Below are 144,179 nucleotides of genomic sequence, written 5' to 3' on the forward strand. Positions count from 1 at the left end.
CATTAACTAAATAGCAAGGGTGAATAAAGTACATCTAAATCTTTCAAACTCATACAAAATGAATAATAAGAGTGCTCATATATGTATTTGATTGGTGATGTCAAAAGTATACGCATCGAAAATAAAAAAGATCTATATTTAATCAAAGGACGTACTTAAAGTTCTAAAATTTCTAAAGGATATATCATACTTTTATTTTTATTTTTCCAAAGAATGCACTTAATTCTAAAAATACCCTTTCCAAAGAGTTTATCAAGATGATTAAAAAGTATCACTACCTTGATACTATTTTGGTCAAAACATCATCAACTTTTAGAATTAATTAGTCTCACCATCTCTATTGGGTCTAGATATAATCTATTATGTTAGGTTGAGATGGGCCGCTAGATTAAAGAAAGATCTAGGATAGTTGAATGATCTTAGATGGTCATGCTATTGCTATTTATCTAAGTTATGAGATTTGGAAGCACAAAATATCAACGTGAAACAATCAATTAGTGTTTTACTTATTAAATTGGATGAAAGAAAATAAAAAATTTATATAAGTAGTCATTATCCGATTAAGGGAACAAAACAAGTAAAAAAATTTACATGGAGCCTTAAGTTGGGGACATACATAAAACAAATTATTATACTTGACTTGGTACCTGTGAATTGGTAAATGGCGGATGATCAGTTATGCCTAATAATTTCACGTAACAAAAACTTGAGCAGAATTTCATCTAGAGCAAGAGATATTCAAGTAATGTTTTATATGTATAAATTTAAATGATACATAAAAGTGCAACGACAAATAGGTCCAAGATCAAAGAGGTCGATAGTTGTCTCTAGGTAAGATTAAGGAGGATCACGCCTACCTCAAAGCGGCTGATACCTTGGATGACCTCCACTTTGAGGTTGAACTTTTGCTTGATGAAGGCATGTTATTCCACTTTGGCTTGAGCCAAGTTGAGATGAAATTCAACCTACTCTTGTGTAAGAGAAAAACTACGCTGACTTCTTTTGGAATCTCTAATGCTTGCTTGTCTTCCTTGAAGCTGATGTAATAATAAGGGTCTCACTGAACAAGTAGCTGATGAAGAGGTCGCATGAAGAGTTGAATGCTCTTAGATGGTCATGCTATTGCTATTTATCTAAGTTATGAGACTTAGAAGCACAAAATATCAACGTGAAACAATCAACTAGTGTTTTACTTATTAAATTGGATGAAAGGAAATAAAAAATTTATATAAGTAGTCATTATCCGATTAAGGGAACAAAACAAGTAAAAAATTTACATGGAGCCTTAAGTTAGGGACATACATAAAACAAATTATTATACTTGACTTGGTACATGTGAATTGGTAAATGGTGGATGATCAATTATGCCTAATAATTTCACGGAACAAAAACCTGAGCAGACTTTTATCTAGAGCAAGAGATATTCAAGTAATATTTTGTATGTACAAATTTAAATGATACATAAAAGTGCTACCACAAATATGTCCAAGATCAAAGAGGTTGATAGTTGTCTCTAAGTAAGTTTAAGGAGGATCCCGCCTACCTCAAAGCAGCTGATACCTTGGATGACCTCCACTTTGAGGTCAAACTTTTGCTTGATGAAGGTATGCTATTCCACTTTGGCTTGAGCCAAGTTGAAATGAAATTCAACTTACTCTTGTGTAAGAAAAAACTACGCTGACTTCTTTTGAAATCTCTAATGCTTGCTTGTCTTCCTCGAAGCTGATGTAATAATAAGGGTCTCACTGAACAAGTAGCTGATGAAGAGAGGTCGCATGAAGAGTTGAATGCTCTTAGATGGTAATGCTATTGCTATTTATCTAAGTTATGAGACTTGGAAGCACAAAATATCAATGTGAAACAATCAACTAGTGTTTTACTTATTAAATTGGATGAAAGGAAATAAAAAATTTATATAAGCAGTTATTATCTGATTAAGGGAACAAAACAAGTAAAAAATTTACATGGAGCCTTAAGTTGGGGACATACATAAAACAAATTATTTTACTTGACTTGGTACCTGTGAATTGGTAAATGGCGGATGATCAGTTATGCCTAATAATTTCATGTAACAAAAACCTGAGCAGACTTTCATCTAGAGCAAGAGATATTCAAGTAATATTTTGTATGTACAAATTTAAATGATACATAAAAGTGCAACCACAAATAGGTCCAAGATCAAAGAGGCCGATAGTTGTCTCTATGTAAGTTTAAGGAGGATCTCGCCTACCTCAAAGCTGCTGATACCTTGGATGACCTCCACTTTGAGGTCGAACTTTTGCTTGATGAAGGTATGCTATTCCACTTTGGCTAGAGCCAAGTTGAGATGAAATTCAACCTACTCTTGTGTAAAAAAAACTACGTTGACTTCTTTTGGAATCTCTAATGCTTGCTTGTCTTCCTTGAAGCTGATGTAATAATAAGGGTCTCACTGAACAAGTAGCCGATGAAGAGGTCGCATGAAGAGGTCGCTAACTCACCTAACTCTGCCTTTGGGAGTCGCTAAGGGATTAGGCATCGCTGACCCGACGACCTTAGAGCAAACAACTCTAGTTGACTAACTTCTCATCTTTGTCACTAAGCTCGGGATGCTCTCCTCGGTGAGTCAGAAGAACAACTTCGATCTCACAAGAAAGGTTGAAAATACAAGCAACAGATATCGCCAAGTGAACCCGAAGAGTTATCACATTCGAGCATGAGTGGAGGTGCTTCGTCCCTGAGTCAACACATTGGATCCCATTGGAGCGTTGATGACTTCTCCTCGTGTAGATAGTTTGAGCTTATCTATCCTTGCCTACAATACGGGGAGGATATTCCTCGGCCATAGAGGTTGTTCCTTGCAGTGTCCGATAATAGCCTCACCCAAATCCTGGCCACCGAGGAGGAGGCCTCCCGGAGAAAGTCACTAGCGGGTATGTGCTACTTCATGAATCTGAATATGATGAAGGTAGATTTGGAGTATATGCTTTCCTTTTACCCTTCTTCTGACTAACGATTTGTCATGTGTTGTAGCTGTGGTTCGACCAATGGGACCTCGCTATCTGACTGTCGAATCTTTCTCCTAGGTACAATGAGATGCAGTGCAGAGCGAACGAGTGTGAGGTCGCTGTCGCAGCCAAAGTTAAGGAGTTGGACCAAGCGAGGGCCAAGTTGGCCCTTCGCGAGGCTATGGTTGTGTCTGTCGAAGTTCAACCGGTAGAGATCCAAGCCAGACTGGAGGACTCGGAGGGGGTGAGGGTTGAGGTTGAAAAGAAAAGGACTGAGGAAGTGGCTAGACAGGAGCACTTGGCAGCGATGTTGGAGGCTTCTAAAGTCGAGTTGGTCAACTACAAGGATGGCGAAGAGGGGCATTGGGCCAACCAGAAGAAGGTTTTTCTGAAGTCGGAGGAATTTCATGACATATTGGTGTTAGCAGTAATCCTAGAGCTAATTATGTGATGATTGACTAAGGACTTTTGTATGATATTCTATTATTAATAAAGACAAATTTTTTTTGTTATTATACTTATTTTATGTTTGTGTCAAATAACTACGTATAATAATGTCCTTCGGTAGCTAGTTCTAATCTACATCATATCAATTATTTGAGTCAATAGTGAGATGATGTAGTGAACACTATTCCTATTCATTCCTAGTCAAGCATTAATATTCAGAGATGATATAATGCGTTGAGACTAGCATGTAGGTACTACTCTTAATCATTTCTAGTCAAATATTAATATTCAGGGATGATATTAATGCGTTGAGACTAGCATGTAGGTCAACTAGATGACTTGATCTCACAAGTCATGGATATGAGATATCGAGTTGACACATGAGTATACATTAGAGAATATATACTTAATTGACCCATCATGAGAAAGTTTCATGGATCATTATATGAGTGTCATAAACTTTCTTATGTGACTATTGGTATGAATAGTCATTAGACCTGAAGTTACTACGACCCAAAAAAAAAAAACCAAACCCCCCAAAGTTAGGTTCCATCCTCAAATTTCGTAGATAATCTTAAGAGTATGATATTTATTGATTTAAATGCATCAAGGGCCTAAAGTTTGGTGGGAACTTGTAAACTTCCATTTGGTAGTAAGAAAAATGATTGTGCAATGAGACTTAATAGCTTTCATTGTCTTAGTTAAGTATGGAATTAAAAGTCAACTTAGATTATAATTTAAATTGGAAACATCCATGTGGGTATTTTATTGAGTTGTTTAGGTTTTAGAAATGCATTTCATTTGTATGATCAAATGGAACTAGCGTAATTCTCTGCACTAGAATACATTGAATAATTGACTTCTTATCTTGATCAAGCTAGTTTTGCTGGGCTGAACCCTCTAGAATTTGTTTTGTTTACTATTTAATGATCTGTATTATCAAAGACTGTTGTATCTAAATAATATACCATCAATGAATTTCTTGTAAAAATCATAATTATGAATCTAGATTATATTGCTCCATATTTTTGTTTCTGAATTTGATCATTTAGTGGCTTACTGTTGTTCCGTTGACACCTTTTTTTTTCTGAACATTGAATTGCAGAGATTTTCTCTGAACAAACCTTATTATGTTCCTCTAGGGTGGAGAAAAGTTGGGTTATGAGACAGAGGCCTTTGCAATTTATGATGTCATGAGGTTTATTCCTTTGCCCATTCTTTTTAAACTATGATAGTTTTTCTATTTATTTTGTTTCTAATCTGCTGGCCACTTGCCAAAAATGCTGGGAGGTGCCACTGTCCTATGTTGATCTAACTAGAGTGTTTATATTTGGCGAAGTATAAAACCCATTGTTAGTTTTTTAAGAAATAATGTTTCTAGAATCAATAATGTTGAGAATATAAATTCAAGAGCTAGTTGACTATTTAAGTATCTATAACTCTTTGACTACATATTTATTAGTGAATAAAATAGATAAAGATCACATTAATATATTAAACCATTACTTGGCATGAAAAAAATCTAGGAGTTGGTTTAGTAATGTATCCTTTAAGGAACCAAAGAACTATCTAAACTTTAAAGTGCTAGGAAGTTTGATCCTTAGGTTCTTATTTTTGTCATGCTCATTTGATGGATGTTTTTATTCATGTTTTATCAATTTTTACCATGGAAAGTTATGATGTCTAGTAGAGGAATTGAAAGAGAAAAAAAAAGTGCAAAAGAAAAAAAATGACAAGTTTCACGTGAAATTAGAAAGAAGAGTGAAATTAATCGAAGAAAAAGTTATAGTATAGGAGGAAGATTATGAGACGTGAAGATGAAAAAGAAAAAGTCTTCAAAGAAAAATTAGAGATAAAAATAATAGTATCACCAAGGAGGCAGAAAATGAAGTGAATAGGCTGAGTAGGAAATGGAGAAAAATAATGAAGAACTGGAAGTGATTGATGGAGGAGAAAAAACATAAGAAAAATAGAGGAGAGCCAAATAAGAAAAAAGAGACATAGGGTGTACCAAAAAAGACCGAACAAGGGAGAGAAAGAGTAGATGAGAAAAATAAAGAAGGGAGATTAAGAAAAAGTAACAACAAAGAAGGGAGATTAAAAGATCAGATGCAAGAATTTTTCTACGAAGAAGAAATTAAAGCTAGAAAATTTGAGAGACAAGTTGGACTACTGCAAGACATGCTGATCATGATCTGTTGATATCTAGTTAGACTAGTGTGTGTTGTTTTCTAGGATATCAGAATCTAGAGATTTTTGTTTGCTACACTTTGCAGCTATGTTTCATAATCTTTCAAAACTCAGATTCTCTTGGAAATGATATCTCAGTTTTTCTCCCAAAAAAACCCTTGAAAATGGAAACAAACAACAGAGGAACATGATTTACCACGGATAAGAGAGAACTATAATTCATACTAAAAAAAGAAGTAAAATACAACTGGCATTGTTGTACTTATGCTACAATTTCAATATGATAGATAACAGTAATTGTCACCATTAGAGTACCTGTATTTGCAATCAGAGGTAATCTAGATTAAGAAGATGAAGTCTAAACAAGTAAAACATCTTGCTTTGGTCATTTATCAAAATTTAAAAATTCGAACCTATACTGAATCTTCAAGCTATATTTTGAAGATTTATTATAAGTTCATATGACTAGACTTCAAACGGTGACAATTCTTATTACACAGGTGATTTTAATGATATTGGTTTTCTCATGGTTAATTTGAAGGATTTAAATTTCAATATCAAGTCAATTTTGAACTGCATTTTAGTTAATCGTTCTCTTGTATTTCATGACTGAAACCTTTTTTCTTATGACAGTTATTTTAGTGTTGTGTTTACAATGTAAAATGTGTCTTTCTATGGGATTGATTGCCTTCTTTTCTTTCATGCTTATGGACCACTTCACCTAGATTGTGAATCTTTGAAATGGCTGTTATTTAATATTTTTTCTCATTTCTTATTGAGAACAGAATGTATCACTTGTGATGTACCAGATGAACATAAACGTATGTGCAAATGCACTTCTTACTTTCAAAATACAGGTATATTAAAACTCCAATATTCACACTGTGCGTTGGCAATGCTTGGGGAGAAGCTGCACTACTCTTGGCTGCTGGTGCTAAAGGAAACCGTACTGCTTTACCATCATCAACAATAATGATAAGGCAGGTAGGGTCAGCAATCTCCACCTATCTCATGATAATTATAAGTTGAATTGTCAAATGCATTTCTCCTTATTCTGCCTGTGATTCACTGAAGCCAATAGCATATCTTCATTTCTAGTTTGTTGAGTGTGTATTCAGATGACTGAAACTGTGCTCATATCTACAGCCAATTGCGAGATTTCAAGGTCAAGCATCAGATGTTGACATTGCAAGAAAAGAAATAAGCAATGTGAAGGCTGAATTGGTAAATCATTATTTTCTAAACTGTTCAAACATTATCTATTTTTGAGTTCAGCTAAGATCATTTATATGCTGAGCACAAGCATGATTTGTAAAAATTATTATTTCTCATTGTAAATATTAATTCATTTAAGATCAGTCAAATCTATATTGTCTCTCTATGTTCCACATCTTGGATCTTATTGAGCTGGTAAGTGGCAAACTTCTATGTGTGGTGGCTCTCCCTGTACATGATACATTGAACATTTTTGAAAATTACAGTGGAAAAGATTATCAATGATAGGAAAAGTAGCTGTTTGCAGAAAAGATTATCATAGGTTTCCACTGTAATATTTCCATCAAGCCGAGTGTGTGATCTGCTTGAATCTTGCCGCCCTGAGAGATAACAATGAGAATGGATGACCAGACATTGGTGGGAGCACTTGTACTCTACTTTTTTCCTTATTCTCCTCTTAGTAGATATGCCTGCATCCTTTTTTATGTCCTCCAACTTAATTCTCTTCAAGATCACATGATTAGTTCTCTTAGCTTCTGTTGTATGCATGCATGATGATTAACATTCGAAATGCTGAAGATTGCTACCACAAAAAAAACTGATATCATTCAACAGTTTTCTACATTGTTTTTTTACTAGGTCTATGTCTAGCCACTCATTTGATCTTTGATTTCTTTTTCCTTGTTCTTTTGTCTGTGTTAGTCACAAAAGCATCATACTGCATGTATATCTAGTTTGTTTTCATATTCTGTCATTTGAATGTGGATTAGATGAGAAATAAGTAAGAACGTTATTATACTAAACCACCCATTTCACATATTATAGACTTCAAAACTGACCTTGGACTTGTTCAGGTTGCTCTATACTCAAGACATATTGGAAAATCCCGGGAGCAGATCGAGGAAGATATCAGACGTCCTAAATATTTCAGTCCTAGTGAAGCAGTCGAATATGGGATCATTGATAAGGTGAATATTTTGCAAAAGTTGTGTTTCTTTCTGTCTTTTTTAATTTTTGAGACTCAATGCAGAAACTATCTAAACTTTTGTTTATCATCAGGTATTGTACAACGAAAAAGGTCAGGAAGATCGTAGTGTTGTCTCTGATCTTAAAAGAGGACAACTCGCGGAGACTGCTTAATAATGCTAATGGCTTATGACAAAAATGTTAGATTACATTTTGTGATTATAGTAGAAATGCAAGCTGCATCCTTGTTAATTTATTTCTTTATTTATTTCAGAAAGAAAGTACTTTATGCATGGCTTGCTGTAACTTAAATTAAGCAAAGTTTATTATCATTACTATTGTGAAAATGGCAATGAGAAATGTCATGCTGCAAGAGTAATCGTTTGTTATTGTTGTTATAGCTGTCAATTTGGATTAGGTTTGTCGGGTTGGTCGGTCCTGTCAAGTAATTTAGGCGGATTGGATTGAAATTTTATCAACCTATTTTAAGATGAATTTAGATGAGTTGGCCCGTTTAAGCCCGCGATCTGCGTGGATTGATCCGCGACAGACTTAGGTTGGTCCGCGGTTGAAAAAGTTTATTTATTTATTTTAAATTTTAAAATTAAAATAGAAAATTCAATGAATTAATGGATTTGATCTATTTAAATTACAATTGAAACTTAAAAATTATAATTTAAATTTAAAAATTTTAATTTAATCAATTTAAATTATAATTTAAATTTTTAAATTTTTTATTTTTTAATAGGTCCGTAAGTTGATCGGCCTAACCTATGGCCCATTTTGAATTAGATTGGGTTGAAGATTTTCTATCCTGTTAAGTTGGTGGGTTGACCTTCTCTATTCTATCATATGATGGGTCTGTCATGGATTGATCTGCTTCGTCATAAATTGATCCGTTTGACAATTCTAATTATTATTTACCATTAACGTTGTCCCAAGTTAGATGCCTCAGCGGATTTTAGATTTTTTTTTTCTTTATTTAAAGTTGAAATGCTTAGAATTTTATTTTATTTGTTTCAATTGATTAACGACCAGTTCACTAAAGTGAGAACTGCTCACTTCAAAAAACTAACTTTTGAATGAGTATAAATTATATTTAAAATTTAGTCGATGGTTGCAGCTTCGACTCATGTTATAAAGCAGCAAGATCTAGTTAATGTTGTGCGCCTTGTGAAGTCAACTAGGCAAAGACTTCAGAGAATGAGAGATGAAGGATGGGATAAATTTTTTAATGAAGTGATAACATTTTGTGGCAATCATGGTGTCGATGTTCCAAATATGAATGATATTCATATTTTGCGTGGAGGGCGTCAACGTCATCAGGCTGATCAGTTTACTAATGAGCATTTTTATCGAGTTGAGATCTTTTTAGTTACTATTGATACACAAGTGCAGGAAATAGATCTCAAGTTCAATGATAAGGTGATGGATTTGTTAACATTGATGCTCATGCTTCTACCTACATGTGAGTCCTATCCTGTTGACATTTCCAAGGTATGTCAATGTGTTCAGAAGTATTATCCAGACGATTTCACTGCTCTAGAGATAGCGGCATTAGAGAATCAGTTGGAGCATTTTCTTATTGATATTTCAGATGATGATCATTTGAGGCAAGTGGAGACAATAACTGAATTGTCGCCACTGCACAGGAGGTGGTTGTGGAGGTGTCTCTATAGCTCGTTATAATTACAAATCACCTAGAATTTTCTTTCATCTTTGGAATGCTCTTAAGCTCCATTTTGGATCATCAATACAACATTTGTGCAGCGTTAGTTTAAGTATTTTAGGATTCATTTGTTTCATGATGTTCCTTTTTTTAAAAATTTACCTATATCTTCCTCATGGTTTTGGACCTCTCCATTTTTATTCTTTATAAAATAATGAATAATAAATTCTTTATAACATTTTATCCATGTACCACCAAATAATGAAAAATAAATTTATTATAAAAATAAATTCTATAATATTTTCTCTAGAAAATATTTCATCAAATTTATTTTCCTCCTACATTCTACAAACTTGAGATGGACCAACATTTTATTATCTATATATACTCTAAAAAATCATTCACCCATCTAAATGGCAAATGATATTTTTAACCAATAAATAAATAGATAATTATAAAAAAATCACTTAATTGTCGTATGATCTAAAAGTCATGGATTCAAATCTCGCAAATGATCTTTTACAAAGCAAGATAAGACTATGTTAATGGAAGTTTCATGCACTGAATTGTTCTTTTTTTAGATTTTAATATACACCTCACATGAGAAGTTGAAACAAATGTCAATATGTTTATCCAAATGATTAAGGCTGAGTATTCGGTTAAATTGAACTGAATTAAACCGAATTAATCAAAATCAAATTGAACTGAATTTTTTTGAACTAACCGAACTGATCTATTTTTTAAATAAAAATCAAACAAACTGAACCGATAAAATATCGATTAATTCGGTTTTCGATCGAATTAACCAAAATAATCAAAATTTTTAAATATTATGAAAAATTTATAAATTAGTTAGAGATTTATAAGTTTACTTAAGAATTTATAAATTATTTTTTTATTTTGATTAATTCAGTTTATTCAGTTTAACCGAATAAAAAATTTTAAAACTGAAATCAAACTGAATTAATCGAATTAATCAATTTTTTTTATAAAAAAATAATTAAAATTCTGAAATAACCGAACTAAATTTTTAAGTTCGGTCGGTTCAATCGGTTTGATCAAATTTTTTCTCATCCGTACAAATGATTATGATGGTAGGAGCCACACAGTAATAACTATCTTCATTAAATTCACTATGACGATCCATATCATACCACAAAAAAAACAGAGCATGCTTAACCATTCGACAAAAATGAACCATAAGGCTCAAGATATTTCAATGAATTGAATTAATCAAAATTTTGTAGAAGTGTATGAACAAAATCAGTGAATGGAAGTATACAATTTCAAAAGTGTCATCCTACAAGATATGAGAAGTAACATATATGAAGTAAGTAACATAAATGTTATTCCTCTCAATATCAAATATTTTAGAAAAGGAAAAGAAAATCCATTGGATGGCTGTAGCGAAAGAGACATTCATTTGGTAAGGGTTTGAAGTCTGATATGGTCTTCATGTGAAAAGAGCAAAATCTGTACTGAGATACAGAAAGACACTTGTTCACAAGCTTAATTTGAAGCTTCTCCATTTATGGAAGATCCAGTCCTTTAAGCGTCTTGAGTTTCTGCATTTGATATCAGATAAGAAATATATATCGCAACTCAATTGTAGATAAATGACAACATTGTAATCTCTATTTTTGTAAATTTACAGTGCTTCAATGCAATTGTGCCAATTCAATTAGTTTGAGCATATAACAAGTAACACAGTTGAAGATTTGGTTAAAGCAATGATGAGTATGAGTATGAAAATTTGTGTAAGAGAATATATTTAAAATGCTAGACATCCAATACTACATAAGTACCTTGAGCTCTTATTGCTTAAACACGAAATATATAAGCATTGAAATCTTACTGTGATGAACATAGGAGGATCATCAAGACTAGTACATCCAAGAATGACTTCTCTTCTCAACTTCGCTGTAAGTTTGTGAACCGCACGTAACTGATCATGGGAGAGAAAAGAAAAAAAAGGTTAAGGTGATTACAAATAGAACAAGAGTTCAATAGATAGCCATGAATTACCTCAGATCGAGTTGCTCCACCAATCATGAATATAAAGATACGTTGGCCCATGTTCTTGAAATCAACAGATACATTCCGAAGTACAGAATCACTACAAATTACAAAAGTATTATGAAAAGAAACTAAAAGAAGAAATCTTGACTATCACTTGTGAACATAGATACATACAACTATGCTAAGGAAATAACAAGAATTAAGTCACATACCTTGAATAGCCATCATCAGAGCACCGACCTTTTGCCCATGTGGCAGTCCTTCTGGATCTTCTAGGTTGGACAGGTTGTGTACTATTTGATGCTGTGGCTTGAGTAGCAGCAACTGGTTCATTTATATATGGATACTCATCCTTGGGTAGCTCACCTTTGTTTAGTTTCTCAATTAGCTCCTAAAAGAAAGAAAGAAAAGAAGCTAAGGAACTAATGAAGTTATTCTTATATATGTTCATACATAAACTTCATTTCAATTTCTTAGTACAATAACAAAAACTTTATCATCTTATTAATCTGAATGCATTGCATATCTTATGAGAAAGTTGCACAAACAAGATATCAAGATAAGATAAAAATATATGGGTCTATATGGGAATTCTATGAATACCTCCACCACTGGATAAAAACGTGATAATGCCCAGGTTTCCTCTTCACCACTCTTTTCCTGTCTTGCAGCTTGTTTCTTCTGCATAAAAAAAGCAGCAATTTAACATCAGCTACAAGAGCAAAAAACATCTCATATTTTTAATTCATAAGAACGGTTAACTTTTATTTAATTTTTTGGGAAGAAATTTCGTAGAAGATAAAATTGCAGGATATATTTTTATCTCCAAGAAATGTAATTACCTTCTGAACATCAAATTTAAGAGAAAAGTTTTCTCCAGATTTCTTTTGAGAATCTATTTTTCCCAAGCACATCAAGTTATTTACAGCTTTCATATCCTCTGGTGATAATTTGGCCAGCTGAAAAATGGTAAGGCAAATAACAAAAGAATTTCAAATTCAAAGCACCATAGCATTACAAGGATTAGAGATAAAGGCGGATGAGGTTGCATTAACATATTTTCTCCAATACATATTATTCCAGTAAATCTGGATGGAAGAAAGATTCAGAACAGTTGAATGTCATTAGACGGTCATGCTATGTTGTTTATCAAATTTATGAGACTTAGAGCACAAAAATATCAAAGTGAAATAATCAACTAGTGTTTTACTAATTAAGTTGGATGAGAGGAAATCAAGAAGGCATATAAGTAGTCATTCTGAGGTTAAGAAAAAAAACAAGTAAAAAATTCACATGGAGCCTTGAGTTAGGGACAAGCATAAAACAAGTTATTATACTTGATTTGGTACCCATGAATTGGTAAGTTGTGAATGATCAGTTATGCCCAATAGTCTCATGTAATGTTTTGTATGTACAAATTTAAATGATACATAAAAGTACAACTACAAATAGGTAGTTAAGTTCAGAATAAATAATAAAATTTGTTGTAGCAAAATGACATAAAAAACCAAGAAGATCGAGCAAATTAGTGGAGCATGTTCGATTTGGTCAATTTAGGCTTAAAGGAAAAATTGTGTATTAGGAGACTAAGAAGTGAATTTTTTTTATTTGGCTAACAAAGACCTACATATTTAACATAAATGTACATATTAGGGTGTGCATAAAGATGTTAATACAATTGACAAGCCTTTAGCCTTCCTTTCCCCTAAAAAGGAAAAGACATAAACACCAACCAATAGTTTACATGTGTTTCTACAAAGTTTAATACTCTACCAACCTGCATCAACTTGATCCCTTTGTCCCCTTCAAACTTCTCAGGGTAAGTGGCTGCATAAATCATCAATAATCTTAATTTACTTTCAGGACTGGCATCCTGCAAAAGATGAATAGAGCATTGAAGTATACAAGTATGTTTCACCATACAAGTAATATATAAGTTTTCTACATTCTAATTTCTCATAGTACACCAAACCTGCTTTGTCCTCAGTAAAGTAATCACTTCCTTTGCCCCTGCATCTCCGAAGACAAGATCTTGTTCTAACTGTCCTATGTCTCTAAGATGCATTTCTCGAATCAACATATTGATTTTTCCTGCAATCTGAGCAGATTTAGCTAATTTAGATAGAGCAACATTCAATTCTTCATGCATGACTGGAATAAATCTTGGCAAATTATTTGCAAATGACTAATTAAGTGGAAAGCTTCCTCATATGTAAGAGAAAAGGCCACTATAGCAAATGTGCAGATAAAGTCATGTCCCCAAACTTTTGCTCACCTTAGTCATCCTTTTATGAACTGTGCAATACCCAAAAATATCTCATCTAAGAAATAGTGTGAGCTAATCAATAATATCTTACAAGGCAATGAAAAACCCTTGTGCATTTAGAAATCTCACCATCACATCTATATTTTATTGTCATAGATTATGTCAACCTTTTTCAAATGCAATATCAAATCCAAGAAACATGTAGAACTATTCGATACTTTATAGCTTTTAGAGGATCATCCCAGATGACCACTAACTAAAGAAATTTAGTCACTCATTAAACTAATTTGTATTGTGTAGGTTTCCATTATTGATGCTCTAAAAAGCATCTAGTGTATACAACAACATTATCATTGAGTTTTCGCTCGTATAAAATCTTTAGGTTTCTATGGCTAAGCTTATATATAGTTCACTAATGCATTGAATACAGTTCTGTTCAACTTGATAAGGATTTCCTTCTGATTCTTCCTCTCCCCTATTTCAATATGACCATCTCTTATCTGTGAAGCTCAATTTCTATTCACTCCCAATTACAATATCTTAGATGAAGATTTCTAAATGAACATACGAAATGTTTCCTTGAACCTGTCAAAACGATCTTCATCATCTCTCATCAAATACTTCTTGCATTTACTTCAATCTTACTATCTTAGCCATAATTTCTTGGAAACATTTGAAACACAACTAAATCTTAAAATCCCTTATCTCCTCAAAATTAATCCTATTATTTTATCTTGTTTTAATAACACAACACCTAGACCACAATGATTAACTAGACCGCTAGTAAGGAATTTTAATAAACGATAAACACAAATGTGTTAATCAAATATCAATATGAAAAAAAAATATTTACCTCAACGTGAAGAGAAAGCTTTTCAACTTGCTCGTTGTATTGTGGTAAAGCTTGGACTATTTTTTGTAAATCTTTAGTTGAAATCTCACCACCATCTCTGTGAAATATTTAAAAAGGTTCACTATAGTATAATGAAAAGCAAATATATATCCCTATATAAACTTAATATTAGACTCATAGTCATCCAAACATTTGAAAGCTAAAGATTGAACATGAAATTAAATCCCATTAATGAATATGAACTACAATGTTGAAATGTCCAATTATACAAGCAGTATAGGGAAAAAAATATACTAAACTATAGCACAAACATTTGCTACTACCATACTTTAACCGAGAATAATTTATTACCAATGAAGTGTGTTTTAATGCTTTAAGGGGCTTGGATTTTATAAATTTCCTTGGCCTTCATAATGAAAAAAACCAAGAGGATAATAAACAAAGATTAAAAAAGACAAAGGCAAGGATAGTCTGATATACAAAGCTCCTATCAATGTTGAGTTCTTGGAAAGGGTCTATTTATGCAATCTTACCCTACTTTGCAAAAGATTATTTTTTGAGACTCAAAGTCATGACTTCTAGGTCACATGGCAACAATTATACTATTATGCCTAAGCTCTCCTTCAAAGAAGACAAAGGCTAACAGAAATTTTTTATTCCCCTCCCATATCAAGACCATGCTAACAAAATAGATGAGAAGAATGTGAGATTAAAGAGGTGGAAAAAATGAGAAGAATAGAAAAACCCCATTTTAGATAGAGATGCCCTATCGACATAGATGATTGACTCTACTATTGAAATAGCAACCATCACCAGGGTGAAATCTACAAACCTATGGTCTGAGCCTACAGAAAGCTAAATAGCTATGATATGTAGGGGGTTTAACTCTTTAATTTATTGTAGTCAAACATGTCTTTAATTTTCACAAGTAGAACAGAGACTAGTTCTTGGTAATCATAACACTTCATACTAGCAAAAACACATTATGATGGAATCTAACTATGCTCCTAACTCCTTGTAGTGTTTCTAATAAAGTTTCTATCCTCATCTACACTATGCATGCTATTCCAGAATGTTATAGCTCTAAATGATTGACATGGATGAAATACTTGATAATTAACATCTATATGAAGGATCTCATCTCTTCATGCATTTACCTGGAAGTTTGGTGTTGTGCAGCCTTATTCTTTGACTTAAATGTATTCATCTTCTCATGCAACCTTTCACTAGCCTGTCACTCCAATTTGTTACCAAGCAGAAAAATAACTGATACTTGCTACAATACAATATATGCTCACACGTACATCAGCTATATGTGCATGGCGCAGTTCAAGCCATATAGGATCATTATCTTCTAAAAGGGCTTCTTTCTTTTCAGCTGCTGCACCAGGCTTTGCTGGTGCCTGTTGTTGATAAACAAATAAAAAGTAAATACAAGAAATATTTACAAATAAAAAGGATACAGAAATTTGTTCAAAAGTATTTCCAGATCTACTAACATTTATTTACCTCATATATATATTTGTTTCCATCCATGTCAAGCAAATCGTGACACATTGCATCATATGTCCATTCATGTATAAAAGGTGCAATCTTCACCAAAATGCAAATGTAAAAGCATCTCATGTCAAAAATCAAGAGCACTGATAAACAAGCATCTTAGCATTCTAATTTCAACAAGCATTTAGCCTTGTACCTGGTCTATTGTTCGATCCACAATGAGCAACTCACATGTCTCCTTTTGGGGATAATCAGGGACTGAAGTTTTATACTTCGACAGGATATCCCAAACAGCTGAAGCAAGCTTTGAGGGTACTAATTCATGCATTTTCTTGGTAGAAGCTCAGTACCCATCCTTGGACAAAAATAATAAATGTAATTGTTAGAAGCTCGGTACCGCACATAAGGAAGTTCCTAGAAACATATGGTCATAATCAATATATTTGTCTTCTTTCTTCTTGCCTTATTCTTCCTTTATATAAATTTAGCCACAAGTCACTAACCCATAATTATCTATTAACTCATCAAAAATTTAACACAAAGTCAATATACTTGATCAACAAAATCAACTTGTGTTGCTTTGTATTGTGGATTAATACAGGCTATCATACAGTATAGTAAGGGCTGATACAGTATACAATTGATAGTTTAAGCCTTGATAACTAATCTTAATGATGGTGCACTTAATGGTATCCATGTTAAATTAGTTTGTGATTAAATATTTGCCAACTTAAAATAAATAAATAAAAACATTAAGAGAAGATAAAGCATATTAGCTAGCCACAAGGTTTCAAAAGACATATGCAGATGGTATGCAATTAACCTACTGCACAACACATGAGCAACATGCAAGTCATCCTTGACCTCATCAAGCACCAACCTCTTTACATTTTATCTCTCTGTCCACCAAAAAAAAAAGTACAAGATATTATCTTCCATGCCACCACTAAGAACAAGTGAATCTGTGTCAATCTTGCTATTTGCAACAGATATTCATGAGTGTATGCTTCCCATGATCTCCCTCTTAGAAAATTAGATATTCACTATAGAATATAGATGTCACTATTAAAGCCAGTACCCATGTGATGTATTTAGACTCGAGTAGGTCAATCTTCCCCCTAGGCTTTTGATTATAGAATCTTCCCTTAAATCTAAGTCAAAACGTGATCCTTTTCAAAAATACAAAATGTGTTTCAACCTCTAAGAACTGATCCACATCATTTTGTAGGGTGGGCTTGTGGTTTGGCTAAATAAATTTTTAACATTTCAAATTGGTAACATTATGAAGGGAAGTTCCATTCTCTTTCACCCCTTACTTTCATCTTTTATTTCCTTTCTTGTACCAGTGAATTTCCAAACAAATTCTAAGGACTTCTAAGTTTGCTAAGATGAGTTTGATTTGTTGATGCACTAGTTTTGAGAAGGCATAATTCCTATAATCTTAGCCAGGCCAATGGATGTAATGGGCTTATTACTTATCTTACTATTTGAAGATTAGGATTAGAGAAATGTACTTATGCACATTAATTGGTAAAAGTTTAATATCTTTTATTATCGATTGGAATTTGGAGAAGTAGTGAAACTAAAGATTAGTGAAGGTCACCAAATTAAATGACATTTCAATCAGTGCAATCCATTCGAAACATTTAGGAACTATTTGTTCCCCAAAATAAATTATGAACTGAGAATTGTAAGCCTCAAAGATCATAATTCAATTTGTGCCTGATGTATTGAAGCCACTAGTCAGAATGGTATAACTTCGAACTAGATTAACTGGCAGTGCACTTACTTGAGCTTATCACATACGAATCCAGAGTACCAAAGGAGCATATTCTTATTCGATTTGAAAAAAGAAGAATACTACAATTAGACAAAAACCTAGATTTATGTTTGTGAAGATGGCGCACTAGTGGAGTTTTCTCATTTCACAACATTTACTGACTAGTAAACAGCAAATATATCAAAAAGAGGCATCCCATATGTTTTTCAATTTCGGCATTCAAGTATATGTTAAAGTAGCTAAAATTAAAGAGTCTAATTGCAACTATTTTTTAGGATGTTCTCTAGCAAGACTTGAATACAAAGAGTACACTTGTTATCTCTGCACTCTTGCTTCTAAAGGGTGGTGCTGATCAACAATATGTACTCCCCTTTAGTTTGAATGTCAATTCCAGAGCAATGAAATTGCCAAAGGAGTTTAGCTTACATTACTTAGTTGTTTAGGCCTGATTTATTTGCATTTGGTAGGAATGAAGCCAAATAACCCTTTTCTTAAAGAAAAGCATTCTAATCCTATAGCTATATGTTCGGAAGCTAGCAACATCACGCTCCACATATTTTCTCCCAACTTCTGGAGAGTGTATTTAGATAGAAGAGTACGTTATTATGAGTACAGTCATGAGATATATAGCTTAAACAAGCTGTAAGAAATGAGATTTAGTAGAGGATAAACATTTGTAAGAATTCATGTGTACCTTCAAAGAAGCAATTGCTGTGGCAATTCGTGTAGCCATCGTAGTCAGGCACTCGTTGAACTTACGAGAATTTTGAGCTGTTTCTCCAAATAATTCTTCTAAAGCCATCTCTTGGTCAGTGGTGAATGCCTAAACATTGTAGTTTAATTAGGTAAGGAAATTGGGGATGTTTGCTTGAAGGGCAAGGAGATGTAAAAAATTAGGGATAGTAGAAAATCATCTGTAGTTATCATTCTCCTATTGTTCTCCAAATAAAGGTTCCATAAAAACCACCAATGTACAATTGGTTCACTTTGAACTTGATACAAATATTACACAAGATTACTAGCAAAATATATCCTCCAATACAATTAATGAAACTACATGAAAATAGTAAAGTTTACCTGATTATCAATAGCAAAATACTCCAAGTTCATCTAAAAAACAATGAGGAGAGTTAAATGACTATTCACATTGATTATTAACATATTATCTATGCAAATTGAAAGATAAAATAGTTCACCTCGCTAAGAGCACCTATACGGGGTAAAAGACTTGTGTCATTCTTAATGTAAGCAATCAATTCCTTGGGTATAGGTGTACTAAAGAAAACGTATGCCCTGAAATAATAAATATTATTAAAGAAAAGTAACAGAGAATTACTGTTTATTTATAATGGTGTCAAAATTTGTAGTAGATAAAGAGTGAATATATCTATCATCCTTAGAGTTTGAGGGTATCTAATGTATCCCCTTCAAGTCTAGTATCATGAGTTTATTTCTTAATTTAAGAATATGATATAAATTAATAAAATTAAATAAATCAAAAAATTAAAATGTCTATACATCTAATAACTCACTGTGCATAACAAATATATTGATCAAATTCATCACATAACTTTGGGATTATAGAAAATGACAAAGTTAGTGATTTTGTAATTGCAAAGGATACGTAGGAGTCTTAAACTCCAAGGAGGTATAATATAATTCACCAAAAAAAATTAAATAAAAGTTACTGAAGCATACTTTCTGTATAAAGGACATCTTCCAGACATGTCAGATAGTAGCATGATGACACTGCAAGATACAACCATGTGTGTTAAGAAGCATATATGTAACATCTACAAAAACCTTAAATATAAATTTTAGAAGGAAAATAAAATAATAATAAAAAACTAGAGTGGTATTTATCATTTCAATTTTATACTACGATACTAAAATCTCAAACATCTTTTATCACAAATATGAAATTGATATAATTACTTCATTCAAATTCAGGAGCATATTCAGTATTCGCTTGTTCTTGAATATATTCATTATAGTGAATTTTACTACATCCTATTCTGGCTCCACCTCTTCCATAAAGCAATTCTGACTTCTACCATGAAGGCAAAAAATTTAACTTGGATTTATAGAGGTTCAATTACACTTAGTTTTGCTTATTTCTCAGATTAATTAGTTCATTATTTGAGGTATGAAAGCATATTTGAGGACCACCGATATTCCTCTATCTAAAGGCATCAAGAAAATAAATCATTTGAGAACTAGGGAGAAAAACTATGAAAATCAATAATTTCAATACTAGGAAATCAATCATTAGGCTTAATCTTTACTAAAAAAGAAGGCTATGACTAGGGGAAAATCCCAAGCTCTTATTGAGAATTAAAGTTGGACTAGTGTGAAACAATAGAAGAAGTTAGGGTTTTTCTAAGATAATATTTCTCAGTAGTCCTTATTTGTTTATTGGTTGTATAGCGTAAATAGAACAATTAACATAACTTTCATCATGAAGCTTCCAAGTAAGATTTCTTTATTATTTAGTAGACGATTTAATATACTCCACTCCTATATTTCCTATTATTCATCATTACAGAATTTTAGACTACTATATATCACGAAAGTGCATAATCTCGAAACAGTTGGAACACACCGAAAGTACAAGAGGATAAAAAAAAATGAAAAGTTAATTAAGGATAAATATTGAGCAAATAATGATATATGCAACAACAAATTAATTTGAAAAGTAGCAGGTTTTAATTATGTAACTAAGTAGATAATTAGAAAAATTAATTGCAAAAACCTTTACTTTTCTTTTAGTGGTTGGATGAAATATATAGCATCCATTGAAGGTAAAGGCTCCCTTCTTTTGAAAATGTCTTCTACCACTGCAAAATAAAATGTGAAACTTATTTAACCGTGACAAATATTATTAATTGTAAGAATTTCAATATATATTTGAAACATTAACAGCTATTAAAAACTTGCAAGTAAAGTTTTTTACAAACATGCCTTGCAAAAAAGTGAATATAGTGGATTGCAAGGAGTTTCTAAATCATATAAGGACTAGTCACTAACTCCTATGTAATGATATATATCATACACAAACCTAGGTATAGCGTTCAATGGATAAGATAAAATCCATAATTCCTATCCCCAAAGTTAGCAACGCTTGTACGTTGATAATTATATTAAACACCAACTCACATGAGAGTACCAAGTTGGTTGGACCTCCAAATTTATTTGAAAAAGGCTGATGAAAATTGGAAGTTCATGTAGGATGACCGTTTGATACTTTTTAGTCCAAACTTTAAAAATTTTTATGATTTTCATGTTCAACATTTTATCCTATTTTTCTTTTCACTTTCCCCTCTTTGCTTTCCATTTCTCCTAGTACCAATAGATAATTTATATGAGAATTTATTTAGTATTTCAGTATATATCAAAAAATATTAAATCTCATACCGATACCAAAAAGTTTGATATGGTATAATACCATATTAAAATTTTTTAGTATATTGTTAATATCGGTATGTTCGGTATATATCGGTATGGTATTTGCGGCATACCAAAATTTTTGATATTTTCTCCACCCCTAATCTTATATTGGATTTTTTTTTATGGGAACACAAAAATCAGTTTGAAGAGTGATATTTTCTATCATGATATCTATTGTTGCATATGTCATTCAATTTCCAAAAATGGTCAAATTGCCCAACATCTTTGGTGATTGATTATTTTAACATTGTCATTGATTTTTGCATTTGTTTTGGTATTGGTAATATGATCATCCCTCCTCTCTATCTCTTGTTTATATCTTATTTGAACTCATTTTCTGCCCTTTCAGAAGATCTTAATAAGATGGCTCTCCTGTTGTATTCTCTTTTTATTTTTTAATACTATGTATCTGGGTCTCACCTCCCTTAATAATTTTCAAAAACAAGAGCAAAAAGTAAATTTGTAAAGAACAAAAACTATCAGTAGTTTCAAAGAAATTTTAAATTTAATGGAGACAATCATATTATTACTAAACAAAAAGGTAAGTAAGATAAGATTTCCAAGTTTTAAAAAGTGAATAAACCTACATGAGATTTCTTGGTTTGTAATATCTGCCATCTTACAAGCAAAAGACATCACTTTGAGAGTGACTTTGTCCATGATGAGTATCTGCAATATAATCCAATTCAAGCTGTAAGTACTTAGTACTGTTATGAATTTCTTGCAACATGATTAAATGAGAAAATGATGGAAACTTCTTCAGTAAATACGATAACTGATGACAAAGAAAAATGTTAATAAATATCTATTAAGAAGAACTCATAAAGGAGTAAAATATAGGTTCATAGTTTGTTTGTGCCCATTCATTGAGGAGTAAATAGGAAGGAAGGAAGCAAGCTGGAAACCCACTTCCTATGCTTTTCTTGTCATTGTGCCTATTTGTTGATGATCACTCCAACTAGATATCCAAAATGTGCTCTTAAGTGTAAGTGTATGCACTTGGCTCACTTACTATCTTTCTCATAAGTTTGTCATCTCGGCTGAGCGTTATATGGCTTGAAATGAGCACCACCCTAATTGTACATAGTCCATAAGATACAAAACTATCTGTTTAGAAGCCTACTCGATGGACTATCCTTCTTTATATTGACAATACGGTAATTAGTGATGGCTTTAAATATATTAATGATCTGAAAATTCCTTAATGTCTCCTTCAAAATAGACTTATTCGCCCAAAAAAGAGAAATGAAAGAATTAGACACATTGGGATACTTCCTTGGGAGTGAAGTCTCTCGCAATACAACAACAAGAATCAAGATCTCTTAGAATTGGCAATCTCCACTCAAATCAGTCAAATTATATTTGCCCCTCATACACTTCTCAATATTTCTATTTAGAGGCGACCAAAAGTTTGGTTAAATCAAATAAATCGGTCAAACAAATTTAAAAATTTGATTCAGTTATTTTAAAATTTCTATTTTTTTAAAAAAATTGATTATATTTGTCAATTCGGTTCAATTTTGATTTTAAAATTTTTTATTCGGTTAAATCGAATAAACCAAAATAAAAAAATTTATCAATAAATTCTTAAATAAATGAATTTATAAATCACTGAATAATTAATAAATCTCTCAAAAATTTGATTAATTCGATTTTTGATAGAATTAACTAACTGATGTTTTATTAATTTGATTTGTTCAATTTTTATTTAAAAATTTTTTTTGGTTGAATTAATAAAAAATTTTAATTTATTCTATTTTAATTAATTATTTGATTTTAATACTTGGCACTATGCTATACCTACAAATAAATCGATACACTGACATTCTTTGGTCAAGTTCCTTTTCACTCTCTTCTCACTGTAAGCATTGATGTTGACTGGATTAATTGTGATGTAAATGGCCGAATATCTAATATATATAATTCAATATTCTCTCGGGTAGTTCTATTATATCTTTAAAATGAAAGAGATAGACAAAAACTAACTGTACCTCAATTCAACACAGAAGTTGAATTCCAAGCCGTTGTTAACACAACTTCAGAAGTGATCTAAACTAACTATATATAACGTCTACTCAATGACATGGGTGTTACATCTTCACATCCTACTCCATCATCTATTGTAACAATCAAACTGTCTTGCAATTAGCACATAATGGTAGTGTTTTCCAATCAGAATTAATAATACATATCAAATAATTAATTGATTGTTATTTCACTTGACAACGTGTCTGCAAATTAAACAAGCAGCATTCAACTACATCAAGACTATCTCACGCTTATCCAAAGAAAGTCATTTCTTGCTCACTAATTAATTATCTGCAACTTCTTTTAATCAAAGCTCAGCTTGGTTAAGCACCACTGCCTAGCAAGTTGAGCGCGTAACTTTGATCACTATACATATCCCAGACTCTCTATAGAGTTTCCTTAATGAATTTCTTTTCTTCTTCAATCCACACCATACTACCAGTGTTACAGTATGAAGAAGTATTTCAGATATCAAATTACTAGTGAAACTATTTTAATAATTTTTTAAAAACAACTTGTATATTTGAGCAAAATGGATAAATAAATAAGAACTAACCTTCCATGGCGTAGTCGAGCTCTTTGTTTCTGACGATCTAAGCATTTCGTTTAAAATTCCTGAGAATGATTAATCCAAGAACAAAATTATATATAGATCTTGTGAATTTGTAATTTCTCGATGAGGAATTAATTAAGCTCGTAGATTAAAAGCACTCACTTTCACGGCAAATTTGACGGAAAAACTTATGATCGGCGTTGGCATGAGCGAAGTCCCATTCCGACATCGACATGGTTCCGTTCCTAGCTAGTACTGTTGTCCCTACCCTCGATCGATCAATTTGTTACAATTGGAGGAGGAGTTGGAAGCTAGAAGAAATGATTTAAAGAATAAAAAGAATATGATTGTGGCTAACGGAGAGATATATGGCTTAGCGGAATTGTCGATCATGTGTGGTCGCCATACTCACTTATACACCCTCTCCTATATACTCGGATCCCATTTATTATTATCGCCCTTCCTCTCCTCTAGTGAGACGAAATACTAAATATAAATAAAAATATATAACTATAGTAGTTTTGTAACGGTATTTCTTAATTTCCCCTATAGAATTTTCTGTATAAAGGATCGGAGTTATTTTCCAATAAATTAATAAATATATTCTATTGATCAAAATATTCCAAGGTTGTTTTAAAAATATCTTATCATTCTAAATTACGGACGTTTCGACGTTAAAATGAAATTGCGGGAGGGCATTTTAGTATTAATGAAAGTTCGAGGATATTTTTAAATATCTGTTTGGGGTATTTTGGAAATTACTCCATCAGACACTGAACTTTTTCAATTAAAAGGAACCGTATAATAATTTGGGTAAAAATTAAAAAGACATCCTAAATTTTATAAATGACATCCTTTAAAAAAAAAGTCAAAAGTCACCTCACTAGTGAATTCTAATGTTATTATAATAACTATTAAATAGTTAGTATAAGATTTAGAATAATTTAACGATTTAATTTGATAAAGTGAAATATATGGATGATTCTTAAATTTTAAACTTTAAATATTATTATATTAAAATATTTTTATCAATTTAATTAAAAGTATTTAAATTTTATTAAAATTATTTTGAAATAATTATAAAAACTATTAACTAGTTATTATAATATTATAATAATATTATATTAGATATTATATATTAAAATAGTTATATAATAGCTTCCATATGTTTAACCTCTAGTCCACAATAGTCTTAAAAATAAAGAATAATATTATATCAACTATTGGATAATTTATATATATTATAATAATTATCGATAATTGCTATAATAATATTGGAATAAAGAATATTATAAAGATATAATATTTGATGGATGTTTTTTTGAATTTGTTTTGAAGGGACGTCTAATCTATTTGATTTGATGTTCCTTTTAATTTTTATCATAATAATTTTGAATATTTTATTTTAAGAAATTTAAATTTAAATAGATAAATCCACTCGTTTAGGTCATCGTAGTCCACTCGATCAAATAATTTTTAAAAAGTTAAAATTATCATATAAATCTTAATAAGATGATGCTGACCATTTTACTTTTTTATTATATTTTTAAAATATATATCAGAATACATTTTTTAAAATTATAATTTACTTCGTGTGTTCGGGCGATTAAATAGTCTATGGGACTTTTGAACTTTTTAAAATTTTGGTAAATTTAAAAAGTATTTAGTGATTTCCAGCGATGAGCCCTTAAATAGAAAATTTATCCCCGATTTTTTGCCGATAAATATATATATTATATTAATCCGATACAATTTGACAAGAAATAGTGAAGAGGGCAGCGAAAAGCGGTGGAAAGGGAGAAGGAAGAAGAAGCGCAGCAGCAGCAGCGATGGGGAAGGAGCCGACAGATGAGCAGGTGGCGTCGATGAAGGAGGCCTTCAACCTGTTCGACACCGACGGCGACGGCCGGATCGCCGCATCGGAGCTTGGCATCCTGATGCGCTCCCTCGGCGGCAACCCCACCCAGGCCCAGCTCAAGGAGATCGCCGCCACCGAGGGCCTTACCGACCCCTTCGACTTCCCCCGCTTCCTCGATCTCATGCGCAAGCACCTCCGCCCCGAGCCCTTCGACCGCCAGCTCCGCGATGCCTTTCGCGTCCTCGACAAGGATTCCACCGGCAAAGTCTCCGTTGCTGACCTACGCCACGTCCTCACCAGCATCGGCGAGAAACTTGAGCCCGCTGAGTTTGATGAGTGGATCCGCGAGGTGGAGGTCGGCCCCGACGGTACTATCCAATACGAAGACTTCATTCTTCGCATGGTCGCCAAATGATCCTTTCCTTTCCAGCGGCGTGTGAGCCAGGTTCGTCGAGATCTTCGTTTGCGGATTCCATTCTTTTCATTTAGTTATGCGATCTGTTCGTTCTGCTTGGGATCTGATCATAATTGGACCTGTTTAGCTAGAGATCCAAAATTATAGCCCGCCCAAATCCTCAATTATGTTTATGACTAGGATCTCCTTTTTTTTTTTTGTAATTACGGTCTGATCTGTATGCGTTTCGTAAACTCTACCGAGTGTCTGACGAAGATAAATTTCAAATCAACCTTTTTTTTTTCTTAGTGTCGTGATTTTTCAAAAAGATGGTTGTTTCTATACTTCTTCATAGAGGCTTCTTGAAATTCTTTGGAAGTTTAGTATTTTTGAGAAGAAAATAAATCTTTCCATACCAACATAGTTTGATGATTTGTACTTCATATATGAAATGATTTACTGATAAATTTATTTTCTTTTGCAAACTATATTCTCCCATTGATACAACTAAATTATTAATTTACTTTAGTTGATTAATCAGTCTCTAATTATGCTTAAGCTGGAGTTAAATTTGCTGTTGTTTTGTTACTAGTTGATTAAGTCATTCTGGAGCCAAATAATTAAGATATAACTAGTTTGTTTCTATTTCAGTAGTGCTAATAAGTTAAAATCTAATGATACTTTTACTTTATTACCAATAAAAAGAATCTCTATATTCTCCATCTAAACACAAAGATAAACTTTAATTTAATGGGGAAACCCCCCTTATCAGATTTAAACAGTTGACTAATGACTATTGGGTTATCTAATCTCATTTGCTCCTTTACCTTCCATCTCTCATTATCTAGCTATATCTCAATTAGTATGAGTATCAAAGATCTAGGAGCAAGAAATAGATGAATAACGTCATAGTTGTAAAGATTGCATATATGAAAACTCTTTTCACTCTATTTTTTCTTATGTTGCATCTTGAATCTTGCACTCTAGTGGAGATGGTAAACTATCATTATATCACTGCTCAAATTCTATCTATATCTTCTCATGGCATTAAAAGACTTGGGAATGTTCTAGTGCTTCGTGGTCACATAATGGTGATAAAATTCTGAATAATTTAAATAAATATAGTGTTGGCAATAGTTTCAGATATGCTAGTTCCCTAGAAACTCAATATTGTTGGCAAACCTGTCAAACAATATGGTTGCATGTAGATGTTAGTTGTCACTTCCACAAAATCTGTGATAGTGTAATGTGCCAGCCATTATAACTGATAACATATTTAAGTAATTTGAGGTACTTTTCTCATCCAAAGATGCCCAGACATTTAGTCAATGGTTATGTCATAGTAACATAAATTTGTTTGGAGAAATTGCCATGTTTTGCTACAGTGGAATGTTAAGTGGCTACTTGGAAACCTATCATTGAATTGGGATATTAAATTGTAGACATATTCACCACATGGGTAAGTCATGTTTGATGGGAGTTCTGGAAACAAACAGCAAATTTATAGAGTTTTATAAATGATGTAGAGGTCACGGGTTCATGTGTTGAGGTGGGAATGTGACCTAGAGGTGGAAACAAACAAAGGCAAATTTATCCCCAGACCCCGCATGGCGGGAGACCGGGCTGTTTTATAAATGATGTAGATGATCTAGCATAATACCACAAAGGTAAGCATTGAAAACTACCAACAATCATAACAACAAAACAGAAGACTATAGCCTGCCAAATACCAACAATCACAGCAACAAAACACATGCCCAAACCATTTATATGGTAGATACCATTTCTTCGGTATTTTCATGTAAAGGAAACTTGCCAGATGGAAGTTTCAACTATGGCAAACCTATTGCATCAATGGATTAAATAACAAGAGGCATATACCATTATGTTACAAAAATATGTTTGAAAATTGAGATAAATGTGTTGGAGCTTTCTATTCGGAAATCCCATAGTTCCAATTAAAGATTTCAATGGACAAATATGAGTTCTAAAGATGCATGAGGAATGCAAGTTATCTTAACTGTTTATGACCAAAACAAGATTATCTCTGAGAATATTATTGAAGAAGTGAATATACTTATTCTTAGATGAGTAAAATTTTAAAAGACCATCAAAATATACCAAGTAATAAATAACAAAAGAGCATAAAATTCTTCTCCAAGTTTAATTGATGATCCCTATTAGGTGGTTTAGGTTTTAGTGTTAGATATTAGTATTAAAGTTTGTTCTTCTACTTTTAACTGTTCTCAATCTTTTGGTTCTTTGTAAAATAATTATCTTCTTTTCTGGATTGAGAGATTTGGGAAGGAATTAAGGGGATGGATTTGATTTCCAAAATTTGTTCCAAAATTTGATAATGCCCAATTAAAATTTGTTAATCCAATTAAAATTAAAATTTTTTCTTTGCTTTTTTTGTGTAGTTCGTCTATGTTTGGCAATTTGGAGATATCCATTGCCTTTTGATTCTTCTCTGATTGTTTTTATACACCCCTTTCCTCTCCCCAGTTTATGAGTTCCTATGGTTAAAACAATTTAAATGATTAGAGTTGTAAGTGTGAGAGATAGAGAGATTAAATTAAAATGTAGTAAGCATAATTAAAAGTGATTAAAGAGATCCAAATATACTAGCGATATAGCCACACAAAATTCAATGCAGTTAACGTTAAATAGCTGGGATTAACATTGCAGATGATAAAACCATTGGTAAATGATTCCTATGTCTATCCATTTTATTTATCATTCTTCTAGATATTCTAAATTATGTTGTTCAAATATAACATCGAAGAAGACCAAGCCATGATTCCTAACTATTGAGATCTTTGTATTGAATTTTAAAGCAATATCTTATGTTCAGATTTTTTTTCAGTTCACTTTTTGTTATGTTAAATAAAACTAATCACATTACTTTTTTTTTACCTACATATTTTCTTGACACAAAGAAAATTTGGTTAGCAGCGATAAAATATGATAAAATTCATTTAAATATAAATATAGATGAAGATATAATAGGGGATCGAGTCTAATGACAGAAGGATTCATTTAGCCATTATCACTTAGTGGGATAAAAGCTTGGTTGTTGTATATTTTCCTAGTTTTGTTTTGGACAAGGATTCAATTGATTGTATAGTGGGTTGTTGTCCTATAATGGATTGTCCTTGTCATCATGGTCATCATTATGCTACTCCCAACTATTGTAATTGACCCTCAGTTGAACTTTTTATAGACTACATTAATTTAATACAGATATTTTAAATATTTTTTATTGCATTAAAAACTATTTCCATTGTGATTTGTCGAACTAGAGTCTACTATTCGTCTTTGAACATTCCAATGTCATAATTTGTACAAGACTATACTGACTAAAATATCAGTTATTCCAATGAATTGGCATGTGTAATTTTTTAGCTTTGGCTGGTGGTCTACTATTCATATTGGCCTTGTTGGATGGTGTACTTCTAGACCAGTTTTCACAGTATGGGATTCCTATTCCGTTCTAGAAGTATCTCCTTTGGCCTCATTAACACCTGGCTGAAGCCTATTTCCTTGTGCATCTCTCTCTCTCTCTCTCTCTCTCTCTCTCTCTCTCTCTCTCTGGACTCAAACCATCAAATAACTATTTCCATCTTGAAATGATAGCATCACCGCTGTGAGATGGATTGGAGAAAATGGAGACAATACATTTAGACATTTTAAAACCATTCAAACAGCAACTTCAGGCGCCAAACATAAATTTGTTTTTGTTGTTTTTCTTCGTATCAGTATAACAAGTTAATAGACAGACATGCACCAAAATTCCACATAAGAGCTACGTGATACATTTGAGTACCTGCATCCTGTTGATACTTTGCAATAACATGGTTCAGTATGAGTTCGAATGTCAACTATATTTAGAGTTTCTTATCAGTCAATTCATTTTAGGAAGGAGGCAGGTATATTCATGGGCGGACATTTTCAAAGATGACTTTAGATTCCATAAGAGTTGAATATCTTGAGTGGAAGTAGTAAGGGAAGAAGAACATCAAAGAAAACCTTAATGCAATTAAAAACATTTAATTAATTTGAAATTTACTATTGATAGCGTTCAATGGAGGAACATGATTGACATAATCGATCCCAAATAGTCGGAACAAGCACAACTTCATGATAATTATTTTTTATTGCATCTACATGACTCCACAAAACTTTGCATGCTTGTGAAACTTCACCTGAAGGAAACTAACTCTAGATAATACTTATTAATATGATGAGCTACAACGCTAGTCTAACCTTCTTGTTAGTCTTTTAGTTTTTTTTGCTGTCTCTACTTTATGTTTGCTATTGTGGTGTCTAATATAGTGTTTTTTTTTCCATTTATATTAATCTGGCATAGCAAAACAACAAAGACATTAGTGATTCCATAATCACATTCTTAAACCGTATAAGTAGAAATATTGTTTTGTTCCATCACATGCATTACTTCTATTTTTCAGCACACAAGCATCCTTGATGTTACTCTAGACACATGAAGTTTTCCCTCAATTTTTCTAACTTGCAGATTTTCTTTCCAAGCGTGAAATTGTATGGAGAACAGATCATGACTGATGGTTGTATCAAGTGACTTGCTATATTTTCTTCGCCAGTATTACATTGGACACTCGACTTCTTGGTTGTTTAACATTATTAGTTTGATTAACATCTTGTTTTGTTGAATGGTTGATGCATTGAACCTGTGTTTGAATGATCATCATAAAACATTTTCAACTGTGTAATGCATTTTCTGAAAAGTAACATTATGTGTTGCATTTTTACAAGTTTTATCAAATCCAGTACCCCATCAAAATGGCAATTTGATAACTCGTCCCGTGCATATAAATTTCAAAGTGGATTCTTTTGCCTATTATAAAACAAATCAAAATATAGAAAATTTTGATGGTTTGTTTATAAACCGTATACAGTATTGCTCTTCTCATGTAAATCATATGAGACGTTGGATCCTAAGGTATAATTAAGATTTAGTATTCGATAAAAATAAATTTTTTTAACTAATTAAATTGATTGAGTTTTTAAATAAAAATTAAATAAATTAAATTGATAAAATGTTAATTAATTTGATTAATAATTGAATTAATTATTTTTTAATATTATAAAAGATTTTAATTAATTAAAAATTTATAAATTTATTTATTTAAAAATTTAAAAATTATTTTTTTAATTTTAATTAATTTGATTTTATTAAATAAAAAAATTTAAAATTGAAATCGAATTAATTAATTTTTTAAAAAAAAATTAAAATTTTAAAATAATTAAATTAAAATTTTAAATTTGATTGGTTTTAATTTATTTGATTTAATTAAATTTTTATTTTGGTATAATGTAAATGATAAATTATAATATAAATAAATATGGGTGAGATAAACAGAAAAATTGGGGGAAGAAAGTTCGTGAATGTCAAATGACAAGTATACCAACGGTAAATTGGGTGACTGGCAACTGAATTAGATTTGAACTATTTTGTTTATCAATGTCGATCGAATTCTTATTGGAATGGGCAAAATTAATAAACTTCGATGCTGAAGTAAACTTTTCTCCCGGCAGAAACAGAAACTTATAATTAATTTAAGCCTCGTGTCAGCTCAATTAATCTGTTTTCGATAAAAAATAAATAAATAATTTAATTTTGATTTATTTATTTATTTATTATTTTCCGTAGTTAAGACAGCCAAAATATGCTGTCAACCGGCCCCACCTCACTCGTCCTCCACCACCAGCATTACAACCCCAAATGCAAATGTGCAGAAGAGTTCTCATTTTCCATGGATTTGGTGGGAGATACTGATTGCTCGCTTACTTCAGAGAACGAGTTGCCACCCACCCTTTCCCCCTCACCAACCGAACCAGCTATTTATGTTGTCGTAAACATGGTTCGGTCCGGTTTAAAACCGATTCGGAGCCACCGACACTCTCGCGGTGGTCCCCCACGAGAGAGGACATCGCACCGACTCATTTTGATTTGCGGAGTGAAAAACATCCTTCTAATAATTTGAGAGAGCGTGAGTGAGAGAGAAAGGGTGGTTCCCAAGTCTCTCTCTCTCTCTTTCCCCTTCTCGCCCCCCTTCAAATTTGTTAGACGCCAGATCTCCCGGACCATCTCCTCGATCGATCGATCGCTCTTTGCTGCGCGCGATGTTGCCCACGATGAGGCTGCTTCTGGCCGTGGCGGTGGTGGCGGCGGTGGCGGGTGGCTTGGCGGAGGCTAAGCCGAAGCTGAAGACGTGCGACAAGGGGTGGGAGTGCAGCGGCAGCATCTACTGCTGCAACGAGACCATCACCGACTACTTCCAGGTGTACCAGTTCGAGAACCTCTTCAGCAAGCGCAACGCGCCGGTCTCACACGCCGTCGGCTTCTGGGACTACCAGTCCTTCATCGCCGCCGCCGCCCTCTTTGAGCCCCTCGGGTTCGGGACCACCGGAGACAAGTTTACCAAGATGAGGGAGGTCTCCGCCTTCCTCGGTCACGTCGGCAGCAAAACCTCCTGTGAGCCCCCTCAATCTTACTCTCCCCTTTCCTTTCTACTATAATTTGATTCTTTTTGCCGTCTTAGCTTTGTTCATGTCTATGCATCCGATCTCGAACAGGAGTCTCCATTAATCTGTTCATTTAAACATAGTCTGTCCAGATAAAGTTTTTGCCCTTACAAAATCGCTCAGTTTGAATCTAACAAGCAATTAACCTGACCTAATAATCTGCTGCTTTGTCCCATTTACTTATAGTGCTTGAATCTGATAAATGGCAACTAGTTACTTCAGGTTTTATCAATCCCCTCAGTTAGTAGAAAATTGGAGTTTGAATACATTGATATTTGGATACTCTGTACATAGGTTCTGTGCCTTGCTTTAACACAATTTCATACATGGATTTTCCTGAATCCTCACAGGTACAATTGATTTATGTATTCATTTGTGTATAAGACATGAAGACAATGATGTTGGTTTGGTTCACTCACCTATTTGATCAATCATTGAATTTGACATGCAAAACTAAAAATCAAACACGCACAATTCAATTAAAACTCATTATCTGGGAGCATAATATATTATACATGTTAACCAAAAGAGGCAATCTTTTATTACATGCTTGTACTTAAGTCTTGTCAATGAAATCAGTAAACCATTTCCTTGCAAAATCATAAAACATAATTCATCACTGTATTCTTTGTCGTCATCTTCATTAATCAGAATTCATTGTCGTAAATCATAATTCATCATCATTAAACTATATCAGTTCCAATTTTTTGCACTCAGCTAGTCATGAATCATAATTGAATTGGTATGACTTCTTCTCAAGCAAAGTGGGTATTACTTGATACATATTGATGCTTATCAATGCTCTGACTTAGTAGTTTGTGCAAACATATTACTTAAGTAAAATTCCCTGTTAATCCCTCATCCTTTGTAAATAAAAAAGGAAAGAATAAATTTGACCAAGTTTAATGGATTAATCATCTGCTCCAGGTGGATATGGTGTTGCCACTGGTGGCCCACTTGCATGGGGATTATGTTATAATCATGAAATGAGCCCAAGCCAAGATTATTGCGAGAAAGACTACCTCTATCCTTGCATTGACGGAGTTCAATATTATGGGCGTGGGGCTATACCTGTGTACTGGTATGCTCTGTCTGAATTAGGTGCAATGATGCAACATACATATTAACCTTGTAGTTTGGATTTTGGCAAAATTACTGCTGATGTATTCTATGATTGACTTTTTGATTTTATTTCAGGAACTACAACTATGGTCTAGTTGGTGATGGCATAAAGGTCGACCTTTTGAACCATCCAGAGTACCTCGAGCAGAATGCTACTATAGCTTTCCAAGCAGCCATGTGGAGGTGGATGACACCAATGAAGAAGAAGCAGCCTTCAGCGCACGATGTTTTGGTCGGGAACTGGAAGCCCACAACAAACGACACCTTGTCCAAAAGGTTGCCAGGATTCGGACTTACCATGAACATTTTGTACGGAGATAGTATTTGTGGCCAAGGCTTCATTGACCCCATGAACAACATCATATCACACTACCAGTATTACCTGGACCTGATGGGAGTAGGGCGCGGACGCTCGGGCGACAACCTGGATTGTGCAGAACAAGTGCCTTTCAACCCATCTTACAAAGCTGCTACAACCTAATTATTAAGCCGTTCGATATTTGTTGAGTGCTCAGCATGAAGTCTCTCAATAAACTCTGTGTCAAGTAAGTTGTGTAGTAAAAGTTTCTGTTTTGAGACGTGAAGTAAAAGTATCATGTCAATTGGCTTTGCTAGTGTTCATTCTCATGTGATTTCAGTGTTTGTGCCAGTGGTAAAAAAACACTTATAAATGCTATATATTCTTTATTCCGATATGAAAATTAATGTCTTTGGATTGTGTTTATAGAGATGGTTACCTTGCTTTTTACAATATGAATGCAGTAAGTCTTAGAGATGGTGGTCACTCTTGTGGTCTCATACTTCAGTATCTCAATGCACCTATGCCTCCTTATGGACTGTGATGATTGTATGCTTTGCTATATTAGACAAGTAAACAAGATCTGAATGAGAAATAATAAGTATCTCAATGCACCTATGCCTCCTCTCATTTTTCAGTGTTTTTTTTTCTCTTCCCATTCTTTCTGAGCAACACATTTAGATCAGCATGATTGCCCCAGGCTATGGTGTGATTGTAAGAATTAAATACTTGAATTACTAAAAAAATCTTATATAAAAATATCTTTATCAACTAGTTAAAGTGGTCAAAATTAATTAAAATTATATCAATATTATTGTATATGTAATAATTTTGATTAAGTTTACTTTAACACATTATAGCAAATACAACATAGTTGCTATATGTTTTTAGCTATGTCACAGCTACTATAATAATTTTGGAATAAGATAAAAATATATCTAAATATTATTTTGATATTTTTAAAAAAGATATTATTTTTTTATGAGAAAAATGATAATAAATAGTGTCTTTTTTTTATTTTTGCCCCGGGTTGAAGCCACACATATCCTTCTCATAGTTTGTTTGTATATATATAAAAATAAATAAAAATCAGAGGACTGCCTCTTCAATAGTCAATACTTTTATAAAATTAATTTTGTTTGCCTAAAGATTCATGCTAATTCTAACACCATTTTAGTTGACATCAGAATATACTTTGATTATCTCCTCTTGGTGTTCCTAAAATAATAGAAACTGAAGAATACATCAAATTATAAATATCTATTCAACCGAAAAAATACAAGAGTAATAATAATAAAGCTACTAATTTGTTAAATACATATTCAGTATAATTTTATATATATATATATATATATATATTCAGTACCCAAGTTTAATTAATTCATGGGCAAAAAGTAATTAATGCTCAATTTCCATTCTTAAAGGGAAATTAATGCAAATAATTACTTGAAAATATTTAATATTGTGTAATTGTGTAATTAACTAAACAAAAAAAAAGATAAATTGAATTAGCTAATAGTGCGCTGCAGGGGCCGATGAGTTGGAAAGAACTCTGTTCTGGCGCCGGCGCCGGCGAAGGTGGCCATGAGGTCGCTCAGGTCCATGTAGTGCACGGCGGGGTCGCTGCTCCGAAGCAGGTCGAGGAGGTAGAGGAAGAAGTCGGCGTCGCAGGCGACGCGCAGCGCGCCTCCGTAGGAGTACCCGAACTCGGGTACCGACAGCCGGAGCAGGTCCTCCATCAGCCGGTGGTTCAGGTAGTTCGCCTCCACCTCCATCCGCCGCGCCTCCGACCCCTCCGTCCCCACCACGACCCAGATGTACCCCTCCGGCAGCAACCCAGCCGTCTCCGCCGGCGGGAAATTCCTCGGCGCGCCGCCGCAAACCAGCAACTTCCTCACCAGGCTCGTCATCCCAATCGCCATCGATTACCTTCTCTACCCGGCGTACGTTAGAGTTAGTAGGTGTTACCAATGATGTATTAGATTTGAAGGCGATGGAGACGGCCCTGAGCTGCCATTTTATAGAGAAGCAGAAGCTGGTTTAGGTTACAATTTATGTCATTAAAAAGCCATTTGTCTCCATTAGTTTAAAAATAAGTGGTGTGTTTTTAATGTTTGTCCAATCGTAATACCTTAAATCGGCATGGCATTTCATCGAACATAGTGCGCGCATTGATGTTCCGGTGTTGCAGCAACTTGGAAGGCGAGGCTGAAGGCGAGGCTGAGGCTGTCTTGGTTTTTGGTGTACACACGCAAACAGAGCCTTGCAGCAGAAGCCAAATTAACTATACTATATTAGTATATTAAGAACCGACGCGGAGGGAATTATTATTCGATGGGATTCCTTCCGGAGTGCCATTAACTACTGCTCCACATATGGCCAGGCACATGGCCATTAATGAGGAGGAGGAGGAGAGTTGGGGTGGGAAGCCAGCTAGCTGTTTGGACTGTGGAAACCGTGTTTCATGGACAGGGTCATTAATTTGCTGCCCACGGCGAGGAGGAGGAGGAGGAGGAGGAGGGGACGGTGCATGGTGGTATGGATTGATTGTGCTGCGTGGTATTTATTTGACGCACCATCATTATCATGCATGAGGCGGTGGTGCAAACAAGAAGGGAAGTAATTCTAGAGTGGTTAGGTGGATTAGTCCGTGGCGAGACGGCTCAGCCCATGGCGAGATGGATGGTTAAAAATCTATCATCTGATGGATTGGGATGAACCGACATTCCATCATGACAGATTGAAAAATTCTCTGTTAAAATTTTGAATGAAAATAAAAAAAGATCAGATGGATTAAGAAGATTCTATTGTGAATGAGATTTTAATCTCATATTAAAAGTTTCATGGTAACATGATTGTTCTAGTTAGATGTCGGTTAGATGTTGTGGATGATCAAATCATCAGTTAATAAATGTCCGATGTAGATGATCTTCGAGTAGAGTGAAGGGGTGGATCCTGATTCAAACCTGAAGCACACTTCAAGGAAGAGGTTAGACTGGTGTCGGGGGATCTCGACAGTCCATTCCTATGTTCAAGTTAGGGTTCCGGTGATAATGATGTAAAAAAATGAAAGAGAAGATAGTATGAGCAGACTTTCAAGGATCGAACCTCTAGCATAGTGATGGGAGAGTCCTTTTATAACCTGCACTAGGTTCCTCCATGTCGAGTGGGGTGACGTCTTCCTAACTGCCTACAACCGCTTATCGAGAAAGGAAATTCCTTCAAATCATCCTTCCCTTTTGACTGTATGTGCAGAAAAAGGGGGCACTGGAGGGAACCAGATCTGACAGCTTTATATTCCTCTTGGCTTTATGCGCAGGAGAGGGGGTATCGGAGGAGACCGCGCCTGGCCATCTGGTACGCCTTTTGTCCTGATGTGCAGAAGAAAGAGTATCAAAGGGGACCAAATCTGTGACTGCTGTGGATACATCCTCCTCTAGGTGGTTGTGTGTCGTGCTGGCGCACAGGGGGCCCGAGGTGAGGACTCAAGATGAAGCAGAGCGAGGTGGAGTGGCTGAGAATAGACGCTTGAGATGGCCGAGACAAGGCATGCCGAGACGAGGCTGGCCGAGACAAAACATGCCGAAACGAGGTTGGTCAAGACAAGATTGACCGAGACGATTATGGTCGAGACAAAAAATGATCGAGACGAGATTAGCCGAGACGAGTATGGCCGAGACGATCATAACCGAGACAAGATTGGCCGAGACGATTATGATTGAGACAAGATTGGCCAAGATGATTATGGCCGAGACGAGATTGGCCGAGACAATCATGGCCGAGACAAGACTGGCCGAGACGGGCCTAGCTAGGTGGACCAAGATTGGGCCCATGCGACATTCCTATTATGGTTTGAACTCAAGGTGCAGATCATCCCAACATAACGGAGTTGGGTTCATGTTGATTGGCCCTGCCACCTTGACAACCCTAGATACCTAGATTAGATGTGTCACGACTAGGGTTGCAAATTAGAATTTATAAATTTATCGAAAACCCACAATAAATACAAGCAAGTAGGTATAGGGGCCTCGAGTCGTGTTTTTCCAAGGACTAGTGGAAAGATTGTTTAATTCGACCTTGGGTGTCGTTCTTTTTGGGTTTTCTATAAAAATGGGGGGTTTTGGGAGTTTGAAATGAAATGAAAATTTAAAATGAGCAAGTAATGAGACAATGCAAGTTGCTAACCTAATGATGATGAGTTAAACCAAAGTGTCAAATAAACCTAAGTTGCAATTTAAGATTCTATCAAAACCCTATCGGTTTAAATCCTAAACTTAAATGCAATCTAAATGGATTTCAATGCTATTGATGCAAGAAAAATTGAAACAATTCAATTCAATTTAGTTGAACTTGATAGCTAAATCCTAAAATGCATTGAGAGCTCTTAACCTAGCTAAACTAAACATGCAAGTTGGCACAGCACAGTAACAAGCAAGATTATCAGAAATTCAGTAACAATGGATTGGATTTAAAAGCTTATACTAAGCTAATCAAACTCTAAACAATTCAAAATCAAAACACAGCTAAGAATTAACCAAATAACCACATCCAGGACATTGTTTGATTCGAAAACAACTTTAAAATTGAACTTGAACAGAAGCAGTTAAAAGCAGTAATCGGAAATTTCAGAACAGAAATGCAGTAACATCCATCCCTTCCTCTTCTTCGTGTTCCTCGGTTTGGTGTCAAACAAGTCGCCATTAACCACTTAATGTCTCCGAAATCCCCTTAAGAAGCTGGAATACAATCCAATGAGCTCTTGCCCGCGTCCACAGCTCCGAAAATCCAGAGAAAAACCCTTTCCCAGAACCAGAGCCGGGCGCCGGTGAAGTTTGAAGCTGCAAACTGGAATAGTTCTCCTTTCCTCGCACCGGTGAAGTTTCCAACCCCTCAAGCTTGCTCCAAAACCTTCGGAGAACCCCTCCTTCGATTCTGGTTGCTGAAAACGCCGTAACTCACCGAAATTTTAGAAATCAGGGGAGTGCTGCGCCGATGAAACCCTCTCCGGCGTCGAGCTTCCAGCCGCCGATTGCTGCCCAATGAACTGGTTCCGGCCTCCTCAAGGATCAGAGAACACGATGAAATTGGAAGATTTGGATGGGAACACGCCGTTTGGTACGTCGCCGAACAGAACAGCGCCCGCGCGAAGACGATGAACAGTGACGGCGAGTCACTGTTCATCGGGTAATGTTTGGGTTTTATCGGCTGATTAATCAATGCATCTCAGCCCTTGATTTTGAATTCGACGGCTGAGATTTGATCCAGGCTCTAGGGCAGTCTAGGGTTTCCAAAAAATTCAGAGATTCTGATCGGGCTCGATCTAAGTCATGTCCTCCGTGTTAGCTCGATCAATTTGACAATTTTGACTCGATTTGACCGCGGTTGAGCTTGAGTTGGGTCCGGTTCGAGCCCTAAAATCAATTAAAATCAAATTAATAGAAAAATTACCATTAAATCATGAAAATTATAATCAAGCCTCAAATTATGCAATAAATGACAATTAAGATCAAATCGATTCATTTTGTAATTTATTTTCATGTAAAAACCCAAAATTGAATCGATTAAAAATGCATAAAACCCTAGCTCATCAAATTCCCCCACACTTACCCTTGAGCGTCCCGCTCAAGTCAACAAAATAAACTAGGATTGTACCCCCCTAGATCATCCTCAATCATGATTAGAAACAATTAAAAGAAAATTATCTAAGCTTGTAAAGTCTCAAAAGCTTAAATCCATGGATTAGACTTGTATTTGGTTAACCGCATAGTAAGTTTCACCCTTCTTGACTAATTGAGAAAAATGCATCACACTCAAATCTCACGAGGTTGTTTTCAATAGATAAATCAGTGGCTCTCACCCTAATTCTAATTTATGATCAAAAAGGAGATGGAGCTCACTCAAGCACTTAGGTTTCATGCATTACTATAGGCTTGTGTGTTTTCTACTCTCCACTACCATTCATGATTTGGAATCCACATATACTAGGCTTACTGAAAATGTAAGGAATCAATGAGTGAAATAAAGGAATTAGAAAATGTAGAAATAAGAATTTAAGACAAAAGAAATTTCAAGAGAAGAGTGAATGAAGTGGTAGACATGAGTTTTTGCTGATATTATATCCTATTGTATTAAAGACCTAACTTAAATAAGTTTTTGCCAAACATTAAAAAGGGAGAGATTGTTGTTGCAGTCTTGCCCCAAGTATCATTGGATTTGTTTGGCTAAAATGAGTTTAAGTTAGACAATGTTGGTGATCTAACATGTATGATTTGAGTATACAGGAAAGTCCAGGTTTGAAGACTTGGCAAATGGTGAAGTCCCGGAGGCGCAGCCTCTTGGCAAATGGTGAAGTCCCGGAGGTACGACCTCTTGGCAAATGGTGAAGTCCCAGAGGCGCGACCTCTTGGAAAAGGGAGACTTAGCAAGACGAAGTTGAAGGAAACATCTTAAGCAAGTGCAAGGAAGGACACGAGGCTTGTGGAAGATGTTTGAAGGCTTGCGTCAAGGCTAAGGGATGAAGAAGGAAGCTGAAAGGGAATTTTCAGTTTCACCAGTCGACTGACACTGCCATTAGTCGATTGGTGACTTGATCCAGAAGTACACAGAAAGACTTTGATGACTAGTCGACTGGTGATTGACCAGTTGATCAGTCGACTGATGACCAGTTGACTGGGCACCCATCAGTCGATTGATATTCAAACGTTGGGCTGACAGCTGGAGCAATAAACACAATCTAAAGTAGCTGTTGAAGCCTACCAGTCGACTGGTCCCTAGGGCAGTCAACTGGTATCGCAAAAAATATAAAATGACAGATTAAAGCTTGGAGAAGGTGTGATTTTTATTCTATCATCTCTGTAAGATCTTCAAGTGCTGTCTTTCTCCATACTTCACTATTTATTTCTGTAAGAGAAAGAGAGATTGTTTGTAAAGGTTTCTCTGCCTTCAAAGAGTGCTTTGAGAAGGAGAAGTTTTATAGTGGAAAGGTAGCGTGTTGTGTGTGGATCCTTGGATTAGTCACCTCGTAGTGGTGGATACCAAGTAAATCGAACGGGTTAATGTGCTTGTTTCTCTTGCTCTTGTTTTCTTTTGCTTCCACTGACAATTTTGCAGGCAAGATCGAAAATCGCTATTCACCCCCTCTAGCGAACGCACCGATCCCAACAATGGGCTTATTTTAGTTTGACTAAAATAACAATTAAGCTTATTAGATAGTCTAGACTTGAGTTAGACTCAATTTGGTTGAATTTGAGTTAGACTCAAATTAAACCAAGATGAATTTTGATTCATCATGCATGATTAATGTGGATTAATCATGCAATAAAGAAGAGGAAGTTACATGCATGGAAGTTATCATGTATGATTTGAATTTGAGTTAGACTCAAATTGAATCAAATTGGATTTGATTCATCATGCATGATTAATGTGGATTAATCATGCAATGAAGAAGAGGAGGTTACATGCATGAGAATTATCATGCTTGATTAATAGGATTAATCATGCATTGATAAGGAATTCCAAAAGTCTAAAAATACTTGGTATTCATAGCATGAGTATAAAAGAGTTTTCTCTTGTAAAACTCTTCAGTGGTTCATTTTTCTTCCTCCTTTCCTCATTGTGCATGAAATTCCTCTTCCCCCCTTGGTCAAAATCCACAAAGGTTGCTAGCACAACCACTTTTCTCCAATAGTGAGTGTTCGTGTGGATACATATAGAGGCACGGACACTTGAATGTGCTGGAAATCTGACGACATTTGGACGAGCGGGATAAGCGAAAGGCACGGATCAAAGGTGAATTCTATAAGATAGAAATTTTGTAACTTTTAACTTGTATGAATCTTTTGCTTGGATCGCTCGAGGGATCCTAATTTCCGCTGCGATTTTATTTTTATCGCATAGGATTTTCAACAAAAACATCGACAACTCTTTGGAGCTACTCTCCTAGGGTTCCCTATTAATAGGAAAACACCTCTCCCTCAATCATTAGCCTTTTTAGGGCTTTTTATAGCCCCCAAAACGATAAAATCTATTGGAACAATTTAAATTTGTCAAGGCAGCGCTCATGAATCATGACCGTGATGGAGATCACGGGGTAGCCATGACAAATCATGGAGATAAAGATAAGGTCCTATGATAATCACAGCCGATGCCAGTTCACGGGTGCCACGACAGCCATGGTGTGATGGCTTAAGGATTCTTGGTGCGTTAGCTGCAAAATGGCAGCACCTTGAAAGAAGTCATGGCCTGCCCATGAAGGCTACTGGAGGCTAGGTTATCGTTTCGTTTTGCAACTAACTTCACTAAATGAATGCACCCGCATCATGGGCACAGCAAGAGCATGTTCTTTACTGTAAACTCTTGTTCCAGGACTCTTTGGCTTCAATTATGCTTTGATTTCTCATTCTATCAACAAAAAAGTAGAAAAAGTAGTTCTTCGAACTAAAAGGATCAAAATGATGCAAAAGAGATGAAATCGTGTAAAATATGCTCATGTCATGTAACAGAATGTATGCAAAATAGGATCAAAAACTATGCATGAAACACACACATCAATAATGAAACCTTCTAATAGTAGCAATTATACTTACGATTGGATCAATCTTAGTTTGATTATGACAAATTAGCTAAACATATATCTCATTGATTTACACATTATTTAGGCTTGTCCTATACATGGCTTATATGCTTATATACTTTTTGATTATGCCATGGCTATGTATGTCATAATTATTTGATTGCATCATACAATTAATATTAAGGATGATTACAACAAGTGATGTTCTAATAAGTGGAATCAATTGGTCGTATCATGGTGTGGACTTGCATGATCACTTTAGTTAAGAGAAACTCACAATCTCATCTCACTATAATGAGTGAGATACAAGGATAATGATCTATGTTCAAAATGCTTATTGTAATGCATCCACCTACCATAGCTATCCAACACTCAATGTTCATTTGAACAAAGTATTCGATTTATGACTTCTAGTGAAGAAAATTTGTTACATCAAAGGATGGAAGTGTATAAACATTATAGCCAAGTTGCATGTCTATGTCTATTAATTCAAATGCTTCTTTAGCAGGTAGTCCTTCAAGAGAAACCCTACTCTAATGTCACTTACTAGAACCAATGCGATTACACACAGGGAGGGTGATTAAGCGTAACTTGTAATTCAAAATTATTCTTTGTCACTCTTGACAATGCAAATTTTAATTTCTCATTAGCAATTAGATTAGAAATATAATTACAAGAGTCCTCTGTACTTATATATTTCAATCCCTAAGTAAGAGGACTCTTGTAAGTAATTTAACGTGGTTGAAAATCCCTAAGTTCATACTCCATGATCTACAACTTGTAATGTGAGTCATCCCTCAAAATACTCTACTCGCATATAGATTCTCCTAATTCCACTAGGTAGAGAAACCTCATATACAATTTTTTCTTTTATAGGAAGATGGAAAAACTAAGTAAAGAAGGGAAAGTAAATAAAAAAATTAACTTGTTTGAAGAAACTTTTTGTCGTAGCCATTGAAAGCACTTCGAAACCATGAATTAAATGAATTGAACTCACAAAGTAGGTTATAATGGAGATGATGCTCGAAGTGGCTTCATTCCTCTATTTATAAAGATAATTTGTATGACATAAATTGACTCAAACTTCCTTAATCAGCTGAATATAATGTCAATTTTGGAATTATATCTACAATGATTGCTTCTTATTAGGTCAAGTCAATCCACATGTCAAATTTGATGTTGTTAGTCAACTAAATTGGATATGACTTCAACCTTTTCTTCTAACAACTTTTTCTTAAGTTGATTGAATCCATGTTTATTCGACTCAACTTGATAACATCACGATTGTGTCTTTAGACAATTGTGTCTTTAATTGACTCAATCAATTAGTAGTTGACTCACTTAGATAACCCTTATGACATTTTCACCATTAATACAGTTCCAATCGACTCAAATTATTTATCCATAAACCTTATCTTGCAAAGATAAAGTCTTACTATCATTCTGTTGATTCAAATTCAAAATATGAAATTAGTTGACTAGGTAATCAACTCAAGCAACTTTAGCTAATTGAATTTACATCCAGTCAACTCAAGTAAGAAGAGAACAATTTTGTTCATGAGTAGCATGCCAAAAGTCAACCACAGATTCAATTCAACTATTCACTTGACTGAGGAACACTCTAAAACATAGTTTGCATAATTGTAATCCTGCATAGAATTGATTTGGGATCAGAATCGGATTAATCTGGATTAGATCGTAGAATTGTACGATCCTACCAAAAATCCAAATATTATGATACATGATTAATAACTAGAAAAATATCTAAAAATATCATTTACATATAAATAGATTAATAATTATATATATATATATATATATACAATCGCCAACACTCCTTAGATGATATTATTACTTGTACAAATTTAAATTAACTAGTAATTTAACTACCATTCTAGTACAGTAACACTCAATAATATTTATATTTTTCATATCATAAAATGAAAAAAATAAAAGAGTATAAAATTTCTATTAATGCAATAATAATCGCATTTAATCTTAAGATTGTTTCCTTGGTTTATAAGATGACAAATTTAAAGGTAAGCAAAGCAACTAACGTAGCGAAAGCTATTGAATCCTTTGATTCGAACACAAACGTCGAAAATAATCTTCTAAAGACCCATTAATTCCACATAATACCAAACAATAGACATCTAAAAACGTATCATTTTAGAGAAAAATGATAAAATATTATTAATCAAAAATTAACTCAAAAATAACTAAATAGATATTTAAATAATTTCAAACCCCTAACCCTAACCCTGCAAAAGATTAAAAAAAGATAAAATCTTTCAGGCCTTTATAAAGGATTTAAATGATATTTTTTGGGTCTAAAACTGAGCAGTTAAGGGTAAACCTTGTAACTAACTATAGATCTCTAAATGAGTTTCGATTTGATATATTATAGGTCTCATGATTTAATCCAAGTCAAAAGTTATGATATCTCAAATTTTTCACCGATCTTGCTCTGATCCTATTCCAATACCACTGATCCTACTCCGATTCTACTACAAAAATTGATTTTGCACGATTCAGGATCGATTTCTACTTCTGGATCGCATTATCGCAAGATCTTATGATCTAGGATCATGATTTTATAAACTATGCTCTAGGAGATTGAATATGCTTAGCATTGAGTTTTTTCATCAACTTCAACCAAAAACACATGTTCTCTAGTTGAGCAAAATGCTTAAGTAAAAAAAATCTACCCAAAACGACATTCATTCATCATCTCTCTTCTCACATGTCTTCATGTCAAAATGCTCCTTCCCTCGAATCCTTCTTAACAAGTTTCCAAGCTTTCAGAGTTCCAACTTTCCAAGCTTGGCTTGCCTTGGAGTCTTGCTCTACCTAGGTCTTTGAAACATTGATCTAGCATCTCCATAGATATGTAAATCTTTTTCGACGCCCATCATACTGCTAGTAGTTCACTCCTTCGATACTTTATCTTCCAAGGACATCTTATACTTTTGCTAATACTAATTGGACTTTTATATTTTTAGGAATTCACTCATCTAAAATTTCATCACTTGCCAAAGGCTTCTTGGACTTTTCACAATATCTGTTGAACTTTTTCACATTTGTATAGAGTTTACTTTTTTGAGACTTCTCCAACTACCAAAGACCTCTTAGACTTTTCTTTTTAAAACTTTGACCTACTTAGTCTTTTCTTACGTGTATCTATAGTTCCTGTTAAGTTCTTACACTTACATACTTAATACTTATCATAATAACATATATTATGCCTAAATTAAACCTTTTGCTAAATTTTTGGCAACTACATCAAAACTATCAATTCCTCAAGTATGACTATACCAATAATTTCCCTTTAAGCAAGTTTTGACTAAAACTACTAGATAATCATTCTTAGGATATATTGAAAATCAAACATTGTAGGTGGGCTCCAAAGGCTTTTTGGAATGCATCTATCAACTTAGATTAGTAATTAGAGAGAAAAAAATACCACTCATGTAATAGTTTTTATTAAAAATGCTACATAGACATTTTGGAGTTATTTAGGCGGTTTGAAAATATAGGTGGACATGAAGGCATTGTAAAACTCATCTATCTAGTTAGAATTTTTAATTGAACAAAAATACCCCATATAGAAGTTTTGGCTAAGGCTTTAATACACATTTTGGATTCAATTGGTTGTTCTGAAAATATAGGTGGGCTCTAAATGCTCTTTAGAATGCATCTATTCACTCAAAATATTCATTTGAATAAAAATACTCTATGTAGAAATTTAGCCAAAATTATTATAAGGACATTTTAGAGTTGTTGGGCTATTTTGGACTCTAAAAGTTTCTTGGAATGCATTTATCCACTTGGATTAACAAAAATACACCATGTAGTAATTTGGAAAATATGCTACGTGAGCATTCTAGAGTCATTTTATAATTTTGAAAGCATGTGTGAACACTAAAGGCTTCTCAAAATGCATCTATTCACTTAGAATAACCTTTTGAGCAAATATACCTTATTTACTAGTTTTGGTCAAAATTGTTACATGAGTATTCTAGAGTTGTTTGATAATTTTAAAAGCGTGAGAGACTACAAAGGCTTTTTGGAATGCATCTATATATCCATTAGGTTTATGAGCAAAAAATACTCCAATAATAATTATTGATGCAATCGACCTTTGGTTAAGGTTGATCAACTCGGTTGACTAACATTGAGTTGGCTTGAGTTGAGTTTTAATATTTGATCAATATATCTGTTGATGAGAGTAAGACATCAAGTAGGGAGAGAGTTTGTTGGAGAGGAAGATTGTTAATGCAATTGACATTTGGTCAAGTTGACCAAGATTGATGGTTAAGCGAAAAGTCAAGTAGGTCAAGATTGATCTAATATTTGATAGTGGATAAGTTTAAGTGGTTTACAGTTGACCAGGTACTTGATAGTCAAAAATCCAATAGGGAGTTGACAGAAAGAAAGTCTAAGTGGATCACGGTTGATCAAATATTTAGCGGCCAGAAGTCCAAAAAGAGAGTTGATAAGAGAAGAGTTCAAGTGGATCATGGTTGATTGGACAATTAATGATTGAAAATTCAATAGGGAGTTGGCAAGGATGAAATCCAAGTGGGTCATAGTTGACCGGACACTTAACGATTGAAAGTCCAATAGAGAATTGATAAAGGAGAAGTCCAAGTGAGTCATACATGATCAAACACGTGGCATATGAACTGAAGTCAAAGTTGGTCATGACGGACCAAACATTTGGCATCAGAAATGAAGTCCAAATGGGTTGTGGAGCATTGGACACTTGGCATGAGACTTTAAGTCCAAGTAGATCAAAGTTGATCAAACACTTGACAATGAGAGAATTCTAAATAGGTCAAGGAGGATCAAATGTTTGGTACTGGTGAAGTCTTGGTAGATCAAGATTGATTGAATATTGGACAATGATAAAGTTCTGATAGATCAAGGTTGACTAGATGATAGGTAATGGTGAATTTTTAATAGGTCAAGGTTAACCAGATGATAACAATGGTAAAACTCTAGTAGGTTAAGGTTAATCAGATGTTAGACAATGATGAAGTCCTGACAGGTCAAGGTTGATCGGATGTTAGATAACGGTAAAGTCTCAACATGTCAAGGTTAATCGAATACTAGGCAAAGGAAGTCCTACTAGGTTAAAATAAATCAAATACTAGACAAAGCAAGAATTTAGCCTTAGTAAGTTTGAAATAAAGGTATAAGTTGAAGGCTAGGTAATAGTAATCAATTGATTAACCACTAAATCCTGAATTCAAGATTTAAGGAGGTTTATGGGGATTTGTTGTCACATCAATTAATTGTTGGTTTTGAGTAATTGACTAATGATACTATTGCAGCAAATAGATTATTTGAAACTCACTGATCAACTTGATTGATGAGGATCAGTTGATTGATGGAGTGGAGCAGTCGACTATTGTCATTATTGCAATGAACAAAATGTTCTAAACTAGACTACACTACTCGAGTATTTAGTGGCAGTCCATTCATGGCCATGAAGAGTCAACTATTGTGGTAAAGCTAAGTAGGAAAGAGTCATTCTGTAGGTGAAACTATCAAATTCAATGGAGCAATCAACTAATAGGTGCATGCAGTTGATTAATAGGTGAAAATCAATCCCAACCTAAAGGCTATAAAGGAAGGGTTTATAAAGGATTTCAGTGTTTATTCTTAGAGATTTTGGAGGATTGTGTAGTTATATTTTTCATATCTCAAGAGGCTATCCAAGAGCTACAAACAACGATCAAAGCAAAGTTTCTTAGTACAAATTGTTCATTTTAATTTCTTTTTCTATTATTTGTACACTTGTTTTTTGCTTTATATTTATTTGTATAAGAATAGATCTATAAGAGGTTTCTCCACATCTGAAAGGTCTCCATCAAGGTGAAAAATAGTAGAGTATCATTAGGACGGTAGGCTATGGAGTAGAAATCGAGGGTTTCGAACTATATAAAATTTTGTGTTCTTGTGCTTGTATTTTTCTTCTTACATTTATTTCTACTTCGTACTAATCCTTTATAGATGAGCACATGAACGAATATGATCAAATCAAAAATTATTATTTATACCCCCTCTAGACTTTTTCTAGACTTTTTCTAGACTTTTTCTAGACTTTAACCCTACTCTCCCCCTTTGTCATTCATCAAAAATAATAAGTATACTGGGTCTAAGGGAGTAGAAATGAATGCTAAGAAAAAATAGGCTTAGGCAAGAATTAGAGTCAATTATTAACTAATAGATTTTTAAGGAAAAAAAATATTTTTAAAAATAAGTTTCAAAAATAATTTTCAACTAACAGATTTGAAAGAACACAAAGAAAGTTTGACTCATACTCCCCCTGAAGTAAGTAAGAATTTTAGCTCATTTAAGTGCCTAATCTTAGTTACTAGCTAACTATCTGATGATAGTTGTGTTCACTAGATTAGTCAAGTCAAGCACTAGTGTCTAGCTTGGATTTACAGAAAGACTACTAACCTCATTAGTAATTCTAAGTAATTCTTTGGTACCCTTACTAGTTTGTTATATTTGTAGCCCTAAGAAGAAGGTTAATTGACTTACTAAACTCATTTCAAATTTATTTTCCAATAACGTTATAAATTCTTGTAAGAAATTTGAGTTAGTTGAGCCAAATACTATATCATCTACATATACCTGAGCTATAAAAATATCAATTTTTAGGGTCTTAACAATTAGTGTTGGGTCAATTTTACCTTGGTTAAAACCTTTACGCTCTGTTTGGGAGGAGGTGAGGGAAAGGGAGAGAAGGGTAAGGGAGGGGAAAAAGAAAATTAGTGCTTGTTTGGGACGGGGTGAGTTAAAGAGGGGAAGGGGAAAGAAGGGTAAGCTTTCCCCTTGTAAGGCCATGAATCGGCATAATTCCTTACACTCCGATTCGGAGTGTAAGGGAGTGTAAGGGAGGGGAATAAAAATATAAAAATTATTTATTCCAATTTTACCCTCTATTAAAATATTAATTATTAAATATATTCATCTATTAGGTTTTGTCGTATCGCTCCTTTCCGTCCCAACGCAGCCGTCCAACAGGAAGCTTCCGTCTCATCGCCGTCCCAACGCAGCCGTCCAATAGAACGTCTCATCGCTTCAAGTCCTTTTCTTCCTCAAGCCTTCATCTGCATTTTTTTTTTGCCTGTTTGACTTCCTCGCCTGCTGGTCGCTAGTGTTGCTGCCGTTTTGGATGCATCTTTTTTGCCTGTTTGATTTACTGTTTTAATAACGCCACTTTTATCTTCCCTTTTAGAGTTTGATATCGAGTGACTTTCTTTATATTAAAATTTATGTTCTCGATTTAACTAAATCTTAGATAAAATGCATATCGTATGATGGATAAAATTCATCTATATGACACCAAACGATTGAGACAAACATGGCTTGATTGTGAAAGTATTAAAATAGAACAAGGTTTGATAAAGTTATTTGATGCCAAGAACTAATGGGTATTATCAATACAGTGGTCTCATGCATGACCACCGTAGAGCTACGTAGGAGTTGTCATTTTTTAATCTTCCTCATGCCTTTTTTGTTATCTTCCTCAAGTCTTTTTTATTGTGAACGTAAACCACCTTTTTTTAAGTCTTCCTCAAGTTTTTTTTTTGTTTTAGATATATATGACCACTGTAGGAGTAGTAAAAATGGCATGAATTGTCTCTTTCAATTCATTTTTTTTATTGTCGAAGAATAAGATAAATAGCATTGTTTTGGGTACATTGTTTTGGATCTTGTGGAGTTGGAAGAGGATGAAAGCTTAGTTCTTATAGTCGAAGAATAAGATAAATAGCATTGTTGAAGATGCTAAAATTTAATTCATTTTCATTAGGATATATAGCTGAAATTACAACACATGTTCTATTTAACAGTATGAATATCTTGTATGATATTAATTTATTTTTTTATTTATTTGATTATAGATGGGTGATCAAAACGATAAACATAATGATTTCATTAAGTTGCATCGTATGCATCAACTCGCACAATTCAACAGAGCCAAATTATGGAGTTGAAACTCAAACAGAAATTATTCTCTGTTGTTGTATTTTGCACAATTATTTGATTAATGTTGATCCAGATGAGGCATTGCTTGCCGAGGTTGATGCTGAACTTAATAATAATAGTGATCATCAAGAAGAAAATCATAGAAATAGAGATGACAATGAAGATGCAAGAAGGGGAGAATTGATTAGGGATTCCATAGCTACGGCTATGTGGTTAGATTATAATATGTGATATTTATGTTAATTTATTTATCTTGTGATTTTGGACAAATTTTCTTGTAATTGGATGATTGTGAATGTTGACATTTTAATTTATTATGTTACTTGAATGTTATGTCATATGACTATTTATGTGATTCTATTTTGATTGTTACTATATTTTAATTTTTAAGGATGCCAAAAAAGAAGGATGGACAAAGTGAAAATGCAAGTGCAAATAAGGCGAATAATCAATGTGTTTGGAATAAAGTAATGGATGATGCTCTTATTGATGCATATTTGAACCAACATAATATAGGCAACAGAGTTGGTGGAACCTTTACTACACATGCATTCGAAAATATTGTGAATGAATTGAAAGAAAAATTTCTTGATAAATTTATCGATAAGGATAAAGTTCAAAATCGCATGAAACATATTAAAAGAGGTTGGTTTTCATGTTACGATATATTCAAAAATGGTATAAGTGGTTTTGCATGGGATCCCATCACAGAATTCTTCAGTGCTGAACCTGAAGTTTGGCAACAACTAATTGAGGTGTGTATGCATTTAAAAAATATATTTGATTTTCTTTTGTGCTACTATCTATGAATGAATGTTTGATACAATTATCTTGTAATTTGTAGATCAAACCAGCAGTTGCCGAATGGAAGAGCAAGCCTATTCGAAATTATGAAAAGTTAGTTCAATTATATGGGAAAGATAGGGCTACAGGACAACATGCCAACACTGCGTCAGAAATGCGAAAGAAAAGGACTAGCATTGAAGTGGAGAATAATATTGCTGAAAATCAGTTCGAAACCATTGATGAAGTTGATCTTATGATCTCTCAACAAGAAATTCATTTGGATAATTCAAATGCAATTAATAAGGATGTTCAAATTCCAACTCCTAATTCTGAACCAACTAAATCTCAAGCTAACTCTTTTGTTGGAGCATCATCAAAGAAGAAGAGTGCAAAGAAGGGTAAAGTTGATGATGACAGTCTAAGCAAAGCAATTGACCATGTAGCTCAAGCCATTATGAGTTCAACACATGAAATGGTTAAGTCAAATGAACTTCCCATTCCTGAGAATGAAGTGTGGAGTTTGTTGACTCAATTAGGTGTTGAGCAATATAGAATTTCTAAATGCTATTTGTATCTTGTTGAACACCCGAAGATGTTGAAAGCTCTACTTGGATGCCCTTTTGAATGTCGCAAAGATTTATTATTCCAAATGATGGCTAGAGAGAATCTACTGCATGATTAGTTTGTTACTTGTTAGAGCATATATATTTGGATATTATGTAATATGCATTTGGATGTTATGTACTTGGGTGCTTTTGGATGGTTGTTAGACTATGATTATTTAATGTAAGACTTACTTGATGATTTTAGATGGTTGTTATGTACTTGGGTGATTTTGGATGATTGTAAGACTATGATTATTTAATGTAAGACTTGTTATTATAATTATGTAATATGCATTTGGATGTTTGTGTGTAGATGTAGTTTTGTTTTATCTGCCCTTCAAGTCTCTATTCCAACCAGTGTCTCAAAACTCTCAAGTTCTGAGATGATTATAATTATTGATTTGAGCAACAAAAACACGCATCGGTTGACCAAGTTCGTTCGTCTTTTATAAAGAAAAACAATCATTTCCACTCGTAACGATCGTGATGATTTTAGTTTGACCAATTAAAAGTCAAAAGCCAATATGTATAAATGTGACCTTAATTTTAAGTTGGAATGGTAAACATACATAAAGTGTCCTTGAAGATTCACGTGGTCAAGTCAATATCCAGAAAAAAAAATTTTAAAAAAAAGAAAGAAAGAATTCATACTTTGTCTAATTAAAAAATGAACCTTGATATAACTTGTTTGTCACATATAAATTTATTTTAAAAAATAAGGGTATTTTTGACATTTTATATATTTAACTTCCATTCCCTTTCCTTTCCTCCCAAACAAGATATCGCATGTTACGTTAATGAACCTTCCCTTCCTCCCAAACAAGGTTACTTCTCTTCCCCTCCCTTTCCCTCCCCTTTCCCTCCCTTCCCTTCCCTTCCCCTTCCGTTAATGAACCTTCCCTCACCCCATCCAAACAGAGCGTTAAACTTAAGTGGAATTGCTAGAGCAACTTGTGTGACCAAACTATAGTACTGAGCAAATTCTGAAAATGGCCAATACTAGTCGCACCAATCTGAGCAAAGAAAGGAGGACCTGCAAACAGAAAGCAACTGGATAATTCTAGAGGTGTAAATTGGGTTGGACCGTCGCGGTCCGATCACACCTTGCGGACTCAGCCTAGTCTGCAGGTCAGACTCTAGTGGAGTCGAGGTTAAGGAAAAGGCACAAGCTATCCATTCCAAAGGGGTTGGGTTGCTGGAAAAGTATGATTATGGAAGAATAACAAATAATTTGAGTCAGACTTTTGCACAATACAACCCACTTGTGATGATCTCATGTTGCAATGGATGCCTAGGCTAGCTTGGGTCGAGGTCCAAAAGGCTTAATTTGCAAAACAAGATAATAAACAACATAATAAATATATAAAACTAAAAAACAAAATTAAAAAATAAAGTATATAATTATTTTTAATAATTTCTAAGGGTTGTTATTAAAGAAGGATTATCTCATACGACCGAGTCATAAAAGAATTATTCCCTATGACCATATAAAATTAAGGATATAATAATTATTAGAATATATCCTTTAAAATATCTGTTTCTTATTAATTGGTCCATTGACCGAGTCATGTAACAATACTATATAATACCCTATTGTTTTAGAGTTTAATGAACAAGTTAATTATTTCTTTATTATTTCTCTCTCATTTAACTTTACATGGTATTAGAGCCATGATCTCTCTATTTTTTTCCGTCTTTCTATAGTAATTTTGTTTCTATCACCGCCGCAAGTGCGCATATTTTTCTCTTCTTTCTTTATCATCGTTTCCCTCTTCTCTCTTTTTCTTCATTCAATGTCGAATACTCGAAGTAGATATCAAATTTGTCTCAGAGTTGGGCATATTGGTACTCAATATCCTAGACGATATGATTATTGGTGCTCCTAAAGGTTTAAGACAATCAACTATTCTACCTATGCATCTTAAAGCGCTCTCATCCGTACCTACTTTTGATAAACCACCAGAGTTTTCTTCTACTGAATGGTATATTGACACTGGAGCAACTCATCATGTCACATCAGATTACAATATCTTCATAAAAGTAACACCATATTATGGTTCGAACATGGTGCAGGTAGGCAATGACTCAGGTTTGCAAATTACTAACCTTGGAAACACATATATTCATTTATCTAATCGTACTTTTCGCATGTGCAACATCTTTCACGTCCCATCCATTACAACAAATTTATTGTCCGTACATCAATTTTGTCTTGATAACGATGTCATTTTTGAATTTCATCGTAATCATTATTTTTATAAAATCTAGCGGGACAAATACTATCTTATTTTTTGGGGGAATCAAACATGACATTTATTATCTTTAAAATTCTTCAATCAAGGCTTTCATTGGTGAGCGTACAAATAAATCAAATTGGCATGCCCGACTTGGTCATCCTTCTCTTCACATTATTCAATCGATCATCAATGGACATGATTTACCTACTTCCTCTACCTCCCCTCAGTCTCATTCATGTAGGACCTGCATGGAATCTAAAAGTCATAAACTACCTTTCTCTTCATCTGATCATGTTTCTAATTTTTCATTTGAATTAATTCATTCGGATGTTTGAGGCCCTGCACCTATTTTGTCTAACCATAGCTTTCTCTATTATGTTATCTTTATCGATCATTTTAGTAAATATACTTGGCTCTTTCATATGAGAAGAAAATCTGATTTATTGGATATATTCTATAATTTTCAAAAACAAGTTGAAAGATATTTTAATCGTAAAATACTTTCTGTTCATTTTGATTGGGGAGGCGAATATCAATCTCTCCATCGTCATCTTGTTTGTTGTGGAATTGTTTATCGAGTCTCTTGCCCTCATACTCCAGAACAAAATGGCTTTGCTGAGAGAAAATACAGACATATTGTTGAAACCGCCTTAGCTCTTTTCCATCATGCATCAGTTCCACGTAAATTTTGGGTTGAAGCTGTCTGTACTGCAACATATCTCATAAATCGACTTCCTACCTGTTGGGATTTAAATTAAATGGACAACTGTACACAAACATTTGATGATTTTTCAAGACTTTCCCATCACTACCCCATTGTTTAATCATAAGTGTCCTTTAGAAAAACTTTACAATCAAACTCCTAACTACACTTTTCTTTAAATTTTTGGTTGTGCATATTATCCATGGTTATGCCCTTATTCTAAACATAAACTTGATTCTCTCGTTCACTACAAAATGTGTTTTCCTTGGTTATAATAATTTGCATCATGGGTATCATTGCTTGCATATACCTACTGGACGGATATATACTTCACGACATGTTACTTTTGACGAGTCTTTATTTCCTTTTTCGACAGCTTCTTCAATCTCTCCTCCAGATACGAGTGACACTTTCTTGATGACACCTAACATTGTCAGAGGTGATGGCATCCTAGGTCCTGCTCCGAGGCTCTCTAACAGCTATCCTATATCATCCGAATCACCTCAAGTTGCTGCTCCAACAAGAGCAAGACGCTCTAACACTATCAGAGGGGATAATATGTTGGATCCTATCTCGTGTCCAATCTTGGAAGCCTCACCAACTAGAGATAATATGCCTTCGGGCTCTGACTCCTCAAATAATACAGGTTCATCGTCGAATTCACCTTGTCAGCCCATTTCCTCATCGCCATCAACAAGTGATTCAAAAGATAGTGATTCTCGTCGTATGCTTCCTTAAGTGACATCTATGCACGTTGCCCATCAATGGCAACCCGATATTCCCTTCCACAAGCTTTAGTGGTATCTTCAAAATCTATTGAACCGACTTATTTTTCACAAGCGAACAAGGATCCGAATTGGCGTTGTGCAATGTCTATAGAATTTGATGCACTTCTTCACAATGGAACATGAACTCTAGTTCCGCACACTCCCTCCATGAATGTTGTGGGCTCTAAATGAGTATTCCATCTCAAGCATCGAGCTGATGGTTCTCTTGAAAGATACAAAACTCGTCTTGTAACAAAAGGATTTAATCAAGAATCAGGTATTGACTTTCATGACACCTTTAGCCCCGTTATCAAAATTACATCTATCAGATTATTATTATCGATAGCTGTCAGTTCTACTTAGCTTATACGACAATTGGATATTTCTAATGCTTTTCTTCATGGTCATTTTGAGCAATTTATATTTATGGAGCAACCACCTGGGTTTATCCATCCACAATTTCCATCTCATGTTTGTCAGCTCAAGAAATGCATATATGGCCTTCGGCAAGCTCCTCGTGCATGGTTTCATCGATTATCTACTTGGTTACAAGCTCAAGGATTTTCTGGATAAAAAATAGACTCTTCTCTCTTCTACAAATATAATGATGGATCTATGATCTTTTTTCTTATTTATGTGGATGATATTTTATTAATCGACAATGATCAAAAGGGCATCACAACTATACTTGATCTTCTCAATCAAGAATTTCTTATTCGAGATATGGGTAATGCTCATTTCTTTCTTAGTATTGAACTCATTCCACATGATGAGGGTTGTCTCCTCTCTTAGAGCAAATACATTACTAGACTTCTTCAAAGAGCTAAAATGGATGGTGCACGTCCAATCTCCACACCAATTGCTATAAACAATTTATCTGCACCTCCATCATCTCCAGCTATGTCTGATTCTCAACTCTATCGAAGTATTGTTGGAGCCTTATAATATGTCACTATTACACGATCTAATATTACCTTTGCAGTTAATCGTGCTTGTCAATTTATGCATGCTCCATCTGAACAAAATTAGGATAATGTAAAAAAGAATACTTCATTATCTTTACATGGTCTTCTTCTATATCGTCATTCTTTTAGAGACTTACATGCTTATAGCGATGCAGACTGGGCAAGCTCTCCTGAAGATAGACGTTCTACTAGTGGATATGCAATATTTCTTGGACGAAATCTTATCTCATGGAATTTGAAAAAATAACCTACAATATCTTGTTCAAGCACTAAAGCTGAATATAAAGTTATAGCCAATACAACATCTGAAATTCTTTGGCTTCAATCGCTTCTTTCAGAACTTCATCTTGCATCAAATGTTCCACCAAAACTTTGGTGTGATAATATTGGAGCCACATATCTTTGCAAATCTAGTCTTTCATGCTCGTACAAAACATGTGAAAATTGATTTAATTTTGTTCAAGAACGTGTGACAACTCGACAGTTAGCTGTCTCTTATATTTCTACAGAAGATCAACTTGCTGATATCTTTACTAAGCCATTATCCAGACAATGTTTTACCAAATTGGTAATCAAACTCAACATCAAGGATCTCCCGTTGAATTTGTCGGGGGATAAAGAAGGATTATCTCATACGACCGAGTCATAAAAGAATTATTCCCTATGACCATATAAAATTAAGGATATAATAATTATTAGAATATATCCTTTAAAATATCTGTTTCTTATTAATTGGTCCATTGACTGAGTCATGTAACAATACTATATAATATTCTATTATTTTAGAATTTAATGAACAAATTAATTATTTTTTTATTACTTCTCTCTCATTTAACTTTATAGTTATAACGATTTTGATATAGTTATTATCCTCACGGATGTGAAACGTGATAAATACTTAATAAATAAATAAATATATATATTAAAAATTTAAATTTCAATAAAATGTATATAAATTATATTTTAAGATTTATCAGATGGATGAAGAAAACAATCTACTTTTAGACTAAGTCAATCTTCTTAGATCATTATAAAAAAAAAATTAACATAGTTACTGTAAACAACAGTAACATGTTAAAATAAATTATTATTTTTTGAATTCAAGAACATTTTTACATTAAAAAATAAAAATTAGATCAAAATTGGTTGATAAAAACGTTTCAACATAATTAACATCACTATAAATCTGTTGTAGCAGTCATTTAAGGACTGATTAGCAACAGTATAATAATAGTTAATTAGCACCTATAACGTTATAGCAACCATTATCTAGCTAAGCAACCATTATCTAATTACTGCAATAGCATAATACCCATATTAAATAGTTGATATAATATTATAATAATTATTTACTATAATTAATATATATAATAATTTTGATAAAATTTAAATAATTTTAATTAAATTGATAAAAAATTTCATATAATTTTTTAATATTTTATATATAATATTTTTGACTAAATTAAATTAATGTATTTGAACACTTTATAACAAGTCTGTATAACTATTAACGCCCTTCTAATTTTTAAAACGCTTTTAATAATTATATATTAATTAAATACTTGGATTTTTCGATTCGAGTTGGATAAAGTGAATTTGGCTCGGTTAACTGTTCTGCACGCCCTCGCATATTATCGACACCGCCGCTTCACCGCCTTTTTCATCCCCTCTTTCTCGTCTCCCCTCAATCCCGATGGTGGTTCCTCTTCTGTAATAGGGCGATATCGATCCCATCACCTCCTTGAGATTTGTCGGGGCTTGCTTTGTTTCGATTTTGGTTGCCGGAGAAGATGCCGCAGTTCGACCCCTTTCCAGCTCGAGGGATCCCGCGGATTTGCTTCTCACGGGCAGATCCGGTGAATATCTCTTTCATTCTTCCATGTTAATTTTTGTTACCCCAATTTCCTAGACCGCCACGCTTGATCTCGTACCCCGTGTTCTTAGACGCATTTGTTCCTTCTCTGTTTCACCAAGGGATTGCCTGGGTTCACGATCGGATAGTATGAAGCTTCGTGCGGCCTTATTTCTCACGAAGATGATTTGTATTTTGAGGGAATCCGAAGTTGAGATGCTATTTGAGAAATAATTTTAGGCCATGACTCTCTGACAGATTTCATCGTTCTCAAAACACACAATAAAATTGCGTTACATTTCATGTTTTTAGTAGACATCTACGCTTGATGCAAAGTGCTAACTTCTGTGCTTTAATTTTCATCACTGTGTGCAAATTACTAGTTTTGGACGCTGTTTTAGCGGGGACTGTGCATACCTAGCCAACCATCCCTGTCTGAAGCTTTTATTTATTTGCTTCATAACTTCGAAGAATATGTATATGAGTAATGTAGAGGAGATGCTTGATTTTGGTGATGGAATCACCAATTTACCATGGCGATTAAACAAGTGTGATCTTGTATCTCATACTTGAAGCTCATAGTATTGGTGTTGATTGTGACAATGGAGATTTTGTTTGGACTAATTAAAGGCACCTAATGAGGATCATCCGATTATGATAATTTGGAATGCATATTTACATAGTATTCAAAGTCACTGTTGGATATTGAATAGTCAAATTTGTTGTCTACAGTCTATTAGCCACTATTAGGTTAGCTTATATCATGGTTAGAACATTGTAACTTCTCTGCTATGAGCATAATGTTTACATCTTGCCTCAACCAGTAGGAGCTAAATTGCTGTGTGTGGTTCATATATTCAACCTCTTGCTTCGTAACCATCCCATATTATGGACCTGATGTTGATATCAAATTTATTGAATTGATTTTTATGGTTTCATAGGGAACAAGTGAGGAACTCTTTCAGGGGAGAGTATGCTTACATGACTGCAGCAGCAACAGTGAGCAATGTTTGGCAGAATCCTATTGTTCTCATAATGTTCCATCAAATAAAGAAATGAGATTATCTGGACTCGACTTATCTCACGACCTATCTAGGAACTGTATAGCTGAAATTGGTGGTTACTTTTGTCACCATGCTGATGACTGTTCATCTTCTCAGTAAACCTCTGCTTTATGCTAGTTATTTTGTAGCATTCAGAGGGTGGGCCTTATATTTCTTTACTTGTGTATTTGATATTTAGGTATTCAGATGCATTTAATTGTTCCTCCTGCTGCTCTGATCCTGTGGACACATATGCAGCAGTAGGAGGAATTTCTCCATCTTCAAATTATGGCAGTAACATGTCTCTGTCTCATGGCACCTGTGTACCACTCAAAAATGGCAGTGCTAGTGTTGGATATGGTCAATATTTTGTTAGTGGATGGATGTATATCAACGAAGATGGCCATATGTGTGGACCATACAGTCAAGAGCAGCTTTGTAATGGCCTGTCGTCAGGGTTCTTGCCAGAAGAACTTCCAATTTATCCTGTTGCACATGGAAGTTTCATGAATCCCATGCCTTTGAAATATTTAAGACAGTTGTCAAATTCTGTATGTGATGCTTCAAATTTTTCTGGCACAACTAGCGAAATGCATGAATTGGTAAGCCGGGGTTCAATGGTTTCATATGAAGTTGAAAATGCAGAACAGGGCAAGCTCAACTCAGCAATGAATCATACTTCATTGGTGCTTATGCAGGTGACTTCTTGTTTGAACAATATCTGTAATTCTTTCTGTATTGTATCACTCTATTTTTTTTATACTTTATGCTTGGTTAAATTGCCAATCATTTGAGAAATATATATTATTGTTAATTGGTTTGCAGTCATTCACAAGTGAAGACAGCTGCTGGATGTTTGAGGACAAGGGTGGTAACAAACACGGAGCTCATTCATTTGCTGAATTATATTATTGGTATCACAACAGTTACCTTGATGGTTCTTTAATGGTAAGAAAATGCAATTGTCCTGGTTCAATGTCATGTTCAGTTGATTAGCATTATTGTATATTTTTATGAGTGTTATTGTTGTTTTTTTGTCAACTACATGGTTCTTGTGAATATCTATCTGAACTATTCCTGCAGTTCTTTGCAGGAGCAGACCCTGCTCAAATTGACCCTTAGTTTAAAGTATTTTGCCATCAATAAACATAAAAATGCCTAATACTATCATATCAAAGAACATTAAAAATCTTATTGATTTCTGGAGATTTCTATTAACTAGTTGTTAATGCAATATATGCAACAGAAATGCTTTAGGACAGAGTTAATGATTGGGTTGGTATTTTTTTAGTTGGCTTTGTCAAGTACTGGACAAAGTCTCCTTGGCTGTGTACTGAATCTACTCATATTTGTGTGAACATTTTTAATATTAGTAGTTTGTTTTGGAGCAATCAAAGGGATGGCTAGGGGTGTAATCGAATCGAGCCGAGCCAAACAGTAAGAGATTTGAGCTCGAGATCGGTTCGTTTTCCCTAAGCTCGAGCTCGGCTCGAGTTTGATTTGAGTTTTAATTTTAAACTTGAGCTCAGCTCGTAATGAAATTAAATAGTTTGCGAATGACTTGAATTCTATTCAAAAATGGCACGTTTAAAAATTAAACGAGCTTAGTTCGAGCTCGGTCCGAAAATGATTCATTTAAAAGTTAAACGAGCTTAGTTCGAGATTGGCTCGTTAATATATAATATTTATAATTCATGTAATATATCGCGAGCCTCTAACGAACATGTTCGCGAGCTCACGAATCAATTATTGTTCGCGAGCCTCTAACGAACATGTTCGCGAGTTTACGAATCAGTTATTGTTAAGCTCGAGTTCGGCTCGATAATGTTTTCGAGCTCGAGCTCTGCTCGATAACTTAATCGAACAAACTCGAACGAATTTTTTTCGAACTAAGATCCGAATAGCTCGCGAGCACTCGTTTACACTCCTAGGGATGGCTATACTTATTTGTTGGGTGTTATATACACATTTACTAATCCAATCCTCTCGCTCTTTGGGTATGATAGTCTTTGATAGGTCTTTCTTTTTGAGCTTGCTATTTGCTTTCATTGTTTTCCATTTCATATGCAAACATTTAAAATTTTACTTTCTCAGATACATCATGTTGATAATTTGGTTGGGCCATTTACATTGGCATCTCTAATTGAGGATTGGAGCACAATTAGCAGCCAGCATATTTCTGAAATTAATATTAAGGCCAAGGTTACTAACAAGCATTCCAACAGTCATTCCATTTTCATTTCTAATGTATCAGATGAAGTTTCAACACAACTGCATCCTGTCATAATGAAAGCTGCACGCCGTGTTCTGGTAGATGAAATCTTGAGCAGCATCATACCTGATTTCTTTTTATCGAAAAAAGCTGAGAGACAAGACAGACCAGAACCAACATATCAGGATAATAGAAAACATGATTCAAGTAAAGGAAAGGTAATCAGAGAACATTACTGTTCTTTAATTTTGTTCTCGGTAATTTTTTTTTCTTTTCATGATGCAAAAAAATCTCTCACTTTTTTTTGTAGGAAATGGTTGCTGATATATTTCTAAATTTTGCAGAAGGTAGCTTCATCACAGGACAGTTTTGAATTCTCTTCTGGCTCCTGCGTTACCTTTCCAGAGTTGTTATTAGCAGTTCGGAAATTCATTTACTATGATTGCATGAAAGCTTCATGGGATGCTTTCTTTTCTAATCTGGCGGTGGAATATTGTAGTTCATGGCTTAAAAGAAAGCGCCGGTTAGATTTACCAGTTATTGTTGAATCTGGGAGGCAAGATTTGCCTAAGATGGGTGAGATGAAGAAAGATGATGATAAAGTATACTCATCCTTCTCCATAGAATCCCTTTGGGTTAAAGCCAGCATATATTCTCTAATGATACTGATTTTTTTCATGCATGTTTTTTGCTCTGATGTTAGGTTGTACTTCTGTCTCTGACACATGATGGGGATTCTGCACCAGAATTTGGATCAAGCAAGAAGAATTTTTATGCTTCTTCTTTGCCATTGATTCCAGGAGCTTGTAAATTACTGAAAGAGAGGGAGATGTATTCATCAAGAATTCAAGGAATTCTAGAAAATGATTTGTATGTGTCAGCCAAGATATCTTTGTTTAGATTCTTTGAGGATGCCATAATAGAGGAACTAACAAATTTATTTTGCTTGGCATCAAACAATAATTTGAATGATGTAAGTTAAATAGGCTTTTCTTTTGATTTTGCTGTTAATGGCACTTGCCTTATGTTTGTTGTCCCTCAGTTGTATGCTTCCACTTTTGCATGCTACATTGTCTGCTTGTAGTTTATCATTTATTATTCTGATTGCAGGACAAGCTTGATGTAACTGAAAACAATCAACATGCCTTGTGTAGCTTGCAAGACATGACTGCTGATATTGGGATCAATGCTTCTGGTAATTATGGTTCTCTCTTATGAAAAAAAGAATAACCACTGTTTATTATTTTGCATATGTATAGACATTTTGTATTTTCCTGAGATTCTGTAATTGAAAATCAGATTATCTGGGAACAGAGCCAGCAAGTCCCTCTACAGCATCTTCAAATGCTTTTGAACAATTGGGATCTGACTTTTCAGATGATAATGGTGTTGATATTACTGATGAACCACCTCCTCCTGGGATGGATAATTGTTCGATTATGATCCTTCCAAACAATAAATTTCGGCCTCAAAAGTTGATTGAGCACATTTCACACTTGGATAAGTATGCAACTTTGGCAGTCTTCAGACAAAAGTTGCATGATCATGTACTTAAGAAGTTGAAGTACACTTACTTTGGTTATATGCTCAATCAATATTTTCAGTCTTGCCATTCTTTGAGAGAAGTTCAACTGGATGCTACAAAAGTTGACAGGAAGACAAGACACCAAGAAAAATTGCTTGAGGTATATTTTAGGTTTTCATTTGTGTGATCTTTTATTGCTTCATCTACTGATGTATGTTGGTCAGCTTTTTATTGGGTTTCTATTAATTCTTCTATCGTTCAATGACTAATTCTAGGATGAATCCTATGATTGCTTGCAAGATGTTACCTCTAGTTTATCATTGGCTTCCAAGAATCAAAAGGGAAATTCTGGATATTCTAATAAGTCAAAGTTGACTGCTTCATCTTTGAAGACTGGAAAGCATACTTATGTCCAGAAAAAAAGGTTTGCTAAGAAAATATTTGAACCCCTAGTTCTATCGGAGGATCATCAACAATCAAAGCAGGATGTGAGCACCTTGCATTCTCAGAATATGATCGAATCACTTCCAGAGTCAGTAGTAAGCATGAGTCTAAGAAGTGTGAGTTCCCAAGAACTTGGTAGCTACAAGACTGGGAAGCTGCTAGAGAATTCATGCTGTCAAGCTAGTAACCATAAGGAATCACTTGATTCTTCTATTTTCCCAAGAAAAAGACAGAGATTGAGGAAGGCTTATCCGAATGCCAAAGAAATGCCCACATTCTCCAATTCAAATGCTATGATTTCTTTTGGTGATGATTCATGTAGTGCCATTAGTGAGATGTCTGCTGTTGTTCACAAGTGCCAGTCTAGTAATGAAAAAAAAGAGTCTAATCCTTGGGTATCACAGCAGGGTTCCAGCTCCAACACAGTCGATAAATTTTCTGAAAATAAAAAACATAAACTTAGTGTTCAGGATGAATCAAAAATTTTGGCAAATTGTAGTGACACAATGAAGTGTAAGGATGTAGCTTCTTTTTCTTTTGATCTCTGGTATCAAACATTTATTATTAGAAATGATATGTAATTAAACTTTCTATTTCTTCTTTCTATTTGGCAGCAAAACAAACTTCTTTTCTGAAGAAGATGAAGGAAGAGTTTAAGCATCTTTCACCAATTCCTGAGGATTCTAAATTACAATCTACAATTTCATCTAGAAAACGAAAGCATAAGCACTCTGCCAAAAGGAAGGTTAAATCTACAATTCCGTGTCCTACGTCAGATGATTGTGCACGGTCTTCCATTAATGGTTGGGAGTGGCATAGATGGTCTAGAGCTGCACTTCCATCGGAGAAGGCTTACATAAGAGGAATTCGTACTCAGTACTTTTCAATAGGTTTCCGTGGAAATTATTTGCGAAATTCAAATTCTAAAGGCCCTTCTGCAAGAACAAACCGCGTTAAGCTGCGTAACCTTCTTGCTGCTGCAGATGGGGCTGAATTATTGAAAGCAACACAGATAAAGGTTTCTAACAAAAAGCATTTCTCATGAAAAGCCATTAAACTCATTTTCTGGGGCTCACCTTTCTATGTTTTTTAGGCGAGGAAGAAAAGATTATGTTTCCAGAGAAGCAAGATACATGACTGGGGTCTGGTTGCTCTAGAACCAATTGATGCAGAAGAATTTGTGATTGAATATGTGGGGGAATTGATTCGCCGACGGGTAAATATATTATTTCTGCAACTCTTCAATGAGATAGCTTTTAAAGAAAACTAAGGGGCACAGTACTTGCAGATATCTGATACACGTGAGCGCCTGTACGAAAGGATGGGAATTGGCAGTAGTTACCTCTTTCGGTTAGATGATGATTATGTGGTGAGTAATTTATGTTATACTAGTGCTTTTGCTGAAACTCTCTCATCTATAGTAGTTGTAATATAAAGGAGACTTATTGTAATATAAAGGAGACTTAGAATAAACATGACTATAGGTCAACTTTTCAGAAAATGGATAAATTTATTTTGCAACACTAATTTTATTCAGCAATACATAACTCAGCATTTCCTAGATTAAAGTCTGTAGTTAGGTGTAAAACTTTCAGAATATTCTTATGGATCTTTTTTAAGGCTTAATAAAAATTTTAGCTTGTTCAGTGAGTTTCCAGAGACAAATTAGCCTACACGGGATCTATTTTGAATCCACGTATTAAGGACATTGAGGTAGGTAGCAAAACTGTGGGTATATTCTATGGATGCATAACCCACATATTTACTGGAAATCTTGAGGTCGAATTGTTTATGTTGTTATTTTGATATGGACCAAACCATGAACTATTTTAAGCATCAGTATATCATTAAAAACTTTTGGGACAATATTCACATAAATGCATACTGGAAATATTGGGATTGAGTTGTTTGAGTTATTATTTTGATACTATGGACCAAAAGGTTGAACCATTTAAGTCTGATTGTATCATTAAAACTTCAGAGTGACATTATCATATTGCTCCGAACTTTGATTTTTCTGTGAAAGCCTATGGTTGTTTCGTGTGTGAATTTCTTTAAGTTTATATCAATTTGCTGAACAGAATATTTATTTCATTTGTATGACCTGTTTCTGGTTGTTTGCTTCTGTTCTTTTTGTTCGTGTTATCTCTTTAAAACTGTACTGTCTTTTTTTAGGCTTTCTGTCAATATTGTTTAGTCCCAATTGGTATAGAGAGATTGATTAGTCAATTCTCAAGGTACAAAAAGAAAATGCAGGAAGCTATTGCTGCTATTCAAGGATACCTCATCTTATATCCACCCTGCTCTGAATCTTTAATAGCCACATTTTTTCATCATCGTGATTTTTTAGCTGCTTCATCTTCATGTGGATTTCACTTTTATTTTATTCATGAAGGTTGATGCAACAAAACGTGGTGGATTGGCAAGGTTTATAAATCATTCTTGTGAGGTAGTGACTTTAACTAATTCTTGGTTAATGATTATTATTATTATTTTTCATAATTTTGAATGATTTTTTCCCCCTCTCAGCCAAACTGTTACACAAAAGTAATTACTGTCGAGGGTCAAAAGAAGATTTTCATCTATGCGAAGAGACATATATCTGCAGGCGAGGAAATCACTTACAACTACAAATTTCCCCTGGAAGAAGTAAAGATCCCTTGCAACTGTGGTTCTCATAGGTATATTAAATTAGCCTTTTCCCATATATTGGACATTTTCATGCTGTTAGAATTATTATTTGTTGACTGTTACTAGTCCTTTAGTATGCTTTGGTGATTATTAAAATACATGATTGGTCATTTGATTTGGTATTTACTCTGTGTTTTCTAACTTTGCATGCTGTCGGAAGACAGCAATGATGGGTGCTTGAAACTTACAATTTACAAGGTTGTCAGTTGAAGCTGGCAATCAATTTTTTACGCTGAAATTTCTTTTATTTTCTGTTCTTCAAATTTGATGCTTTTTCTTTGCCATCTTACCCTTACATGATTGTCCTGTTTGTATTGATATCTGGATCAAATTGGTGGCAAGCCCTCGCTTAGGGTTGTTTGTGGCAGCACCTGAATATTTTCACTATTGCCTCCATAGATAAGTAGGGCAGTTGTTTTGAACTCTTAAAATTTTATATAATATTTGATAAAGATGTTGTGGTTTTGCTAATTAACGGTTTAGTTAAAATGGTTTATAAACTTGAAACTAAATAATTTAAAGAAAATTAAGACTGAATATACGAAAATGGTTTTATAATAACTAAAGAAAAACTAGTGGGATAAGATTTGGTTGTTGTTGTTGTGGTAATAACTAAAGAAAAAGTTTAGTTGGTAGATAAGACCTGTCACTGAGAGTTTATATATTTTAGGTATATTACTCAATAACCAAGATTTGATTTATCAAGGCATTATTCATGATGTAAAGGCTAGGCCATTAAAATGGAGAACAATCACTGGTTGTTGGGTGCCCCATCTGTTTAAATGGAAACTTTCCTAAGAAAATAATAGGTCATTTATGCTTTCCTGGTGAAAGTGTTAGGCAATCAAGGGACAATGGATGTAGAGAGAAATTCTTTTCTCATTATGTTCGCTCATTCCTAGTGGCATTCCTAGATGTCAATCCTATTATGCAAGTCTTCTGCCTGCATATAGCTATATCCATAGTCGTGCTTTCTTTTTCATGGGGTGGAAAAAATTTCTTGTGCTTGCTCATCCATTTTATTTTCGTAGGCCATGAAATTTCCTCTTTTATAGGTTGATAATAGCTTCTAAAGTTAGAATAATTGTATTAATATTTAGAGGGGGAAGTGTGAATCATAGTAGAGGATGGTTAAAAAAGATTTTATTTAATGCAATGAAAAATCATTTAATTGATTTGAATAGAATTAGTGAGATAGCCTTGTCAAAAATTTTGCAATGTCAGCCTGAAGCTTAGATAAAGAAGATTGAGGCTTGCGTGAGACCTAGATAGCCAATGTTAAAATTTATCTACACATGGGCATGAATTTTAACCTTACCTTTTGTAAGTCTAGGTGATCGTTTGTAACTAATGATACTACTTTGTATTAGAGTTCAATGGACCAAGAAAATTCATACACTTGACCACATAGTTTGGATAAACATGGCTTGAAGGCACAGGTAATGATATAGCCTTGAATAAAGCATAATGGAGTGATAAAATTACCCCAACTGGTTGGGATAAACACGAGTTGATGATAATGCTGTTATATTAGGGAAATCTCATAATGAATTTTATTGATTTTGGGTTCTTAAATATGCAAGATGTGAATTGGAATTAGCTAAAGCTCATTGCAAGTCCTTATTACTCTTAAGAGTTTGGCTGATTAGCAACAAGGTGGCTAGCTCTATGTCTATACCAATTCAAAATAGGATTATCTACTTCTTAACATGTTTAGCTACCAGGTTAAGCTTGTTCTCTACTCAGACCGAAATCTGTTTAGTCATAGTGCCCCTACAAATTACTCTCTACTGTGCATGTATGCTTTCATCAAGTATAGTTTATGCACTGCATGAATTTTAGATGTGAACATGCACTCACAAATTCAGAATCAAAAGCACGGCATTTATCCTTAAATATTATGATATATTTTCCTCTTTTGCAGGTGCCGGGGATCAATGAACTGAAATTATATTGATTTGCATGGTGATTATATATGTTTTTGGATCTCATTGCTTTCTGTATTTACTGAAATTAAATATTTATTTTACTAAAGTTTTGTCTTTTTTTATTATTTTGAAAGGATTAAGCCCATTCCCATGAGAAAATTGGAGTGTTGCTCTGCCAACCTCAAAGGTATTATCATATTTTTCTTAGTACCTTTCTTCATTTGTCATTTTAAAGTTGTGGACTCATGTCAGTACAATTTGATACCATAGCTGGTGTTGTATCATGTATGTTATAGGCTTGTTTACTCTTTTTTTCTGATACCAGTCAAACTGAAACTTGGTTAGTCATCACGACCTAACCCAAAATTTTCTCCAAGTTTATATTCTTGTTTGCAAGGTCCTATATCTTATGTGATTATGATAAATATCACATCCATACTCAAGGTTTAAAATCTCAAGCCATGTTGAAGTTTCAATCTTTAACTAGAACAATACTGTTTCGGTATCTTGTCGACATTTCGATGCATGGTGCCAATGATAGATTTGAGGTTGAAGGAGGAAGGAGATGTTGATATTTCAATGCAGTGTAACTAACGGATTGAAGGTTGAAAGATGAAGGAGATGAATATAAGGAGATATTGTCTGTGCCGAGTGGTATTAGTTTTGGTAATTTACTAGAACGATAGATTTAGACCGTTTCGCTTGACGTGGTATGAGATTTCAAACCATGTCTATTACTCATGGGTATCCACTAGTACTCAACTTAAATATATCTGTGTACTTGCAAATTTAATCAAACTCTAGCTCGACCTGAATCTGTATTGCCTTTATCAATTAACCAACCTATTATTAGGTACTTGAACTTTACTTAAGCAGGTTGGTGGGGTGGGGGAGGAAGTACTTAATAAACCCCTACCCTTTTGCATCCTTGTGTAAATGTGATTCATATATTGTTGCTGATGAGTTTGAACTATCAGACAAGTAACAGTTACTTTGATGAGGTATACAATCAGATCTGCATTTGCACTAACATTTGATGATAACAGATAATTTAGCATTATCTAGCCTTGCATTTTAACTTGTTATTTGAAGGGCCATTGCATTTTACTATGGTATTTGATTTGCTTATTGCCTGATTTTTTAGTTGAAATTTCTGGTAAGAATCAACCAGGGCTATTCTTTCTCTGAAGTATCTCTGTTTTACTATCACATACAGTTATATATTAATAACTTTCTTGTTTTCATGGGATACATTGAGACTAGTGCTATTTTGCTGAACAGATACTTCCCATTCAGTATCTTTACAGTCCATATTCAATTAACGATAGCATCTTTATTGTGTATGTCTTAGGGTAAATGAAACATCTTATAAATTATGGTTTACCCTACCCTATCATTCTTTATGGATTAGAATGTTCAGTTGTAAGGAAAAACATCACAAAAATATATATAGTAGAGATGAGAATGTTGAAATGGATGTGTACTTTAATGTTCAGAAAAGATAATCAAAAAAGAAACTGATGTTCAAGAGCAATTAAGTGTAACCAAAATATATTATAATATAGAATAAACAGGTAGGAATGATGCAGAAATATTCAAATGCTATCAACATATTCTATAGTTGGTGAAGTTGTAAGGGGTAGAAAAAGAGCAAAGGAAATCCTAAGTAGATGGCAATAAAACACCCCCCCCCCCCCCCCCCCCCCCCTTCCCCCCCCCCCCCCCCCCCGCGCCGCGCCGCACCGCGGCTTATCTCAGAGTGATTTGTTGGCCCCATTACATCAACAACAACAACCAAGCCTTATCCCACTAAGTGGGATCTGTTGGCCCCATTACATCACCCTGCATAAATTGGAGAGCTCTCTTAATTTTGACGTTTAAGTAAAAATCCATATAGAGACCTCAAATAATTGGAGCAAACATTTAGCCCTTGTTCCACGACTTATGTTAGGTTCAGAGAAAAGACTTTCAAGTCCTCAAAATAAGCATTGGCCAAAGAAATGATTTATGCAAGGTTTTGAAAATTGCATGTACTATATTTGCACCCTATCCACAGCACAATGAAAGAACCACCGAGTTGTAAAGTTTGCCTTGAACTATGCTTGTTTTTGTTATAAGTTGCTCTCTCCTGTCGGTCATGCTACCCTTGGTAATGATAAGGCCAAAGTTTTAGTTGATAACTTTATCAACAATAGTTAATCTGTTTCTTAGGTGAAACCTCCTCGAGTGTCAACTTCATATTAAGATAAGAGATACTGCATCATGGCAATTCTTTACAATTGCCATCTGTATAGTATTTATCCATGCAAGGAAATCATGTTGGTATATTATTATGATAGTACTATCTACTTCAAAATGCAGGTTCTGGTGAAGGAGCTGCTGTTATTGATGTCAATTTTGTCATAGCCATGATTGTTGATGTGATGATGCATCATGGCTGCTCTTGAAGTTCACAAGTGTGATGGATTTAGGTTGAATTGGGAAACCAGATAGCTCCATCAAAGACCATTTATGCTCTGTGCAGCATTTTGTATGTATCTGATTAACTCATGCTTTATTTGTAACATATTTCTTGTCGAGTCAACTTCAGCAGTTTCCATCATCTTAGTTTAGCTCTTTTGAGTATAATATTATTGTATAGAATGATTTGAAATTTTATCTTATCCACAGAGGCACTCTTCTTTGTTAACAAATATAAAGCATTCATTTTTCACTAAAGATTGTTTAGCTATCTTTCTTTTTCTTACTCTCTCATGTATGATTGTCTAAATATTCTTTTCTTTCTTTGATAGTAGAGATCTTCCTGAGTACGTTATGTAGAAAGAATGCAACCATGTTAGTCTACATCATCCAAGATTATTTTCATATAGTTAATTGATGCATATCTTCTACTGCTTCAAACTATCTATATTCTGATGGGAATATATGAGTATATACATAACCTATCCAGATGAGTATAGCATTTTAAAAAAACTTGTGCTTTAGGATATCATAAAATTTGTAAATAAAATTAGATATGATCAGTTGTTGTATTTAAACCAAGCCTCAAAAGTTCACACCATTCTCTAGTAATTCAGCGTTTTGTCATCAACAAATTGTAGTCTGGAAACATTCCTTGAGACTTGCAATCTCTTTTGTGGTCTGAACAATCCAGTTACAGTCACAGGTTAGTTATTCTGCAAACTAGTAGTTGGGTACTGACAAAAAAGTATTTAAAAAATGCACAAATAAAGTGAAGCCAAATTGACATTCGAGACTATCTTTCTTCTAGAGGAATGATAATTGAAAAGATTGTGATATACAAGATTGACAGAAGAATGAAGAGGGATGTGAAAGAATTAAGTTTTGCCTAGTCTTGACGGATGAGCTACCAAAGATGAATGTTCTAATTCAATCTTTCAAATTTCCATCTTTTCCCTTCATCTCATGTAAATAACCAATAAATTGTTTATCCATTGTTGACCTACATGCATCCATCAACTCTATAAAAACCCATGCTTGCTCTTTTGGTAAAAGCTGTGAACTTGACCAACCAAAGACTTATCTGTGATAGTGTCTTCATCCTTGTGTGTATATTTCATGCCACAAAGCATACTCAAGTTTTAAATAGAATCAGTCTTCTGTGAGATCTTGAAAAGACCTGATTACCTTAGTTTCTCTGGTTTCAGGTCACATGCGTCTTTAGCTGAAAAGCAACGATACTTGGTTTTCTATCTACTTGATGAAAAATTATCTCCAATCAAGGTTAATGAATGGTTTTCCTTTCTCAGAAGAGGAGTTGTTGGAATTTGTAAATTTTGCTGGTGCTATTTCTTGATTGATTCATTAACCCACCCAATATACACTTTGTCAAGAACCAAGAGACGCATTCCCCACAAGCCAGATTTCTCGTATCCTACCACAAGCATTTCTTAATTTTATGAGATTCATTAGTAGTCTTTGTCACTGATATCTGCTAAGTTAGCAGATCCATTCCATTTCCACTGCTCAAGATTTTGCAGCATTTCTCGCATCTCGCTACAATCCACAAAGATCTCTTAATGACTGACTATCTTTTGCCCTTTTTATTTGTGTTGATGAAAGACAATCATTAATTCATCGTTGCTGTGCAAATGAATGCTATTGGACGATGGGTGACTAATTGTCGATCCATTTCATCTGGCAAACTTGGACAATAAATAATTTGGAAATGTACTTTGTGCTTGAAATGCTAACATAAAAGAGGGATCATGGTTGCTTAATCAACCACAAAAAGGATACTTCAATACCCTAGCAAGTCAACTACATTCCTAAACATTCTCCACTTTTAATATTGTTAAGATAATTATGTAGCCACAACAAGCAGACGTTGGGTCTATCCTTGTGTTTTTGTTCTTTCTTCATGCCGTGATATGTTTTCTGAGAGATTAATGCTTGTTATCTTCAAAGCATGATACAGATACGTACGTGAAAGCGTAGTTCTTTCCCGAATCCTCTGGGAAAATGAAACAATTCCACTTTTAAAATTGCAATTTGATTGTCTGTTGTTTTGTCGAGAGCTTCCACTTTCATGTAACACGTTGACTAGATGTATTTATCGTATGTTTCTTTTCATGCAGGTGGTCAGTGGTGGCCGTGCTCGTTTTAGCTCATTCACAAACTACTATTAATACTTGCGGTACGTTTTTCGTTTTCTTCTGACACGGTTTCTTTCATCTCTAATCCTGCTACGTTTAACTGGACAAAATTTCTTTGGAGCTTGGGAGTAAGTATGATATGGACCTTTCCTACATAATCATCAATTCCTGTTTAATGGATTAGTTCCTGCAATGTCCAGGAACGAGTGATTATGAATGAAGGCCCAATATCCTTAACCCGGTTCTATAATTTTTTGTCCGCTTCAACGCCCATGAGCATAGTTATAAAAATTGACCCAATTCAATTTGATTTGGGATATAAAAGAATCCCATACCAAAGATTCGTACCCGTAAATTAGTTTGGATTTCAGGGATTTTTAATTTTTAAACATTTTAGAGAATTGGTGGGATTTACATTTTAGTTTAGGATTTATATAGCCGATTGATAAAGGTTAGATTGTTATTGTTATTGTTGTTGTGGTGGAATTAGACTTTTTATACTAGATCCATTAAAAATATTGAGAAATGAAATTCTTCATGTAAAAACTTTAACAATAAAATAAGAAATATATAGTGAGAAGAACTATACAAGAATTATGCAATTGAATATATCTATAAACATTAACTATATTAGAATTATTAATTGTGAATTAATAAAAAATATAAATAATAGATTTCTATTGCAAGCCCTTTCTATCAACTGAAAAGAAATTGTTGAATAATTCTTTTTACTAAATATCAAGTATCTGAAAAAAAATGATAAATCCTAGTCAGTCTCATGGACTCAATCCCTGGGGGGTGGCCGGTCCGGTCCTACGGAAGTTTCCCACCGACCACCAGGGTAAATCGGGAAGCGCAAAATATCAAGTATCTCAAGTATGTAAATAAAGTGTTATAGAATGTACATTATTTACTATCTTACATAGATCCTAATTAACTTGAGGGGCAGTGTTAATAAAAGACTTCAAAGGGGATGAAGAAAAGGAATGCCAAGTAGATTTATGTTGCTAATGTAAAAGAAAAGACGATGAAGTGAGGAAAGATGAAAACAACAATATCATGAAAATATCATTGAAGAGGGGACGCTAAAGAGATGTGTAAAAGGGGCAAACGCCAAACAATGTTCTCTTGATATTGTAGAAGACAATAGAAGTCTTGGAAGGAAAATAGACGAAGGAAAAAGGAGGCAAGAGAAGATAGCCAAGATAGATGATGAAAACAAATTGATCAATCTCATTAATTTGTAAAATTGTGGAAGACAGTAGGAACTCAGATTGTTGAAGAGGAATTGACAAAGCTATGACTACACTACTGTAAATTAACTAGATTGTTAGTTAATCAAATATTATATATTTGCTAATATAACATACAATTATATAAAATATATGACACATTATATAATATGGTTTCATGTCATTTTTTGGATTTTATTAAAAAAACTTGAAAATTCGCCTTAAATCCTGTAATATTGAATCCCAAAAGCTACCTATTTTTTTAATTAAAAAATGACTTTTTGAGGTGGTTTAGTTCGATTTTTTGATATATTAGTTTCTTTGTCCATCTCTATTATTAGCCATTGTCATGTTAAAATTATTGAAAAGCAATTTTACCCATCCAATATTTGAATAGATAAATATATATTTAGAATTTTTTGAAAGAATAATAATACCAATATAGTTTCTACCAACCAATCGGTTCTCCATGTTTGATAAAATTCTATCCGTATCTTGTGTAAATAATTCATAACAACCGACAGATGAGTCCAATTTTCAGAACTATGCTCATGAGCCAATTATTACATTTGACATAAGTTATGGTACGATCAATCCTTTTTTGAGCGACACCTAAAATTAATAGTGTAGTAAAGTGGAGTATAAAATAAAATCACATTAGATATAATACTTTGATGGGTGTTCAAGGTTAAACAAATAAATAAATAAAATAATACTACCATAAGGGAATAATTAAGTTTAACTAATCCTGATTTGGTAAATAATATGGGCAGATTCAAAGATGATTTTTTTTTTGTCTATATAAGTTAAAATTAATTAAGTTCTTTGAAATTTTATGGCTATTGAGTTAAGTCGAATGAAGCTGAAGATGTTAGGGATATAATGTTGTATAGAGTTAAAATTAATTTGTCATAATTATTGTGATATAATGTTGTATAGAGTTGATTTGAGAGATCTGTATATTCCTCATCAAATTGTTGTGGTTAAGGCATGTAGCCGAGATGCCTGTTGATGTTGATGCTTGAACCATAAGCTTCTCTTTTACTTTAAGTTTGTTGTCGGATATTGTTGAGAACGACTTTCATCATTTGAGTTATGGGCTCATTTATATTTGTTTGGAAAGAAATAAACAAATTTGAATTTCTAACACTCGATAATTACAAGTGTGCTAAGGTTAATTAGCTAAGAATTGACAACGTCTATTTATATTGTTGAAACTCAAATGCGCCCATAAATAAAAATTTTGATATATGATTATTTATTTAAGAACAATAAAATCATAATCTCACATGGGTTTTCGACCCTAGTCTAATGGTAGTTGCTTGGTGCCAAATATTGAGATGCTCTAGCATTTGTTCCATGCACAAGCATGGGAACATTAACTCATTCTTGCTTGATGATGGGACGAGTTGCTTAAGTTTTTTCACAAGCTGTAGGTTATTTTTGAAGCAAAAGAAATATAATAGCTCTTATTTGCCCTTGCATTCCTACTTCTTCCTTGAAGCCTTTCTTTTTAGTATACATCCATTTCTATCACGGGTGAGGGCTTAAGGAGACTTGGCGTCTCTTCCTCGTGTCTCCGCGCCTTAATGATAACAAAAGATTCGTATACCAATATCTATATACATGGAGCTAGATCACTTGATCATCACTTGAGAGAAGGGGCCAACTTTCATAGACCGAGGTGTCTTGCAAAATAGTTTTGAATAAACTTTTGAGATGATTTGAGTCGAGTTTGACTTGTGGGAATGCCATTATTGCAAGGAATGAATATTGGAACAAGGGTCACACAACTTTCTTCCAAATCTTCCAACCAAATTGTATCTTTTATCCATCTTGATTGGTTAGCAGGAAAGTACTTATTTTGATACGTTAAAATCGTCATCATGCATCAAACTATAGAATGCATATATTTTGATTCGTTAATCGTCATCATGCATCAAACTATAGAATGGATATTTTTTTAAAATTGTATTCACACATTGTGTTGATCTGAAACAGAAGTGATCAAATTATTTGAAAGAATTAAAGGGAATTATTTCCCTGCCTTTCATTTTCTGTGTTTGTTTTTGATGAAAATACCCGGTTCGGATCCGGGTAACTCTAAGCGGTGGATTGGACTGTAGAGGTCAGCCTGTCAATTCAGGACTGTGACTATTTCCAAATTTACGCAGTGGGCAAATGGGAGAGAGCCGTCGTCCATCTCCAAAATTAATCGGCACTGTATGACTGACTCTGTTTTTCTATTGGAATTTTTTCCACCTTACATTCCTTTACTTCTGGTGGAAGGTAGGTTGGTTGATCGACCCAAATTCATAGCACCAGTTCTTTCACCGTGGTATCCAAATCCACTTCCTTTCTCTCTCGAGAGATAAACAGAACCCAAGTAAATATAGTGGAAAGTGAAATTTGAGTTTCATAACCCTTTTCCCTCTTATAGCGGTCTTAAACAATTAAGTCTTAATCATTTCTATATAAAACAAAATAAACAAAAGAACAGAGTCGTTAGCAGTTGTTTATGCAAAGCTATGGATGATACTCAATAGGGTAACCTTCGTTTTGGAGCATTTTGATGGTGTAGATTCTGTTGCTCGACCTTGGCTCAGCTGGATTAGCAGCTTTGAATGGAGAATGTAGCCACTGCATATAACATTCATGTTCATGTTCACTTGAAAAAAAAACAAAGGAAATCCTTTTTAAAGTTGTTTGAACTGCTTTAGTCACTTGAAACTAGTGAACTGAAGACCACCATCACTTTACAGCTCAATCAGATAATGGATGGACATAAATCTTCCTTTCTAGTTAAAAAACATTTAGTTCCTGTGGAACAGTCTTGCCTAAAAGTATCTAATGAAAGATAAATTGATTTTTTTTTTTTTATATTGCTGATCAATTTGTTGACATATAGGCCTTTGAACATCGAAGAGAGATAAAGAGCAACTGAGTCTTTGGTATGATGAGATGAAAAAAGGTTTACAGTACCTCAAAAATTTTCTGGGCTGTCATCTAGTTGCTTCTCGTCTTCTATGTCAACCTCAAGGATTTCCTACTTGGACACAACGATGTAGTTTTGGAATTTAAGATCCTGGAAAAGTAGATGCCATATGGAGATGAATATTGTGACGGAGATGAATATTGTGACGAACATACCGGGATTCGGTTTTTAAGATAGTTACTAATCCGATCTAACACTGTGCTTCTCTTGTGCCAAAATCTGCCCTTCAGCCTAATCTTCACAAAAGGGCCATCTAGTTCCGCAAGATCGACTTCACCTGATGAGTTTTATGAGTCACTCACACTGTATGAAACATACACTGCCCGTATAATTTCGTCCTCACCTGTTATACCAACTGATGCATCGAAGAGCTGGCCAAACTGAAAAATGTTGAAACAAAGAGAAGTGTTGGACATAGTTTTAGTTCTACAATTACTCAAAGAAGGAAACATATTCTGCATAATGTAATTAAACAAACTTAGCAAAAAAATTTATCTAAAACCTAATTAACCATCACTCAAACAAGTATTACAAGAATATAAATAGATGAAGAAGAAAAATTCACTTTGCCCCCTTCCAAGTTTGCTAACTTTTGCATTTCGCCTTGCAAAAGTTGAAAAATTAGAGTCGTACCATTACCCCCAAACATCACAACGTAAAGATAATGATCAATAACCAATTATTATTGAAGGTTATTATTGCAACAAAAAGTGGAATCCATCACCCCAGTAGCTCCACACGGTCGATTTCACGATCATCTGTGAGGATATAAATCGAGAAGTTGCAGTTGACCACTACAAGGGAGGGTATTGTCTTGGCTCCATCGAGATTCGACCCTTGCCCACTGCAGCAAGTCTGTCCTGCAGTAACCAACCCAACCATGTCCCGAGGACATTAAAAGCTATTATTGCACCAAGGTAGAAATGGCATAATTTTACCGTTGACCATCTAATTGACCTAATAATATCAAGACAATAGACAGAATGGTAGGTTTTGCAAAAAAAATTGAAAATTGAAAATTTTGCCTTTGATAAATTATGGTTTACCCCATAATGTTTGCAAAGTCATGGTATTTTTACCTTTAAACATCACAAAGTTAAGATAATTATCAAAGACGAATTGTTATTGAAGGCTATTACTGCAACAAGGTAAAGATGGTATAGTTTTACCATTGAGCATCATTCTGACCTAACGATGCCAAGGCAAAGGGGCAAAGTCGTAGGGCTTCACAAAGGCCAAAGCTAAGGGTATTTGTAAATTATCAAATTCTAGGAGGTGAAATACAAAAATATGTAAACTCCGGAATGACAAAGTGAGATTTTATCTAAATAATATTGCACCCATTCCCAAAGTTATATACGCTACTTAGTAGATCAGATATAACTCAAATTCACTTTGAACTATCACTTGTGCCATTGCCTTGTTCACTTCTGAACGCCCACTATAGTCCTCCTCTCTGTATCTGTGGTAAAAATCAACACTCAGGATATCTACACTCCAAATGGAAACACATACTCAATCGACAACTGATATATGTATTGTCAAGGTGTAAAAATTTATAGAAATAAAGGGGTCGAACACCTGGATTAGAACAACATAGATAGTTACTAAACTGTGTTATTAGCTGTCTCAGGCTCCTTTCAAAAAGAAAAGTTTTGAAATTGTGAAATAAAGTTCATCCAGTGATCATGGTAAACTCCGAAGTTCAAACGAGCTGTTCTTATAACTGAGCCACCTCATATCACTACCAGCATACCCTAGAATGGGCAGCTTACAAGAATTGCCAAAACAGCCTACTTTTCGGAGCAGGGCTATAAGAATCCAGGCCTCGGAATCACAGTAAACTAACAAACAGACTGTTTATACGATTGAATCACCACATCCACCAAACCCTAAAATGGCTCGAATCACTAGATTTGCAGAAAGAACATGTACTTTTGGGGACAAAAGCTAATAGAATCTGCTTAATCGAACAGCATTTGGTGGAAGAGATACTTGCCTCAGATCTGGCATCGACCAGGACCTGCCTTATGTTCTCCTCGGTCAGATCGAGAGGGGAGAGTGCGGCTGAGATGGCCAAGGGACGCCATCTCGGGCAGAGCGCCGTCGATCTTGATAGCCGGAAGCTTCGATTTCTCTTCGGCAATAACAGGATCGCTCGTTTGCAGGGTTTTGGGAGGGCGAAGAGAGAGGAAAGAGGAGGCGCGAAAGCTGGGGAACGCATCGGCGCCGCCTTCGTCGAGGCCGTGACGGCGATGACGAACGGAAGAGAGAGCCAGGGAACGTCCAGCGTGGGTCGTCATCTTATCCTTATGGACTTCTTATGGATGATCCGATAATGTCGACCGATAACCCGATAAAGAAAAATAAGATCCGAAATTCTAATCTATGTATTAATCATATAGGCACCCCTCTTTTTCCAAATTACCAAAAGGCCCCTTCACGGGTAACATACCCAAAATGTCCCCACTGGAATCTTGACCAAATTCCATGTAAGAGATAAACATGAAATTAAAAGGATGTACACCATTGATTGATCGATACCGATGAAGAACAATTCACGATACGATGAAAGAATACTTCATACGATGTTTAATGTTGTTGGTGATGGAAAGGTATTATCGCTTTGTTTCCTTCAAAAATGAAAGTAGAGATAGTTGTAAATTTGATAACTTCAATTATATCATCTTATTACTATCATCTTTACAAGTATCTTGTTATTGTTATTGTTGTTCAATGAATTCTTTTATTTTCGTTTGTAGAGGTTGTAACTCTTTTACGGCATGAACTAATACCACTATAGTGTCATTTTATAATTTCTTTGATTCTTTTTATAATTTTTATCCAATTATTAGTGTTTGAGTTTCTAAAAAATCAAGAGCAGAGTAAATTGAGATAAATATTATATTATATTCTAAATCATCTTTATTTTTTTATATGTTTGATAGTGTTGATTATATATATAATTTTATTATTTAATAAATTATAATATTTGATAAATTTATTATTGGATATATGATATAAGTCAAAATAATTTTGATAAATTCAATATTAAATAAATAAAAAGATAAAATACGATCCAGGAGTAATTAGAAGAGTTAAATAAGATTAATAAATCTAATGAATTAAAAGTAAAATAATTCCACGTTATAAAATTCAATACATATATATTTAAAAAGTAATTTTAATAAAAAGATAGAATACTCTAAAATTTAAGATAAATATATTGAAAAATTAATTTTAATAGATAAGTAAAATAAGTTTGCATTAAAAATTGTAAAATAAATAAGTTAATTTATATTAAACCATATCATTAATATCATAAAAATATTATTAAATAAAAATTATAAAAAACTTTAAAATAAAATAAATATGAAAGAATTGGCTGTTCAACTATCTTCGTTGATTCATTAGGGATCCAATTCTTAACCAAACCGTTGAACCAGATCAACGAGTAATCGATCCATTAAATCATTAACTGACCCGATCAGGGTGGGCAGATCTAACTGATAATGTCATTATATTTACTTTATTTTTAATAATTTATTTTTTTTTTACATACGAACCTTTTTTGTCTTTAAGCTTCTAAGTTAGAACCAAAATGTTTTAAATATTATATTATCTTGTTACATAATTTAAATATCTTATAAACAAAACGAATTTCATAGGTGTTAAATGTAAAATAACGTGATAAATTTGGAACAAACTAAATTTTAAATAGGAAAAATTAAAATTTAAAATAAATGTAAAAATTGCAATAAAAAAAATTCGTTACAAAATACAACTTAATTACTAAATTCAAATAAAGGGGCCAAATCAGGAAAATCATAAAACTACAGGGGCCATTTTTCGCAACTAATTATTAGGTTAACTGTTCTTAAATTAAAACACTGCTACACCGCCTCGAAATATTTGTCCGCCATTTTCTCCAAATTTGAAATTTTGAACGGGCGGAAAATTTCCCACCCCCGTTCACGGCGGTGATTGCAAACCACTACTACTTCTTCCTCGGCTCGATCAACGGCAGTTCCGAGAGTCCCGTCACCGCCTCTGATTGTTTTAAACCGAAACCCTGCCTCCCTGCATTTCCCGATCGCCGGCCCCCGATCGCCTGCAGAACGAAGGATTCTTTGGGGGTGAGAAACGTCGATCGCTGTGAAAATCCTTTCCTTCTCTTTTGAACCTTTTGGTTTTGTTGTTCTTGAGATATGTAGATCTGATTTTGTTTCCCTTCCTGAAGGAGGAATCTGTAGATTTGGTTTTGTTTCGAGGAACGAACTTGCCGATCCGTTTTGGTTTCGATGTTTTAAGCGTGGAGTCTGATTTTTAGTAAGAAATCTCGTTACTCCTAATACATGTCTACCTCGTGATAATGTTCAGCTCGTCTTTGCCAATGGCGCAGGGTTTATCCTCATTTGGGAATCATTAGGAAAAGAAGGAAAAACAACGAAGCTGACGGCTGTATTGGCAAGAATACGACCGTAGGTTAGTGACTACGTTTTTATCCGCCCAGTTTTTGGTTACGCATTTCCTTGTTTAATGAAGCGATGGTCGGTAATTGAAGAAGAAAATAATTCGAGTGTTTCCTAAAAACTAAAATGTTAAGGATTCTTAGGGTATTCTGGATATTCGACAATGAAGGAAGAAGTGAATACATTGCCTGTCTTGGTAAGAATTAGGGCAACTCCAACCCATCCCCAAAAACCCAAATTTAGTGTAATTTTTACACCAATTCCCTCCAACCAATACCCCAAACCACATCACCAAATTTGGTGATGCTACAGTACATCACCAAATTTGGTGATGCACTGTAGCATCACCAAATTTGGTGATGCCATTTTTTTATTTATTTTTTGTTATATAATTAAATATAAATATAAAATAATATATATTATTGTATTTAAAAATAAATATAATATATATTATTAAATATCATAAATAAAAATAAATTTATAATTATTATTTTAATTATTAATTATTTATTATAAATATATTATTAATTATTTATTATAAATATATTATTTATTATAAATATAAATTAAATGTATATAACACCATATAAATTAAATATAAATAAAATATTAATTTTAAATATAATAATTATCATAAATTAATTATTAAATTAAAATATATATCGATAATTAAATTATGAATAAATGAATAAAAATAAATAAAATATTCTAAAGAATATTCCTTTTTGGTGTAAAATGGTGTGAGTGGGTTGGAGTTGAAATAGTGTTTGGTGTTGAAATTGCACCATTTTGGTGTGAAAATGACACCAAATTTGGTGATATGGGTTGGAGATGGTCTTAGATCATACAAAAAAAAATCCAAATATTTCGTTTTGGTTCTTCCATTGGTTGGGCTTACCATGGTTGTAGTCCCATTAAATCGTTTTCCCCTTTAGCCGTTTAACCTTTTTTTTTTGTTGTTAGTTGCACATATATTAGGCTAAGATTGATGGTACCTTCATGGAAGATCGATGGATGATCTACTGAAATGTTTTGAGCGTTCAAGGATGGTCGGCGTAGTCCTAAAAGTTATTTAAAGCTATAAAAAGAGGTTTAGGACTTGATATTAACTTGTAGAAGAATAGTGACGTGGGAATATTTTTACATAGCTAATTTAGATGGATTCAAAACTTCTTGTTTTCTGATGTAGTAATTCTGTTGAAATAGGCTTTTTTTTTTGTTCTGTCATTAAAAAAGAATGCCAGAGGTGAGTGAAGGGATGGATCAAACTTCATCTGGAAATGTTGCTGGTGGGTTTTGGATTTGGAGACCTGCTTATCGGACAGGTTTAAGAAGATCCAGATTAAGCCATCTCCAGAATTTTGTGACCCCAACTGATAACAAGGAGAATATTCCCCCAACAAGTACAAGGCGGTCAGTTAGGCAAAGGAAGAGTCCGCTGCCATATTGGTATCCTCGAACTCCTCTCCGTGATATCACAGTTGTTGTCAATGTAAGAACATCTGCCTCTATACTAAATTTGCCTTATAGAAATATCCTTGATTTTATAAGTATACTTGTTCATTCTTACAAGTATTATCTGATGGAAGTATCATTTTATCCAATCCTGCTACACAGGGATTATTTGCCGTAATTTACCTTCTAGCATTTGTGTTTTTTGTTCTTTCATCATTTATTGTTATTAACCCTCTCTTTTAGCTTGCATGATTACTTTATTTCTTGTTGTCAGATATTGCTTCTGCAATTTAATTATTAGCCTCAATGGATGCAGGTGACATCTGTTTCGTTTCAAACCCTGTAATCACCCAACAAGTGATAGATATAAAATAAGTGAGGTGAGAAATGAAAGACAAGAAATTTAAGGGAAAATTTTACCCAATGTCCTTGTCAATGGCCCAATCGTAGTTGTTCTTGAAGGCAGCAGATAATCTCCAGTGGATACAGGTGAGATCTGTTGCGTTTCAAATCCTGTAATCACCGGAGAAATGGAAATAACCCCAGTTCCACTTGTCTTACAAAAGGTGTAATTGTTTTCTTCGAGTATTCTGTCTTTATTGTTCTCATATAATCTCTTTTATTATTTAATGTAACTGAAAGTGGGATCCGGAAGATTATGTAACTATTAGTTATGTTGCTTAAGTAGAGTTCATTCAATCATGCCATAGTTAATTGAAGTTTATCGTTGTTATGATACCAAAATCGGATCGACTCTTTAGGAAATTGAAGAAAACAATTCAAGATTCTGCTTAGAACTGTTTTCCCTCCAAAGAGATTTATTGCGGAAACAAGCTTACAAATTTTTCTCACTTACAGGCTTACTTTGGATTAGATCACTTGGTGTTGCTCAAGTGACTAAAATCGATTATACAACACACCTTATATAGGCTAGCGAAGATGGTGATAAGTATGAAGCGGGTGCTCATTGGGCCCCATCAGTCCTTCATTATTATCACTCTTCATTAACCTTTACATTGCTTAATGATTAAAAAACTACAGTTATGACGCACTTTGAGCGGCTCCCTAAGGCTCAACTCATAGTGCCAGCGAATAAAGCAAACAACTCACATAATGCCAGCAAATAACTTACATAAAGTAGGATATGAAGGACGATTTGATTCCTTGTCTTATTAGATGTCGTCCTTTACAACATTTTTGAGCTCCACCATGCTTCACGAGTGGATCTACTTTATCTCAGAGCTTATCCTCTTTATTCTTTCGACGAGGTTCCAAAGATCTCGTCTGTTTTGCTTTAACTCTGGTAATTGCCTTTACTAATAATTTAAATCACTGTCTTGAGGCCTTTGAGAACCTTGAGGGAATAAGTCCCACCTTCCACCCTCCATGTGTGCTCGGTGTCCGAAGTCGACTTCCTTCATTTGAAAAATCATTTTCAGCTCATGTAAGTTGGAAAGAACATTCTGTATAACTTTCTCTTCAATACCAGCCATCTTTCTCTTTTTGTCATGTTCTTCTTTACATAGAATTCCCCTTGAAGTTTCACAAATTAAGTCTTTATATTGCGTCAATAAGGGATATTTGGCGGAGGTTGAGGCTTCTTCTTGTTGATCAATAGTAGATTTCTCCGTAAGGAATTGCTACGATTTTTGGCTTAGTAATTAACCTGGACAAGGTGTCAGCAAATAAATTTAACTTTCTATTTATATGTTCAAAGTGTACCTTTATCCCGGTGTTGGTAATAAAATTTGTGAAAGCTAGCCATCTAACCCTTGAGGGTTTATTTCTTGCAGTCTTATTATAGAAAGAAATTATCGCCTGACAATCTGTCCTAAGTGTAATTTCATCCTTATTTAGGAAATGTATTTTTAATGCTGTCATAGTTTCTATTGCTGTAAATATTTCAGCATCAATCACTGATTTTACACTGGAAAATTTTCCATGCGCGTAAGTACAAATTTTCTCAGAATTTTTGGAATCATACTTGTTTTTCTTCCATTTACAGACTCCTCCCCAACCGGTCATTGATCCATCTGTCTCAAGTATGATATATGCCCCTTCTGGTGGTATATCAAGATCAGGCAAAATTTTAACTTGCTCCTTAATTTGTCTGACTAACTCCCAATCAGAAGATTTCATTCTTTTATCCCCATGTATAGAAGTTTTCTCATAAAGGGGACCCAGTTTGGCACTTAGGTTTGGTATGTAGGTTCGGGCATAATTTAAAATCCCTAACCATGACCTGAGCCCTTTCTTTCCTTTGAGTTGTTCTATCTTTAACTTCAGTAATCTTTTTGATTATATGGGGTTGAAGTTTAAGCTTTCCTTCCCCTATCTCAGCCCCTAGAAATTCTATTCGTGGTACTGCTATTTTGCACTTAGTAGGAGATAATACCAGCCCATGCTCTTGGCAGAGATTAAGCATAATTTTCAAGTATTTAATATGCTCTGATTCAGATTGCAAAAAGACTAATATATCATCAATATATACTGCAATAAAATCATCAGTACCTTTGAATACATGATCCATCTTTCTTTGGAATATAGCCGGTGTATTCTTCAATTTGAATGGCATTACCAACCATTCATATAATCCTTGCGGACAAATAAATATTATCCACTCCATAGAATACGGATTCATTGCAATCTGATTAAAACCTAATTTCAAATCAAACTTGGAGTAGATTTTCAAATTACTGACCTTCTTAATTATTGTATTGATTCCTGGGAGACTATACTGGTTCTTGTAAGTATTGTCGTTAAGTGTCCTGTAATTGAACATCATTCTTTCCTTGCCTTTTACCTCTTTACCAGTTTCAGGATCTACTGATGTCCCAGATTGTACAATCATAGTCATGGTCTGATGCCTGTTTTTACTCGGTCTGATTACCTCTAGCTTTAGTAGCTGGTTAACATGCTTTTCAAAAATGGATTTTAATGCAGGAGTTATATGTGAGAGAGGCTTATCTTGTATGATGATGTCTGGGTTGATCAAATCCAGCTTACACACAACCTCGTTCTTGGCCCAGTGTAGTAATGTGTTTTCCCCAATAAATTCCTGTCTTTTTAGCCTTTCTATCAAAGTACCATGCCTCTGGAGTACTTTTGAATTATAAGAATTAGAAACAAAGCATAATTGCTCCTGAATTTCCATATATTTATATTCATCCAGCTGAAGTTCTTCAAGGGCAAAAGCTGCAGTCTGATTAGTTACTATTGAGGTAATATTATTATAGAATGTAACATTGTTTCCCTCAATGCAGACTCCTCCTTTCACACTTCTAATAAAATTACATCCTAATACCATTTGTATTCCTTCACCCAAGGTTATATCAAATGAATAAGTAAATGGTATTCTGAACTTACTTTCACCAATTTTCATGTATCTTCCCTTCAGCTTTAAGTTAGCTGATTGCTTTGAATTTACCCCACTAATCATCACTGTATTAGCACTTTTCTCCAGTGATTTTTCACTGGTATAGATTTTCTATCTATGCAGCATGTTGATGCTCCTATATCAAGTATAACATTAACTGAAAATGGAACAATTTCAAAAATCTCAAAGTGTATCTTTATATTGTAAAGTCTATTGGTCACCCTTCTTTAATGATACTGTCCTTCACTAATCTTTAAAATCATTACTTCCTCCAAGTATACCAATTGCTCTTTACCTTTTCCTTTGTCATGAAGTGTCAGTTGATTTAGATCCTCTTCTAACTCTTTTTCAAGATCTCCTTCCTGACCTTTTCTAAATACTTCTATTTTAATCTGTAATCTCTGGATTTCATATTGCAAATAGGAAATATAGTTGAGCAACTCTGGAACTAATGATTTACCGTTAAATTTTACTGGTGGTGGTGCTTCCACTTTAATTTCCAGCTCCAAATAATAGTCTGCATAAAGTGTACAAACTGTTAATAAACATACCTAGCAGTGTCCTCTAGCTCTCTTACTGGTATTACACCCGCAAAATTTATATCTAATATTTTGAACATTGATTTCAGTATTGAATTCTCAAGTATGTGAACATCTGTATTGTTCTTATGGAATATCTACTTGTACCTGTTGTTGGACTTTCCGAACCGTAAAAATCGTTTTTTGCATTGCGGAAACCCCGGAAGTCTATGCCATCAGATTCGTGCGAAATAAAAATTTTTACAAAATCTTGTTTTACCCTAGATTTACTCTAGATCTACAAGATTAGAGAATTACCCTTGATGCGTATCCCTTCGCTAATCCCGCTCGTCGAAACGGAGTCGGATCTCGAGAGCTACAAGCGTAGGCTCCTCTATGATATCCACACGGACAATATAAGTGGAAAAACCAAAACAAAGGTGTGCTAGCACCTTCACCAAGCTTCGGTCAGTAGAGAAGGAGAGGAAGAAGGGAGGAAAAACTCAAGAGACGAGGAAGAAAAGTGAGTTCACGTTGAATGAAAAAATCACTCTACTTTATGCTCTTGTGGCCGGCCGCATCAAGACACTTCAAAGTTAATTAATCCCATTAAAGTCATTCAAGCCTTAGGTTACAAACTCTTATTGTAACTTCCATGATGTGACATCCATGATGATGTGGAGCATCATTATTGGTCATCTCTTATGCCACCTCATTTTAAAGTCTAATGGTCAAGTCAAGCATTGATCATGAGGTAGTATAAGTCAAGTCAACATAGATGATGATATGACACAAAGTCAAGTCAACATTTATGATGACATGACACAAAGTCATGTCAAACTTGACTCCCAAAGTTCTCCTTCTTAAGTCAAGTCAAACTTGACTTCTAATTTTCCAAAGTTCTCCTTCTGATGGTGAACAAAGGCAAAGGCAAGGGCAAGCCCAAAGGTAACGGAAAGTCCCAAACCAAGGGCAAGACACTGAAGCCTAAAGGAGGGGTTGCTAAGGATGCTATCTGCTTCCACTGCGATCAGACTGAACATTGGAAAAGGAACTGCAAGGTATACTTGGAAGATCTTAAAAAGAAGAGGAGTGAGACTTCTACTTCAGGTATACATGTTATAGAAGTCAATCTTTTTATTTCTTCATCATCTTAAGAAGAAGAGGATGCTATCTGCTTCATCATGGGTATTGGATACCGGATGTGTTACTCACATTTGTACTAATGTGCAGGCGTTGAGAAATAGCGGATTTAGTCAACTTTAGGAGATTAGAAGTCAAGTTTGACTTGACTTAAGAAGGAGAACTTTGGGAGTCAAGTTTGACTTGATTTTGTGCTATGTTATCATAAATGTTGATTTGACTTTGTGCCATGTCATCATCTATGTTGACTTGACTTATGTTACCTCATGGTCAATGCTTGACTTGACCATTAGACTTTGAGGTGAGGTGGCATAAGAGGTGATCAATGATGATGCTCTCCACATCATCATGGATGCCATATCATGGGGGTTACAATAAGAGTTTGTAACCTAAGGCTTGAATGACTTTAATGAGATTAATTAGCCTTGAAGTGTCTTGATGTGGTCGGCCACAAGAGCAGAAAGTAGAGTGGTTTTTCCATTCAATGTGAATTCACTTTTCTTCTTCTTCACTTGAGTTTTTTCTCCCTTCTTCCTTTCCTTCTCTACTGATCGAAGCTTGGTGAAGGTGCTAGCACACCTTTGTTTCGGTTTTCCCATTTATATTGTCCGTGTGGATATCATAAAAGAGCCTACGCTTGTAGCTCTTGAGATCTGACGAGTGGGATTAGCGAAGGGATAGGCATCAAGGGTCAAGGATAACTCTCTAATCTTGTAGATCTAAGATAAAATAAGGTTTTGTAAAAATTTTATTTCGAACGGATCCGGTGGCATGGACTTCTGGGGTTTCCGCAACGTAAAAAGTGATTTTTGCGCTTGGAAAGTCCAACAGCAGGTACAAATAGATATTCTAGAAGAACAATACAGATGTTCACATATCTGGGAATTCAATACTGAAATCAGTGTTCAGAATATTAGATGTAAATTTTGTGGGTGTAATACTAGTAAAAGAGCTAGAGGACACTGCTAGGTATGTTTATTAACAGTTTGTACACCTTGTGCAGACTATTATTTGGAGCTGGAAATTAAAGTGGAAGCACCACCACCAGTAAAATTTGATGGTAAATCATTAATTCCATAATTGCTTAATTACATTTCTTATTTGCAATATGAAATCCAGAGATTGCAGAGTGAAATAGAAGTACTCAGAAAAGGTCAAGAAGGAGATCTTGAAAAGGAGTTAGAAGAAGATCTGAATCAGTTGACACTTCATGACCAAGAAAAAGGCAAAGAGCAATTAGTATATCTGGAGGAAGTAATGATTTCAAAGGTTAGTGAAGGACAGTATCATCAAAAAAGGGTGACCAATAGACTTTACAATATGAAGGTAACCTTTGAGATTCCTGAAGTAGCTCCATTTTCAGTTAATGTTATACTTGATATAGGAGCATCAACATGCTGCATAGATAAAAAAATCAATACCAGAAAAATCACTGGAAAAAAGTGCTAATACAGTGATGATCAGTGGGGTAAATTCAAAGCAATCAGCCAACTTAAAGTTGAAGGGAGGATACATGAAAATTGGTGAAAGTAAGTTTCGAATACCATTTACTTATTCATTTGATATGACCTTGGGTGAAGGAATATACAAATGGTATTAGGATGCAATTTTATTAGAAGTGTGAAAGGAGGTGTCCGCATTGAGGGAAACAATGTTATATTCTATAATAACATTACCTCAATAGTGACTAATCAGACTGCAGCTTTTGCTATTGAAGAACTTCAGCTGGATGAATATGAATATATGGAAATTCAGGAGTAGGTATGCTTTGTTTCTAACCCTTATAATTCAAAAGTGCTACAGAAGCATGGTAATCTGATAGAGAGGCTGAAAAGGTAGGGATTTATTGGGGAAAACCCATTACTACACTGGGCTAAGAACAAGGTCGTATGCAAACTGGATTTGATCAACCCAGACATCACCATACAAGATAAGCCTCTCTCACATATAACTCCTGCATTAAAATCCATTTTTGAAAAGCATGTTAACCAACTGTTGAAGCTAAAGGTAATCAGACCGAGTAAAAGTAGGCATCGGATCATGGTTATGATTGTACAATCTGGGACATCAGTAGATCCTGAAACTGGTAAAGAGGTAAAGGGCAAGGAAAGAATGATGTTCAATTACAGGACACTTAATGATAATACTTACAAGGATCAGTATAGTCTCCTAGGAATCAATACAATAATTAAGAAGGTCAATAATTTGAAAATCTACTCCAAGTTTGATTTGAAATCAGGTTTTCATCAGATTGCAATGGATCCGGATTCTGTGGAGTGGACAACATTTATCTGTCCAAGGTATATAATGGTTGGTAATGCCATTCGGATTAAAGAATGCACCGGCTATATTCCAAAGAAAGATGGATCATGTATTTAAAGGTACTGATGATTTTATTGTAGTATATATTGATGATATATTAGTCTTTTCTGCAGTCTGAATCAGAGCATATTAAACATTTGGAAATTATGCTTAATCTCTGTCAAGAGCATGAGCTGGTATTATCTCCTACTAAATGCAAAATAGCAGTACCACGAATAGAATTTCTATGGAGCTGAGATAGGGGAAGGAAAGCTTAGGCTTCAACCCCATATAATCAAGAAGATTACTGAAGTTAAAGATGAGCACTTCTATACATGGGGATAAAACAATGAAATCTTTTGATTGGGAGTTAGTTAGACAAATTAAAGAGCAGGTTAAAACTTTGTCTGATCTTGATATACCATCAGAAGGGGCATATATCATATTTGAGACAGATGAATGACCGGATAGGGAGGAGTCTGTAAATGGAAAAAAACAAGTATGATCCTAGAAATTCAGAGAAAATTTGTGCTTATGCGCATGAAAAATTTTCCGTGGTAAAATCAGTGATTGATGCTGAAATATTTGTAGCAATGGAAACTATGACAGCATTAAAGATACATTTCCTAGATAAGGATGAAATTATACTTAGGACAGATTGTTAGGCAGTAATTTCTTTTCATAATAAGACTGTAAAAAATAAACCCTCAAGGGTTGATGGCTAGCTTTTACAGATTTTATTATCGGCATCGGGATAAAGGTACATTTTGAACAAATAGATAGAAAGTTAAATTTACTTGCTGACACCTTGTCCAGGTTAATTATTAAGCCAGAAATAGTTGCAGCCCTTACTGAGGAATCTACTATTGATCAACAAGAAGAAGCCTCAGTCTCAGCTAAATATCCCTTATTGACGCAATATGAAGATTTGATTTGTGAAATTTCAAGGGAAATTCTGTGTAAAGAAGAATATGACAAAAGGAGGGAGATAACTGGTATTGAAGAGAAAGCTATACAGAATGTTCTTTCCAGCTTACATGAGCTGAAAATGATTCTTCAAATGAAGGAAGTTGACTTCGAACACCGAACGCACATGGAGGGTGGACGGCGGGACTTATTCCCTCAAGGTTCTCAAAGGCTTCAAGACAGTGATTTAAATTATTGGCGAAGGCAATTACCGGAGACAGACGAGATCTTTGGAACTTCGTCGAAAGAATGAAGAGGATAAGTTCTGAGATAAAGCAGATCCACTCGTGAAGCATGGTGGAGTCCAAAAATGCTGTAAAGGATGACATCTGATAAGGCAAGGAATCAAATCGTCCTTTATATCCTACTTTATGTAAATTATTTGCTGGCATTATGTGAGTTGTTTGCTTTATTCGTTGGCACTATGAGTTGAGCCGCTCAAAGTGCGTCACAGCTGTAGTTTCTTTATCGTTAAGCAATGTAAAGGTTAATGGAGAGTGATAATAATGAAGGATTGATGGGGCCCAATGAGCATCTGCTTCATACTTATCACCATCTTCGCTAGCCTATATAAGGTGTGTTGTGTAATCGATTTTAGTCACTTGAGCAACACCAAGTGATCTAATCCGAAGTAAGCTTGTAAGTGAGAAAAGTTTGTAGGCAGCCTTGAATTGTTTTCTTCAATTTCCTAAAGAGTCGATCCGATTTGTTGTAAGCTGCCTTTTTTATATGGGGCTATAGTTTGATATTATTCATTAGATAAGGTTTTAAATAGGGATAGTAATGGTTAGAGTTTGTGTATTTTTAGGTACTATCCAATATTAAGAAATTATTTTTTTAACCTCATGAATTTTAAAACATGTATGAATTTGTATAAAGGAAAATAAAATAATAAGAGATCTAGTTATATTGAAATCTATAGCAAAAATTAAATGCAAAAGAGTGATGATGAACCGAATGGAAAAGTCATTGTTCTTTTGTACCTTCCACGAATTCGAAAATTTTGCGAAAGAAAAGAGAGTGAGGGGTTGATCTTCTAAAGGAATTAAGATGATAGTCTCTTCATCAATAAGGAGCAAAGAGATTTATCAGAATCCTAATATACGACTAAAAAAGTTAAAGATACTAGAATATGACTGTAACAAGCACTAAATAATCATTATATCAATGTCATTAATGATATATATCAAGATGTGAATATGTAATATAGAAATAATATGAAATATGATCTAAACATATTAATTGCCAATTAGTCCTCCTAATGATTCAAAAGAATCTTGATTATATTTATAATTTTTTTATGTTAAATTGCAGCAGTAAATCATAATAATTTTATTTCAAATCGTTAAAAAATAAATGAAATATTTATGAGTGTTTTGAATTTAAGTATGTACAATATATCAAAATAAAATATTTATATTTATTAACAAATATAGAGCATCGAAGATAAATATAGATTCTCACTAAATGAGTACTTCCTGTAATAAAAGAACTTCCATATTTATAACATGTGCATGAAATACCTTAGGCAACAAGCCCTTGGTGAGTGAATATGTTAAAATGAAATTTGTATTGACGCACTCTATCATCACCTAACGACTTTGATCTTTTTTAACCTCTAGAAATTTGATATCGGTGTATTTTAATTTTGATAAACTATGGTTATCTTTGGCATAAAGTTTTATGATTTTATTATTACAGTTGGTCTTTAATGGTTTGTCGATGCCATCAACGATCATCAATGCGATAATGAAATTTCATGGTTTAATTTCGTGATTGGATGTTTTATAACAAACAACTAACTCCGTCTTTTTAGTAGAAGAGGCTATTAGTATTTGTTTGATATTTTTCCATGATATAGTCATTCCAGAAAGCATGAAGATGTATTTTGAAATGAACCTCCTAGTTTCTAAAGATCTAGCAAAATCGAAGTATCCAATCACCTCCACGTGATTGGGCCTCTGATACATGAACATTTGTTTTTTTATTTTTTGAAAATACCGCATCACTCTTTTTATTGTTTTTTAGTGTACTGGTCCTGTGTTACTTAAGTATTTGTCTAACATCTTAATTATATATGTAATGTCCGAACACATACAAACTTGTGCATATATGAGATTTATCACAATTGACGCATAAGAGAATTGTTGCATCTTTTTTATTTCAAGTTCAAGTTGTGGAAACTATTATAAATTGAATTTGCCACTTTTAGATACGGGCGTGTCACCAGATGCACAGTTTACATACCATACTGAATGAGCATCTATTCAATACAGACTTTTTGTGCACGATCATGATATATCTGTATGCTTAAAACAAAGAGTGTTTCACTATGATCTTTTACTTTTATTATTGTTACAATAATATATTATCTACATACAAAATAAGTATAATACATTTGCTCTCATTGAACAAGATATATATAGCTTGATCAATAGGGTTCTCCTTATAATCAAATGATGTAACTACTTGATCAAATTGTTGATACCATTGACAGGGCATATGTTTTAATGCATAAATGAACTTTTTAAATTTACATTTTAGGCATTTTGAGTCTTCAAACTCAAAGTTCTTTGGTTGCGCCATATATATAGACTCTTTAATGTCATTATTGAGGAATATAGTCCTTATGTCCATCAAGTGTAGTTCTAAATCAAAATTAGTTAAAAGTGTCAAACTTATAATCAATATTTATTTATTGCTCTTCGAGTCTTGTTTGATTTTAAATATCTATTTATAACTAATGAATTTCGTACCTTTAAATAATTTGATAAGTTTTTAAATGTTATTGTCTGTCATAGATTTTAACTCATCCTTCATGGTTTTGATTCACCTCTCAAATTAGAGCATTATTTGACTTTTTAGAAAGATGTAAGATCACTTTCTAACTCAATGTCACAATTATGTTGTTAGAGATAAACATAATCATGAAAAATGAGCTTTTGTTCTTTTGTGGATCGTCTTAAAGACATTTGCTATTGAGGTGGTAGGGGTGCTTACTCATTAATATGAGACAATATATCAATCTCAGTGAGAGTTACTCTAATTGCATTGGAGATGATATGGATATATCTTGGTTCGCTATTCTGAAAGGATATGTAATATTTTTAATGTAGAGTCTGAATATCAACCACTACCTGTTGCACTTGTAGTGACTATAGGAGGATCGCTAATGTTTTTTTCAAAAGATACATCTCTAATCATAATGCACCCACTGTCCCAAATAAACTTGATATTTTCCGTTTCGAAAAAAGTATTATTTGAGGGGTTATAATATTTATATTCCTTAGATTTATTAGGAAATCCCATAAAATGACACTTTACAGTTCTTAGGTTCAATTTTTTTTTCATTAGGGCTTTAAGGCCTAATCTCAGTTGGACAATCCCAAACGTATAAATGTTTAATACTAGACTTATGTTCACATCTTATGAGGTTTTATACTTATTGGTTATGATAATGCATCCAATGATAAGCAGCAATCTTTCTTTCTTTTTTTCTTTTCTTCCTGTTCATCTGAGCATAGTCATGTATGTGATTTCTGTTCGTTTATTTATTCATCTTGTAGGCTTTGGAGAGGAGACGGCTGCGTGCTAGAGCAACGAATGTTCAGCAAAGGAACTTCCAATCTTGAGGAATTGTCTATCGGTAGCCCAGTAGTTGATGATGACCTGAATGCTTATGAACATACTCCTGGTAGTCAAGTTCTTCCTTCTGGTGGTTCTAATACCTCTCTAAGTCCTGCAGATACTCCTCTTAGTCAAGTTCTATCTTCTGAAGAATCTGATACCTCCCCAACTGTTGTAAATACTCCTATTAGTCAAGTTCTCCATTCTGATGTTTCTGATACCCCTCCAAGTCATGCAGATAGAGGCTATTCCTCGGCTACTCCTATTGGGCAAGCCGTGACCACGCCTTCTTCTTCCAACACAGCCACTGCTGAGCATCCTTCGTGCTCGGAATCTGTTTCTAGTCAAAATATCAACAGAAGACCCAAAAACAGTGGAGTATGAGAAGAAGCTGCTGAAAATCATTGAGGAGTTGGAATTAGTTGTGAAGGAGAATTTGAAGAGGACACCCTCTCGACCTGCGCAGAAGTCCACACGCATTCTCATGTCTATGAGATGAGTATAAAACATTTGTTCACGAATGGTTATGCCAGCATCTCTGCTGCCTGCACCGTTTGTGATTCTATCGTTGCTTGGTTTTACCAGTTTAGGGCAATGGTTATGCCAGTGTCTCTGCTGCCTATACCATATCTGATATTCCATTCCCTCTTTTTCGTCATTAGTATCACACGCCTTAGTGAGATACTGAGGGCATTGTACAAATCTGAATGTTCTTGGTGAGCGTTTTCACCAATGTACATATTGCAACAGTTTGTTTTGTCGGTTCGACAAATTTGATTCTCTTAAGGTGCACCTCTTGCTTCTTTTCCGGTGCCGGATGAGGTTTGAAGGTCCCACGATCCTCACGCAACAATGTAGACATGCATTTAATACTTTGATCAGCGTATGCCATTTGATTACTAGTTGTATTCCTACATTGTGTTGTTCCTACTTTATCTTGTTGATCAATGTTTGAACAGCAACTTTGGAAAGTCTGTTCATCTCTAGTGAATTTTTAAAATTTTGCATTTAGAAGAGATGCTGGCCCTTAAATAGAGTATTGCTTTTGTTGTATGGGAATCAGAATTTGGTTAGATAAGTCAAAGCAACTTGTTGATGTTGAAATTGCGATTCAATCTAGTCAGCTTCGACTGTTATTAGACTTTCTGACTGAATGAAATTTTGATTCAGCCAATTGCAAAGGAACTATAAGATTGGTTCCATGACCACAAAGAATTCTGAGTGGTGGCTCACGTATTAAAAAGATACTGTCTCTCAAGTGAAAGATTTTGATGAACTAGAATCATAATTCACGATTGTAAAAGTTTGTTGACAATTTATGTAACTAGAATTTATTACATTTTATTGTAGTCCTATGGTTTAAGTTAATTTTGGCACAATTTGACAAAATCTAAGCTCATTTTAACATAATTTAATAGCCATATTATTTTTTTATTATAATGCTTTATATTTTTGTTGAAGATTTTAAATTCAAGATTGATCTTCTAATGTCATTTCTAGCTAAGCCGCTTGGTCTTTATACAATGTTATTTATAAATTGCTCTTGGAGTTTTGGTGTAATGGTAAAAGATATGATGAATTTTTTAGACAACAAGAGTTCAAATCTCATACAAGGTATATTATATGAAGTTGATTTATCCCTTATGACTTATTTACACTTTTTGTTTTATTTTAATAGTTTATATGAAATTTTCATAAGATCGGATTGATCATGATTTATATAAAATTTTTGTAAAAAGAAAAGACAATATGAATAATGATTGTGCAAAGAAGGAACAAAGTATGGTGAATAATAATAATGAATGAAAGTACTTCAAAGGTGGAATATGTCTTCTCAATTGTTTCACACGGTTGGCTTCATGATTTTTTGTAAGGAGGTAAATTGGAAAGTTATAGTTGGTCATGACGGAAGAGAATATTACTTCGGTTTTGTCAAGATTCGACTCTTGTTCATTTCAATAATTTTATTTCATCGTAACCAATTTAACTATGCCCTGAATGTAACAATGAATGAAAGTACGATAGATGGAATAGTGGTGGAAGAGGAAAAAAAAAAGTTCCGTATAGCCATTCTTTCAGTATCCTGGAATCTCCGGATTTTCTATGAGAAGGTAGTCCTATATCACTGTAAGAATACTACTTTATTTTTGTTCATAAACATTAAAATGCCTTTGTTATTTTCCTGTGGAATTCCTTTTGGTTGCTTTATTGAAATGCTTCCTTAGACTTAGAGTTCCATCAACTCTTGTAGCCTGAATGGAGAGCAACTATGATATTAGTTTCTTTCTGCTTTCTTCTCTTAAAGTTTGCAAATCTTCTTGTAGCAAATGGACCTTCATTTTTTAGTATTTTCGTTCTCATAGGGAAACATATAAATTCATGTCTTTTATTGATGTCAATATACAAAGTATTTTTTATTTTTATGCCTTTGACATAAAAAAAAGAAGCATTGTCGTCAAATGGAGGAAGAAACTTAGATATGACATAAGCACTGTCATTTTATATATTAATGTGACGAGAAATATTTCCTGAATCATTTAGGTGTTAGATGCACATTGACTATTGTTGACTTTATACTATTGTTAACTTTGAGGATTGACTCTGCTTGACAATTATACTTCTATCAGTAATATAAAATGCATCATTTCTTTTTTCCTTTTATAATAAATTCTGTTATTTCTTAGGATATTGGGTTTAATTCAATATATATTTGCGTTAGATTTATCTTAGTCGGTTCGATTGGTATCGAATCGTGTTGAATAGAACCAAATCATCACATTTCTTTTAATTTCCAATTCATTTGTAAGAATTGCATTGTTTTTTATATGTGAATTGTATATTATATCGTATGAGAGAAATTGTGAATTGTATGATTTTGACAACTATGCCTACGGACACTTCTCGAATATAAAAAAGCTTAAAATTGTGAATTTAGTTGTGCTCATTGTTCCAACTAAATACGGTAGATAGTGAAGCCATCAGTCAACGAATAATTCAATATGTGTCACTTCTGGAATGAACTCCTGAGAGGAGAGAATGGGGACGCTAGACTTCACTTTTGCCGACAAAAGGACCTGAAAGAAGACAGAGCGAGAGGATTAAACTGGCCGAGATGTAGCTCAGGAATACTTGGTCGAGATGTAGCTCAGGAATGCTTGGCCGGAATATAACTCGGGACTGCTTGGCTGAGATGTAGCTCGGAACTGCTTGGCCGAGATGAGATGACCAAGATGAAACGACTGAGACTGAGATGACCGAGATTGAGACGGTTGAAACAGAGACGGTTGAGATGAGACTTTGGGGCTTGATGAGATTACTTTTGAGGCCCAAGTGAGGTCCAAGACTGAGCCCAAGTTGAGTCTGAAATACAGCCCGAGCCGGAGGTGACAGCTATCTCACCCTGTGAGATCGTTTCTTCTGAGTTCATGTTGACTTGTTTTGCCAGGTCAGTCTGAACTCTAACCTTCACTTGACTCTTGATCTTTACTTAGAAGGAATCATGTCATCTATGGCATCTGCAGCACTCATGTAATTGGATATGTTTCATTTGATGCACATAAAAACCCTCATTGCTTGCTTCTTCTGACCTCGCAATATGCACCAAACTTATAGATAGACCTTATATTTGTTGGCAAAATTGATTCTTTCTCCTCCAGCAAAGCTGATCTTGCTCTGATTATTTCCCCAGTTGAACTTCATGAGTCACTCGTGACAGAATTGATTCCATGGTTTCTGATGTTGGCACTCCTGCTGATTGGGTGAAAATCAATTAATGTTCAGCGAATTGTTTGTTTTACACTTAACATTTTTTGTTACATCGCAATTGCAATGAGTAATGCTTGTGACTTCAACCTAGGGATAAATGAACCGAACGCTTGTGAACAAATTTGGTGGTCGGCTTGATAAGAGCTTGTTTATGTTCGTTCAATACATACAAAATCAATTAAATAAAAAAACTTTGAACAACTAATTAAACAAAACAAACAAGCTTGAACACATGTGTTTAGTTCGTTAATATTCATGAACAGTATTTGTAAATAATATTTGTGAACAATGTTTATAAATAAAATTTTTATCAACATACTAAATAAAGAAAGAAAATTTTAAAATGAATAAATAAATTTGTATTATCAAACTCAATAACTAACTAAACAAGTTTAAAATGTAAAAATTTCAAACAATCAAACAAGTTTGAATTGAGAGTTTGATAATATTTAAGCGAACTAAATTCAAACCAAGTTTGAATCAAGCTCAAACTTAAATAATCATTTTAAAAGCTTACTTTATTTTACGATTGGTTCAATTTGATTTGATTATCTTATCAAACAAATTTGAATATCATAAACTTAATTCAACTTAACTTATTTACCGCCCTAGATTTTAGCTACAGTTGAAGTTCAATCCGAGGCTTCTTTCTAGCTAAAATCTCTCCTTTATCATGTTTTTGTGCAGAAAGATTGTTTTGAAGTTTCCTGGACTCGCACGAAGAGGTCCCTAGTCAAGTAGACTAGGAATGCACTCTCCTCTTTCATGAAACTGATATTTCACCAAATCTACTAATGGCAGGGCGATGCACACAAAACTTCAGCTGTCGAAACCGTGCCTGGTGAACTGTCTGTTCGAGCACCACTCGAGAATTCAGGCCTGCAGCCGTAGACGACGATTCATTGCTGCAGTTTTGCAGGCAAAATCTTGCACTTATTCGGTTATTCTTAAATCCTTATTTCCTTCGATCTCTCAGATATTTAGAGCTATCCTGCTGAGATGACAAGAATGCTTTATGGTCGCAGTTTGTGAAAGCTGATTGAATAAACTGGAAGTTTTATTCTCGATAACTTCACTTGTAAATCTGCTTCCAAACCATCTGATCCTGATTAGATATTAATTTTAATTGATTAGGATGATCGAGTAGTTTAGCCATGTTTTGGCATGTGCCCATTTGCATATGAAGATAGTTTATGCTGACCTTTTGTAGCTCATCTTCCTGATTAGTATAGCCGTCAATTTGAGTTGGATCCGTCGGATTAATTTGTCCCGCCAAGCAATTTAGGTGAGTTGGATTTAAATTTCATCAATCCATTTTAAGATAAATTCAGATGGATTGACCGGCCTAGATTCATGACCCACGTGGGTTGACCCGTGATGACTTGAATTAGTCCACGGATTGAGAAAGTTTATTTATTTATTTTAAATTTTAAAATAAAAATAAAAAATTTGATAAATTAGTGGATTTGATTCATCTAAATTACAATTCAAAATTCAAACTTAAAATTTTTACTATTTTTAATATTTTTTTATTTTTTGACATACCTGTCAGTTGGTCTGTCTAATTCGTAATTCACTTTGGATTGGATTAGATTAGAGATTTTTCAATCTGCTAAATTGATGGATCGGATCGCTCAGTCCTATTCTGTCCTATTATATGATGAGTTTTTAGTAGGTTGATTCGTCTCATCATGAGTTAGCATATTTGATAACATAATCAGTTAAATAATCTCATTGGATTTTTAGTAGGCAATGTGTCCACACTATCTATAACTGTAATCATATGTATTTGAAGATTGAGGAAGGATTAAGAAGGTTTACTGAGCTATTTGATGTTTGAGAAGCAGATATATCAATTAATATATGTTCTAATTTTTTATTCTCCTTTTACTGTTACTAAATATAAGATACAATAATCATCAAATCTTTATCCTATTAATGAGGTAGATTAGGTTTGATTCTTTATTATATTTTTAAAAAATTATTATATTTTATTGTTATTAATTAAATTCTATTATTATTATTTTTTAAATTAATATGCATAGTTATTATAATTTTACATTAAGTATATAACAATCTCATCTAAATATATTTTTTAAGTTTTTTTTCAAAAATATAATATTAATTTTCTTTCTAATATTTTTTTTATATTATTCATCCTCTTGGGTATCCACCTTGATACTTCCATTTCTATGGCTGACTTTCATTTTTGATTTATGTGTTTGATTCGTAATATAACAAATTTAATAGTCATTTTATATATATATTTTTTAAATTTTAAAAATATTTTATGATCATATAAAACATCTTACTTTTAGTCGATATAAAATATAAATAAATAATATATATGAATCCATTAAATTATATTTATATATATATTTATATATATATATAGGAAAATGCTAGCCTGCGATCCTTATCCTTAGGGATGGCAATTAGGGATGGCAACGAGTTCGGGGGTTCACGGGGAAGCCTTCTCCATCCCCGTCCCCGAAACCCAAACCCATATACCATCCCCGTCCCCATCCCCGTCGGGTATCATAATTTAAATATCATCCCCATCCCCGTCGGGTTTCGGGTATCCAGCGGGTTTCGGGGTTGGTTTTCCCCCGCGGATATTTTCATGGGTATCCCCATACCCGTACTTCATCCCCATCCCCGTCTTATTTTTTTAAATATTATTTTATATATATATATATATATATATATATATATATAAAATAACATTATAAAACCAAATATTAAACTCTAAAACAAAACATTATCTCTAAAACAACATCCAACTAATGCATAATCGATACAATAAGTTTGAAGTTCTCCATTCTTCAATTTTTCAAAATTTTGACACCACTTATCCTACAAAAGAAAAAAAAATAAAAAGAGTTAACTATAGGATGGGTCGGGTTCGGTGATGGCAATTAGACCCGGACCCGATGGGGAATCCATTCCCCGAACCCATTTTGACCGGGGAATCCCCGAATCCGAGAAAGTGGGGATGGGGATGGGGAATCCCCGAATCTCGGAAAACGGGGATGGGTCGGGGATGATATTCCAAATATTCCCCGTCCCCATCCCCGAACCCGACCCATCCTATTGTTAACTCTTTTTATTTTTTTTCTTTTGTAGGATAACTGGTGTCAAAATTTTGAAAAATTGAAGAATGGAAGAACTTCAAACTTATTGTATCGATTATGCATTAGTTGGATGTTGTTTTAGAGATAATGTTTTGTTTTAGAGTTTAATATTTGGTTTTATAATGTTATTATATATATATATATATATAAATAATAATATTTAAAAAAATAAGACGGGGATGGGGATGGGTATGGGTATGGGGATACCCATGAAAATATCCGCGGGGAAAACCAACCCCGAAACCCGCTGGATACCCGAAACCCGACGGGGATGGGGATGATATTTAAATTATGATACCCGACGGGGATGGGGACGGGGATGGTATATGGGTTTGGGTTTCGGGGACGGGGGATGAGAAGGCTTCCCGTGAACCCGAACCCGTTGCCATCTCTACTTATCCTGCGCTCTCCGTGCGCACCACCTGACCCATCGCTGCTGCCGACGCTCCCGCTTTGCCGTCCGACCACCGTCGGCCGTCGCATCACGCCCGATGGACGCGTCGCTCGCCGGCGCACAGTCCGGCACCGGATTCCGGTCGGAAAGTGATCGGAATCCGACGAATTCGACCGCGATTTGGCTGCCAGCGGGAAGTGCCGAGCGGCCGAATTCCGGCCAAACGCGAAATCCGGCCAAATTCCGACCAAGGAAGGACCGTCGGCGGTCGGCGGTCGGCGGTCCTTCCTCGGCCGATCTCCGATCGGAATTTGGCCAGATTCCGATCGCGTTTGGCTGGAATCGGCTGCCAGTGTCGAGTGGCCAATTCCAGTCGAATTCGTCGCGACCACTTTCCGATGGCCGGGCTGTGTGCCGGCGAGCGACGCGTCCATCGGGCGTGATGCGGCGGCCGGCGGTGGCCAGACGGCGAAGCGGGAGCACCAGCAGCGATGATGGATCGGATGGTGCGCACGGGGAGCACGGGATAAGGACCACATGCTAGCATTTTCCTATATATATATATATATATATATATATATATATATATATATATATATATATATATATATATATATATATATATATATATTCTACACATTCTTTCATGCTCGCTATCTATATGTGATTGAGTGCACGTGACGTCCAGATCATTTTCGAATGTCTCGACTCGCTCCAACACTTAGTCATGGATGTTATGTGCATGAGAAGACGTGTAACATATCATAATACAAAATTATAAACTTAATGTTCTAAATTACTACATAGCCCTATTTGACCAACTCCCCATACGAGATATCCGTCCGTGACTGAGTGCACAGAGCATCCGGATCATTTTCGAACGTCTCGATTCATCCTGATGCTTATTCAATCGCGGATGCTACGCACATAAGAAGATGCATAACATATCATAATACAAAACTACAAACTGAATGTCCAGATCATTTTCGAATGTCTCGACTCGCTCCAACACTTAGTCGTGGATGCTACGTGCATTTGAAGACGCGTAACATATCATAATATAAAATTACAAATTAAATATTCTAACTTACTATATAATCCTATTTGACCAACTCCCTATACGTGATATTCCAAATGACTCACCGATTGCTCATTCCTATTGGAGATGTGTGACTTTCTCCCAATTGGTCCATCAAATAAATCTCAAAAGCACAAGTGACCTTTGACATAGTAGTTCAATTGTCTAGCACCCTAACATGAGATTCATCGAAACATACTTTTATCAATTTGGATTGATTTTGTGAATTTCTCATCAGAAAACATCAGGCATGCTTTAGAAATTAGAATCATCCCTTTGTGTTTTTTTTGGACGGTTGATCTAAGAATGTCTTATTAGATTGTCCATCATAAGTACTTTTTAATTTATTTTGATGATCAATAAAAAATTTTATGCGATCGAACTGACCACACTAACAATTAATCAATTGATCTGAAAGATTGATTACATGTCAACTTGAAAAAAAAAACAGTCATGTGACTCTGCACTGCATTTGCATGAACTTATTATTATTTTGTATTCTTTGTTTCCTTGAACAGTTGACTTTTCTCTCTGGAATGATTAATTTTAATTTAATATAATTTAAAACATTGTCATTTAGATAATTTTATTTTGTTGTCATTCATAACAATTAAGTGATTAATGCAGAATTATAAATTGAGATAGATAAATTATATTGATTTATTTAGAGGGTTAAAATACTAACGATAATTTATATTTTTTTTTAAAAAAAATATCAATAATAATTTATAGAAATTAAACTTTTCAGAAGATAAAAGTGAATCCCTTCTCCAACAAAAGATAGAATTCGCTACTCTAATGGTCCTACATGGTCAACTCCATGATCATCTATGAAGAGATAAATTAGGAAGTTGTAATTAATCACGACTAAGGAATGCATTATCTCGACTTTGCTGAAACTTCACTGAGATTTGATCTTTGTCCACTTTAGGAAGTCTATCATGTCATTACCAACTCAACTATGAAATCAATTCCAATTCTTCTGTCTTTGCCTCCACTTAACAATCAAATTTAGATTACATATATTAAATAAATCTATTATGAATCAGGTGAATACTTTACAAAATTGAGGATATGAGACGTACGATTTGCCTTCAAAATATCCAACATATACTTCGCTTAGATCGAGGGCCCAAAAATTATAGTTTCGCCCAGGGCCTTTGGACAACCAGGACCGGCTCTGCCAATGACTAATCATTAGTTCCACGATATTTTTTTTTAAACGTTTGATCGAAACCATCAGTTATTGGCGGTTCCGATGTTGGAGAGGGGTGTTTTATTTTTTTTAAATGATTGAAATTATTTGACTGTTTTTTGATTAATGACCACGATTTAGTATCTATTATTTTTCAAATTCTATAAATAGTAAGTCCATTTTGCCAAGGCAATGCTCTTTTCTATAGTGGCCAACTGCAATTTCTCGATTTACCTTCTTCTCACATATGATTTAGGATCGATCGTATGGGACCGCTAGAGTGATAAATTACACCTTTGCTTTGCTGAAGTAATAGTACATAATCTCTTTTGTGATTTTGTCAAAATGCCCTACAGCCATCACCATTTGCGACACCACCTTCCCTCTCCTAGAATCTTAAGACCCATTGCAGCAAAGTCTCCACGGGTGTAGCTAGTAGATTTGGAGGCCAATCGCAGCAAGGTCTCCACGGGTGCAGCAGAGTTGAGTTGGTACAGAAGAAATCAATCAACCCCTCTGCCACTTTTTCATAAAGAGATTACTAGCTAGATCCAGCCATGCGACTTCAATTCCCATAGCATGCAACTTGAAACCTTCCCTTCGCTTTCGTCTTTGTCAATTAATGCACAAGCAAACTAACTGTGTTGCACTGTGCTATACTAGACAACAAACCTTCCCTAGCTCCCCTTTCCCTTTCTCTTTCTCTTTCTCTTTCTCTTTCTCACCATGCATTCGAGCCTTGGCTCACAAGATCTATACCCTCGTGTATATAGATACTCTTGCCATGTACTCTTTCTTCTTCTTTCGGTTTCCACAGATATCGCCAATTGAGATATATCCTATCACAGAGGATATATATGTTTATGGTGACAAACCATAAAATTAATAAAATCGAAAGAAGTTGGCTCATTTAAGCATTAGCCATTAGCAACTCCATTTGATAACAAACACTGATCAGCATGAAGTCAGAAAAGTTTCTGAAAACAGTTACGTTGACAAACAAAAGTATTAATTTTACTAACTCAAAAGTTGAGCTAATGATGAGTTTCCACTATTTTGAGTGCTTTAATTTCTTGTAGCTAATGAGCTTCCACTCATGGCCAGGCCAGAAACTCTTTCGTTTCAGCCATATCAAGATGCATCTACCATGTTTGTCTCTTTCTTTTTATGATTCTTTTATTCTTCGCCACACCAACAGAATTGCCACCATCCTGCAGGAATGGCAGAAAAAAATAATTTAAACTCTGTACCATCCATACAAATAGTAATTCTAGAACGATAAAAAAAGAAACACAATCAGTAATTTCTCTATTTTCTAACTCTTTGTTATGATTCAGCATTTTACCAAAAATGCTCCCCCAAGTTGAACATTTTAGGCTTTTAAACATCAAAAAAATAATAAAAAAGTTGATCCAAATCTAATCACCTTGTTGCGCATTTGATGTCTATGTTTTCACCTGTAAATCTGATAACAAATTGAGTTGCTAATCAACTAATAGCATTTGCTTTTCATTTTTCACAAGATAAACTGATTTGCAAATCATTTTACAATGTAAAATCATAAACAACCCATATTTATCCCATGTTTAACTCTAAGACACTTGCACATTTCAGATCTTAAAGTGTCCAAAAATATTTTTTTTAGGGTAGGAATCATGTCAAAAGCTGAGTTTGCCGCAGTTTCATTATTTGTAAATTACCTTGTGTTGTGAAAATCATTAATTTATCCCATATCCTAATAATTATAAAAATGAAGTTTTAGTGCCTAATCATGCAAATCAACTTGCGAAACCTTTTGGAAAGAAAATCACAGTCAGGGAATTCTGAGGCAAACATAGATCTAAGTACCTTGTGATTAAAAAGAAAAACATACCAATTGTGAAGGGCACTTATTGGCGGAAATGCTCAATATTATTCTTGCACAAGTTCACAAGAGCTAAAGAAGGGGCATCTTCGAATAAATCAATGAATTAAATAGCTTTGATCATCTTTTTCTTCTTACTGTTTCAAATAAAAAATCATCATTTTTGGAAAATTAACTGACATATGTATAGCAGCATGGAGGAAATAAAAGATATAATTCAGCATCAGATTATACCTTATTATCATTGTGATGCTGACCACATGCACCTTCCAGCTACCCGATTCTAATGGCCTAAGTGTTTTTGTAGAAGATACCGCTTCTCCAACTCTTACTGTCCATCTAGAGAGCTGACATATAATGCATTCCGCTTATTGAATATAATTTATGATAGATACATGGGGATGACGAAGGCATGTTTGAGGTTATATTATGTTCTTATGGGGTTGAGACGAGAAAGATACAAAGGAATAACTTGCACTTTACTATTTTATGCTTTTGCAACTTCAAGCATCCCATCAAGCATAGAGAAAAAAGATCATTACTCTATCTTAAGAGTTATTACTTAAGTTTACCCATCTACGCAAAAAAGACAAGTTAGAAAAGGCAAAGAAAGAAGATAAATATTCACCTGATTCTTCCCAATAGAAGCATCAAATATTTTTTTTTCTTCTTACATGAGAGTGGATTTGGGCCCTGTTGAAAATAATTAGTACAACCACAAGATTAGTTGTATAAAGATTAGTTACATAATATTAACTAACGAATAGCATTTCTTGTAGATTCATACAAGGAATACAAAAATGGAATTACCACTTTGCTGATCCAATACACAATCATGCCATATAAACAACCATTAATTAAATTAATTGCAGTTCCAAGTAAATGAGGATTCTACAAAGCCAGTTCAATCTATCTAGTTACATTAGCATCAATACACTCGTTGCATGAATAGACACCTGTAGCTAATTAACTTGGGTATTTACTAATATAATGTTAAGCATCCACCTTATTCTAAGATTGGGAGTTCTCATGGAACCCTGATTGAAATTTTGTATCTATCTAACAAAGAGAAACTGCACTATTCTCATTTGTTGGATGGAAATCACATCTGATAAAGTTGCCTAGATACTGGTTTAATGAAAACATTTATGATAAGAAAGCTAACCTTTGCTCTCGTTCGTTTTAATTGACTAGTTCGTGGCACCTATCAAACTTCTTTTATCACTAGAAGTTCTGAAGAGTGTTTCATCTGCATCACCATGGCCAGGATTGTTTGATATTTTATTCCTGGGTTTCATATCATGCAGTTTCAGACATTCTGATTCGGACAAATGCAGATGGTTTTCCTCACTAGATTTGACAAATTGTTTTTGCATCGAAGAAGGTTGCACGATGAACAAAGAGTTCCTTAAGACCATACATCACAGGACCTACAGGAATCTGTATGCCAGCACTAAAGCATAAAGATATTAAAATGTACAAGTAGCAGAATAATTGGAAATCTTACTTTTGAGTATATTAGCAAGCTTAAATTCATTCTCTTGTCAAGCTTGTCTGGAAATTGTATATAAGATTTTTGTACAAACTGATCATATATGAAGGATGCGCCTTCATATGGAAATAAAAATTTAATCATAGAAAAGCATGTTTCCAGCCTCAAAATTAGTTCTGTAAGCTTTATCAAAAAACAAGCTAGTGATATCATAATCATATGAATTACAAGTCATGTTGTATATGACAACTTTTACCTTGGTGTTCAACCATTAGATTAGTCAGTGTGTTCTTTACCATCAACGTAGACCAAAGAAATTTATCATCATCATCATGTTACTTCATAGGTCCAAAAATCCTTATGCAAATTCTTAAATAAATGACAAAATGAGATAGAACCACCTCCTAGAGCAATAATTGGGCCAAAATGACATAATTGGATCCCATCAAATCCATATTGTGTGTCTCATGATTCAACTCGAATCAAAAGTTATAACCTTTTAAAATTTACTCAGTATACATGTTTTGGAATGCCCAGCTCCAGCAGATGCCTCCTTGGAGCCTGATCAGTCATAGCAAAGTGTTTTGAAAGTTTCTTCATCTGCAAACTTTTGCTTCCTTTGTTAGTTGCAATACCTTTTTGTCAGTTTACATTATGATAAACAAGACCGCATCCTCTAATTAACAAGCTGCACATGTGTCATATTCTTATTTCATTCAAGTTTTGGAATGCCCAGCTCCAGCAGATTTATTAAGCATCATCGAAGTGGAACTGAAGAAAAAACAGAACAAAATCTATTAATCTAAAAGTACATTATTAAACCAAACAATACTGTATAAATAGTGCAGGTTAGCACACAATCAAAAAATGCACATGCAACAAATGGATTACTTATAAATAAGAGATTCCATACCTTAAAATTTAAAGGAATAGTAGGAAAAATATGAGCAAGGTTTAAAATCTCATTTTAAGCTAGATACCTAGCATAAATCTCCAATCAGAGACAGGAAACACCTATGACCATGGTGAGTCTAACACTAGCAACGGTGTGTAAAAGGAAAAACAAGTCAAGGGTCATGTGTCAAGTTCTAACCTTACCAACAAAGGCACTGTCGGAGATGCATAGTGGATAGTAGATCTCCAAGGCTAGACCGGCTGAGAGCCTGAGGCATCAAGCTGCTAGAGACCGGCTTCCCCACTCTCCATTCGCCTATCACCTCTAATATATAAGATATAATTGTTTCGCCGATCCGGACACCTGGTATTCGATCTGGGTGGCTCCTTTCACTTCGTTCCGCCTCACTGGCATAATTATGCTCAAATTTGGACGATGACCCTTAGCAATTCCGACCGACATCCGACCAGATGACCCTCAACAATTCTGACCGACATCCGACCAGCGATTCCGACTGGCGATTCTGACAGACATCCGACCAGATGACCCTCAACAATTCTGACCGACATCCAACCAGCGATTCCGACCGGCGATTCTGACAGACATCCGACCGATCATTCTGGCTAGTGTACGTTTTTATACTGAAAAGGTTTTTGATTTGATTAAATATCGTAGGTATTATGGATGGTTCGATCCAAATGATCCAACTGTACTGACTGGAATAATTCGAAAACGAAAGGTAGTTATGCAACTACAAATAAAAATATAACAAATGTTTGGGCATCCTCCTACCATATTTGATTGTTGTTACGATGTAGTTGGAGGGTCTGCAACAATTGCTTCAATAGGTATGATTTTTAATTTTCTCAAACTCAAATAAAACGATTCTTTAAATATATATATTCAATAAATATTTTATTTGACTTAATGTAGTTTGTCGATGGATTAAAAGCAGAACCTTAAATGAAACTCTACTTATAAAAAGCAAATAAATAAATTTATTAATATATTAATTATTTTTTATTAGAATTATTAATTTATCTTTTCTTTTGTTTGTTTAAATAAAAATATTATCAATTTCCTCGATTTACCACCGTGTAAAGACAGATACGTATTGATGGATATTGTCGATTTTTCCTCCTTTTTTCTAAACATGTAAGGGTTTTGCAACTGTTTGATCACATAGAGTAAATTTCTTTTACCTTGTTTCCTGCTTCAACTGCCTCCTCCCTCTGTATCTTTTACAACCACTCTAATCATTTCCTTTACCAACACGTATCGACTTTATACGGTAGTAAAGCAAAAAAAAAAATCAACAATATCTCTATTTAAACAAATAAAAAAATTGTTACGGGAGAAAAACACTTTTATTCTGAATACTAAATCAATAAACGAATTGGCTTTATATAGCCTTATAAAGAGATAAAATTTCAGAAAGCAATCCATGTATAACATGGTAAAGTCAAACTAGATCCTAATTAATAGGCTTTATTGTAGTTGAAAACTTCAACTATTATCCTAACAAAAATAAATTAATAATTTTAATAAAAATTAATTGATATATTAATAAATTTATTTATCTATTTTTTATAAGCAAAACTTTATCTAAAATCTTGCTTTTAATCCATCAACAAACTACATTAAATCAAATAAAATATTTATTTATATATATATATATCTAAAGAATTGTTTTATTTGAATTTGAAAAAATTAAAAATCATACTTAACTCCATTGAAGCAATTGTTGAGACCCTCCAATTACATCGTAACAATAATCAAATATGGTTAAAGGACGCCCAAATATTTATTCTATTTTTATTTGTAGTTACATGACTACCTTTCGTGTTCCAACTATTCCAATCGGTACGTTTGAATCTTTTAGATCGAACCACCCATCATGTCTACGATGTTTAATCAGATCAAAAACCTTTTCAGTATAAAAACGTACACTAACTAGAATGGTCGACCAGATGCTTATCGGAATCGTCTGTCGGAATCGCCGATCGGAATCGTTGATCGGATGCCAACTGAAATCGCTAAGGGTCATCATCCAAATCTGAAAATAATAATCGACATTATTTTTTTCCTTACAATCTGAGCATAATTAAAATGTTCAGCATAATTAAAATATTCTAAATGCTTAAGTATCTATACTTACAGCGCCGAAGATCTTGCATGAAGAATTTCATAGAACAAAAGATCAATTCCCTACAACAAGAACAAGATCAGTTAGACAAAAAAAGGTCAAATTAAGGAATTCAAAGGAAATGAAAAATATACAGAATAATATTTACGTACAAGATTTACTACAAGTTCAATGTTTAATCAGGTGATGATGACTGTGTACGTTCAACTAATCTGGAAGATACTAAAAAAGGATTTTGATCCAAATAGTAGAACTATTTTACTCTCTATCGTTCATAATTACATAGATCAGAAGGCAAACAGAACTAACTATTGGCGAAGAATTAATTTTTAGTTGATTGATTTAACAAGCCAACTATTTATTACAACCATTAAAAAATTTAATTAATGCAAGTTAATAGATAGTTGACTCATTAATTGAATATTGTCCTCTAAAGTTCTAATGAAGCCGTGAAATGAATCGCTCAAAAGGTTCTAATATTTTGTAAGCAAACAAACAAATTAAGTTGTTAGCCAATACATAAAAAAGAATGCAGTGCGAAGTGTACCTTACATCTGATACGAAAGTTGGACTCCATTATGGCTTTAAAACACAGACCTATCCGTAACCCCAACTAAAAGCTAATCTGAGAAGAAGCAAAGAAAAAGGATGAGTACCAACTAAAAATATGCATCGGTCTACAGAAAATACTTATATCGACAAACGTCCATGCTGAGAAACATAAAGTGATGGCATGGGATTTGAAGCAACAAAGAAATAGCATGTAGGACAACCTCTTAAGCTTGAAGAACCAAAAATCACTTTCAATAGAAAGACAAGCAGCCAGAAGAACGTGAACGTCTTTATTCTTTACTTTCCATCTCAAAATTATATGTTCCTCACATAAACTCTGCCATAAAGCCCGGAAGGAGATGGCCGCTAAAAGAATCGCGGGAAAGTAAAGCTTTCATGGTCAAAAAGAAATTAATAGCACGAGTGCCCTACGAGACAAACAGAGGATTTTGGAACAGCTTTGCGCTAACAAGTGGAACAAAACCCGCTACCATAAAATCACCCATCCAAGCATTAAAAAGCTTTTTTTTCATTAAAAAAACTAGAGGCAAAGTAGCAGGTAGCAGCTCTAGATGAACCAATCACTGATACTATGCTGGAGAACAAAGAAAAAGGAGGAGATTTTGAGGCCGAACTTTTACTGCAAATCTGCAACCGCTTTAAATCCCAACCAAACTTTTACCCCCAGCTAAAAACTTCATGGAGCAAGTAATAAAAGAAGAAGACAACTTAGAGAGAGAGAGACAGAGAGCGAGAGAGCTTACACCATTACTCAGTGAACGGGACGAGAGGAAGAAGCAGAAAGTGGCAGACGGGGTGGATGTAGATCGACCAGTGCATACTCCAGGTAAGCATCGGGACTCTAAGGAGTTGGTGCACCGCCATTGGTGGCGCAGCCACCAAGTAGTAACTGGAGTAGGGTTGTGGTTCTCGAAGACTTGGGATTTGAGGAGGAGGCGTTGGGATGGCAAAGGCACCACCTTTTGTATCAGAATAATTACTAGCGAAAACGATAAGGAAAAAACAACAGAAGTGGGAATCGTTTAGGGTTTTTACAACGCGCGCTACTGGCGAATATGGCATGAACAGGTAAAAAGAATCGGCAGACGGAGTTTGCACTGCGATAGCAGAAAAATCCTTTTCGAGCTAGAATCAAACAAAATAAACAGGAAAACTTAGCAAAGAAATACCTTCGGGACAGAACCACCACGAAATCATAACAAAAAGAACCACGATGACAAAGTTTCCAGTCGGAACAAACAAACAAGATGCAAAAAATTTCTCGAATAGAAACAAACCTAAGCAAAGAGACACAACACATCGGACAAGCGCCTCCCCAGTTGGTTCCTGTTTTTTCGGTCTAAGACAAGCTCGATCTTCAATTCGGGGAAGGAAAGGGTAGTGGTTTCTTCGTCTCTGTTAGCGTTAGCGGCGGTTGTCTGTGAGGAAGCATAAGAAGCGTGACAGAGGAATCATTTTTATCGTGTGAGAAGAGAGGTTTTGTGAGCTGTGAGAGACGCAAATGGCCAAAAGAGTTGGTAGTGCAGGCGGTTGCTGCTGCACCTGCGACGAGTACGACAGCAGTCATGTCACCAGCGTGAACTGGTCGAGCGAGGATGGTGCCTGAGTAGCGGCGGACGGGATTCAAATTTGGATGTGCAATATTACTTCCTTCAATGAACATGCTGGCTCAGTTTAATAGGTCACCTCTTGTTCTTGGAATCTCTAACACTTTTAAATCATAGTACACCTTCTTATTATAAACCCTTGGAATCACACCCGTTAAAAAAATATATATTATTATCTCAATTTCTTTATTCTTCGTTCTCTCGTCTTGTCTTTTTTTTTTTATTAATCTCTCTCACAAGTAAAAAAAAAAAGGCTTCTAGTTTTGATTTAGATTATCAAACGATTGATATCAATTAAGAATCGACCAAAGTTGAATTTGAGTATTGATATTGGTTGATTAATGGTGATCAAAAATCAAATAGAAACTTATCGATCAGAAATGACTGATGTCGATTTAATTGATAGCATCAATTGATTAATGGTTAACATCAATTGATTGATGTCGATTAGAAATCGCATAAAAATTTATCGATTCATGTGTTCAATTCGACTGATAGTATCAATCAATTGATGGTTAGTATTAATCGATTGATGGCGATCAGCAAAAGAGATCGATCCAACTACAATATTCGATGGATTATTATTAATTTATTGCTTAGATAAATCAATCAATTGATATTTAAATTATCAATTGTTATTACTTCTTTTTGTTTCATTTTCTTTTTTATTGTGTTGTAATACTACTATAGAAGGTTTCTCTGTCTTCAAATCTTGTCCGAAAAGGAGAAAATCAATCGAGCTAATAAAATGCTAAGTTAGCCTTAGACATAGTCGCCTTAGGGGAGGCGGTGAACCAAATAAAATCATCCGTGCGTTAGCATTGTGTATATGTTGTGCTTGTTTCACTTTTCTGTTTTGTTAATCTCAATGATGAAGTGATTAGAACTATTCAATCTCCTTCTAACTTGTAATATCCTAACAAAATACACAATTAGATACATTTCGTGTTAACTCTCTAACATGACAACTCACTTTGACATAATTTAATTGTTATTAAATTTATTATTTTTTTGAATATGATTATTAATTAGTTTCATTTATGTTTTTTTATTTAACTTAGAAGATTTTGAGTTTTAGATAGATTATTAATAATATTTTTAATTTTGTAATTTTATTTTATAAAGTTCTTAATATTTAGTTTTTTGAATTTTCAAAGGTTGAAAACTTTTTTATTTTTAAAATTTAAAAATTGATTTTTCAAATTCCTGATTTTTGAAAATTGATTCTTATTAGTTTTAATATTCAAATCTAAATTTTTAAAATTTGAAAACTTATTTTCTTATATTTTAAAATTCAACTTCTGATTTAAAATTGAAAATTTTATTTTCTTTATTTTAAAATTTTACTTTGGATTTTTTAAATTTTTAGATTTTAAAAATTATTTTTTCTAATTTTGAATAATTTTGATTATTCTTGATTAACTTTAGATTATAAATAATTAAATTTAAATTATGATTAGTCAAATTTGAATTAATGAATTAAGATTTTGATGTGACTCAATAATTTAACTTTAAACTGATCATATATTAAAATATAAGTTTGATATTCTGCTCTCTAGATTAATATTTATGTTGAAAACACTATTCACTTAGTTGATTGTTTGTTGTAGTTTAGTCAATTGATGGATCGGATTAATTGACTATTTGTTATCATCTAATTGATTAATACTGTTCACAATTGTAAAAACATTTCTCATAGTATTCAAGTTCACAATTGTAAAAATATTTCTCATAGTATTTAAGCCCATTAGCTTAATCAATTGATTAACTAATACTCTAATTTTGATCTCTCTATGACTTAAATTTCCAGATACTAAGTCTGAAGCTTTATCATATGTCTAATATAAATTGATCTTGACTTATTAAGATTTTATCATTGTATAGTATCAAGTTAATCTCAATTTACTAGGACTTTCCATGTTTAGAGATTCCTTATTTTTGGAATTTCACTCATTGTCCAATTATAGATCAGTCTTAACCTACCAGGACTTCAACTATCTTGAATCCTCTCATTTCGGACTTCCAACCTTACTTAGCATTTAGTTGCCCTTGGCCTAATAAAACTTTATCCCTTACCCAAGATCCAATCCTACACAACCTACTTGCCTAGTAGGACTTTATCCCTTGCTCAAGATCTAGTCCTCCATGACTTGTTTAGACTTCAAAAATGATAGACATTCAAACACCTTGATTTATTTGAACTTCCGATCAATGGTTTAACATTCAATCCTCTATGACCTATCAGAAGTTTCCATCTACTACCCAATATCAAGTCCTTCATAATCTATCAGGATTTTTCATCACACTAACAACTAGTCTTTCATGAACTATTAACATCAGTCGCCCTTAACATGTTAGAACTTTTATTATATTCCTAACATCTAGTCTCTCATGACCTATTAGAACTTCTATTGTCAACATCTTTGGACCTTAACTGCCTATGTTCAATCAATCATACCCACTTATAATTTTTCCTTGTCAACTCTATATTGAACTTCTAATTCACAAGTACTCAATCAGTCATGACCTACTTGAACTTTTCTCTTTTTAATTCTATGTTGGACTTGGGTGTGGAAGAAGGCGAAGCCAGCGGGTGACGTGGGCAAACTTGAACCACCATGGGAAGGCTCTTACAGGGTGATCAAGAAGACGAGCTCCGACGCCTACTACCTCACCGATTCGGATGGCAAGAATTTGATCAGGCCATGGAACACCACGCATCTCCGGCCTTACCATACTTAACACCTTTAAGCATCAAGCTTCACTGTATGTTTTATTGCATTTCCTATACTTAATAACGGTGATGCTTTTACAGGTCTTCCCCGTGCCAAGGCTCTTCAGCCATTCCTAATACTCTCCCGACTCGGACATAGTCGCGGATCGAGCCAATTTAGGTCTCAGACCTACGCCATCGACATTATTTAGGTCTCGAACCTACTCCATCGACAAACGCCCTCTTCAAGGCTCAACCTCCCCCGACTCGGACAAAGTCGTGGATCGAGCATATGGCCATCTTATCCTTGGTCCTCGCTATCCAGACTCGAAGGCGAGTATGCACCAAGCTCTCGGGGTCCAGCCTCACCCGCGACCATACCTCTTCCGTTTGAGGATAATAAAACTTACAAAGGTACGGTCCCTCGGACATCGAGACTATTCAGGGACAAGGAGCTATTCTACCTTATGCTTCCTCGCTCGCCAAGTGCTATGCCAACTCGACGATCCCGACAGGCGACTCGGGAACAGACTACGTTCGGTCACCCGTCGAGCTTGGCGGGTGACTCGTTCACCACCCGTCAGCATGCCTCACTTGACCAGGCATAGCTAAACCCGAATGGACAAGGCACACGACCTCAGACCTAGCCCCCTCACCGCACTAGGAAAAAGACTTAGTTCCCTGGCAGTCTCCTCTCAATCTGAGTTTCACTCTTCCTTTCCCAATTCGGCCCTCCTATCTCTTCAATTCGGGCTAGTTGCACGATGTATGAGAGCCAAAAAAAAATACTTAGAGGAATAGAAAATTAAAAGGACGCCCACAAAGTTTTCATTCATATATCAACATTTTTACAACGAGAAAGCCGGAGCCGAATACATTTACTTCTTCTTGCTCTTTCCCTTACCGGCCAGAGGTTTCTTCACAACTACGGAAGCTATTCGGTCCGACTCAGGCAGCTCCTTCCATACCTCCTAAGGGTCCAGATGATCTATGGCTTCATCCGGGATGACCACGCCCGCCGCCTGAAGCTGCCTCAGTGCCCCCTCGAAGCCGGACTGAAGCATGCTGGCAGTCCGCTCGAAAAATTGGTCGGTAAACTCCTTGGACTTCAGTCAGGCCTCCTTGGCCGCCTTGAGCCGGTCCTCTTCACTGACCTTATACGCAGCTAGTTCATTCCGTGCATCGGCTGAGACGCCTTCGACCACTCTGGCCGCTTCGGTCAGCTCGGCCACTTGTTTCTTCAGCTCTATTATTTCGGCCTCCAGCGTCTCGATCCGAGCCTGTCGGCCATTAGATTCCTCGCAGACGAAGTCCAAGTTCGCGTACTATTGTTCCAGCTGCTCCTCCAAGTAGTATAACTCATCATCCTGTTTGACGAGCCGCTCCTCTACCTTGGAGAGCTGCTCTTCCTTCTGCTACAGCTCCTTCTTGATATCTTGCACCTTAGATAGGGCCTCCTGCAGTTCGTGCTCTAAGTTTTCGGCCCTATCTTCAGCTGTCTATTGCCGCGCCAAGGCCAGACTCGCCTGATGCTGGTGTTGCGTCACTACACTCTGCGCCGTCTGGAGCTCGCCGACCCGTGTGGCCTCTCGAGCTCTCAGCTCCGCCACTTGTTCCTCCAAAGATCAGAACTGCAAGCATATCTAAGGCAAGCGGTTGTGAACCTCTAGGGTCTCACACAAGACCTGCACCGCCGAATAATATTAACCAAAGTTGTTAAAATCACCAATACTGACGAAGCAATGAACAGAGCATACCCGAACCATGGAATAAATACTGCGGCTGGTTAGGTCTGACAGCACCAAGGGGGAGTAGTAGCTGGGACCTCGAAGTGATCTCACGAGGTCGAGAACGTTGTTGATTTCCTCCCGAGTGAAAGCAGCGTCCGCTGGAACAGCGGGGGTCTGAGTCTCTCGCGGAGGGAAAACTCCTCCTGGAAAAATTCCTGCCGCCCCCGGAGGAAAGACAGGGAGAGGAAGTGGAGACGGCCGCGTCGCGGAGGAGGGGCCCGCTGTAGACGAGGTAACAACCCTTGTCGCCTCCCTTCGTTCCCCTTGGGCAACCGCTATCAGAGTCAAGGAAGCTGGCCTCTGATCGGCGCTCCGCGAGGACACCTCCGCGGCCGCTTGCGACTCCCCTGGTAACTCCAACGGTGGCACGATGAGCTGTTCGGATTCTAGTTCCGATACCCGGGATGGCTGCACCCTTGCCACGCCCGGCTCGGTCCCCTCCACATCTGAAGTAGGAGCAGCAGCGGGTGCAATAGTCGGTGTCGTCAAGAAAGGGGCTTGCTCGCCCCCCGATTCCAACTCAGGCATGGTGGGCCCGGCGGCCAAGGCCATAAGTGAGTCAGTCGCCGACTCTTCTATAGGGCCCATTGTCGGTACCACTGATGGGGCGGTAGGTCCCGCCCCCACCGAAGTCGCTTGCCTTAACAACCGAGACTCCGCCTGGCGGCTCGACTCGGTCCCGGGGGTACTCTTCAGCGCCACCGCGGGACTGGGCTTCTTCTTCTACTTAGTCTTGGCTTGTGGTTCGGGACGGGCCTTCTTCTTCAACTTGCTCTCCTCGACCACTGGAGGACGCTTGCGCGAAGCCGGTTCGTCAGTAGGCTTGTTGATGGTCTGCGCCTTGGCATTAGGAGCATTCTCATATGGATCCTCCACTTGGGGCCGCTTGGCCTTAGGAGCCTTCTCACGTGGCTCCCCCGCTTGGGGCCGCTTGACCTTAGGAGCCTTCTCACGTGACTCCTCCGCTTGGGGTCGTTTGGCCTTGGAGGCCTTCTCGCGAGGCTCCTCTGTCAAGGGCCGCTTCGCGGCTCGGCTGGATGGTGTGGCCGACTGAGACCTTGCCTCTGATTCCGCGGCCACCGAACGGTTGGCGACTAAGGCCGCTGCTGCTGGACTCCCTTCGGAAGGGTTGGGAGTCGCCAACTTCTTTAAAGATGCGCGGTCCCACTTTATAAACTTGTTCAGTGACGCCGCCATCCAGAGATCCTCTGCAAAAAACCAAAACACACATAAAATTAGATATCAACGGACTAAGGTAGCGATGTTATCTTACCGAGTGGCTGAGACAACTCCGCCGCGATCGGGCTCAAGCCCGCCCGAAACAATAAGCCCTCCTCGCCGATCAGCCGTTTGGCATGAAACTTCAATCCGTCCAACACCTTCGACGCCATCGAATAGGCGGTATCTGTCTTGTAGTCTCTCAACCGAGGTAGAATCGGGAGCTCGTCTTGCCACTCGGCTACGCGAAAGGGACTCGAGGAGCGAACAAAGAAGAACTTGGTCTTCCAGAATTTAAGGGAAGAAGGATATTTGGTTAGGAAGTTGAGCCCGGTTCGGGCATTGAAATAAAAAACTCCGTCTTCCTTCTTCTTCGGATAGAAAAAGTAATGAAAGACGGTTGGGTTCAATGGGATGTCATACACCTTAAACACTAGACACACACAAGCAAGAAGGCGGAAGGAGTTGGGAGCCAGCTGGTTTACCGGAATCCCGAAATACCCCGAGATCCTTACGAAAAACTCAGTGATAGGAAACCGCAGCCCTCCCTCTAGCTGACCTTAGAAGAAGGTCTGATAACTAAAGGGTGGCATGTGCAGCCGCTGGTGTTTCTTGGGAACCTTAATCCTATACTGACGGGGAATCTCGTACTGAAATCTCACCGCCGATCTAGACGACTTATCAAAAACTGACATCGCGGACTCAAACCAGGCAGTATTGGACTTCGACATTCCTACAAACCTAGTACCGGGCAAGGAAAGATTCGGAGGAAAACCAAGGAGGAAGGAAGAGCGAGGCTTACACCGGGGAGTTCGCCAGAGAAGAAAAGGCTGGGAACAGGGACGATGCGTGGACAGCGGCAAATACACACGAAGGCAGGGAAAGCAAACAGTCCCGCTGCAGTCTCTCGCCGACCATATATACCGAAACCCTATTCCGCCGGGACCGTACGATCAGGCGGCGCAAAAAAGGCGGGATTCAACATCCACCGTCGGATGATCACGACTTCCCGAGCAGATCCGCTGATGTCAGGAAGATGATTCAACGATCACGTTAGTCCGCACGCCTCCTTAATTGCCTATCTTGGAAAAGACAGCGGCCCTCTCCGCGCATGCTCGCCGCCATTCTTCCCCATTAATATGGCCAACAACGTAGCAACAAGTGTCCTCCGCTGATTAGTCTATCTTCGATCGATATGACTGCACAGTGAAAACCCTAAATTAGATGTCACGATAGGGCTTCAAATTAGAATTTATAGATTTTATCGAAAACCCACGATGAATTCAAGCAAATGAAGTATAGGGGCCTCGAGTCGTGTTTTTCCAAGGACTAGCAGAAAAATTGTCTAATTCGAGCTTGGGTGTCGTGTTTTTGGGTTTTCTATGAAAATGGAGGTTTTTTGGGGGTTTTGAAATAAAATGAAAATTTAAAATCAGCAACTATATGAAAAATGCAATTAACTAATCTAAAAATGCAACTAAGGAACCAAGGTATCAAGGTAAACCAAAAATGCAATTTGATGCAAAGTAAAAGCACGAAACCTCTAAACAATCGTAAAATTCGAACTCAGTTGCTGGTTAATGGAAATTAAAGGAACCCTCATGCAACTCAAGTCCAAAGGCAGACTAACCAAATGAAATGGCTCATGATGTGCAAAATTGGTTTCAAGGTTTCAATCAATGCAAGCAATAGACCATACACTAAAATCAACCAAAACTAGCTAACTAATTCTAGGATGCAATCAAAACATTTAAATCTGATTTGGCACGGGAAGTTTTTGTGTGGCACGGAACAATGAATGAGCAGTAAATCTGAAATCAGGACTTCAGTAACAAATCAAAGTGCTAAACCAAGCTTTTAAAACATTTAAATCTGATCTATCAACAACTTACAACCATAGTATCAACAAACCAACGGAATTCACGTGTTTTTGAACTGAATTTGATCAAATGAAACTAAGGAACGAATAGTAATTCAATTTTTCAGAAATGTTCAGAAATGGGAATTCAGAGATGTTCAAAAATGAAACAAAAGCAGTAAAACGCATCCAGCCCTCTTTCTTCCTTCGATTCTCCTCAACTGGGTGTCAAGCAGCTTCACTGATCATTGAGGAGTCTTCACGTCGTCTCTGGTGTGGTTTCCCTGCAATCCAGACGCTGCTCGGCTCGAAGAAACCCTCTCCGGCCGAAACAGGTGCTGGCGCAGATGGCTGTGAGTTGGCAAAACTGGATTCCAAGCTCCTTCCTTGCTCCGATTAGCTTCCTGATGCTTTAGGAATGGTTGGCGAACCTCAGAGAACCCCTCTATTGGCTCGAACCTTCGGATTGCTCAGCCAATGGCCGGAGCACGAAGAAACCGGGTTGGCGCCGCCGAAGAACCCCCGCCGACGAGCCTCCTCCAGCTGCCGGATTTCACCCAAAGAACCGGATTCGAACTCCTCGTTGATCAAGGATGACAATGGAATTGAATTGGGAGGATGTCTCGCCGACACTGTTCATCGTCTCCCCGCGGAACCTCCTCTGCGCGACGACGTAGCAGACGGCGACGACCCATCCTCCCAATTCAATTCCATTGTCATCCTTGATCAACGAGGAGTTCGAATCCGGTTCTTTGGGTGAAATCCGGCAGCTGGAGGAGGCTCGTCGGCGGGGGTTCTTCCGGCGGCGCCAACCCGGTTTCTTCGTGCTCCGGCCATTGGCTGAGCAATCCGAAGGTTCGAGCCAATAGAGGGGTTCTCTGAGGTTCGCCAACCATTCCTAAAGCATCAGGAAGCTAATCGGAGCAAGGAAGGAGCTTGGAATCCAGTTTTGCCAACTCACAGCCATCTGCGCCAGCACCTGTTTCGGCCGGAGAGGGTTTCTTCGAGCCGAGCAGCGTCTGGATTGCAGGGAAACCACACCAGAGACGACGTGAAGACTCCTCAATGATCAGTGAAGCTGCTTGACACCCAGTTGAGGAGAATCGAAGGAAGAAAAGAGGGCTGGATGCGTTTTACTGCTTTTGTTTCATTTCTGAACATCTCTGAATTCCCATTTCTGAACATTTCTGAAAAATTGAATTACTATTCGTTCCTTAGTTTCATTTGATCAAATTCAGTTCAAAAACACGTTTGTTGGTTTGTTAATACTATGGTTGTAAGTTGTTGATAGATCAGATTTAAATGTTTTAAAAGCTTGGTTTAGCACTTTGATTTGTTACTGAAGTCCTGATTTCAGATTTACTGCTCATTCATTGTTCCGTGCCACACAAAAACTTCCTGTGCCAAATCAGATTTAAATGTTTTGATTGCATCCTAGAATTAGTTAGCTAGTTTTGGTTGATTTTAGTGTATGGTCTATTGCTTGCATTGATTGAAACCTTGAAACCAATTTTGCACATCATGAGCCATTTCATTTGGTTGTCTGCCTTTGGACTTGAGTTGCATGAGGGTTCCTTTAATTTCCATTAACCAGCAACTGAGTTCGAATTTTACGATTGTTTAGAGGTTTCGTGCTTTTACTTTGTATCAAATTGCATTTTTGGTTTACCTTGATACCTTGGTTCCTTAGTTGCATTTTTAGATTAGTTAATTGCATTTTTCATATAGTTGCTGATTTTAAATTTTCATTTTATTTCAAAACCCCCAAAAAACCTCCATTTTCATAGAAAACCCAAAAACACGACACGAAAGCTCAAATTAAGCAATTTTCTGCTAGTCCTTGGAAAAACACGACTCGAGGCCCCTATACTTCATTTATTTGCATTTATCGTGGGTTTTCGATAAAATCTATAAATTCTAATTTGAAGCCCTATCGTGACATCTAATTTAGGGTTTTCAAATTTTGGCCAAAATTTGACAAGCCCTAAACTAGGTGTCACGATAGGGCTTCAAATTAGAATTTATATTTTTTTATCGAAAACCCATAATAAATTCAAATGAATGAAGTATAGGGGCCTCGAGTCGTGTTTTTCCAAGGACTAGTAGAAAATTGCCTAAATTGAGCTTATCGTGTCGTATTTTTGGGGTTTTCACATAAAAATGGGGGTTTTGTATTTTTGAAATGAAATGCAAATTAGAATCAGGGAAACGAGTTTATGAAAACTAAGTGCAATTGAAATCAACTTAAGTCCTAAACTAGCATCTGAAGAACTAATTCAACAAACTCAAAAATTTCAGAAATCAAACAGAAATGCAGTCAGAAATGCAGGAAAACGAAACAAAACAACCACAGCCCTTCCCTTCTTCAAATCCTCTCATTTTGGTGTCAAACAAAAGCCAAATCGGATTATATCCTCTTTGAAAATCCCTTGAGAACCTCAGATTATCATCCGGGCTTGACCTGCTCGCGTTCAACCCACTGAAATCAGAGAAAACCCTCCTCTTCAAAACAGCAGACCGGCGCCAGCAGCTTTTGAGTTGCAGCTGGAAATTCCTCTCCCATTCTTGCTCTGATGGTTGGATGAAGACCGATTTGCGTTCCGCATTCTTCAGAGAACCCCTCTTGTAGCCCACGGAAGCAGCACCGCCCGACACCCGCCGGAACAGAGGAAATCTGCGAAAGAACAGAGGAAAAATGCGATGCCGGAGAAACCCTCGCCGGCGTCCCTTCCAGCTGCCGATTGCTGTCTGGTTGATCAATCTAAGCTTCCTCAAGAGTCCAGGAATTTGAAAAAAGTGGAATGGAGGTGGCTGGGGCTTGCCGGATGCGAAGAAGAAGAAGCGGGGAAGACGAAAACGCGAAGGAATCGCGGATGAACAGTGGCGCAGCCACTGTTCACTTCTCAAAATTCGGCTTATATACCCGGTTGATTAATTGAAGGATCTGGGCCGTCCGTTTTTGATCTGATGATCAGAACTTGATCTGGAGCTTTAGGGCAGCTTAGGGTTCTTGAAAAATTCTGAAATTTTAATCGGGCTTGATCTAGTTCATGTCCTCCATGTGGGCTTGATCAATTTGGGCAAATTGACTCGATTTGACTTGATTCGATCGTGATTGAGCTCGAGTTCGATCCAATTTGAGCCCTAAAATCAATTAGAACCCAATTAATACAAAAATTGCCATTAAATCATAAAAATTATAATCAAGCCTCAATTTATGCAATATAAAATGAATATGATCAAATTGATTCATTTAACAATTATTTTCATCCTAAAATCCAAAATTGAATCAATTAAAAATGCAAGAAACCCTAACTTATCACACAGCTATCTCGCTCACATAACCGGACGAAGTCTCTAGACCAGACTCAAACTCGAGCCCGACTCGGTCTAGTCAGTTCGTCTTACGCTCCCTTCGACTAGACTAGTGGGGAGGCTTATGTTACGGGGATAATCTAAGGGACTCTTGGTTAGACTCGAGTCTGAGTCTGGTCCCACCCCGAGGGCCCAGCCTGCCAAATCCGTGAACTTGATTGGCCAAGTCACTTAATATAGACGTGTACTCGTTCGACTATCCACTGGCCGAATCGCCCATTTGGCTATCCACTGGCCGAATCGCCCATTCAGCCATCCCTTGGCCGAATCGCCCATTCGGCTATCCATTGGCCGAATCGACCATTTCTCTACAACCCGTCGAATCGCCCATGCATCCATATCATCATCGAATTGCCCATACGGCCGCATCCTCGGCCGTATTACCCATCCGGCTATACTTCAGCTGAATCAACCCTATGGCCCTTCCTTGATGCTGAAAGCCTTCACCTCATGTGTCCGTTAGCACGCCAGACCGACCAAGCGCCCTACAGTGCCCTGGTACATCTCATCATGATCTCTGACAAGCTCATGCCTCCATTAATTAATATTATCTCTCCGCTGCCTGCACGGATGGTGACAAGATAACACTTTACCGGCGATGGGACAGGGAACTCGATTGTTCCTGACACCTCATTGATCATGATAAGACATTTCTTAATAATGACATGACATGTGCGCATGCTCATTTCCCCCTTAAAACGACCACTCCCCTGGGCAGGTATCTCTCTCGACCTCTCTGGACTTCTACTCTTCTTTTACGCTCAAGTTCCTCTTCTACTGTTCATCTTCTTCCTCCTGCCTTATCTGACTTGAGCGTCGGAGTGGTCGCGCCAAGGGACAACCCTGACCTTCCTACTCACGCTTGCTTTGTTCTCAGGACCAGGAGTCAGCAGTACGTCAGTCCCGTCCTCCTGTTCCGTGCCAGCTCCGACGAGGTTCTTCATCGACCATGAAGCTCACATCGCCTTTAGCTCCTCCTACTTCATCCCCACGACGAGGAAGGTCTGGTGACGTGTCCAGACGCACTTCTCAACCGGAACAGATTATTTCCTAGTTGAACTTAATGAGTCACTCATGACAGAACTGATTCCATGGTTTCTGATGTTGGCACTCTTGCTAATTGGGTGAAAATCAATCAATGTTCAGCGAATTGTGTGCTTTACGCTTGACATTTTTTGTTACATCACAATTGCAATGAGTAATGCTTGTGACTTCAACCTAGGGGTAAATAAACCGAACGTTTATGAACAGATTTGGTGTTCGGCTTGATAAGAGCTTATTTATGTTCATTCAATACTTAGAAAAACAATTAAATAAACAAGTTTGAACAACTAGTTAAATTAGATAAACAAGTTTGAACACATATATGTTCAACTCGTTAATGTTCATGAATAACATTTGTGAACAATATTCATAAATAAAACTTTTATCAGCATGCTAAATAAAGAAAGAAAACATCAAAATAAATAATAAATTAATATTATCAAGCTCAATAACCAACCTAGAGGTAAATGAACTGAACATTCGTGAATAAATTTGATGTTCGATTTGATAAGAGCTTATTTATGTTCGTTGAATATATACAAAATCAATTAAATAAATAAGTTTGAACAACTTGTTAAACTAAACAAACAAGCTTGAACACATGTGTTTAGTTCGTTAATGTTCATAAACCACATTCGTGAATAATATTTGTGAACAATATTCATAAATAAAACTCTTATCAACATATTAAATAAAAAAAATTTCAAAATAAACAAATAAATTTGTATTATTAAGTTCAATAACCAATCAAACAAATTTAAAATGTAAAAGTTTCAAACAATTAAAAAAGTTTGAATTGAAACTTTGATAACATCTAAATGAACTAAATTCAAACCAAGCTTGAACCTAGCTGAAGCTTAAATAATCATTTCAAAAGCTTAGTTTATTTTACGATCGGTTCAATTTGATTTGATTATTTTATCAAATAAGCTTGAATATCATAAAACTTGATTGGACTTAGACTTATTTACCGCCCTAGATTTTAGCTACAGTTTAAGTTCAATCTGAGGCTTCTTTCTAGCTAAAATCTCTCCTTTATCATGCTTTTGTGCAAAAAGATTGTTCTGAAGTTTATGCTTTAATTCTTGGACTCGCACGAAGAGTTCCCTAGTCAAGTAGACTCCCCTCTTTCATGAAACTGATATTTCACCAAATCTACTAATAGCAGGTCGATGCACACAAAACTTCAGCTGTCGTAATCGTGCCTGGTGAACTGTTTGTTCGAGCACCACTCGAGAGTTCAGGCCTGCAGCCGTAGACGACGATTCATTGCTGCAGTTTTGCAGGCAAAATCTTGCACTTACTCGGTTATTCTTAAATCCTTTTTTTCCTTCGATCTCTCTGATATTTAGAGCTATCCTGCTGAGATGACAAGAATTCTTTATCGTCGCAGTTTGTGAAAGCTGATCGAATAAGCTGGAAGCTTAATTTATTCTCGATAACTTCACTTGTAAATCTGCTTCCAAACCATCTGATCCTGATTAGATATTAGTTTTAATTGATTAGGATGATTGAGTAGTTTAGCCATGTTTTGGCATGTGCCCATTTGCGTATGAAGATAGTTTATGTCGACTTTTGTAGCTCATCTTCCTGATTAGCATAATGATCAGTTAAATAATCTCATTGGATTTTTAGTAGGCAATGCGTTGACACTATCTATAACTGTAATCATATGTATTTGAAGATTGAGGAAGGATTAAGAAGGTTTACTGAGCTAATTTTTTATTCTCTTTTTACTGTTACTAAATATAAGATACAATAATCATCAAATCTTTATCCTATTAATAAGGCAGATTAGGTTTGATTCTTTATTATATTTTAAAAAAATTGTTATATTTTATTGTTATTAATTAAATTCTATTATTATTTTTTTCTTTTCTAATTAATATGCATAGTTATTATAATTTTACATTAAGTATATACCAATCTCATCTTAAATATATTTTTCAAATTTTTTTTAATAAACACAATATTAATTTTCTTTCTAATATTTTTTTTTATACTATTCATCCTCTATGCTTTGTATCCACCTTGATACTTCCATTTCTACGACTGACTTTCTTTTTTAATTTATGTGTTTGATTCGTAATATAACAAATTTAATAGTCATTTTATATTTTTTTTTTAATTTTGAAAATATTTTATGATCATACAAGATATCTAACTTTCAGTCGATATAAAATATAAATAAATAATATATATGAATCCATCAAATTAGATATATACAGACTAAGAAGTGATGTCCTACACATTCTTTCATGCTCAATATCGGTCAGTGACTGAGACGTCCAGATCATTTTCAAACGTCTTGAGTCGTTCCAATACTTACTGCATAATCCTATTTGACCAACTCGCCATGTGCGATATTCGTCCGTGATTGAGTGCACAGGGCGTCCGGATCATTTTTGAATGTCTAAATTCGTCCCGACGCTTACTCAATCACAGATGCTACGCGCATGAGAAGGTGCATATCATATCATATCAAATACAAAACTACAAACTGAATGTTCTAACTCACTGCATCAACCCTAGTTGACTAACTCCATGAAGTTCACCATAAATGCATTCTTATCATCCATTCTACTTTTATGTCAAGACTAGAGAAAAGGACAAATAGCCGTATAAGAGATTGTCTTGGAAAATCACCGTAAGCTGTTCTATTGCTTTACAATGATGACCATTGTAAACGTTCTTAAGTGTGAACAAAAGCACTAATCACAAATAACTGTTAATGATAAAGAAAAATTAATTCGATAATAATAGTTCACATTACAAACTAGCATAAGGGTCTTATAAATCATCCATCCCATGGCTCAGAAATCATGCAATAATAATAATAATAATAATAATAATAAACCCTCAGAACTCTCAAAAATTCTGAAGGATGCATATGAAAAAGCTTACATTTTTGCTTCCTTGTACTCTGCTTCAGAAGTCTGGTCTCCAGCTGACCCAGAGGATCCTCCAGCAGACCCTCCTCCCCCACCTTGTTGCATATGTTGCCCGATCTTGGACACTGCTTTGTTTGCGGCATCGAGTTTCTCCTTGATCTTATCCACGCTATCTCCACCCATTACAGACCTCAAGTCGGCAACTGAACCTTCAATCTCTTTTGCAACTTCAGCTGGAATCTTGTCTCTGAATTCACCCAGGCTCTTCTCGATGCTGTAAATTGTAGTGTCCGCTGTGTTTCTGATATCAATTAAGGCCTTCCTTTCCTGGTCCTTTTGTGCATGGACTTCTGCTTCCTTTACCATCTTCTCTATCTCTTCTTCAGATAGCCCGCCCGAAGATCTTATGGTAATTTCTTGCTCTTTGTTAGTTGCTTTGTCCTTGGCTAATACCTTCACGATACCGTTGGCATCAATGTCGAACGTGACTTCTATTTGAGGCATGCCTCTCGGGGCAGGAGGAATTCCAGTTAACTCGAACTCCCCAAGAAGCTTGTTGTCCGCAGCCATCTCCCTCTCTCCCTGCAGCACATGGATCCCGACTTGGGTTTGGTTATCAGCTGCGGTTGAAAAGGTTTGGCTTTTTTTGATTGGAATGGTTGTGTTTCTGTTGATAAGCCTGGTAAAGATCCCTCCGAGGGTCTCGATACCAAGGGAGAGAGGGGTGACGTCGAGCAGGAGAAGCTCTTTAACATCACCTCTCAGAATGCCTCCTTGTATGGCAGCTCCCATGGCGACAGCCTCATCAGGGTTCACGCCCTTGCTAGGTCCCTTCCCAAATATCTGGCTGACAATTTCCTCACCCTGGTCATTCCACCAACCAAAAGTACCTCATCAACTTCTTTCACCGAGATGCCTGCATCTCTGAGACAATTGTTGCAAGGGATACAGTGCACTATCAATGTAATGTTGAAGTGCTTTGTCCTCATAAATGGAAGGTTTATTTCTGTTTGCATGGTGGAAGAGAGAATCAGCCTTTGTATTGCCAATTTGTCTTTAGATAAATCATGTTGTCTGTTCTTTTGAATTCACTGACCAGATAGTTCAGCAGTGCACTATCAAAGTCCTCACCACCAAGGAATGTGTCCCCATTGGTAGCCTTAACCTGAAGATGGAAAATCACATCAAGATCTAAATAAAAGAATATGATAGGAACCAGAGAAACATGTCGAGAACAAACCTCAAACACCCCATTGGAGATTTCCAGAATGGATACATCAAACGTACCGCCACCCAGATCAAAGACAGCAATCAAACCCTCCTTGTTGTTCATTCCGTATGAAAGTGCAGCCGCAGTGGGCTCATTGATGATCCTCAAAACTTCAAGGCCTGCGATCCTCCCTGCATCCTTTGTGGCCTGGCGTTGGGCATCATTGAAGTAAGCAGGGACTGTGATAACAGCCTTTGAAACAGATTTGCCAAGATAAGCTTCTGCTGTTTCCTTCATCTTGGTTAGGACAAATGCACCAATCTGGCTCGGCGAATATTGCTGGCCATTCATCTCCACCCACGCATCTCCACTAGGTGCCTTGACGATCTTATAGGGAACCATCTTTAGTTCCTTTTGAGTCTGGGGATCATCAAACCTTCTCCCAATCAATCTTTTAGTGCCAAATAGAGTGTTTGTCGGATTTGTCACTGCTTGTCGCTTTGCTGGAGTACCCACCAGAAGTTCACCCTTCTGATTAAAGGCAACAACAGATGGAGTCGTCCTTGCACCTTCTGCATTCTCAATCACTTTTGGAGTCTGGATCAAACAAGATGCACACATTACAAAACTTTGCACCAGAGAGAATCCCAATCCTAAGATGCTTTTGGCATCTCAAGAAATCAAGAAGGCCATGAAAAAAGCTTGTGTAATCTTTGGAAAACAGGGAAGCAAGGTGTACCTTCCCCTCCATGACAGACACACATGAGTTTGTGGTGCCTAAATCAATCCCAATAACATCAGCACTTGCAGGCTTTGAGCTACAAAATCAAAATTTCCAGAACTTTGATCACCAAATAGATGGTATAGTATGCCATAAGAGATGTCTATATGTTCAGATACTACATGGGTAAATTAGAAGCAGAGGTCAAAATATATTACCTGAATGTCCTTGCAGCATTCGCCCATCTTTGAGATAGAGGAGACGTGCCATAAGACGCTTTTAGAAAATTGGAAACCTGGATATACAGAGAATAATGCGCATAAATGAGACTAGAGAATCTATGTGCATAACTTAGTTTGTACTACCATAAACAGGTTGAAAACCAAAATTCATATTCTTTTAAGAAAAGTTTTCATGCTCAAGCAAGGTAAAATTAAACGAACATCACCAATCTGGATCACTTTGATATGTTAGTATGAGACCTTCAGCATAAAGTCAGTTCATCTACCGGATAAATATAAATTATCCAGCAAACCATGCGTCTAGATCAAAACATAATCGGAAAAATCTATCAGAACTCATATATCTACGCCTAAGTCAGTGACTCGCCCAACAAGAAATGGAATAGTTACAGGTTCCAAGATCATAATCGATACCACATACAACTTATTGAGTGATCAGATACCAATCGCAAAGAGGAAGAAACAAGTTCAAATCTTTTTACCCTGCAAATTGGTACATGCCACATAAGAAAAATAAGAGTCCTACTTTGATAAGAAACCTCCGTTTGGAGCTCAAAACATCTAGATCATACGAGAAAAAATTTGTATTTTTTCCATCGGAAATTAAGAAAAAACGGAAAGGGGTTATAGTTAGAAACCTGCGGGAGAGTAGAGGCGGCGGCGGCGGTGGAAGCAAAGGACCTAGACCTGGCCATCCTTGAGAGAATCACGGAACCGTTCGCCATGGAAGAAGAGATGGGACTTACGGGATCGGAGGAAGGCGGCTAGGCAAAAATAGGTATTGACCAGCGACAGCAGCTATAAAACCCAACGTAAACCCTCAAGTCGTAAGGCGAAAGCTTGGAAAAGCGGCAACGAAGTGAAAGTTATAGACTTGTACACGTAAAAATGCAATCGACGGCAAAAAATTGGAGACGGCAAATGAGTCAAAAACTATTATTATTATTATTATTATTATTATAATAAAATTATTTACATTTAATAAAGTTTAATATGATATGAAAATACTTAGGGAAACTCTAAAGGAATACAATTTTATGATGAACCTAATTATAAGCACAAAGAACCGAAGAACCTCATTCTGATGAACATTAATTAAAAAGAAACTATATAAGCACATGGGGTTGGCCATGGAACCTTCATTTCTTAGTTTATCTGGTTTATTTAACTGAATTAAACTAAAATTTGAGAATAAGCATAAACCTTGATCACAAAGTTTATCTCACACATGGCATTCAATCGGCAAGCATCTAATTAAAGCAATTCAGAAACAAGGAACTACAAACATATGAGAGAACATGTTTTCATATGACAAATACATGCTTGAAGTTGACAATAATAGAAGGAATAAATACATTGCAGATTATTAAACGGGGGCAAGACAAGCAAAATTTAGGTAAAATAACTAGGATATACACCTAACTATTTCAGGAAGAAATGTAAATACATAGAATACAAAACATGATGAAATTCTACAACAAAACAGTAAAATTAATGTGTTTATCACAGGAATACATTAGACTACGAGAATGGAATCGCTCATAGAATGTCTGTCTCCTGGCCCTTCAAAATCAGAATCTACTAGTCATTCAACGGCAAGCAAACAAATTTGGTTATCTATCAGCTAGTGAAGTACTTATCAGTTATGGCAGAAAATTCATCCTAGTAAGGTATTGACTTCTCAGAAACTTCTGGCACGTCATTAATTGGTCTCTACGTTGTCTATTGCTTTGGGACATGCTCCTCTCCACGGTATGTATCAGGATTGAGATCAACTAAAGGAAGGGCATAATCAGATCGAGTGATTTAATGACACAGTAAATTAACTGCAGCATTTGTTGGATTGGGTTTCAGTCATCAGCATTGAGTAGCTCCCGAAGGAAACTAAGTATGCAGGTTTCATATGGATGCATGTGACCTTCCCAGCCTATTGTGATTGACCTGGTGGTATGTTGCTCAGATTCAATTTGTCCGTACCACATACTTGCATTGTGCTCATAGGATCCAGAAAATTGCACAACTTTTTACCTTTTTCAAACCCAACAACTGGGGACAGCTCTATTGTGGTTTTACTAATATTAAATGGAGATATTGTGAAAGACTCATCAAGTGGATCAGATAGCTCCACACAATTTTGAGATGTGGTGATTTCATCCACACTGAATCCGAATGATGCCCTGTAAGCTTCAATCTCTTCCACATCTTGTTTGCAAGTTTTATGTTGTTGGCTTCCACAACTGGAGTAGACATCTGCTTCCCTGGAAATAGTAAGCTTCCCGGCGGAATTAGGAAGTGGTTGCTGCACCTGATCCAAGTGAAACTGTGCTGATGTTGCCTGATAGAAGAAGCTGGAATCAGGATAAACTATGAAATTTCTGGTTGTAGATGAATCAAGTCCAGGCAACTTGGTTGATGCATTCCTGGAACCAGGAGAGCTATGAGTGGGTGTGGAAGCACCCCATTGTGAGGGGTTATCACGCTTCCAAAAAGGAGAAGACAACCTAGTTCTAAGGGTTCCAGAGGCAGGTGATATTTGGCTGCTTGAAGGACTCGCAGGGTACAGTGGACAATTCACTTGGAGATCAGTAGCAACCGCATAAGTTGATGGCAAATAAGACACTCCATTGTCTTTCCCTGCACCAATAATATCCATAGCTGATGACAGAAACCTCGCATAAGGTACATCAGGAGATGATGGTGTAGTAAAGTAAGCAAGCTCTGGTGGAGGGGTCAATGGAGCCGTGGATGGCTCTGTTGTAACGGTAGAAAACACAGGAGGTGACACCAACTGAGTTTCATGAGCATATGGTCCTATTGTAAACATGGTTGATGATATTCCTCCAGGAGAATAGGCTGAGACTGACAAGAAACAATTAGGTGACTGGGCTGTTGAAGGGAGTGCAGAGTTTGAAAATGATGCTGGAGATGAAGGTGGTGCGAGAATGGATAAGTTCAGTGCATTATTTTCATTAGAAATTCCAGAAGATGTAGATCCATTTAAATGACTAGTTGATGTGCTCCCATCTGGAGTACGGGATGCAGGAACAATCCGTTTCACTCGTTTTCGTGATCCGAAACAGAAACAGGACAGTCCACCAAAGCAAGCCACCCATCCACTCTGGTAGTGAAATGAAACATGAATACCAAAAAAATGCATATGGATCAGCATATTGAAATTTATCTATGAAACAAACTGAAAATGAACCAATTATGCAAACAGTATCCACACACAGATCCTTACAACTGCCTAGAAGTACCAAAAAGGAACCATGAAATTATAAATATATTCTGCTCTACTTTAACCTATTTTGGTTCATTGTTTGTTCTGTTATCTAATATGGAAAAGGAAAGGGGGATGCGGAGAAATTGGCCCACAACTTTTCCTGACAGTTGTTAGGAAAAGAAATTGTTGGGAAAATATCCTAGAGGAAAGGGGTAAAAGGAAGGTGAAGACAAAACAACAAAGCTTGGGACCTTCTTTATCCTCAACAGGACTTAAGTTAGGCCCCACTAGATTCTCAGGCTGGCCAAACCAATTTATGACACGCATATTTCAGTATGCTCGAGAACCAAAGGTCAAACCAAACAATTAATTTTGAGACTGTTAATGATCATCTAGAAATAAAAACCTGAAATCAATAAAGTCATCCTCACTAGTTAAATACAGAAATAGTTACCAGGAGTCTTTCTGTATTAAGTTTTGGGAAAATGATAATGAGCAATTTAATTGTCCGTGATAAGAACTAGAGTAGATATGGAAAGAAGTAAAATGATAAGTTTTAAATTTTAGAACAGGAAAATTATTTTCCACTTCTAGTGAACTACTACTGAAACAAGAGCAAACATTAAATAAAGAATAAAAACAAAGGAAAACCTGTAATCTTCTTGCCCTAACCAGTAAAAGAAATATTTTAACTGTTATAGGGTCGTGGTAAATTAGATGAACACGATCATAAATTGGCATTTTCCCCTTGTTTGTTTTGTATCTTGTTCGTTTCTTGTATCAATGAGTTGGGACACGTGAAAATTGGAAATGCAGCTGTTAATGGACAAGAGAAATGTGTGCTCCAACAGCATGATTATAAAATTATTGGAATATATGCATTCTACAAGATAGCAAATGGATAATGGACCATGAAGTCAAAAAAAATATCCTTTGGCTAGATATTCTCCACTTCAAGAACAGTAGAAATTTGTCAGTCAATTAGTTAGAATTGTAAGGTCAACCGTATCAGTCAGTTAATGCAAGAAAGAGTTGTGCATTAACCAATCATTATAATTGGCATTTTTGGTACATGTACTCTCAGAATAATGAGACAGAAGGAGAGAAAACAAACAAGAGGGTAAAGAAAGATTTTGTCGAATCAAAGAAGTTAGAGAAACAAAATGGCAGTGAATTAAATAAAGGTCAGTAAGTTATGATAAAAGAGCATTTTTATGGCTCGCTATCAAGGTACAAAAATTTTCAGCTCTATAAACTTACCTGATTAAATGACAATTCAACCCAGAAACCAGTTCTCCGCTTTAAATTATTCAATTTTCTTCTAGAGAAGTCACTTTTCTGAGAAAACAAAATACTGATGTGATACAAAATAGAGGAATGCAAACTATGTCCTTCAACCAGAGGGAAAAAATTGTTCCATTATCTTCCCTGATCGCAGCAAATCTAAATCCAAAATGCACAAAATCGCTCTAACGAAGCGTGAGATAGAAAGGAGCAGCCGAACGTGGTGAAACGCGGGAAAACATACGTACCCTCTCACGCTGGTCCATTCTTGGCTCCAAAGAACGAATAGCCGTGGCCGGCCCGGAGCTGCTGGGCGCCACCTCACCAGCGATGTTCCCTCTGCCGCCGCCGTTCCCTGCCATCGTACTCCTCCTCTTCCCCTCACATTATCATCTATGATCTGATTCACAGCAGATCGGATCGGATCGGATTAGATCAGATTGTTTTTTTTTTTAAATGACGATGCATTGAAAAAGGAGGAACAGGCTTGCCTGGGCCTCTTTTGCTTCAGAATTTGTTCTTGCCTGGATTGGTCCCTTCCGATTCCGCTCCTCATTTCATTACTCTTCTCATGCGCTGTTTCCACCGCATTCGCTCACATTTCACGCTCTCACTTCACCACGCAACCCTACCCTTCAACGCCCCCAGAAGCACTCTCGACTCTCGAGGCTCTACTCTCTCCCTCTTCTTCTTCCTCCTCCTCCAGTGGATGCGTCCAATCCCTTAACATCTCTATAATCTCCTTTTCGTCCTTTCTTCCATCTGTTCTTTTTGTTCCCTCTCTCTCTCTCTTTCTCTCTATTCGCTGGGTTGCTTGCGCGGGTGAGCAAGAGATGCGTTAGCGAATCCGTGCCGACGAGAGAGAGAGAAAGTCATATGTCGCCCGTTACATGTATTAATAACTTCCGTTACGGGAACGCAATCTTCGAGTCGGCTGCGTTTACGCAACCACAATAAAAAAACGTTATCGGAGTGTCGTATCGGAGATAATTGAGCGTCGGAGCTCGCTACAGTTGTGGCAACGATAAAAACTGTATATTTACAAATTCAAATTTGATAGGTCGAAAAAAAAAAATTCAAATTTTAATCTTCTTTCTGCCCTTGCGAGGTGGAGCTGGATTTTTCAATTTGAATTAAAGTGGAAGATAATTAAGTTTTTAAAATTAAGGGACGAGAGTAGAGAAATAATAAAAAATAAAACAAACTGTATATTTATAAATTTAGAGAGTAATGATAAGTTATTCTTAACTATTAATTAAATAATATGAAAGGTAAAATCAGTGGTTACAAGAGTTAGAATTATTTGAATTATCGGTTTAAACCCATTAACTAAGGTCCACGAACTCATGCTGAGAAAAATATTCTTACACAATGGTCAACTACAACGTCTCAATTTACCTTCTTCACAGATGATCGTGAACTTGATCATGTGGAATCGCTTAGGTGGTGGATTTTACATTTTGTTACAACGAATAACCAACTCATGGACATGGTTAAGATTATAAGGTGAGTTTGATTCAAACCTCGCCCTATGGTCGGGTTTATTTTACTCTCTCCCTTTTAATTTGTGCTCATTTTGAATTGAAAAATCCTATTTAGACTCACAATAAAAATCTTAACTTAATTGCTCACTAATCTCTTAAAAACCTCCTCCTTGGAAGTAGACCTAACCCCGCTCTAGGTCTAGCTCGAGCCCAAGTTTGTACCCATTGACCAAGTTGCTGAGGCGGAACCGTAATTAGCCCGACAAGGGCACCGGGTTAGTTACGATTCTAACCTAATAAAAACCACCGAACTGATGGTTAACCACTAGTTTGGTCCACCAATTCAATTTTTTATGTATGATCATTGGCCGACAGTTTTAGTCGATGGGGGAATTTTTTTATATATTTTTCGACAATTGAGATTTTTAATTATTTTTTTATCAATGGATACAATTTAGTGTTCATTACTTTTCAAACTCTATAAATAAAGAGTTTATTTCATTGTTTCTATGTACATCTTCTCTATTCTCATTCACAATTCTGTAATTTATACATACTTTTACTCCAATTCTATACACTTTTGAGTTTCACTTTTGACTACAGTGGAATAAGACCAAGGAGCTTCATCATCTCAATCTCAAAAGGGCAAGGAAATAATGAATCCGAATAAGGAACTCAATATTCAATTCACTGTTGATGATACCAAACAACTTCTGATACCAAATACAAGTACAGATGCAATTACTTCTACGGTTCAAGATGTTCCTCTTTTAAAATATTCTATTTTTATTAAATATTTTGAGAAAGTAATACTCTTCTATTGAGAGATTTGCATGTAAAATATAAACACTGCAATGCTTCCTACAAATTTTAAGTCATCGATGGTTATGGATCATTGAAACAATACAAAAATAAAGCATCCAATAATCTAAAATCAATGGTTGTCAAACACAATTATTTATATTTTTTTACTAGTGGAAGTTCTGATTTTGATTTATTTTTATATTTTAATAATAAATTAAGAAAATCATTAGTTAGATTTGTTTTTTTATAATATCTTTTATTTATTTTTGAATCTAAATGCGCTTTTAAAATTTTTTGTAAAAAATCTCTTAATCCATACGATAAACATGTTCCTAGAACTAGATTTACAAAAAAAAACAAATAAATTAAAGATTAGTAAAACAAAGAGAGAAAAATTAATTGAAGAATTTATTAAATAAATAATAAAGTTCTTTTATGTTTAATATTTGAAATGATCATTGACAAATATATTCGTATATGATTATGATTTGTCATTAGATCGATAACTTCTAAAATATTAAAAAAAAAAACTATTAACTTATAAAGTTTTTGATGAATCACATACTGCTAATAACATTTCACAATTATTATATTTAATTTTAGAAGAATATGTATTAACTGATAAAATATTTTTAATATCATTAATAATACTAGTTCTAATATTGCTAATATTGATGAACTAAAATTTATATGTCCACCTGATGGTTTGTTTTTTTATATTCATTGTATATGTCATATTTTAAATTTATGTGTTCAACATAGATTAACAATTAAAAAAAATAAATTAAATTAATTATAACTGCTATTTCCTATTTATAGTTGTATCCATCTATAATAAAATATTGTTAGATTTTGTAAACTATGAAATGAGATCTAAAAAATTTACAAGTGATGTACCAACACGTTCAAATTCAACATATCAATTGTTACAAAATTTATTTCAATATAGAGAATTATTATGTTCATTTTTTACATAAATTATTAATAATACTAATATATATTTATTTTCACACTAATAAAATATTTGTAGTAGTATTTGTAAAATTTTAAAAGTATTTAATGATATAACTGAACAACTTTCTAATTTTTATTATCCTACTTCTCATTTAATTTTAATGAATTTTTATAATATAATATTAGTTTTAAATGAAAATAATAATAATGAATTTTTATGTTCTCATGTATTTAGCAATGAAAGCGAAATAGAAATAATATATTTTTATATTTCTGAAATTTATTTAGTTGTATTTACTTTTAACCCTAGATGTAAATTTAAAGTTTATATGAGAAATGCTAATTTTATATTTCTATGCTTTAATTCATTTAAAGATTTTTTTATCATAATATATAATATTGTATATAATATTAAAAATATTTATATAATATTTATATATAATATAATATAAAATATAGAATATAAATTAATATTTTTAAAATATAAAATACTAGTAGTAGTAATTTAAAACTTATAAAAATATGACTTTTATTAAAAAGACAGACAAAATATTCACGAGGATCATCAAGTTTCACATAGGAACTTGAGAATTATTTTATGACTTCTTTTGATTTTAATTAATGAAGTAGATAATAAAGCAATTTTCGATATCCTAAAGTAGCAGTCACATAAGACTCAAGGCTTTCTCGTCCTATCCATGATCGCCAAAAAAATTTTAATTTGTCTAGTGTTAACTATTGCTGTGGAACGAACTTTCAATGCTGAGGGTAATATATTAAATGAACGATGATTGATTTTGTCTCCTGACTCATTGGAAGCCCAAGTATTATTCAACAATTGGATTAGAATCGAAAAAAGAATACAAGGAATGCACCTTTCAAATGATAAAATCGAAGAATTTGATAACAAAGGAACAAATAATAGGGGAAACAAAAGTAAATAGCAATGTCACTTCTTAAGATATAATTGTAAAATGTAAGAGAATTACATGTGCTTTGATGGTTCTATATCCTAAGAGGATGCATAGACAACTTAAATAAATACATGCTATAATAATATTGAACCACGATGATCGCAACCGTCTTGGATGGTCAAAGTTCTAAACTGTCGATTTTGAATCGGGGTCAAGTATAGTTGGAAGTAGAGGTGATAATTAGGTTGGACCACTTCACACGACTTGATAAGGGTTAGGTTGTACCAAGTCTAGCTCGGGCCACATCACATGACTTGATTAACGGTTGTGCCAAGCCTAGCTCGGCTTGGTCACAGTTGGGCAAAAGTTGCATGACCTCCGTGTTGGGTCAGATATCATCGAAGCACATCGTATAATTTATTTAAAATTAAAAATAAAAGATAATAAAAATAAAAAATTATAAAAATACATTTTAATTATTTATACTTATTTTTTTTATAAATTTCTTTATTTTTCTGTTATTTTTTATTTTTATTTATTTATTATTATTTTATTTTAGAAAAACAAATCTAGCAGGTGCAAGCCGGAGTCAATCTGACACATCCTATGATAATTCGTGTCAAGTCCAACTCGGCAGGCCATCAAAATTATAGTTGTCAATTTAAATTGGACTCGTCGGAATGGTCTATCCTGTCAAATAATCTAAACGGATTGGATTAAAATTTTATGAATCTATTTTAAGATGGGTTGACCTATCCAGATCCGCGATCCACGTAAGTTAGCCCGTGGTAGATTTAAATTGACCTGCGGATTGAAAAAATTTATATATTTAATTTAAAATTTAACATTAAAATAAAAAATTCAATGGATTAGTGGCCATCTCCGTTTAATAATAATTCAAATTTAAAATTTTAATTTAAATAGTAATTTAAATTTAAATTTTTTAAATATTTTTTTTATCAGATTCATAAATTAGTCTGTCCAACTCTCAATCTGTTTTGAATTAAATTAAATTGAAATTTTTTTTAATCCGTCGAATTAACAAATCGATTGACCGCCCAATTATATATTGGTCCGGCCGCGGCGGTCCATGCCCCTCCCGGTCGGCGGTTTTGCCACCCTTTCGCTACCAATAGGGTTTAGTGGAGAGAGCCCTCTTTTATTCTCTCCCTCCTCAGCTACAGGCTCGTAAATGACGGACGAAGGTGGAAACGGGTCTGCCTTTCCTGGAGGAAAATATCAAGGTTAGGTTTTCTCTTCCATTTTGTGCTGTTCGCATCTTTGTGTAAAAAAAAAAAATCTAATTTTTTTACTTAAATCTGCAAGTGAATCAGGTGTTCTGCATAAAGGTTTAATTTTTCGACTTCAGAAACGAATTCGTTTAGTGCATGTTCGAAGATTTGATAGTTTCATTGAGTACCTAAGTGACTAGGTGGAAAACGCAATTACATTTTTTTTTCTCTTGTAAAATCGTGGCTTGGGGTTGTCTGTAGTCTCATTTGAGAAAACAATATATCGTATGCAGCCTGAGAAAAAGTGCTTTCCATTGATTTTGAAGTATGTTGTGTGAGAGAAGGTTTCCTATGAGGTTGCATTTCTTTGGGAGGCGAAATTTCCCTTTTTGTTTTTTTTATCAAAACTGTGTCCTATAGATGTGCATCGACAACCCTCTCTGGTGTTGACTCAAATTTTAGCCAAAGCTAAGAAGAGTTCTTCATATAATATAATAGTAGCATACCTTCCATGGTGTGCTGCTTTGTGGAAAATTTTGATATGTTTCAGTGACTATTCTATACTTCTAGTTATAGTATGATCCTTTATTTTTAAGGTTATGCATTGGTTTTGAATGCACATAGGTTTAAGACACCTTTTTTTATTCTTGCAGAATTTTAATAGCAGTATTTTTGATGCAGGATCACTCAAAGGTAAGAGTGCTGCTGCTCTGAAGGAGTCACATGTTGAAATTGAATTATCAGATTCTGATGGTGAAGGTAGCATTTTTTTTTCTTTTCTAATTTAGGCGCTAGTTGATATAAACAACTGTTCTCACTAGGATAGTAACATAGCATGCAGCGGAAACCCTAACTTTATACTGAGGAAAAATCTCACGCAGAAAAAAGTAGGAATGCTATTATTCAATAGTGAATATTATATAAGACAATAATGTTTATATGGACCCAATACTAAAAAAAATAAGCAAACAATTACCCCTGGTAATTTATTACCAATTCAAAGTAACAAACTACTTGATGAAAATAACAATCAAATTATTTCCTTTTCTGCATTGGATATTTGTACATGTTTTAGTTAAGTGACATAGCATACTTGACATCTAGTTTTCTGATTCTTCATTCTTGGGTTTGGTAGGTGTTTATTGTTAATTGATGATTTGTTCATAATGTAGCACAATTTGGTTTTGTACTTGAACAACATAAGAACTCATGTCAATTATTCAAAGTTAAGGGCATGATTCTTGCCAAATGTCACCGTCCTGGTTAATTGTAATCAATACTATAATTTGTGTTCATTTTTGTTAGGTTTTATTGAAACACCTCTTCCAAGTACCAAAGGAAAATCATCAGCTGAGCTGAAATCTGGCAAGAAAAAGGCCTCTTTTTCAACCATGAAAACAAGTGGAAACAATCTATTCAATAATTCAACTGCAGGTCCATCCTTCCTTTCTTCTTCAAATTGTTTTAGTTTAATATATTACTTATTAACAGAGCTCTAGCAGGTGCTATTCATTGTCCCTCCAACTTTTACTATTAAAACATACTTTTTCAGAAAGATACCATTAATGGAATTTTGCCTTCTTTTATTGTATAGGAGATCTAGGTAAAAGTTCCAACGCTGGGAAGGCTGGGGGAAAAGGAAGCTTACCACAAGCAATACCACTCGAGCCTTTGATAGCAGAAACACAATTGAAAATCGAACTAGGTTATTGATGGACCAATATTTAATTCTTTTTTCATCTTTTATTTTGCTTGTGTTTTTTTTCTTATTCTTTTTCCTAGATATTTTGCTTTAGTCCATCAAATAAATGGATGTAGTTTTCATATCTGGCTTCATGAATCTCCATTTCTTTTTTTAGTCAAAGATTTCATGTTTGTGTATTTTTTTGTGTCACACACTGCACTTGCAGGTTAGACCTGACTATTTTGAAATTCACAAACAGTATCTCTGTGTAGTGTGGCACTTACAACTAGTTTAGATGTGTACATCATGCATTATGTTGACCATTGGTTGCATTAATGCGCAATCTTATTCTTTATATCATTTTTGAGTATCTTATTTTTCCCAGTCTGAGTTGTATTTTTGACTGTTGGTCTGAATTTAGCACTTGCAGCAACTACTACAGCCTGCATTAAGACTGAAAGTGCAAAATACGCTACCCATGAAATAAACTCTCCTATTACTGATAGAGCTTTCGATAAACAATAGCACTGCTATCTAATTTTCCCTGTATATCCTCATCTTCGCTGCATATCTTTTTGGTGATGCAATCATAGAGGCCAAATGGTTAAAATAATTTTCAAAACCCTGTAATTTCTTATAATTTGTTTTTCTTAGAACCACCACTTGTATTATTATCACTATATGTAGGAATTTTGTGCTATCCAACGAACTTAATTAAGAACCTTGTGTTAATATGTTGGGGACTCATTTTTGTTTTTGTTGTTGTTGAACTTCTTTCAGAACTTCCAAAAGGTGCTAGATTATTAATGGATTGTGAAGCTGCAGAAGTTTTACAAGATATCCATGAACACATGACTGTTCTATCAGAAGATCCAAAGATAAAAATGCCTGAGTACTAGCTAGCAATTACATTCATACTTTGTTCTTTTCGCTGTGCTTTGTTTGCAGATTATTCATATTTTCATAGTTGGTAATTGTTTTTCTTAATGACATATTTTTCTTCTCAGGTCATTTAGCAAGGCATTGCAATACTCCAAAGTCAATGATCATTATAAAAATGCCAAGGCTGTGCGACAGGTTTTGGAGTATCCTTCAGTTTAACACGTTATTTTTGGTTAACTTTTGCATTATGTCATTATTTGGAAAGCCTTTTTCAATTGGACCATTAACTTGAGTTTCTAGAACTTTGAAACTAAATGCAATCACTGATGGCGAGGTTTGTACTCTATCTTAATATTCTTGATTTATGCATTTTGATCCCTCTCTATATGCTTGCTTTTGACCGTCACTCAGATATGCATGGTGGGGAATGTTTGTCCAGAGAATGTAGATGAAGTTTATGCTTTAATACCATCCTTGAAGGTGAGTGTTATAATTCCTCTCTTTATAGGTGTTGACTCTTATGAGATCTGTTCTGCTCCTACACAGTTTTAAACTGAAATTTTTATGGCGTCGAGAGAGCATGAGCTTCTTTCTTCTCTTCGGTGGATCGTATATATTGTATTCCTTGGGTATTTCTCGATATGATTCTAAGTCATTTACTGCACTTTTATACTTAGGGAAATAGAGAAAAGAATGAAGGGGCACTCAAAGATGCCATAGCTAGTCTGGCAAAGTTCCGAACGCCAAAATAATTATTGTTGCAGGTAACTAGTGAGCTTATTCTGGTGCTGGAATCATTTTTTGTTCTCATGCTACTATAATCAATTCAATAAATTGTTGTGCCCTTTTGAGACTTTAAATTCATCTGCAGTTCACAGCGACCAGGATCAGATTACCAATTACCAGTAGCAAAATTATGGTTCTTCACCTGAGAGTAGCAGCTCGCGCTGCTCCCTCTGTTGACTTAGATCACCACTCTATAAATTTAAGAAGCCACCTCCTTTGATCCAGTACGTGTGAGATTCTTTTAAAGAATCTCAGTTCATTTCGCTTACCCGTTCAAGTTGAAGCTGTAAGATCATAGTGAATGCCAAGTCCATGATGGGCTTCTAACTGACTCATCTCGCTTGTGGTTTTGGAGTTGGGTGGTAGATGATATCTTCATCATGCAAATGAATCTTTACTGAAACTTTTGTTCTTGTCAAATAGATACTTGATGAATCATGTTTGCACTAAGTTTTTTGATTATTTACCTGTGCTATTGATTGCGTTTACTTCATTTAAGATTGTTACTAGTAATTCATCATCATTGTTCTTAT

At 35.1% G+C, this 144,179-nt stretch overlaps 10 protein-coding genes and 3 pseudogenes across 13 annotated transcripts; 8 read left to right on the top strand and 5 right to left on the bottom strand.

Annotated features, from left to right (window-relative positions):
* Nucleotides 1-3,075: 3,075 nt before the first annotated feature.
* On the top strand, nt 3,076-7,979 carry LOC141846974 (ATP-dependent Clp protease proteolytic subunit-related protein 4, chloroplastic-like). The gene is made up of 6 exons (XM_074734984.1): nt 3,076-3,414; nt 4,577-4,632; nt 6,482-6,608; nt 6,771-6,848; nt 7,694-7,807; nt 7,899-7,979. Exons 1-6 carry the CDS (start codon nt 3,076-3,078, stop codon nt 7,977-7,979), a joined length of 795 nt encoding a protein of 264 aa, XP_074591085.1.
* Nucleotides 7,980-8,918: 939 nt separating this feature from the next.
* LOC141846975 (uncharacterized) lies at nt 8,919-9,494 on the top strand. Its single transcript, XM_074734985.1, has one exon. The coding sequence runs from the start codon at nt 8,919-8,921 to the stop codon at nt 9,492-9,494; it is 576 nt and encodes a 191-aa protein (XP_074591086.1).
* A 1,509-nt stretch (nt 9,495-11,003) lies between these two features.
* On the bottom strand, nt 11,004-24,155 carry LOC141847445 (putative protein transport Sec1b). The gene is given in 22 exon segments (XM_074735492.1): nt 11,004-11,039; nt 11,330-11,419; nt 11,500-11,590; nt 11,706-11,884; nt 12,097-12,174; nt 12,336-12,452; nt 13,271-13,366; nt 13,466-13,591; nt 14,613-14,709; nt 15,770-15,843; nt 15,917-16,015; nt 16,122-16,205; nt 16,309-16,473; nt 16,476-16,526; nt 18,587-18,715; nt 18,970-19,002; nt 19,089-19,185; nt 19,591-19,641; nt 20,651-20,729; nt 21,927-22,008; nt 23,924-23,982; nt 24,083-24,155. Coding segments are annotated over 22 exon segments (1,986 nt in total).
* Nucleotides 24,156-25,677: 1,522 nt separating this feature from the next.
* On the top strand, nt 25,678-30,861 carry LOC141848067 (putative calcium-binding protein CML7). The gene is made up of 2 exons (XM_074736180.1): nt 25,678-26,223; nt 30,707-30,861. The coding sequence occupies exon 1, from the start codon at nt 25,750-25,752 to the stop codon at nt 26,191-26,193; it is 444 nt and encodes a 147-aa protein (XP_074592281.1). The 5' UTR covers nt 25,678-25,749; the 3' UTR covers nt 26,194-26,223; nt 30,707-30,861.
* Nucleotides 30,862-32,217: 1,356 nt separating this feature from the next.
* Nucleotides 32,218-34,582, top strand: LOC141847777 (chitinase-like protein 1). Its single transcript, XM_074735861.1, has 3 exons — nt 32,218-32,686; nt 33,664-33,817; nt 33,934-34,582. The coding sequence occupies exons 1-3, from the start codon at nt 32,335-32,337 to the stop codon at nt 34,337-34,339; spliced, it is 912 nt and encodes a 303-aa protein (XP_074591962.1). The 5' UTR covers nt 32,218-32,334; the 3' UTR covers nt 34,340-34,582.
* A 1,082-nt stretch (nt 34,583-35,664) lies between these two features.
* On the bottom strand, nt 35,665-36,078 carry LOC141847117 (auxin-responsive protein SAUR40-like). Its single transcript, XM_074735096.1, has one exon. It carries the CDS (start codon nt 36,076-36,078, stop codon nt 35,665-35,667), a length of 414 nt encoding a protein of 137 aa, XP_074591197.1.
* Nucleotides 36,079-51,127: 15,049 nt separating this feature from the next.
* Nucleotides 51,128-52,203, top strand: LOC141846976 (uncharacterized). The gene is made up of 2 exons (XM_074734987.1): nt 51,128-51,490; nt 51,580-52,203. Exons 1-2 carry the CDS (start codon nt 51,128-51,130, stop codon nt 52,201-52,203), a joined length of 987 nt encoding a protein of 328 aa, XP_074591088.1.
* A 6,264-nt stretch (nt 52,204-58,467) lies between these two features.
* LOC141847804 (histone-lysine N-methyltransferase ATXR7-like) lies at nt 58,468-73,763 on the top strand. Of its 4 annotated transcripts, XR_012603428.1 has the most exons (19): nt 58,468-58,654; nt 59,592-59,809; nt 59,893-60,391; nt 60,519-60,641; nt 61,788-62,123; nt 62,250-62,507; nt 62,609-62,878; nt 63,016-63,100; nt 63,205-63,590; nt 63,706-64,387; nt 64,489-64,892; nt 64,968-65,090; nt 65,163-65,243; nt 66,270-66,323; nt 66,404-66,555; nt 68,628-68,680; nt 70,855-71,023; nt 72,162-72,237; nt 73,092-73,763. XR_012603428.1 is itself a non-coding variant. In XM_074735892.1 (17 exons), exons 1-17 carry the CDS (start codon nt 58,589-58,591, stop codon nt 70,938-70,940), a joined length of 3,876 nt encoding a protein of 1,291 aa, XP_074591993.1. In that variant the 5' UTR covers nt 58,468-58,588; the 3' UTR covers nt 70,941-71,234. The 4 variants fall into 4 exon arrangements, 1 of the variants encoding a protein (XP_074591993.1); XR_012603429.1 differs by lacking the exon at nt 72,162-72,237; XR_012603430.1 differs by lacking the exons at nt 72,162-72,237; nt 73,092-73,763 and adding an exon at nt 68,490-68,530 and having other exon boundaries at nt 70,855-70,945.
* A 2,998-nt stretch (nt 73,764-76,761) lies between these two features.
* Nucleotides 76,762-79,608, bottom strand: LOC141848029 (uncharacterized). Its single transcript, XM_074736142.1, has 5 exons — nt 79,336-79,608; nt 77,680-77,716; nt 77,492-77,613; nt 77,324-77,387; nt 76,762-76,981 (listed from the first exon to the last, which is right to left on the bottom strand). The coding sequence occupies exons 1-4, from the start codon at nt 79,558-79,560 to the stop codon at nt 77,325-77,327; spliced, it is 447 nt and encodes a 148-aa protein (XP_074592243.1). The 5' UTR covers nt 79,561-79,608; the 3' UTR covers nt 76,762-76,981; nt 77,324.
* Nucleotides 79,609-83,045: 3,437 nt separating this feature from the next.
* Nucleotides 83,046-95,721, top strand: LOC141846934 (uncharacterized; annotated as a pseudogene).
* Nucleotides 95,722-128,081: 32,360 nt separating this feature from the next.
* Nucleotides 128,082-131,140, bottom strand: LOC141847719 (heat shock 70 kDa protein, mitochondrial-like; annotated as a pseudogene).
* Nucleotides 131,141-132,457: 1,317 nt separating this feature from the next.
* Nucleotides 132,458-135,268, bottom strand: LOC141848108 (uncharacterized protein At1g76660-like; annotated as a pseudogene).
* A 4,908-nt stretch (nt 135,269-140,176) lies between these two features.
* LOC141847898 (uncharacterized) lies at nt 140,177-144,139 on the top strand. The gene is made up of 10 exons (XM_074736003.1): nt 140,177-140,306; nt 140,976-141,053; nt 141,600-141,728; nt 141,889-141,999; nt 142,759-142,870; nt 142,986-143,063; nt 143,161-143,194; nt 143,272-143,340; nt 143,538-143,624; nt 143,732-144,139. Exons 1-9 carry the CDS (start codon nt 140,255-140,257, stop codon nt 143,610-143,612), a joined length of 738 nt encoding a protein of 245 aa, XP_074592104.1. The 5' UTR covers nt 140,177-140,254; the 3' UTR covers nt 143,613-143,624; nt 143,732-144,139.
* Nucleotides 144,140-144,179: the final 40 nt, after the last annotated feature.

This window comes from Curcuma longa, chromosome 16 (genome assembly GCF_044706935.1).
Source record: "Curcuma longa cultivar G26 ecotype Majalengka, Jawa Barat chromosome 16, ITB_CL_G26_1.1, whole genome shotgun sequence".
Classification (NCBI taxonomy): domain Eukaryota; kingdom Viridiplantae; phylum Streptophyta; class Magnoliopsida; order Zingiberales; family Zingiberaceae; genus Curcuma; species Curcuma longa.

Bases quoted from the DNA above. Each gene is read 5' to 3' on its own strand.
- LOC141846974 (XM_074734984.1), top strand. From the start codon at position 3,076: ATGCAGTGCAGAGCGAACGAGTGTGAGGTCGCTGTCGCAGCCAAAGTT. The intron at 4,633-6,481 runs GTTTATTCCTTT...TTCAAAATACAG, and splicing joins GCAATTTATGATGTCATGAG to GTATATTAAAACTCCAATAT. The intron at 7,808-7,898 runs GTGAATATTTTG...GTTTATCATCAG, and splicing joins AATATGGGATCATTGATAAG to GTATTGTACAACGAAAAAGG.
- LOC141846975 (XM_074734985.1), top strand. From the start codon at position 8,919: ATGGTTGCAGCTTCGACTCATGTTATAAAGCAGCAAGATCTAGTTAAT.
- LOC141848067 (XM_074736180.1), top strand. From the start codon at position 25,750: ATGGGGAAGGAGCCGACAGATGAGCAGGTGGCGTCGATGAAGGAGGCC.
- LOC141847777 (XM_074735861.1), top strand. From the start codon at position 32,335: ATGTTGCCCACGATGAGGCTGCTTCTGGCCGTGGCGGTGGTGGCGGCG. The intron at 32,687-33,663 runs GTGAGCCCCCTC...CATCTGCTCCAG, and splicing joins CGTCGGCAGCAAAACCTCCT to GTGGATATGGTGTTGCCACT. The intron at 33,818-33,933 runs GTATGCTCTGTC...ATTTTATTTCAG, and splicing joins GGGGCTATACCTGTGTACTG to GAACTACAACTATGGTCTAG.
- LOC141847117 (XM_074735096.1), bottom strand. From the start codon at position 36,078: ATGGCGATTGGGATGACGAGCCTGGTGAGGAAGTTGCTGGTTTGCGGC.
- LOC141846976 (XM_074734987.1), top strand. From the start codon at position 51,128: ATGCCAAAAAAGAAGGATGGACAAAGTGAAAATGCAAGTGCAAATAAG. The intron at 51,491-51,579 runs GTGTGTATGCAT...TGTAATTTGTAG, and splicing joins TTTGGCAACAACTAATTGAG to ATCAAACCAGCAGTTGCCGA.
- LOC141847804 (XM_074735892.1), top strand. From the start codon at position 58,589: ATGCCGCAGTTCGACCCCTTTCCAGCTCGAGGGATCCCGCGGATTTGC. The intron at 63,591-63,705 runs GTATATTTTAGG...GACTAATTCTAG, and splicing joins ACCAAGAAAAATTGCTTGAG to GATGAATCCTATGATTGCTT. The intron at 68,681-70,854 runs GTATTATCATAT...TTCAAAATGCAG, and splicing joins TTGCTCTGCCAACCTCAAAG to GTTCTGGTGAAGGAGCTGCT.
- LOC141848029 (XM_074736142.1), bottom strand. From the start codon at position 79,560: ATGCGTTCCCCAGCTTTCGCGCCTCCTCTTTCCTCTCTCTTCGCCCTC. The intron at 77,717-79,335 runs GCAAGTATCTCT...AACATTTTTCAG, and splicing joins TGGTCGATGCCAGATCTGAG to TTTGGCCAGCTCTTCGATGC. The intron at 77,388-77,491 runs GTATGTTCGTCA...GTGTCCAAGTAG, and splicing joins ATCTTAAAAACCGAATCCCG to GAAATCCTTGAGGTTGACAT.
- LOC141847898 (XM_074736003.1), top strand. From the start codon at position 140,255: ATGACGGACGAAGGTGGAAACGGGTCTGCCTTTCCTGGAGGAAAATAT. The intron at 141,054-141,599 runs GTAGCATTTTTT...CATTTTTGTTAG, and splicing joins ATCAGATTCTGATGGTGAAG to GTTTTATTGAAACACCTCTT. The intron at 142,871-142,985 runs GTACTAGCTAGC...TTTTCTTCTCAG, and splicing joins CCAAAGATAAAAATGCCTGA to GTCATTTAGCAAGGCATTGC.